This window comes from Mauremys reevesii, linkage group 8 (genome assembly GCF_016161935.1).
Source record: "Mauremys reevesii isolate NIE-2019 linkage group 8, ASM1616193v1, whole genome shotgun sequence".
Lineage (NCBI taxonomy): Eukaryota > Metazoa > Chordata > Testudines > Geoemydidae > Mauremys > Mauremys reevesii.
Genome location: NC_052630.1, coordinates 79,611,210 through 79,725,563, shown reverse-complemented (window position 1 = coordinate 79,725,563; position 114,354 = coordinate 79,611,210). Strand labels below are relative to the sequence as shown.

Here is a 114,354-nt window from a genome sequence, read left to right as displayed (position 1 = left end):
ATCATTATTGTTCTGGTAAAATATATGTGGCAACATTGTATTTAAAGTCATAAGATTCTATGTATGATGTTACTAAGGGATATTCCAAGTCTGGGAAAGCAGCCCAGACCAGTTCCTCTGAGACAAAAGGCAAACTGAAGCCTCAGCCAGGTGTCAACACAATCAAATGGACTATCAACGGTAAGTGGCCATTCTTTGGCAGGAAGAAGGGTGTGAGTAAGAACTTTACTTCTTGGTAATGGCACTGGCTTCACCTGAACCCCAGCTGAAGATGATTCTCAAAGAGGAGGAAAAGATATAAAAATTAGCAACAGAGGCCCTAAATCACCTCTCTCCCCTCATGGCATCAACAAGAGTTGAAAGATAAAAGAAGCATCACTGAATTGAGGGAGTGGTCCTGGCTGCAGGAATCCAGCCAGCCTGCTGAAAGCATATAGTGAGAGAAACATTTTGTGTTAAATTTATTTAGTTTAAGTTAGGTATTAGTTTGCATTTTACCTTTTATTTCTTTGTAATGAATTCTGACTTTTCTGCCTCATTATTAGTAATAACTTAAAATCTATCTTTCTGTAGTTAATAAACTTGTTTTATCTAAACCAGTATATGTTTCTGGATTGAAGTGTCTGAGAGACTTAATTTGAGATAGCAGGGCTTGTGCACATCATTTTCCATTTATGAAATGATGGACTTTCTATAAGCTTGTACAGTACAGAAGGAAAGAGCTGGGCAGTACAAAATGCACATTTCTGGGGACAAGTCTGGGGCTGGGAATTCACTGGTGTCGCTCTGCAATACAGTTCAGGAGTGGCTGGCTAGAAGCATGCATATAATTCAGCTGGGAGCAATTTTGCAGGCTAGAGGCTGTGTATAAACAGGCCAGGGTAGTTGTTCATGCAGTGAAGCAGAGCAAAAGGCACCCCAGTTGGAGAGTTGAGGGGACACAGCTACTCAACCATCCAGATTGTGCCCTGGGCAATGTCACAGCCCATTTGGGGGATTCTTACTGCTTCCACTGAAGTATATTTAGCAATGTAGACGTAGTAGCTAACGACGTATGGGTATGCTACACTCAAATTTTGTATATGTTAATTAACCTACAGCTCAAGGTAGTTACCACATTTGGACTATGCCTGGAACAAACATTTGGGGAATGCTAGCTTTTACCATGCTAGCTTTTACCAATATATTAATTACAAATCACCAGTGAAAACAAACCCTGTCTGAGAGAGGTATCTGGGATCAGATGGACCATGGGTCTGATTGGTTAGTGCAATTCCTATGTTTCCCATATTTTTTCTTTTTAATAACATGAAGTTAAAGTCAGAAATGAATTTAATGGTTACTCTTCTACACGTAAAGAAAATGTTATTTCCCAGTTTTGTTTGGCTGCTGCATTTTGTGGATAGTCTTCACTTTTTGTGGGTGTAGGTGAATAGGACACAAGGAGGTGATTAGTAGAGTATCTGCACCTCCGAGCCTTCTGTTTATTACACAGTGTGTTATGCATAAAGACCAATGAAACAGAACAGACCATGGGACTTGAGGATTGTGTTTTACTTTTTATTTTTCAATTAACCTGGTGAGAAATGTTCCATGAACAGAGGATTTTTCATCTGAAGACCTGCCCAATCATATATATCCGAGCTGTTTCCTGATAGAAAAAGTGGCCTGGGAGCCTTGGTAATCAAACTGTCATCAGTATATGGAGATCTGTGTTTAGGGCTGGTTCTTCATTCCTGACATGGCAAAAGCTAGGAGCACTGTAAAGAGACAATGCCCTCAACCTAGGGAGGGAGCACCTCATAGCACTTTGTAACAATCTCTCTGGCAGATTCAAGAGCAGGTCTGATGGTTCCTAGAGGGAGTGAGGGCCACTCCTCCCTGTCTGGAAGAATAGTCATCACATTCTGGAGAAAAGCTAAGAAGACTCCTTTGGGGGAGGAATAAAGAGAAAAATTACAACCACAAAGCAACATTGACAGGTATTAACCCCCTCAAGTGCCCCTAATTTTACTTGCATTCCACCTGTTCAGTAGCACTTCATTTTGCCCGCTCTTCCTACCTCTAAACTGGAGGGTCCTACCAGCTCCTCATTCTCAGAAGTATTTACATTCCTACTCCACAGAAGTTGTCAGTAGGAACGGCATCACAGAGTCAGAGTAATCAGTTGTGATATTGTTCCTGGAAATATTTAAGAGTAATATAAAAATGTAGCAGTCCTCATATGTTCGGTGTCCATGGAGTCAGGTAAACTATAAATATTGTTCTACAGACATCCCGGTCCTAGTTCTCCTGTTCGTAGAGTTGTTGTCTATTAGTTTCAAGCTTTTGGTTATGCTGACATCTAGTGGATCTTCAACATACACATACAAAATGCTTCCAATTATATTTCCAAAATCAAACATTTACCCAATAGACCAAACAGCTCCTTCAGAGATGCTCTGATCAACAGTCAATGATAGATCCACGTTTTAATCTACCAGTTCTGATTGCTTTTCTTTTTCTTCTTTATATTGCACAAGTGCCTCAAGGACTGAACTGCAATTGGGGCTTCTTTGCTGTGGCCATTATTCTCACACATTGTAAGTGACAATCTTACCCCAAGGAGCTCACAGGCCCTGTTGTGTAGTGAGTCACTTTAGGGTTGCCAGTTTTGGTTGGATGTACTCCTGGAGGTTTCATCTAATGGCATGATCTTTAATTAATCTTTCATTCTTGGAGACTCCAGGACAATCCTGGAGGCTTGGCAACGCTAATTACCTCCAACACATCTGTAAAGGAGGCATCCATAACTTGGCTGCTTATGTTTCCTGAGTGCAAAAGGAGAGGTTGTTAACAGTGGGCATGATCCACTGACTTCAATGACCTTTGATTCAGGCTCAGTGTTGGCAGTGCTGTACGTTCCAAAGGACATGTTGGGTGAGGCCATTGTCCCAACCCAATGGCCCCCTCCACTTAGGGAGTCCCCTGGGAAGGCAGACCAACAGTGTATATTGTTAACGCTGTTGCAAGCATCGCAAAGCATTTTGGTGAGGGTTAAAGGTGTGTAAGTGAAGAGTGGAAGGTTTTTTTGTGGGTCACAAAAGGCCAGAAAGGAGGGGGAGAAAAGAGCAGAGAACAGGTTAACTCAACACTGCAAACAACAAGATTAGTCCGAAGATAAAAGAATTCCAGCCCAAGACCAGCTGCTACCCGCCAAGACAGAAGGGGGAATGTCCAACACTCCCGACCAGCTGTGTAAAAAGAAGAACTAAGAGCTGCAAAAATAACAACAAGACCAGTGAAGACCAAGACAAAAAACAAACAAACAAACAAAACCCCCAGAGTCTCCGGAGCCGGGATGTTTTAAAAAAGGAAAAGAGACCATAGGAAGCCTGTTTGGACTAGTACAAAGAGCACCAGGAACAGAGGGCCCTGGATGAAACCACCCCCAAAGAAGCCCAGGACTTAAAACCCTCTTGAGAGCTGGGGCAACTTGGAGAGCACAGCAGATTCTTGGACGCCCTGGGGCCCAGGACAGCACTCCCATCCACCTTTCCCCTTCTCTTCCGCTGACGTTACTCCCAGACTTGGCCATTCTGGGTAGCGCGGGTGTGAGTATGAAAGCGGGTTAGGTCCTGGGGGCACTAACACTTTCTTTCTTCCCCTGAGTGACATGGGAACAGTCCCAGCACACTCTGCTGTTATTTCATTATTTTATCAATAAAAATTTAAAATCTAGACACTTGATGCGTTTTGTCGTCTCCTCCCCGAACGATTCTGTGGCTCAGCCTGAACAACTGACGCTCCAGATTGGTAACGGAAATCTGTCAACGATGACTACCCACCAGTACTGCCACACACCAGTTAGCAGTGGTTAGCTACATGGGCAGCTCAGGGTGGAGTGAAAGATACACATTTTGTATAGAAGTAGAAAGTGCTCCTAAGCATGGTCCCTGCACACCCTTGTAATAATAATAATAATAATAATAATTAATTCTCAGGTCTTGTATAATGCATTTCATTGGTAGATCTCAAAGCACTGCTTGAGGCCTCACAGTCCTACCACACCCTGCCCCAGGAAAGGGAAAAGTAGAGGAAGGTCCTCCAGGCTATCTAGAGAGGCTGCAGGGAAGCAGCCAATAATAGTCCAGCAGGCTCCTATAAAAAGGAGGTGCTAGCCAGAGCAGATCAGTTACTGGTTACAGCTAGAAGAGCAAGGATGGTGCTCCTGGCTGGCTGCAGGGCTGGACATGTCAAAGCTGGCTGGAGCCAGAAAAGCAAGGAAGGTACCTGGGCTAGAAATAAGAGGCCTCTGGAAACATAGCAAGTAGTTAAAGGGAAGCAGTAGGCTGGTGCTACTTATAGGTTCCCCCACCAGCCACTAGGGAAGTGGCTTAAGCCCTGAGTAAGGGAGCAGCCCAGAGAGGGAGCTGAAGAGCTGGAAGAGAGTCAGTAATTGTTGAACTTTCTTACCCACAGAAGCAGGGTCGTGAGTTGTATGGACCTGTGATGCCCGGGCTCCAGCAAATTCAGGGCTCAGGGGACCTGGCTCCAGCAGTGTTCTGGGCCAGGTCTCTTCCCCTGGCCCTGCCTGCCACTCCTGCACACCTTAGCCTACCCTGGGCAGCTTCCCCCTGCAGCTATACCAATCTCCTAGAACTGGAAGGGACCTTGAAAGGTCATTGAGTCCAGCCCCCTGCCTTCACTAGCAGGACCAATTTTTGCCCCAGATCCCTAAGTGGCCTCCTCAAGGATTGAACTCACAACCCTGGGTTTAGCAGGCCAATGCTCAAACCACTGAGCTATCCCTCCCCCCTCTATGCTGCGCTCTGTTGCGCTCTGCTGCTGGCTACAAGGGAGCGGCACCGGGGGCAGGCTGAGGTGGCTACTGCACCTGTGGGGGGAAGAGGCACAGGGCAGCCCACCCTGCCTAGTAGGCGACTCCGAGTCAGCTCCGAGGGCAGAGCTTATCCTGGCTAGAACTCCTGAGCAGCAGCCTGGGGGGGTTGCGTGAGTGTTGTGCTGGGGAGGGGGGTTCTCCTCCTCCTCCCCTCCCCCAGAGCTCTCTGCTGCTGGTGGGGAGAGGGCTGGGGGGAGTCCTGCTCTCTAGCCCCCCACTGCAGACCCAAAGCAGCCTGGCTGCTGCACCCCAAATTCCTCATCCCTGGCCCATCCCCCACTCCCATCCTGCACCCCAAACTCCGTCCCAGAGCCTGCACCCCAACCCTCTGCCCCAGCCCAGAGCCTGCACCCAAACTCCCTCCCAGAGCCTTAGGCACGTGGGGTAGGGGCGGGGCAGGATTTGGGACCCTTTCTGGGCACCTCCAAAAATTATACAAACCTGCCGCCCCTGTCCAGAAGGGATGAAACTGAACTGTAAAGAGGGACTCAGATGGAGAGCTGGGGCAACTGATGGAGAATCTGCAGGGAAGGCGGCTTGGGGCCACTGCTCCATATCAGAGCAGAGACAATACTTGAGTGAGGCCAGTGGGATACTGTGACAGGCCCTGTTGGACAGACTGAGAACTGAACCCAGGACAGGGCTGCAGGCTAACACCAAAAAGGTACTGTGATAGGTCCTATGAGACTAGAATTGAGGCCAGAGACAGGGTTGCAACTAAAGAGATTAATGGAGGGTACTGTGGTTGGCTCTGCTGGACAATTTACCCCAGAAACATAGGCGGCAGGTTTGTATAATTTTTGGTGGGGCCCAAAATGGTGGTGCCCCCCCCCGCTCCCGCCCTGTAAGCCGATATAAAATGAAGCTACAACGCATCAGTGCCACAAGATTACAAGGGTCAATTAAAAGTGGAAAGTCAGAAGCAGCACTTGCCTACTTCAATATACAGTATTATATTTTGTTGCACCTGTTGTGATGAAGTGGGAATGTCCTTAATATTTTCTCTGAATACTGTGTGGGTGCCTCAGTTTCCCCTGCAAGATGCCAACTGAAGGTGTTGGGGACAAAGATCAGGTGGCCTCCTTGTCTGGAAGAGACACAGAAGCCAGAGGAGGGAGTGTCAGTTTGGAGCTGGCTGGGGAAATGGGGAGAGACCCAGAACTTGGTTCTGGGCTCCCCACCCCCCAAGATGGACCTGATAGAGGGGTTCTGTTTTCTGTACCTACAAGCTCTGTTTAAACTGTGTTCCTGTCATCTAATAAACCTTCTGTTTTACTGTCTGGCAGAGAGTCACATCTGACTGCGGAGTTGGGGTGCAGAGACCTCTGGTTGCCCCAGGACCAGCCTGGGCAGACTCGCTGTGGAAAGTGCATGGTGTGGAAGGGCATGCTGAATGCTCCGAGGTCAGACCCAGGAAGGTGTAAGCTTCTTGCCCTGGAGACAGTCTGCTCCGAGAGAGGAGGCTCCCCCAGAGTCCTGACTGGCTTTGTATGGAGTTGTTCCAAAGCATCACAGCATCCCCTTCCACACCGTGCACTTCCCAGAAGTCCACACAGGCACTGACATTCCCTCCTCCGGCCTTTGTCTCTTTTCCAGGCATTAGGAGGCCACCCGATCTCTCTGTTCTCCAACACCTTCAGTTGGCACCTTGCAGGGGAAACTGATTTGGGAGAAATGAAGTAAAAGCTGCCCAAACCGAGCTTGAGCACACCTGAATTTTGAGGTGTTCAAATCTGGAAGGCAGGTGCTGGGGGTGGGAGAGGGCTGTGGGCTCCATGGGGGAGCATGGCAGCAACTGTCTGGAGCTGCACGGAGCCAAATACGCTAGTCTGAGTGGCACAGTAAGCGGTTTGGGGGTTTGGGGGATATGGGGTTGGGAGTTCCGGGGAGCAGTCAAGGGACAAGGAGCAGGGGGGGTTGGATGGGGCAGAGGTTCAGAGGGTCATTCAGGGGACAAGCAGCAGTGGGATAGGCAGGGGAGTCCAGGAGGTTTATCAGGGGACAGGTAGAGGGGTTCTGGGGGGAAGTTGGGTGGGGTCTCAGGAGGGGGCAGTTGGGGACAAGGAGAAGGGAGGCTTAGATAGGGGCAGGGGTCTCGGGAGGGGGTAATCGGGGGACAAGGACCAGTGGTGCTTAGATAGGGGGTGGAGGTCCTGGGAGGCAGTTGGGGCAAGGGTCTGGGGAGGGGGCAATCAGCGGCCAGGGGCTGGGATTCAAAGGGCTCTGGGCTGCTGGCAGCTGCGGGGAGCCCTGAGCCCTTTAAATCCCAGCCGCCTCCCCGGCTGAGATTCAAAGGGCTCTGGGCTCCCTGCCCCTGGGGCAGTGCAGAGCCCTCTGACTCCCAGACACGGCTGAGATTTAAAGGGTGCTGGGCTCCCCGCGCTTGCAGGCAGCCCAGAGCCCTCTGACTCCCGGCCGCGGCTGGGATTTAAAAGGCTCTGGGCTCCCCGCGCTTGCAGGCAGCCCAGAGTCCTCTGACTCCCGGCCGCGGCTGGGATTTAAAAGGCTCTGGGCTCCCCGCGGCTGCGGGCAGCGCAGAGCCCTCTGACTCCCGGCCGCGGCTGGGATTTAAAAGGGGCGAAACCTAGCTCCAACTATTGGTGGAGCAGAGCCCCTGACTGTAAATATTCCTGGGGCTAAAGCCCCAGGAGCCCATATAAGTCGGCGCCCATGCCCAGAAAGGATCTTTTTTGTGTGTTTGTTTCACATGTGAACTATGTGTGCCTTAGATGAAAACCTGCCTGAGAAAGTTAACTGCCAACAGGGGTCACCACAAGCACCATAACACAGCGGGAGTGCCGACACAGACACAGCCAACTGGCAAGGGCACTCGCAAGAGGCAAGTGAGCCTCACTGTAGGAGGTCATTATCAGTTTTTCCTTTTTTACAGGGGGAAAACTGAGGTGAAATGACTTCCCCAAGAGGCCAGTAGCAGAGCCAGGAATAGATCTCAGGTCTCCTGAGGCCCAGTCCAATGTTCTAACCACTGGAACACATGCCAAGCTTTATGCACAAAGCCTTACGCCTCAGTGCAGGGACTTTCACCCTTTTCTTTCTGAGGCCCCCTGTCAACATGCTATAAAAATTCCATGGCCCGGGGCTGCCACCACAACTGTTCTTCTGCATATAAAAGCCAGGGCCTGTGTTAGGGGGGTAGCAAGGAGGGCAGTTGCCTGGCACCCCACACCATAGGGGGCAACACGAAGCTAAGTTGCTTAGGCTTCAGCCCCAGGTGGTGGGGCTCAGGGCCCCCGGCGGCAGTCCTGCCTGGTGGAACTTCAGCTTTCTGCACTGAGCCCTAGTGACTAATGCCAGCCATGCTTGATGGAGCCCCTGAAACCTGCTTGTGGCCCCCCAGGGGGCTCCTGGTTGAGAACCACTGCCTCAACGCACACCCCTTGGTGCACTACCCAGGGCCGCCCGGGGGGGGCAAAGGGGGCAATTTGTCCCGGGCCCCGGGCTCCGCAGGGGCCCCCAAGAGAACAGCGGTGAACAGAACAGAGAGCATCAAGCGCCGAGTCTCCGCCGGGGCCCCTGAGCCCCGCCCCGCTCAGAGCCGCGTGGTGAGGGGGCGGGGCTGGGAGCTCTCGGCTGAGCTCGGCTGCCTCCGCTGGGCCCGGAGCTCCCAGCCCCGCCCCCTCACCACGTGGCTCTGAGCGGGACGGAGCTCAGGCCCCGCCGGCCACACGCTGCGGCTGTTCCGGCGAGGCGCTGAGACTCCGGGTGAGGCAGGAGCCGGGGGTAAGAGGCTGGGGCCGGGGCGGGGGGGAAGCGGGACCCGCCGAAGCGCAGCCCGGTCTTCGGCGGCGGGGGGCCCCTTCCGTTCTGGGACCCGCCGCCGAAGTGCCCCGAAGACCCGCGGTGGGGGCCCCCTGCCGCCGAATTACCGCCGAAGACCAGGCTGCAATTCGGCGGCGGGTCCCGCTTCGGCGGTAATTCAGCGGCGGGGGGTCCCCGCCGCGGGTCTTCGGGGCACTTCGGCGGCGGGTCCCAGAACGGAAGGGCCCCCCGCTGCCGAAGACCCCGGGCCCCCGGAATCCTCTGGGCGGCCCTGGCACTACCAGCACTTAACCGTCCATGCACGTTACTCCTGGGGGAATTCTGCACAGCTGCAGCCATGCGGAATTCCTCTGACTTGCGTATTCTGTATTTTCCCACGTAAAAAACACTTCACCTAAGAAGCTCTGCAGTTCTCCCTTTTTCCCAGAAGAGGCCGCTGTGGCACCAGGATGACCGGCTAGTTCATGCCGGCTATTCTGGCACCACAGTGCCCTCTGGTGGGCACAAGGAAGAACTGAGGCACTTATTAGGCAAAATGTATTTTATGCGGGAAAATACAAAATTCTGTGCTCAGGGCTGCAGAATTCCCCCAGGAGTAGAAGTTAATCACAGCACCCTGCCCAGGGAGCCAGGTTAGGAGAGAGGGGGCCACACAGGGCTGCTGGGGGTCACAGACGGGTTCAGAATGGCTGGGAGGGGGGCAGACTGGGGCATGGATTCAGGAAGTCCAGTGGGGTGGCAGCGTTGGGACTGGGAAGGAGGGAAGAGGGCTGCAGAGATCCCTGGAGGTGGGGTGGGGGTGGGGCAACAGAGGCAGATGAGCCTGACCAAATGGGAGAGGCTTGGGGTCAGCCAGTGTCTGCATAGGGGAGGCTTCCCAACTCACTAGCAATCCCACTCCCCCTTCCCTCTCACCCCCCAATAAAACCTTCTCCCACACACACCCAACACCCTTCAGGTTCACTCCTAAATCCTTCCTTCTCCCTCAGTCCTCCATTACCCCTGACTCCCCTATGTCTTTACACTGCTGCTGACAGGTGCAGGAAATACAGTTCTGTATTGTAATTTAAATGAATTAGACAAAGGTCTGTATTAATACGTCTAGTGAGGAATCTATTTGTCAAAAGAAAATTAAGAGAATCTTTTGTTTTGTCTGTATTGTTACAGACATATTTGCTGACTGATATTTTGAAATAAATTACCAACATAATTTCAAACTGGCATGATTATCTTGTGTTATTTTGAAAAATAAAATATGCAGAATGTTGCAGAATTTTCAAATATGATGTGCAGAATTTTTAAATGTTTGGGTTCAGAATTCCACCAGGAGTAGCATATACACTTCTCCGCTGGCTTCCAAACACCAAAATGTAGCCCTTAAAGTAGGTAACACTTTCAGTTTGCCAACCATGACACTTTAAATCCACTAAATCTGTTTCTAGAAGTGTCAGATTTTTAATCTAGTCCTTTGTGTTTTTCAGACAAACTTTAAACAAATGTCAACACTTTAAGATTATAAAAGTCTAGGAAGGTTCCCCCTAATACTGTACAGTTATGCTGGGAATCATTTTACTTTATACTAATATGCATAATAATCTTATGTAATTTGTTCTTGTCTGAATCTTTGTATTGCTGATAAGCCTGCTCCTGCAATGAGCTCTGTGCAGGTGGACCCCATTCAGAGCACCGCTGATTTCAACAGGACTTCAGACATGTGCAGAGGTCCATTTATATGGAGCTCCTGGTAGAATCAAGGCCTATACTAACATAGAGGTTGATTTTGTGTCTATCAATTGATCTCTTCTCTTTACCGTATCATGGATGAGTTTTCATTTGCATTCTATATAATAGAAATGTGAGATGGAAAAGACCTATTTGATCATTGCCATCATCACTGTTATTTTCAAGTATCCTGCACAGCGCTAGGTGCCCCAGACACACAGGTATAGTCCTGCCCCAAAAGTGCTTACAGACGAAATTTGACATGCCAAATAAGTGATTGTCATAGAAGGATATAAAAGGAAGATGGGGAGTGGAAGGATAGGAGTTATAACAACAACAGTGCATGTTCATCCAGTCCAACTGTCTGTGAAGTCAGGATTGCTGCCTACGGTACATTTCTCAATCCCTCCACACAGCTCTCCTGTTCCTCTTCCCTCTACCAGTACAACTCCTGTTGGAGTACCGTAGGTGGCACACATGCAACTATTTTAGGGGCCAGTAGAAGCTTATCCTGCAAGAAGTATCATTAGTTCCTACTCAGATATCCATGGTTTCGGGATGGAAGCACGCTGTGGGGAACTGCTGCTGCCTGGCTCTCTCCTCTCCCATCCTCAAATATACATGGAGTCCTAACAGCACAAAGCTCATACAATGGAGCATGGGAAGGGGGAGTATGTAATGGAGCTGGCCCTACACCTTTTATGGCCTCTCACACTGTTATCTCCAGGTCAGAGCCACATCTGTTCCTTTTGGCAGAGGGGAGAATATAGTTCTGTGCATTTTTATATATTTACAGAAACAAATGGCCTGACCTGTGTGACTAATAACTTTTATCATTATAACACAAAGAATTTTAAATATCCATTTTTATTTTCCACTGTTTAGTTTTTGTATTTCCTCTCAGTGGAGAAAAGCCCATAACAAGGAAACAAAAGAGGAAGCTATCTGGCAACCCAGTAATTCCTGGCAACCCAGTATAACAGTTGTAACTAGAAGCCAAACTAAGGCATCCCTACTGAGGCTCCTGAATCAACAGATGATGCTGTAAATCCCCGAACACCAGGAAAGGAGGAGAGGCAAGAACTGATTACTGTAGCCCATCAGTTCATGCATGAGGGAGTAAAAGGAACCTTGAATAGGGTGAAAAGTTGCACAAAGGAAAACCATGGAGGATGATGTTAGAACATGTGTAAGGAATTACATTCGGTGTGCACAGGATAAAGCACGGCCTCCTCACTGGCAACCCATGATGCACCAACGAAGTCTTGGGCCCTGGCATAGGGTCCAGATTGATTTTATTGACAAGTTGCCTAGAAGTAAAGAAGGATTTCAATACCTGTTGGTAATAATTGATTCTTTTTCAGGATGGCATTTCCTACCAAAACCAATAGCACCAAGGTGGTGGCTAAAAAGTTTTTAAATGAGGTGGTGTGTAGATATGGCATCCCTGAGATAATAGATTCCGATAATGGGGGGCACTTTGTGAGAGATATTTTTACATTAATGTTGCAAGCTTTAGGAATCAAACAGAAGTTTCATATCTCATACCAGCCCCAATCTTCAGGTCAGGTAGAGCGTATGAAACGTACCATTAAGGAAGCGCTGCAGAAGGTAGTAAACCACACCAGAAAAGATTGGCCAGACAAGCTGCCTCTAATTCTAGCAGCTATCCGCAGCAGAAACAGATTAAAAACCAAAATCCAGCCATTCCAAATTATGTTTGGGCACTCTATGCACCTAATAATTGACCCTAGCCACCTGACACAAGATGGGGGGACCCCTCATGTGACACAGTCTGAACATTTGTAGGGGCTTAAGCAGCTGCAAGAAGACAAGACCACTCTTCAATGTAGGGTCAACCAAGCTATTGAACAAATGAATAAGAAAATTCATGTACTGAAGCAGCCCTGTGGGAAATAGGGGATCAAGTTATGTACCTTAAATTGGGGAAAAGGGGCCACTCCCTGAAATCGAAATGGACGGGACCCTATTTCATAGTGGACTGCCTCAGCCCATTGGTATACCAGATGGAAAGTTGAAATGGGTACATGCCTCACAAATTAAACCTTTTGCATGATTAATAATGTTTTGGACTTTTTACAGAAAAGGACTTCTGGGATCTGGAACATAAGCTGCTGTTCTCAACACTGCTATCTCCATATCCATGAAACCCCAGTATAAGGTTTGTCAGTCCCTGTTCTTGAGAGCATGTATGTCCCAGATATTTAAAGATGTCTTGGGAAAGCCCACTGCTATCTCCCCCCTGATAACAAATACCTCCACTTTAGCCAATCAATCGTGGATCCCCATCCAGGAACCAGGAATTCTCTTAGAATGGTATGATAAAAAAACTAATTGAATTCTGAGGCTGATAGGAAATACTGATATCTATGCCTGGGAAGGGGAAGTGGGACTCAAGGTTCACCTCACAAACATCACAGGAATACCAAACCACTGGGAAATAGGGGTTAAAATAGAGGGTCCCTATGAGGACACCACCTGGAGTGCCAGTTATCCATGATTACCATATCAGTGGGATGAGCCTGTTAAGACAGGAACAATACTAACTGTCATAGTAGGATATTGTCTAATACTTAATGGAGATTCAAACCTTTGGTTCCCAGACACGTGTACTAAGATTTGGACCAAAGATATCATGTTTAAAAGAAGCACTCCGATCAGGATGAAGAAGCAAAAGTTGTTTATAACTCAAAGTGACCTTACAAGGGTCCTTCTGAATCCTTTGCTAGTAGAGATTAAATTTGGTATGGATTGGACCCAGTTAAATGTGTCAAGAGTGGGGCCAAAATGTTTGACCTACGCCCTTCCTATTTTGAAAGCATGGATAAAGACACACCCAAGCCCCTATGGCTGAACCAGGCGAGATGTAGCAGATACTATATTAGGAGAGGTTGGGTTTGGAACCGGGATTATGAATACGGTAGATTTAGAAGTAATTAGAAATAAATTGAGTGCCTTATCACAATTACAGGAGAGTCTTATAAACGAACAGGCAGATGCTAATGTGGATTTTGTGCAAATTGGCCTAGGCAATCTGAAAGCGACATGGAATTTGTGGAAATGGTTAAATACCACTACTTGGCTGTTATACAAAGAACAGCTGGAATTGGGAAATAAAACTTCCTTGGCTATGGGATGTCCTGAAATGCAAATTCTTAGTTTAGCATCACTTGAACATGAAATGTTCTGGGTAATATCAGTGTAAGCATGTGGGACTCACTGCTGCAGTGCCTCCTGCTGGTCATCTCAGGAATTAGCTTGTCCAGCCTCTGGAGCGCTCCCTGCAGGCCGGTATCCCACTGCTGCTGGCCCCCTGCATCCCTCCCTGGACTCTGGTACCCTGTTATCTGGGGTGCTGCCCCCCAGCAGTAACCCCTCACTCTCAGGGTCTCCCCTCCCCAGGGAACCCCAACCCTCATCCCCACCTCACCTCAGTCATAAGGCTACTGCCAGTCATTGTCTAGCCCCCGCACCCTGGGGCAGACTGCAGTATCATCCTACTCTTCACCGGCAAGGTTGGGTTTGGACCTGCTGCCTTTGCCTACCCCTGGGCTGCCCTCTGCAACCGCCAGTACCCATTGGCCCTCAGCTAGGCCACAGCCTGGGGCTTTCCAGGCTGGACGCTCCCCAGCTCCTCTGTCTTTCCCCAGCCCTGCTCCACTCAGGCACCCTGTCTCTAGCTCCCTGCAGCCAGGTCCATCTCCCTCTATAGCTAGAGAGAGACTGTCTCTGGCTTCTGGTCCCAGCCCTCTTATAAGGGCCAGATGGGCCCTGATTAAGCCAGCCTTGGCCTGATTGAGGCATGCCCCCCCCAGCTGAAGCTGCTTTCTCCATTCAGCCCCGCTTTTCCTTCCCTGCCACAGCCCTCTCCCCAGGCTGTTTTAAGCCTTTTAAGGCAGGAGCGGGTGACCACCCCGCTACAATCAGGAAATGTTAAAGTACTGGAGCACCTGTTAAACCAATGAAAAAGATCTTTGTTTGATACATATACACATGAATGGATACAGTATGTCTCCAGTAAAGTTAAGGCTGAATTGTTACTAGGAGAAATTATTGTTAAAATTGCCCATCAACAATCTGTGGAGGCAGAGCTATGGAATGTCAGTCCACTACCAAAATTGGCCATGGGATCTTTCAGGTTACCTCGCATTACGGGTCAGTGAAAGGGAAAGAAAAACGATTATTGGGCACACGACAATGTAAAGCGTAGGACCCTCGCAAATGGGTATGCCTATCCCCGCCTGCCACCACAGAACCATGCAGTAGGGACACGTTGCTAGGCACATGCATCTGGGATGAGCTAGAGAATATAACTCGTGTGGTATATAATGGACAATGTGTATGTGTTGTGTCTGGGGAAGCAATATTTTGGGAGGATTATAGCATTAGCCAGCCACCAGTGGATGAGTGTAGATGTAAGGCAAGCATTTTATACACTTAGGGTACATCTTCACTACCCGCCATATCGGCGGGTAGCAATCGATTTCTCGGAGTTCGATATATCGCGTCTCATCTAGACGCGATATATCGAACTCCGAACACGCTCCCGTCAACTCCAGAACTCCACCACCGCGAATGGCGGTGGCGGAGTCGATTGGGGAGCCACGGACTTCGATCCCGCACCGTGAGGACGGGTAAGTCCTTCGAACTAAGGTACTTCGACTTCAGCTGAAGTTGCATACCTTAGATCGAACCCCCCACCCCCAGTGTAGACCAGGCCTTTGAATCACACTTATTATCTTCCTAAGTTGGAAAAAGCCCAAAGTACTATGATTGCCCCCTTAGTGAACTTCTCCATATCTCTTGGTTTGGATTGGCAAGAGTTAGCTGATTAACTGCTTTTAGAAGCCAAAGTAACGCAGTTTTTACAGGAAACTCAAAAGGGAACAGGAAAGCAAGTTCTCCAAATAACACATACAAATGGAGATATGATTAACATTGCTAATGCTGGAAGGGTGCTTACTGCATATCACTGGTATGGTGTTTTCACAGGCTGGTCTCCCACCTCTAAAGGCATACTGTCAATCATGCCTCATCCATTCCTAATTGTATTGGTCTTATCCTGCATTTGCCTAAATGGAATGTTATGTATGTGTTGCTGGATAAAAAGAATGTTTGTTAAATTGCAACCACAAGCTCAAATTGCCTCTCAATATGTGGCTATGAAACAATTATATAAGATATGACCCACTCAAGAATTGTTCTTGATGGGTCAAAAGGAGCAGGATTTTATAATTGTACTATGAGAATTAATGCATGATTTGATTTCATCCTGCCAGACACCCTTTTTGAATAGCAAAAGGAATGATAGACCAGAACAATCCTTATGACTGATTATAGTCACTCTTTTGTTTTAGGATAAGTTATAATGTCTACGATGGTTTCCTATATGTATTACAAATTAGGCACTGTAGTTAAATATACATTTCTTTGTTTTAAGGTTTAGAAAATAAGAGACAGGATCCTGTATTGTATCTATGTTAAGGAGATTAAAGGAACATTGAAGGCCTGGGCCCCAGTGTAACTTGTTTTGATTATAAGATTTAGGAAAACTTAATTCACAATGCCTTTTCTTGCTCAACATAAAAATTGCTGTATACCTTTAACTGTCAAAGACTGTTTGTGTGAATGAGGAATGCATGCATCAGGAAAAGATAAGGTGTTATAGCCATTGTTATAGCCAAAGAGAGTTAAGAACACCATCAATGCGCATCCATAATGAAGGAAGGGCAGACTGACGACCCTGAGGTGAAGGCTGGCATCCCTAAGGACAATTGATTAAACCAGGACAGGATGACCCTCTCGGAGGTGTATTGGAATGTTTACTCCAATTAAGGAGTAACTGGTCAGAAACTAACACAGCAAAATCCATAGACTTCAACAGAGAAAAAAGACTATAAGAACCGCGTGCTTTGCCATGGGGTTTGGGTTTGTCTTGCCACACTCCAGGAGCATCGGATCACGACCGACAGAGCACGGCTCCCTTCGGCAGCCAATCTGGCTGGCCACTAGATTGATCCAGACTCTGGACTGGTAACAATAAATATCAACTGGCAGGACTCTGTGTGTGTGTGTATGTATGTGTGTGCACGTGTATGACTGAAAAGCATATGCTAACTGCTGAATTCTCAAGAAATGCACTGTTTTTGCCTTCTCCTCTATAAAAGATCCTGGGTCCTTTGTATAGATAACACCTGTGAAGTCAGGATTGCTGCCTACAGTACATTTCTCAATCCCTCCATACAGCTCTCCTGTTCCTCCTCCCTCACCAGTACAACTCCTGTTGGAGTACCGTAGGTGGCACATTTGCAACTATTGTAGGGGACAGCGGAAGCTTATCCTGCGAGAAGTATCATTAGTTCCTACTCAGATATCCATGGTTTCGGGATGGAAGGACGCTGTGAGGAACTGCTGCTGCCTGGCTCTCTCCTCTCCCGTCCTCAAATATCCATGGAGCCCTAACTGCACAAAGCTCATACAATGGAGCATGGGAAGGTGGAGTATGTAATGGAGCTGGCCCTACACCTTTTATGGCCTCTCACCTTGTTATCTCCAGGTCAGAGCCACATCTGTTCCTTTTGGCAGAGGGGAGAATATAGCCCTGTGCATTTTTATATATCTACAGAAACAAATGGCCTGACCTGTGTGACTAGTGTAACCCTTCCTCCCGTCAGAGTTCTCAGTAACAAGGGCCGGGTTCAGTATCTAGGGGTTCCATGTCAATAACACAACACAAAACCGTCTCGAGCCCCCACTCAGTGACCTGTGACAATTGCATAACAGTCCCCTGGGCACCTCTAAGAGGCAATACTTCCCCTCTCTCAAGCACGGAGTCTGAGTGTAGCAAAAGCCTTTTGATAAAGGAGGGTAACAATGAGTCATTATGTTTGGGAAACACCGCAGACAGGATTCATAACACAAACCATGAGTAAAAGGCCCATCCCCAAGTAAGCTTGTCTGTGTCCTTCTCCCCTCAGAGTCTTAAGTTCAGCAACCCAACAGTCACCCCACCCACAGTTTCTGACCTTGGTCAGTGCAGCCCCCAGAGTTCAGAAGTTCCTGTGCAGAGTTTACCTCCCAGCCTGGGTGGAAGCTTACATGCTTTGCTGCTTGGGTTGGTGGAGGCAACGAGCAACCACAATTCCCACTTGATCAATGGCAACTATGGGGGCTCAACCCCTGAAAGTAGGACCACTTTTATCTAGGTGCTGAGAACTTTGGCCTCACTGACTTTCAGAAAGTCTCAGGGTGACAGCACTAGGTACAGAACCCTGCTCCTCTCACTCTCCGTACACTATAGTCTCTACAGGAACGTGCAGCCTCCTCTGAGGTTTGAAAGAAAATCAATGACACATTATGTTACTAAAAATATTTTCAGCAAACTGGAGCTAAATCAACAGTAGAAAAAGGGTTTGAAAGCAGCATTCAATTAGCAAAGATGTAAACTTGCTAAAATTAAAGGTAAAGAATGGTAAATTGCATTCAAGCAGAGCAAGTATTTACATACACAGTAGCTTTCAGGTTCTGTTTGCTCAATAACTGTTTTATCCAATGGCAACATTGTAAAAAAAAACTGGTTTTGTTTGTTTCTCCCCTCCCCTTCCTAGAATCCCACTATAGAAAGGATATAAACAAGAATGAGTTGATTGTTTTGGTTACTGCCTCCTCCAGGAATTTGCTTCCTGTCACAGTGCTCTAGAATCTCTCTGCCCACGGGCAAAGGGCAGACAAAACAGTTTTACTGAGTTTAGCCAGTAATTACTGCTGCTGTAGGTGGGTAGGCACCATAAGTGCAACATGTTTACAAAATTATTTTCCAATTTAAAAAAAAAATCAATGTGTTGTTTGTGCATAAAGTGCATAAGCCCTGCCAAGTAGTGTCAGGCTAAGTACTGTTAGGCCTCAAACTTCCGGAAGCTGTAAGAAGCAAGTACAGTAGAATCCTGCAAGCATAAGCATAATCTATCTAGGAAGCTTTATCGATTAAGAAGGAAACTCTGTAAAGGTTGATACAGACTTGTGGTTACTATGCTCTGCAATCAGACACTTCTTTAAGCTGATTTAGGGTTTTTTAAGTCTAGCAAATTGACCACAACTAGCCGCAAAAAGGAAAGATGAGCTGGTCACAGGTGCACAGTTCATTAGTTCAAAACAACCGCACTCGCCACCCTGTAAAATATGGCCACCTTGATTGGTTGACTTGTTCAAAAGCACGGCCAGCAAGTACTGTATAAATAAAATGCAGAAGCGCATATGTGTGTGTGTGTTGTTGACCTAAAAGAGATCACTCTTTGTCAGGCTCACATACACCCCCTGAACCAAAGGGACTTGCGCTTCACTGACTATCTGTGCCTGTCCAGTGCAGGGAATGATCATCTGAAAGGTAACGTATCTTTGGATGAAAACAGGGTGAGGTATTAGGTAAAAACCGTTTGGTAATGCTCGAGCTGGTTAATCTTAAGTCTGTATTAATATTATAGGTTAAGTTTATCAATAAATTGTTTAAGTTGTTTAAAAGTAGTAAGTAGTTAATAGTAAATCATTATATAGCAACAGTATATGTATTTGTGCCTTGCTGGAAACAGGTACGGTGTGGGCAAGATCAACAGATTATAAATCATAGTAACTTTGCAAGTCACTGTGCCTGTCTTCAGTATAAGTTACCATAAAGTTAGCATAAAAGTTAGTTAAAGTGTATTGATTAGATAAAGAGAGATATATATGTTAAGATTGGTAAAATATAGTTAATCAATGTATTAGTATCACATATAGAATTATATGCTATTGGAGGTGGATATAACACCTGTAAGATTGTTAGCTAATCAAAAATAGCAGCATTGCATGTTCTTGTAACTGTTTCCAATATTAATTGTCTTTTATATATGTACTTATAGGAATAAGTAGTTAATGTATAATATTACTTGTACTTGTGCCTGTCTCCAGTATAATTTGTCATTTATATTAATTCTGCCTCAGTGTTGGTCTTTAATTCTGTTCTTCTTATTCTGTCTGTGTTGCCTTTATAGTCGTAAGTCATTAAAAGCCTTTCTTGAGGAATAATTAGTTGTTAGTTTCTCTTTTGCGGACACTACTCAACCTCATTACATCTGTGTTGGGTGGTGGGAAGTAGCGAACACCCAGAGCCCCACTAGGGCCCTAATAGGAGCCCCCCTAGGGCGCTGATGTGTGCCTCCTCCTTCCATTAACCTCCACATTGTTCATACAGCATGTTACATCCTATAATGGCCAACACCAAACTAATCTGTATGAGCAAACTTCATTTTCCCCCAAGTATTTGAATATTGTCAGGAGGTGGTCAGAGGAAGGAGTTTTAACAGTGGAAAATTGTTGAAGTGGTAGAGTAATTTGAGCTTGTAATTGTCTTGATTTGTTGGTCGTGAGTTATATTTATATTATATTTATTACTGCACTTAAGTTACATGTGGATATTAATTTTAAAGTTACATTAAAGGCACCTTGAGTGTATGGATAGATACTTTCTTGTGTAAGCAGAGTCAGGATGAGATCTACCCTGACATCTGGTGGTACATTATGAGGAGTGGGCAAAGGAATTTTAGGAATGTGCATTTGCATTGGTAAACCCACTCCACTTAGCATAACACACAGCAGCATGGGATGGTTATTTTCACACTGTGGAATCCCCAATTTCTTTGTTATTGGGGCAGGAAGGAAAAAAAGTGCTGTTACCTTAATTATGTGAATGAGGAACTATGAGACTGCTTTATGACAGAAATGACTCAACCTACATTAAATAGTACTTGCTAGACAAGGGACATGGGTTCCAAAACCCAGTGAAGGGAGAGAGGCTCGGGACTGGTGTGTGTACCTGATGGTATGGGCCCCTTTTGAGGGCCTGGAACACCAATTGCACATCCTCCTCTCTCCACTGTTAAAGAGCAGAGCTAATTTTGAATCCTTTAGGAGTCCATCTGGAGGCTGCTGACCTGAATTCATACTGGGCCAAGGTGGCACTGGGGCTCCTCTACTACAAGTTGAAACCACTAAGAGCTGAAATCACTAAAAGAGCTAAGCTTACTGAGCTGAGATCACTGAGTGGGGGAGCCTGAAGATTGATTGCTAAGCAGCTGGCAGAGCGGAGCAGTCTGCAGCACGTTGGCACAGCCCGTGGAACAGTGAGCAGTGTGGAGCGGTTCGCAGGGACAGCTGATGCGGTTCACGGGTTGGCTGGAGGAGCGGCACAGCTGATGGAGTGGAGCCAGTTGTGGTGAAGGCTGCAGCAGAACTCCACGGAGAAGCGGGGCAGTCGGCCCTGGCCCACGTAAGGTGTCCCTTAACACCCTGTGTGTGCCCCCCCCCCCCATTTCCACCCAGGCTGGGGGGGTAAAACTCGGCAGATAAACTTTTGAACTCTGGGGTGGCACTGACCAGAGACAGAGACTCTTGGGTTGTTGGACTTTGGGGTGATTGGACTTAAGACCCTAAGGGGGAAAGGACAGTGCCAAATGTACTTGGAGGTGGGTTTTTTGTGTATAGTCCTGTTTGTGGTGTCTCTCCAATGTGATGCCGCATTGTTTCCCTCCTTTATTAAAAGGATTTTGCTACACTCGGACTCTGTGCTTGCAAGTGGGGAAGTATTGCCTCCTAGAGGCGCCCGGGGGGGGTGGGGGTGGTAGGTAATTGTCCCAGGTCACTGGGTGGGGGCTCGAGCCGGTTTTGCATTGTGTTATTGAAACGGAACCCCTGGATACTGAACCCGGCCCTTGTTGCTGCCAACTCAGAGGGGCAGAAGGGTTACATTTTGTATATAAATCTAAATACATTGCATTATATATTTATTGGACTGTTCTCTGTAGTCTTTTTCGGTGCTGGTGCTGGTGCTGACTCAACATGAACAGGTTGACTGCTTACATGGGCACCTTCCTGAGCCTAGGATGACCAGAGAGCAAGTGTGAAAATTTGGGGTGGGAGTGGGGGATAATAGGTATCTATATAAGACAAAGCTCCAAATAACAGGACTGTCCCTGTAAAATCATGACATCTGGTCTCCCTACCTGAGCCGCACAGTGCAGGTGCCAGCAGTGGGGGCAAGCTGAGACTAACCACCACTGCACAGGCTGTGGGTCAGGCCTGGGCAGTGCCTGTGGTGGCGGCGGTGGAGGCCATGGCCTGGCGCAGGGCAGCCGCTGTAGGGCCTAGTGGCTGGGCATTGGTCCACGCTCGGTGGCCACTCACAGCCCAGCTCCTGCTCCTGCTCCTGAACCGGGCCCTAAGCTGGTCCCTGAATCCCAGGGCAGCCGTTGGCAGAGGTGGGGTTGTCTGGAGGAAGGGCAGTGCTTATATTGTGCATTTCGCTTCAGTTGTTGAACATGTAGGATAAAATGGCTGAATGTTACACATCATCAAGAGCAAAAAATTACCAAGCCTGATATAGTCTTGTTGAAGTAGAGGTAAATTTACACCTGTAAAACAGAACCCTGTTTTCTACAGTACATACCAGATCTACTATAAAACTTCTCAGTCATGTACTTAAAATATGATTTTACAGCTGCTTTGATAGCTGTGATGTTATGGTTGTATAGATAAATCCAATATAGTGGAAAACATTTTTGTATTTAATGAACAGGATTCAGAAGTGGTCTCTTTTGTAAAGTGAATGTTCTTCTTCGAGTGATTGCTCCTATGCATTCCAGTTAGGTGTGCGCGCCGCGCGTGCACGGCATCTCGGAACTTTTTTACCCTAGCAACACCGGCGGGCCGGCTGGCGCCCCCTGGAGTGGCGCCGCTATGGCGCCTGTTATATACCCCAGCCGGCCCGTCCGCTCCTCAGTTCCTTCTTACCGCCCGTGACGGCCAGTTGGAACTGTGGAGTGCTCTTCGTTCTCCACGACCCTAGCTCTCGCTTCTTGTTTGTATATAGTTAGTTTAGTGGTTAGTTTAACAGTTACTTAGTTAGATAGTTAGTGTAAATAGATAAGGTAAAAGGGGGGGGGATCCCCTTTTGCCTCACCCGGTGCGGGCTCATGCCCAAAGCACCGGGCTTTAAGCCCTGCGCAGCATGCCAGAGGCCTATGCCCATCGGAGACCCGCATGACGCCTGTCTCCGTTGCCTGGGCGAAGGGCACAGAACAGACAAGTGTTCGCTCTGTTCTACTTTTAAACCGCGGACCCGGAAAGAGCGGGATATCCGCTTGAAGCAGATCTTGATGGAGGCATCGCTTCAGCCACCGGCACTGTCCGCGCCGGCACCGCGAGCTGCCTCGGTGCAGAGCGCACCGGCGGCACCGAGTCGCTCCAGCTCCGCGGCACCGCCGATTCAGAAAGTGGTTACGAAGTCTCGGCGCCACTCGCTTTCATCCTCGAAGAAGCAAAGGCTGGCGAAGGCACTGGCTCAGGTTCGTACTGAGGACTCTGCGAAAGTGGTTGCGCAGCCTGTGGCCCCCGCGGTGCCCGTGCACAAGCCATGCACCGGACCTTTGACTCCGGCGCCGCAAGGCCCATCGAGTCCGGCACTTCCACGCTCCCCGGTGCCGTCCGTGGTTGAGCCCCGGCTGCCGTCAACGCCGGAGACATTCTCCTCCACGCGAGAGCTGATTCAGCTCATAGAGGCCGGTGCGGGCTGTCGTGTCGGCGGGAAAGCCGGCCAGAATGACCCGGCCACCATCCCTGGACAGGCGACATAGACGACGCACCCGGTCCCGGTCTCGTTCCCGGTCCTACGGCAGGTCTCCATCCCGTCGCTCGCGATCTCGGCACCACTCGCCATTGCGGTACCGATCGCCGTCAAAACATCGGTCGCAGTCCCGGTACCGCTCGTCATCGCGGTACCGGTCGTACTCCCGACGCCGCACGAGGTCCAGGTCGCCATCGCGTCGGCACCGTCAGAGATCGCCGTCCCGGCACCGCGACTCGCGCGAGCGTTCACGGCACCGGAGGTCTCAGTCCCGGTCGAGCTCCCAGCACCGGTCGAGCTCCCGATGCCGGTCGAGCTCCCGGCACCGTGACGGACGTCACTCCCGGTCGCCTTCCCGGTACCGAGCGGAACAACATCGCTCTTCCCTACCATCCGGGGACGGACTGCCTCATTCTGCAGCGCACTTGGTCAGCGCCTAGGCACCTCCATGGCCATCTCGGCCCGCGTCGGTCGCTTCTGGCACGGAAGGCTACGGACTCCTGCCACCTACCCCACAAGGCCATCCTCAAGGGGCACAGCCGTGGGGCTTCTGGGTTCCATGGGCCCAGTATGAGGCTCAGGGGGTGCCCTTTCCACCAAGGCCTCCCGCGTCCGAGCGCAGGGTTCCAGAGGCGACAATCACCCGACCGGCCCCTTCGCCGCCAGCTGTGGATGCTATACCGTCGGAGCCCCAGGGCCACGCGCAGCCCGCCCCCCCCCTCCCCCGACGAGCACGCAGCGGACCCCTCTTCGGAGGCGGTCATCCAGGGCTTGTCCTCCTCGTCCTCGCCTGATGAAGCGGTGGCCGGAGCGGCGACAAAGGAGCCTCCACCCATTGACGTAAAGGCTCACCAAGACCTCCTTCGCCGCGTGGCGACAGCTATGGCCCTCCCGATAGAGGAGGTACAGGAAGACGAGGACCCCATTACAAACGTTGTTGGGGCAGACATGCCGGTGCGAGTTGCGCTGCCTTTTGTACGAACAGTGCAAAAGAATGCCACCACTATCTGGCAGACGCCTGCGTCCGTGCCTCCTACAGCCCGTGGCGTTGAACGCAAGTACTCTGTCCCTCCCACGGGCTATGAATATTTGTACACGCATCCGACCCCGGACTCCCTGGTAGTCCAGTCGGTTAATGATAGGGAACGGCACGGCCAACCGGCCCCTGCGCCCAAATCAAAGGACGCGCGGCGTATGGACCTGCTAGGCCGAAAGGTCTATTCCGCTGGAGGCCTACAAATGAGGATAGCCAATCAGATGGTCCTCCTCGCCAGGTACGTCTTTGATATCTTGACGTCCCTGGCGAAATTTACTGAGCTCCTGCCGACAGCCTCCCGCCAGGAGTTCGCGGCGATGTTGGAGGAGGGGAGGAGGTCGTCTAGATCCTCCATCACAGCCGCCCTCGACGCTGCGGACTCAGGTGCTAGGACCTTGGCCTCCGGTGTGACGATGCGGCGTATCGCCTGGCTGCAGTCTTCCACCCTGCCGCCGGAGGTCCAATATACACTACAGGACCTGCCCTTCGACACAAAGGGGCTTTTCTCGGAAAAGACGGATTCTCGAATCCAGACTTTGAAGGACGGCCGTATTGCGATACGTACTTTAGGCATGCATACGCCGGCGACGCAGCGCAGGCCCTTCCATCCACAGCCCTCCCGACCGGCCTATCAGTCTCGGTATCGACCTTACAATAGCCGACGACCGGCCCAAAATCGCCGTCGTCCGTCCGGCAACCGCCGCAACCAGGGCCAGGCCGCTTCCAAGGCCCCTCAGGGGGCCAAGCAGGCCTTTTGATGGGACGCTCGAGGACGGCCCATCACTCTCCCTACCGGATCCTTCCCCGTTATTTTACAACCGCCTTTCCCATTTCTTTTCGGCGTGGTCCCAATTAACAACAGACAACTGGGTGCTTCAAACAGTCCAGTCGGGATACCGCCTGCAATTTGTTTCGCCCCCTCCTTCCCACCCACCCTCCCTGTCCCTCTTCAGGGACCCCTCTCACGAGCAAGTCCTCTTACAAGAGGTCCAGACTCTGTTGAGCGTGGGTGCCATAGAAGCAGTGCCTCAAGACAGGCGGGGCAGGGGATTCTACTCCCGTTATTTTCTCATCCCCAAAGCGAAAGGGGGGCTGCGTCCTATCCTGGACCTTCGCGAGCTGAACAAGTACCTGCTCAAGCCCAAGTTTCGCATGGTCACCCTGGGGACCATCATTCCCTCTCTGGATCCGGGAGACTGGTTTGCCGCCCTCGACATGAAGGACGCGTACTTCCATGTCGCAATCTATCCTCCCCATCGTCGTTACCTTCGGTTTGTGGTCAACGACACCCACTACCAGTTCGCCGTGTTGCCGTTCGGACTTTCCACCGCCCCGAGGGTGTTTACCAAATGCATGGCAGTAGTCGCAGCAGCCCTCCAACGTCGTCAGATGCATGTTTACCCATATCTCGACGACTGGCTGGTTCGAGGTCAATCCCGGCAACTTGTGATGGACCAGTTGGCAGAAATCCTGTCTCTCTTTCAGCGGCTCGGTCTTCTCATCAACACCGAGAAGTCCACTTTGATTCCGACACAGCGGGTGGAGTTCATCGGAGCGGTCCTCGACTCCACGGTGGCCAAAGCCTGTCTCCCTCGCGCTCGGCACCAGACGATGGTCTCCATCATCCGGGACCTTGTCGCCTTCCCCACCACGACGGTGCGCTCCTGCCTCTGCCTCCTGGGCCACATGGCGTCGTGCACGTATGTCACCACGTACGCGCGGCTTCACCTTCGTCGGTTCCAGTCGTGGCTCACGTCGGTGTACCGGCCACATTGAGACCCCATCGACATGGTGGTCACGGTCGCCAGGACGACCCTCGAGTCCCTCAACTGGTGGCTCAACCCGGAGGTCGTGTGTGCCGGAGTCCCGTTCCAACCTCCTCGCCCGTCCGTCACTCTGACCACAGATGCCTCAGCACTCGGTTGGGGGGCCCACCTGAACGATCTCCACACGCAGGGCCTGTGGTCGCCCCAGGAGCTCGCCCTGCACATCAATGTCCGCGAGCTGCGTGCCATCCGCCTGGCCTGTCGCACCTTCTGCGCCCACCTGCAACGCCGTTGTGTGACAGTATTCACGGACAACACCACCGCGATGTTCTACGTGAACAAGCAGGGCGGAGCCCGCTCCTCCCCCCTCTGCAAGGAAGCGATACTCCTGTGGGACTTCTGCGTGACCCACTCAATTCACCTGGAAGCATCCTTTCTTCCGGGAGTGCAGAACACGCTGGCCGACCATCTCAGCACGAGTGGTCCCTCCGGCCAGATGTCGTCTACACAATCTTCCGGAGGTGGGGGTTTCCCCAAGTAGACCTATTCGCCTCCAGAAAGAACAGGAAGTGCCACCTGTTTTGTTCATACCAGGGTCGCTCGCCAGGCTCCCTGTCGGACGCCTTCCTTTACCCCTGGACAGATCGCCTCCTCTACGCCTTCCCTCCGTTCCCGCTCATGCACCGAGTGCTCCTGAAGCTTCGGAGGGACAGAGCCCACGTCATACTCGTAGCGCCGGCCTGGCCGAGGCAGCACTGGTACACCCTGCTGCTCGAGCTCTCCGTTCGGGAACCCATCCCCCTTCCGTTGTGGCCGGACCTCATCACTCAGAACTTCGGCAGACTCCGCCATCCGAACCTGCAGTCCCTCCATCTTACAGCTTGGTACCTGAGTGGCTGACCCACGCGGAGAGGGGCTGTTCTGCAGCGGTTCAACAAGTCCTGCTTGAGAGCAGAAAGCCTTCCACTCGCTCCACTTACCTAGCAAAGTGGAAGAGGTTTGCACTCTGGTGTGATCATCGAGGTCTTAATTCATTCCTGGTCCCGGTCCCTACCATCCTGGACTACCTCTGGCAACTTAAGGAGCAAGGTCTGGCGGTCTCCTCCTTGAGAATTCACCTGGCAGCGGTATCCGCCTTTCGTCCCTCCGTGGAAGGTCAGTCCATCTTCTCGAACCAGATGGTTTCCCGCTTCCTCAAGGGCCTGGACCGCTTGTACCCGCCGGTGCGGCGCCCTGCCCCGTCCTGGGATTTGAACCTCGTGTTGGCCAAGCCGATGGGTCCTCCATTCGAGCCCTTAGCCACGTGCTCCCTGCTCTACCTCTCTTGGAAGACGGCCTTCCTTGTTGCCATTATATCAGCGAGGCGAGTTTCTGAGCTTCGCGCTCTAACAGTTAATCCGCCATACACGGTCTTCCATGGGGACAAGGTGCAGCTTCGCCCTCATCCGGCCTTCCTCCCGAAGATAGTGTCAGCTTTCCATCTCAACCAGGAGATCTTCCTCCCGGTGTTCTTCCCGAAGCCGCATGCCTCGCCTCAGGAACAGCAGCTGCATACCCTCGACGTCCGCAGAGCGCTCGCTTTCTACATCGAGCGGACTAAGCCCTTCCGGCGTTCGCCCCAGCTGTTCGTAGCGGTTGCTGACCGCATGAAGGGAGAGCCGATATCCTCCCAGCGGATTTCCTCCTGGGTCACTGCGTGTATCCGGACCTGCTACGAGCTGGCTCGCGTACCACCAGGCAGCGTCACTGCACACTTGACGAGGGTGCACGCCTCATCTGTTGCCTTCCTGGCCAATGTTCCGATCCAGGACATCTGTCGAGCGGCCACCTGGTCTTCGGTCCACACCTTCGCCTCCCACTACGCGTTGGTGCAGCAGTCTCGAGACGACGCAGCCTTCGGCTCCGCGGTATTATACTCCGCCACGTCTCACTCCGACCCCACCGCCTAGGTAAGGCTTGGGAATCACCTAACTGGAATGCATAGGAGCAATCACTCGAAGAAGAAAAGACGGTTACTCACCTGTAGTAACTGTTGTTCTTCGAGATGTGTTGCTCCTATCCATTCCAGACCCGCCCTCCTTCCCCACTGTCGGAGTAGCCGGCAAGAAGGAACTGAGGAGCGGACAGGCCGGCTGGGGTATATAACAGGCGCCATAGCGGCGCCACTCCAGGGGGCGCCAGCCAGCCCGCCGGTGTTGCTAGGGTAAAAAAGTTCCGAGATGGCGCGCACACCTAACTGGAATGGATAGGAGCAACACATCTCGAAGAACAACAGTTACTACAGGTGAGTAACCGTCTTTTCCCAGTCTCTTTAATCTTTCCTAATATGGAAGCTATTCCATACCCTTAATAATTTTTGTTGCCCTTCATTGTTCTTTGTCCAATTCTATTATCTTTGTTTGAGATGGGGCAATGCGAACTACATGCAGTGTTCAAGGTGTTGGTGTACCATGGATTTATATAGTGGCTTTATGATATTTTCTGCCTTATTATCAATCCTTTCCGTAATGGTTCCTAACATTCTGTTTGCTTTTTTGATTGCCGCTGCCCATTGAACAGATGTTTCCAGAGAACTATCCACAATAAGGCCAAGATCTCTGTCTTGAGTGGTAACAACTAATTTAGACCCCATCACTTTGTATGTCTAGCTGGGATTATGTTTTCTAATCAGGGCTGTCCAGAGGATTCAGGGGGCCGTGGGTCTTCGGGGCACTTCGGCGGTGAGTCCTGGAGTGGAAGGACTCCCTGCTGCTGAATTGCCGCCGAAGACCCCGAGTGGAAGAAGCTCTGGGGGTCTGGGCCCCGCGAGAGTTTTCCAGAGCCCCCAGAGCGAGGGAAGGACCCTGCTTCAGGGGCCCCGAAAAACTTTCATGGGGGCCCCTGCAGGGCCCGGGGCCTGGGGCAAATTGCCCCACTTGCCCCCCCTCTGGGTGGCCCTGTTTCTAATGTGCATTATCAACACTGAATTTAATCTGCCATTTTGTAGCCCTGTCACCCAATTTTGTGAGATCCCTTTGTAACTTTTTGCAGTCAGCTTTATATCTTTTGCAGTCAACTATTTTGTGTTGTCTGCAAACTTTGCCACCTCACTTTTAACCCTTTTTCCAGATCACTTATGAACATGTTGAGCACCACTAGTCCAGTACAGATCCGCACTATTTACTTCTGTCCGCTGTGAAAACTGACCATTTATTCCTACACTTTGGTTCCTATCTTGTAACAGTTACTGATCCATGAGAGGACCTTCTTTCTTATCCCATGACTGCCTACTTTGCTTAAGAGCCTTGGGTGAGGAACTTTTTCAAAGGCTTTCTGAAAGTCCAAGTTCACTATATCCACTGGATCACCCCAACATACACTTGATATTGTCAGAAATTCCATCTAGTAGAGTGAACTGGGTGCACCATTATGGGAAGAAAGCCATTGGGCCTGAATATCTTTTTTGTTCACACCAGTATAACTGCTCTGATTTTGGTGGAATTACTGCTGAAATATACTCAGAGTGAGAGGAAAATCAGGGCTATAAATCATTAAGACAAATATCTTAATATGTATTTTGTGCTTTTTAAGTATCAGATTTTATTTTAAGGGAAAAATGGAAGGTCTCATCTGAGGAAAAATGTGCTTTTAGAACTGACAGATATCTAGTAATGCTATTTTTTTCTGATAGACTGAAAGGACTGACTGAGAGCTATAACCAGTTCTGTAGGACGGTGACTGTTGATAATACAGTGCGAAACTACATGACAGATTAGTGAACCACCAAAGATCACTCTCCTTCATCCCAGTGGAAAAAACTACACCAATAAGGATGTTGGGGTTGATACAGTGTTGCAGGTAGCTCGTCTCCAGATACCAGGAATTGCCGAAGAAGAAATTAACTTCTCTCCTTTGTCATGTGATCATAACCAACGTGTGAAACAGGTAAACAGATGGGTCAATCCAGGTATGAAGCAATGCAGTGTGGGATAGCAGATGGAGGGTGCCAGAGGCGGAAAAGTTAATCCAAAATACAGATGCATCCCAACCAAAAATATATACACTTGGTGCTTTAAAAGGTCTAGTTTCCCCCAGCTGAGGAAAATTCTGAATGAAATTGCTTGGGAGTAAAAATTAGGACATCTTCATAGGCTTTCGTAGTCTATAGGGCCAGATTCAAGGTGAAAATTTATGAAGATAATCTTGTACAGAGAGTTTTGTGAGGACACACATTTGAAATTTTTGGACATTATCCCTCTGTCTGCATCCATGTCTGTGTTTACCATAGATATGTCATCCCTTTGTCTTCAGCTCAGCCTGTTATATTACACCTTCCATGCTTGAGTTTTGATTCAGTGATAAGGATAATAACCTGACTGTTTCAATTTGTGTTCTTAATTAGTATTCCTTCATTTCAAGTCTTATCAGCATTTCTATACCATTCAGCATTTGTGTACTTTTACAGTAGAAGATTTCAAGTGTTGATAGGCTATATAGGATCAATGTCTTCCTTGCCATCCCTGACTCTATTCTGTCAGGTCTTACATGTCGATTTGAGTCACTATGACTAATTTGTCCTCTTTTTGGGTGTCTTTGGCAGTACAACAGACTGAGTAATGAAGATCTACTTTCTGCAGTTGAACAATTTCAGCAACAGTACAACAAAGAAATCTCAAAAGATCTCAGTGATGAGGTCATCTTCCTCAAATGAATATATTCCCCGAACTTTAAATTGGATTGCAAGCCAAAGGAATTGCTTCAAGAAATATTTCAACTTGGACATGTTTTTGTCAGTTTGCCTGCATCAGTGGCTTTAGATGAATGCAGCCTCCATATGTTGAAGCAGGTAAAGAGCTATCACCATTCAACTATAAAAATAACGAGGAGTCCTGTGGCACCGTAAAGACTAACAGATGCAAGAAGTGGGTTTTTTACCCACAAAAGCTTATGCCCGATGCCCGACTTATTCTTAGCAACACAACCATAAGCTTACAGTACTGGAAAACCTGCCACATGCACTTTATTAAAAACAGTTTAACTTAATTAAGCACACTGTAATGCTGATGGACTATACTTGCACTGAAGAAGTAGCGCTATGGACAAATTCTGATGTATTGACAGAATGATGCAAATAATATAATTTTTTTAATTTGTCAACATTTTATTGGAGAACGGAGATAGTTTTTAATGAGCTTCAGTTTTGAGAAATTCTGTTCTCCTGATGCTACTGTTACAGGAATTGTCAGTAGAATACGAGTGGCAATGTACACATTAGGATATATGTCAACAAGTTTGCTGGTATGAATAAACTATACAATGTCCATCACCGATTTTGCATGTGGCAACATTGATGACAATGTAGTCAATTCTTCATACAGTTCAAGTCCATTTAAATCAAAACTATCACAGTGCTTCAGAAGGCTCTCTAGGTTCTTGCACTTTGTAATTTGCTGCTCTTGTTTTCCTATTTCATTGAATTTAGTTATGTCAAACAAAAATCCAAACTGTTCATGGTGTACTCGTAAGGTATTAAACCTTTCATCAACAGCACATATTGCTTTATCCATCACAACATTATAAAATTCAACCTCAAATGTCTTTTCTGGATCCTCTATGGGCTCCTTCATAGTCCACTTGCTGTTTTTTCCTTGAAACTCGTGTCACATTCAGAAATTTTGGTTCTACACCAAGTGCCTGTGCAAGCTCTCTCGCTGTAACCTGTGCGTCTTTTAATCCATTTTCTCTGTATTTCACTAAAAAGTCTTGTGTGTTGTTTAGTAAGGTAAGTGTTGAATCAAGCTGTATCATTGGATTCTGCATTATTTTGCTTACACTTGAGATTTTAACAAGAAAGTCATATCAGATTATGACAGATGTTAGAAACTTGAAGCTGGATATTTCAGAGGCCAATGACTGTGCTTCACTTTTAGCTTTTAGGTATCTGGCTTCTTCCGAAATAGCAACCCGTGCTTCTTAAACTCCCTCAGATTGATATTTCAATGTTTTTTCATTTTCTAGTCTGCTTTCCCAGTGTGTCTCAGATAGAGGCTTAATGGTGGTATCATTGACATGTGCTTTGAATATTTGCCATCATTGAGTGGAAGCTGAAAAGAGCATGTAAATGAGTTTCAGCAAACCAAAAAAAGAAATAGCTTCTACAGAAGACTTGCCCATATTGCACAAAATCAAATTAAGGCTGTGGCATGCATACAGAACAAAAAAGGCTCGTGGATTTTCTGCCAGCAATCTAGCTTGCATACCAGAAATGCATCCTCTCGTATTGGCACCATTATCATAGCTTTGTTCTCTAATATTCATTACGGACAATCCCATTCATTTTAGTTCATCAAGGAGAGCTTGAAGAAGTCCAAAACCTGTAATGTCCTCTACTTCTAAAAATGTGATAAATGATTCCTTAACTGTAATCTGTGCTGAATCACTAATGTCGACAAATCTCACTACTAATGACATCTGTTCTTGATGACTTATGTCCGGAGTGCAATCTAGAATTACGGCAAAATATTTTGCCAAAGTAACCAATAAAACAATTTTCTCTTTCACTTTATCACTCTTTAGCATGATCAGTTCATTTTGAATTTTTGGTCCCAAATAGTGGTCATGTATTTCATTTTCAGTTACTCTTCGGAGATGAACAGGAGTACTTGTGGCACCTTAAAGACTAACAAATTTATTTTAGCATGAGCTTTCGTGAGCTACAGCTCACTGTCAAATTTTCTCAGCATTTTTGGGCTGGAATAATTTCTTAACACTTCCTCTAAAAGCAAGATTGTTTGTTGATAGATATTCAACAATAGATAATAGACGTTCAAGAACACGACACCAATGCTGATTCTCTGACTCCAGCAATCTTTGATTTTGGACATCAAGAGTTGTCTGATTTTTTAACCTTACACTCCGCTCACAACATTTGTGCATATTTTCAATGTGGTGTTGTGCCTTTTCATGTTGCGGGAATGTGTGATTAAGATTTTTCCAATCATTAATACCCATGGTTGCTATCTTAAAATTGCAGCTATTGGAAATCTTGCATGGGAAACAAAATACAGCATCTTGCATTTAGAGTACACAAGCCACCATCTGTTGACAATTTGACCGTTAGAAAGTCTTTTGTAGTAATTGTTTTCTGTGAATTTCCTACCTCTAATGTCTTTAGGATATTCAAGACCTTTTATTCTCACAGGGCCTTTCTGAAGTATAATGGCACGTAATTCATTGTTTAAAGATTGCGGCTGTGCCAATGTCATCTATATCCCATGCTAGTAGTTTCAACTGTTGTAATTTCTTGTTTTGTGTCTGCATCTGTTTCAAATGATTGTTCTGTGTGCTGTTGCATTTCTTGAGCTTCGTCTGCATAAAAATTTTCTTTGGCAGTTACTTGATGATCTTGATCAACTTTGTTGTTTTCATGATATGTAAACTTAAGTATAGAACCCTTCTGTGTTTGTATAGCTAATCCTATTTCATCTTTCTGTTTTCTTTTTTGTGACCCAGAAAGTTGTTTTTGATAGGACATAACTTATAAGGGTGTTTTTTTAAAGAAATAACTGTTAAAATTATTGTCAGATTATCAGAAATATTATTTAAAATAACTAATATAGAATAGCCGTGAGCCTGTGACCTTGAGCTAGTGTGAAGAGACCTCACAAGGCGCTCCACCCTGATTGAGAAACAGTAGAGTTGGAAACCCATGTCATTTTTACAAAACCACTTTTTAGTTTTAAATATATAGTGGGCATCAGTCTTAATGTTAGTTACAACTCTATATCAACCTTTTACTGCAAATAGGTCAATGGTATTATCCTGTTTAATAAGCTGGGTTTCCAAGCAGTGGGAAAACATAAAAGACGGTTACTCACCTGTAGTAACTGGTGTTCTTCGAGATGTGTTGCTCCTATCCATTCCATGTAGGTGTGCGCGCCGCGCGTGCACGGCTCTTCGGAACATTTTTAGCCTAGCAACACCGGCGGGCCGGCTGGGCGCCCCCTGGAGTGGCACCGCTATAGCGCTAGTTATATACCCCAGCCGGCCCGTCCGCTCCTCAGTTCCTTCTTGCCGGCTACTCCGACAGTGGGGAAGGAGGGCGGGTCTGGAATGGATAGGAGCAACACATCTCGAAGAACACCAGTTACTACAGGTGAGTAACCGTCTTTTCTTCTTCGAGTGATTGCTCCTATGCATTCCATGTAGGTGACTCCCAAGCCTTACCTAGGCGGTGGGGTCGGAGTGAGACGTGGCAGAATGCAAGACTGCGGAGCCGAAGGCTGCATCGTCTCTGGATTGCTGCACCAACGCGTAGTGGGAGGCGAAGGTGTGGACCGAGGACCAGGTGGCCGCTCTACAGATGTCCTGAATGGGGACATGGGCCAGGAAGGCGGCAGACGAGGCGTGCGCTCTCGTAGAGTGAGCGGTAAGACGGTCAGCTGGCACCCCAGCCAGCTCATAGCAAGTTTTGATGCATGCGGTGATCCACGAGGATATCCTCTGAGAGGAGACCGGCTTGCCTTTCATACGTTCTGCAACCGCTATGAACAGTTGTGGCGAATGTCGGAAGGATTTTGTCCGATGTATGTAGAACGCAAGGGCCCTGCGGACATCCAGGGTGTGCAGCTGTTGATCCCGACTCGAGGCATGAGGCTTCGGGAAAAAAACAGGAAGGAAGATGTCCTGATTTACATGGAAGGCTGACACCACCTTAGGGAGGAAGGCTGGGTGAGGCCGAAGCTGGACCTTGTCCGCATGAAAGGTGGTGTACGGAGGACTAGCCGTCAGGGCCTGGAGCTCGGAAACTCGCCTTGCTGAGGTTATTGCGATGAGAAAGGCTGTTTTCCACGATAGGTGGAGTAGTGAACACGTAGCCATAGGCTCAAAGGGGGGTCCCATGAGCCTGCCCAGGACCAGATTCAGGTCCCAGGGTGGAGTCAGGGCCCGCACTGGCGGGAACAAACGCTCAAGACCCTTGAGGAAGCGGGAAACTGTAGGATCGGAGAAGACGGATCGGTGACCGACGGGTGGCCTGAAGGCCGATATCGCTGCTAGGTGCACCTTTAACGATGAGACCACAAGACTCTGCTCTTTAAGGGACCAGAGGTAGTCCAGTATCGTTGGGATAGGGACGACGAACGGATTCAGGTCTCTCTGGTCGCACCATATGGCGAATCGCTTCCATTTGGAGAGGTAGGTCGAGCGAGTGGAGGGTTTTCTGCTCTCCAGCAGGACCCGCTGGACCGCAGCCGAACAGGTCCACTCCGTGTGGGTCAACCACTCAGGTACCAGGCTGTCAGATGGAGGGACTGCAGGTCCGGGTGGCGGAGCCTGCCGAAGTCCTGCGTTATCAGGTCCGGCCATAAGGGCAGAGGGATTGGATCTCGTACCGATAACTCGAGCAGCAGAGTGTACCAGTGCTGTCTCGGCCAGGCCGGAGCGACGAGTATGAGGCGGGCTCTGTCCCTCCGAAGCTTGAGAAGCACCCGATGTATGAGCGGGAACGGAGGGAAGGCATACAGCAGGTGACCCGTCCAGGGATAGAGGAATGCGTCCGACAGGGAGCCCGGGGCGTGACCCTGGAACGAGCAGAACAGGTGGCACTTCCTGTTCTCTCTGGAGGCGAATAGGTCTATCCGGGGAAACCCCCACCTCCGGAAAATCGTGTGAACCACGTCTGGGCGGAGGGACCACTCGTGAGACAGGAACGATCTGCTCAGACGGTCGGCCAGTGTGTTCTGTACCCCCGGAAGATAGGAGGCCACTAGGTGAATGGAGTGGGCTATGCAGAAGTCCCACAGTAGCATCGCCTCCGTGCACAGCGGAGAAGATCGGGCTCCACCCTGCTTGTTGACATAAAACATCTCCGTTGTGTTGTCCGTCAACACCGCGATACAACGCCCCTGAAGACTTGGGCAAAAGGCTTGACAGGCGAGGCGAATCGCCCGGAGCTCTCTGACATTGATATGGAGGGAGAGCTCTCGGGGCGACCAGAGGCCTTGGGTGTGCAAGTCGGCTAGGTGTGCTCCCCACCCCAGCTCTGACGCATCCGTGGTCAGAGTGGCGGATGGTTGAAGCGGGCGGAAAGAGACTCCGGCACACACGACTGCTGGGTCCAGCCACCAAGTGAGAGAAGCGAGAGCTGGCTTCGTGGGCGTGACCACCATATCGATGGAGTCGCGGTGGGGCCGGTACACTGACGCGAGCCAAATTTGAAATGGGCGAAGGTGCAACCTCGCGTACTGAGTGACGAACGTACACGACGCCATGTGGCCTAGGAGGCGGAGGCAGGAACGCACTGTTGTCCGTGGGAAAGCTTGTAGGTCTCGAACTAGAGAGACCAGAGACTGATGCCGAGGTTGGGGCAGGCAGGCCCTGGCCAAATTGGAATCCAGGACCGCCCCGATGAACTCCACTCTTTGCGACGGGGTCAACATCGACTTCTCTGCATTTATCATGAGCCCCAGACGCTGAAACAGGGCTAGGACCGTGGCCATGTGGGACGCTACCAGTTGGCGGGATGGCCCTCGGACTAGCCAGTCGTCGAGATAGGGGTAGACATGTATCCGACGACGGCGGATGGCCGCAGCCACTACTGCCATGCACTTGGTGAATACCCTCGGCGCTGTAGAGAGGCCGAAAGGCAGCACTGTGAATTGGTAGTGAGTGTTGTTGACAATGAAGCGAAGGTAGCGCCGATGAGGAGGGTAAATGGTGACATGAAAATATGCGTCCTTCATGTCGAGGGCGGCAAACCAGTCTCCCGGATCCAGGGAGGGAATGATAGTCCCCAGGGTTACCATGCGAAACTTGAGCTTGACAAGGTATTTGTTGAGCTCTCGGAGGTCGAGTATGGGTCGTAGGCCTCCTTTCGCCTTGGGGATTAAGAAATCATCATTCATTCATTCATGCCCGTCACCCCAACCGGGGTATAGGCCGCCAACAACAGATCTCCATAGTCTTCTATCCTGGGCCATTCGCTCTAGCTGGTTCCAGGTATAGCCCATTTTTTTGCTATCAACCTGAAGGTCGCGTCGCCAGGTATTTCTTGGGCGGCCTCTTTTCCGCTTGCCTTGGGGGTTCCACTGCAGTGCCTGTCTGGTGATGTTGGTTGGCTGCTTGCGTAGTGTATGTCCTATCCAGCCCCACCTTCTCCTTCTAATTTCTTCCTCTGCTGGGAGTTGATGGGTCCTCTCCAAGAGGTGGATGTTACTGATGGTGTCTGGCCAGCGGATCTGGAGAATCCTTCTGAGGCAGCTATTAATGAAGGTCTGGATCTTCCTGGTGGTTGTTTTGGTTGTCCTCCAGGTTTCAGCTCCATACAGTAAGACTGATTTCACGTTGGAGTTGAACAGTCGAATCTTTATTGCCAAAGACAGCTCTCTGGAGCTCCAGATGTTCTTGAGCTGTAAGAAGGCTGCTCTTGCCTTACCAATCCTTACTTTGATGTCTGCGTCTGTGCCACCCTGCTGGTCGATGATGCTACCTAGGTAGGTGAAGGACTGCACTTCTTCCAGGGGGCTTCCATTCAGTGTGACTGGGTCGTTGCTGATGGAATTGATCCTAAGGATCTTGGTCTTGTCCTTGTGGATGTTGAGGCCAACCTGTGATGACGTGGCTGCCACTACGTTGGTCTTCTCTTGCATCTGCTGTTTACTGTGCGAAAGGAGTGCAAGGTCGTCGGCAAAGTCCAGGTCATCAAGCTGGGTCCACAATGACCATTGGATTCCATTCCTACGCTTGTAAGTGGATGTCTTCATAATCCAATCGATGACAAGAAGAAAGAGAAGTGGTGACAACAAGCATCCTTGTCTGACTCCGGTTCGCACCTGGAAGCTGTTTGTGAGCTGCCCTCCGTGGATCACTCTACAGTGTATGCCGTCGTATGAATTCTTGATCAGGTTGACCACCTTTGCTGGGATGCCATAGTGCCGAAGGAGCTTCCAGAGGGTCTCTCGATCCACGCTATCGAATGCTTTCTCATAGTCAACAAAGTTGATGTACAACGAGGAGTTCCACTCCATAGACTGCTCGACTATGATGCGGAGCGTTGCTATCTGGTCCGTGCATGATCTGTTCTGCCGGAAACCTGCCTGTTCATCTCGTAGCTGTGGATCAACGGCATCCTTCATTCTCTCTAAGAGGACTCGGTTGAAGACCTTCCCTGGCACCGACAGGAGTGTGATTCCTCTATAGTTGGCACAGTTGCTGAGGTCTCCTTTCTTGGGGATTTTGATGAGATATCCCTCTTTCCAGTCAGCCGGAATCACTTCTTCTTCCCATATTTTCTCAAAGAGGGGTACAGCATTTCCACTGAGGCATCCAGGTCTGCTTTCAGGGCCTCTGCTGGGATATCGTCAGGTCCAGCCGCCTTCCTGTTCTTCATCATGGTGATGGCTTTTCTGATCTCGTCTCTGGTTGGTTTATCGCAATTGATTGGGAGGTCCTCGTTGGCTGGGTCAATGTCTGGTGGATTTGGTGGTGCTGGTCTGTTCAGGAGTTCCTCAAAGTGCTCCGCCCATCTGTTCATCTGTAGTTCTATTCCTGTTATAGACTTTCCTTGTTTGTCTTTAACGGGACGTTCTGGCTTGCTGAACTTTCCAGACAGTCGCTTGGTAGTATCGTACAGCTGTTTCATGTTACCGCTGTATGCTGCCTGCTCTGCTTCTGCTGCCAGTCCATCCACATAATCTCTCTTGTCCTTCCTAATATTCCTCTTCACTGCTCTGTGGGCTTCAGCATACTCTTTTGAGCTTTGGCCTTTGCTGCTCTAGTCCTGCTGTTGTTGACTGCTGCCTTCTTCTTCTTTCTGTCTTCTATCTTTGTCAAGGACTCTGCTGTGATCCACTCTTTCTGCTGGTGTTTCTTAATTCCGAGCACTTCCTGGCATGCTGACCTAAGTGTGTCTCTCACTTTCTGCCATCTGTTGAGTACACTGTCTTCCTCTTCCTCAGACTGATCCTGTAGTACTGAAAACTTATTCTTCAGCGTCAATCCAAAATCTTCCTTGGTCTTATGGTCCTTCAGAAGGTTGACGTTGTACTTCGCTCTTCTGTCTGACGTGTCTATCCAGTTCTTCTTCAGCTTCAGCTTCAATCTGGCCACCACTAAGTGATGGTCGGACGCCACGTCTGCTCCTCTTCTAACTCTAACGTCCTGCAAGGATCTTCTGAACTTCTTGCTAATGCAGACATGGTCGATCTGGTTTTCTGTCATGCCTGCTGGCGATACCCAGGTACTCTTGTGGATCCGCTTGTGAGGAAAGATGCTGCCTCCTATGACCAGATTGTTAAGTGCACACAGATCCACAAATCTCTCTCCATTCTCACTCATCTCTCCCAGAGCATGGGTCCCCATGACTTGTTCGTATCCTGTGTTATCAGGTCCAATTTTGGCATTAAAGTCTCCCATAAGGATGGTAATGTCTTTGTCTGGGAGAGTCTCTAATATTTTCTGGAGTCTGTTGTAAAAGTAGTCTTTGTCCTCCTCTTCACTGTCATTGGTTGGAGCGTAGCACTGAACAACATTCATCTTAATCCTCTTCATTTTAGTTCTGAAGGATGCTGTGATGATCCTGGGACCATGTGCCTCCCAACCAATCAGTGCTCTCTGTGCCTGCTTGGACAACATGAAGCCTACTCCCTGTGTGTGGTGTGCGTCACTCTCTTCATGTCCTGAATATAGCAACAGCTCTCCTGTCAACAGTCGTCTCTGTCCAGCTTGCGTCCATCTTGTCTCGCTAATGCCTAGTAGGGTCAGGTTGTTGCTCCTCATCTCTGCTGCAACCTGCGCCGTCTTTCCTGAGATTAAGAAATATCGGGAGTAAAAACCCCTGCCTCGCATATCGCTCGGCACCTCCTCTATAGCACCCAATCTCAGCAGAGATTCCACCTCTTGTAGGAGGACTTGCTCGTGAGAGGGGTCCCTGAAGAGGGACGGGGTGGGGGGTGGGGGGGCGAAACAAACTGAAGATGGTTACCAGACTCTACCGTGCGTAGCACCCAGTTGTCTGACGTAATCTGGGACCACGCCGGGAGGAAGTGGGAAAGACGATTGAAAAATAATGGGGAAGGATCCGGAGGAGAGACTGATGGACCGTCCTCGGGCGTCCCGTCAAAACGCCTGCTTCGGCCCTTGGGGGGCCTTGGAAGGCGCCTGCGACTGGGTACGCCGATTGCCGGAAGGTCTTCGGCGGTTCAGTCTGCCCCTGCGTGTATTATCCGGCCGAAACCTGGATTGATTGAACGGCCGAAAGGGTTGCTGCCTGAAAGGCCTCCGTTGTGTCGCAGGCGTATGCATGCCTAGCGTACGGATGGCAATGCGCCCATCCTTAAGGGTCTGTATCCTGGAGTCCGTTTTCTCCGAGAATAAGCCCTTGGTATCGAAGGGCAAGTCTTGCAGCGTATACTGAACCTCTGGCGGCAAGGTGGATGACTGCAGCCACGAGATCCTTCTCATTGTCACCCCCGATGCCAAGGTCCTGGCTCCAGAGTCAGCAGAGTCCAGTGAGCCCTGAATAGAGGACCTAGTAGCCTTCTTGCCCTCTTCCAGCAAAGCTGTGAACTCCTGCCTGGAGGATGTTGGAACCAACTCTGTAAATTTGGAGAGGGCTACGAAGTTGTCATAAGCATAGTGGGCCAGGAGAACCAACTGATTTGCTATGCGTAACTGAAGGCCACCAGCCGAATACACCTTCCGGTCCAACAGGTCCATCCTGCGCGCGTCTTTGGACTTAGGTGCAGGCGCAGGTTGTCCATTTCGCTCCCTGTCATTCACAGACTGTACCACTAGGGAGTCCAGGGCCGGATGGGTGTACAGGTACTCGTACCCAGTCGGGGGTACCGAGTACTTCCGCTCCACTCCACGGGCAGTGGGAGGAATGGACGCCGGAGACTGCCAGAGTGTGGTGGCATTTTTCTGGATCGTCCGAACAAACGGTAGGGCCACTCGCATGGGGGCCTCCGTTCCGACCACATTAGTGATCGGATCCTCGTCCTCGATGACCTCCGCTACCGGGAGGTTAACAGCTTGTGCCACCCTACGAAGGAGGTCCTGGTGGGCACGTAAATCAATTGGTGGGGGATCGGATGGCGAGGATCCCGCCACCGCCTCGTCGGGCGAGGAAGACGAGGAGTGGGTCTGACCAATAGGCAGATGCTGAGGCTCGTCCATGGGGTGTGAGGCCGTCGCCTCCACGGGATGTTCCGTCTGCACCGGCGGCGGTGGAACCTCAACCGGAGGTGACGGAGGGGGCCTGCTGATGGTGGCTTCCCGCACCCCATGGTCAGAAAGCCCTTGTCGCGGGGGGAAGGTGGCGCCCTGAGCCTCGTGACCAGCCCAGGGGGTCCAGAAACCCCATTGCTGGGGACCCAGGTCTTGTCCTTGTGGGTCAGCGCGGTAATCTGCACCGCTGCCATCGTGTGAAGTGACCGACGGCTGGCAGGAAGGCCACGGAGGAGCAGAGGCGTTCAGAGACTGCGCCGTCGAAGCCACCAGGCCGTCCGTGGACGGTGCCGTGTACTGGTGCCGATCGTCTCAGTGCCGGGAGCGGGAGCGGGACCTTCGACCGCGAGAGTAGCGGGAGGTCGACCGCGATCTCGATCGTCGGCGGCGGGAGTGGCTTCGAGAACGGCGTCGGGAGCGGTGCCGGGATCCAGACATCCCTCGGTGCCGACAGTCCGGAGAGCGGGACCGGGACCTGGAACGCCTCCGGGAGTACGACCGGTACCGCGATGAGGAGCGGTACCGGGACTGCGACCGGCGCCGAGAAGGAGACCGGTACCGTGATGGAGACCGGTACCGTGACCTTGAATGGCGGGAAGGTGACCGTCTCCGGGATCGAGACCGGGAGCGGGATCTGGACCGCCTCCTATCCCGCTTGTCAGGGGTGGCCGGTCGTACCATGGCCGGTTTACCCACTGAGGGAACAGCCCGCACCGGCGGTGCCGGGGGCCGGAGGCTCGGTGCCTCTGACTGCTCTATGAGCTCCCTCGCCGCCAAAAACATCTCGGGCATAGACGGGAGGGGCAGCTCGACCACGGCTTGCACCGGGGATCGCGGGGGTACCGGACTCGACGGCCCAGCCGGTGCCGGAGTCAACGGTACCGCGCACGGTCCGTGTGCTGTCGCGGACGGTGCCGAAGCCGCCGCTGCTGGCTGCTGGACCAATGGTCTCGCCGTAGCAGTCTCGACAGCCTTGGGCTGAGGCTTTCGTTTCCCAGATGGCAAATGGGAACGGTGCCGGGGCTTCGGTGCCGGCTGCTTCTTAACAGTCTCGGTACCGGACCGGCCGGGGACCGCTGGAGCACTCCACATGGAGGACGACGCCGGAGCTGGAGGAGTCGGCACCGCAGGGGTAAGCGCCGACTCCATAAGGAGCTGCCGCAACCTAATGTCCCGCTCCTTTTTAGTTCGCGGCTTGAACGACCTGCAAATGAGGCACTTGTCAGGTCGATGTCCCTCGCCGAGACAACGGAGGCAGGCGTCGTGGGGGTCCCCAACGGGCATATGCTGCTGGCAAGCCGCACAGGGCTTGAATCCCGGTGTCTTGGGCATACGCCCTCACCGGACGGGAAAAGAGGGGCTAAGCCCCCCTAATTCCCCCTAATCTATCTACTAACTACTCAACTAACTCAGTTTAACAACTAACTATATACACTAAATACAAACTACAACCAAGGTGAGCTAGGTAAGTGGAGGACGACAAGCACTCCACAGTTCCAACTGCCGTCATGGGCGGGAAGAAGGAACTGAGGAGCGGACGGGCCGGCTGGGGTATATAACTAGTGCTATAGCGGCGCCAGTTATGGGGGCGCCCAGCCGGCCCGCCAGTGTTGCTAGGCTAAAAATGTTCCGAAGAGCCGTGCACGCACGGCGCGCACACCTACATGGAATGGATAGGAGCAATCACTCGAAGAAGAACCCTAGTTTTATTCCTAGGTAAAGCACAAAGTGACCAAAATGAAGTCAGCACAGAATCATCTCAACTAGCATAGAAATGTTAAAGAAATCCTATTGTGCCTTATCTTTGTTTGGAAAGACATTAGCAATAGCAGCACATTTGGGGCACTCCCAGAAATACATGATAAGTCACTGCCTCTAAAGTTCCATCAAAAAACTGACATTTTCACAGCTCTAGCATGATCTGCTGCACAGATTCTTCACAAGGAATTGTCCCTGGCCTTTTTAACTCATATTAACCATGTATTTACTTTATGGAAGTTGGACAAAACATTGTGAAAACGTAAGACATTGGCTGCCCAACCTCTGGGCCAGCAAATGTTATACTGACTCCCTGGGAAAAAAAGCAAAGGAATCTTAGTACAACATATGGTCACGCTATACTAGGGGTTGGCAACCTTTCAGAAGTGGTGTGCTGAGTCTGCATTTATTCACTCTAATTTAGGGTTTCACATGCCAGTAATACATTTTAACATTTTTGGAGATCTCTTTCTATAAGTCTATAATATATAACTAAACTATTGTTGTATGTAAAATAAACGAGGTTTTTAAAATGTTTAAGAAGATTCATTTAAAATTAAATTAAAAAGCAGAGCCCCCTGGCCAGGACCCGGGCAGTGTGAGTGTCTTTGAAAATCAGCTCAAGTTCTGCCGTTGGCAAGCATGCCATAGGTTGCCTACCCCTGCTCTATACACTAGTAAGGAGATGAGCATATTACAGTTGTTGGAGGGCTCTATTTAGCAGTAACAGGGCTATAGGAAAGCCAGTCAACATTTTTTGTTCCTCTAATGAAAACTGGCCCACTCCCTGCCCCAAACCAAACTTGTCACAAATAATTGTCAACAACTTAATTTTCTGTTTTTGGCTAAGATATTGATTTTTTAAAAAAAAAATATTGAAATTGGATTCAGGATTGTTAGCAAGGATTTTTGGCACATAAAGTTGTTAAATATCAATCTAAGTGACAACACACAGTACTGCTTTCATGCTTGGCTCACCCCCAGCCTGCTGGTCCAACAGCTGCAGTAGAGGAGGAGCTAGATGGAAAGCTGCAGGACCCCAAAATCCACCTCCTGGGGTCAGGGGCGGCTCTAGGCACCAGCAAAACAAGCTGGTGCCTAGGGCGGCAAAATCTAGGGGGCGGCAAAAGGCTGGGGCCCCAGCTCATCCTGCCGCTGCGAGCCGAGGAGCGGCCCGTCCCCTGCAGCCGGGGAGGGGGGGCGGCAGGCTGGGCCGGCGGACCTGCCACAGTCATGCCTGCGGGAGGTCCACTGGAGCCCCGGGACGACTGGACCTGCCGCAGGCATGACTGCGGAGGGGGCGCTCGTCCCGCGGCTCGGCTGGACTTCCCGCAGGCATGACTGCGGCAGCTCAGGCGGAGCCGCCGGACCCGCGAACCGTCCGCAGCCGCGGGAGGTCCAGCCGAGCCACGCGGGATCAGTGGTCCCTCTGCAGTCATGCCCGCGGGAGGTCCGCTGCTCCCGCGGCTCCGGGGCGCCTCCCGCGCATGACTGCTTGGGGCGGCCAAAAAGGTAGAGCCGCCCCTGCCTGGGGTGCAGAGTGGCAACAGCAGCAGCAAATCCTCAGGTCCAATCACACGCTACTGGGTACCACCACCAGCACCACGGACCATGGTGAGGTTAGCACAGCATCTGATCTCAGGGACAGGGCACCCACAGAGCCACAGCAGCTCATCCTGCCTTGCACAGCTCCCTCCAGATGAGATGAATCGCTACCATCCCGGGAAAAAGACGCCTTCCCCAGCTAGGGTGACCAGATGTCCTGATTTTATAGGGCCAGTCCCAATATTTGTGGCTTTGTCTTATATAGGCACCAATTACCCCCCACCTAGGGTGACCAGACAGCAAGTGTGAATAATCAGGATGGGGGTAGGGGGCAATAGGAGCCAGCCAATATAAGAAAAAGACCCAAAAATTGGGACTGGCCCTATAAAATCAGGACATCTGGTCACCTTGCCCCAATCCCCTGTCCTGATTTTTCACACATGCTATCTGGTCACCATATCCCCAGCCCAGCCAGCAGTGTGTGAACATTCCAATCCAGCCCCTGTTGCTTTGACTGGCTGTCCAGGAAGTGAGTCACTTTCAGTTTCACTTCCTCAGCATGCAGCCAGCAAGCCCTCCCAAGCAGCTTTACCCAACCAACCCCTGCTGGAGGGGAGGGTGTAGAGAGGAGTGCTCCCTATGGCTAAGGACAGCCCTGCGTCTGTGTAAATAAGCAATTGTATAAATAGCACAGCTGTGCCATCATTATTATAACAAAATTGTGGGGAATGTGACAATGAGGGTGTTCAAGAGCTTGGTTCTTTTATTTCTGCTACCTGTGGTGAGAGGTTCTATGGTACAGCTGAAAAATGGTGGCTATGAGGATATTGTTATTGCAATTAAGCCTGAGTTACCAGAAGATCACAATATCATTAGAAACATACAGGTAAGAACATTTGTATATTTGTCATTCAGTGATATTCAGACTTCCAAGTTATCTCTACCTCTAGATTAGCAGTAATCTTAAAAGACCAGTTCCAGCCCCCATTAACGTCAAGGGTTGTGATTTTTATTTTATTTTCATGGGAACTAGATCAATTCTATGGTTACTAAATTTGTTCTTAGCTTGAATTTTTACTCAAGTGCTGCTGTTAATGAAATGAGTGTACTCATCTCTTGAAGTTTAACAGGGAATATTATGGCTCAGCATCAGGCTGATTCTATGTATCACCTCCTTCTTAATTACTTCTTTCCAAACCATGAGTACCTTAGACTAGAGAATATCCAGAACATGGATATTAATTGCCAATTACTGCACCTCCATTACAATGTTTGCCATTTGTTTTATCCCTTCTTCTCCCTGTCCTTGCAGGTATTCACTGTGTTCTTATGTAGGAGCAGGATTTTATAATTGTACTATGAGAATTAATGTATGATTTGATTTCATCCTGCCAGCCACCCTTTTTGAATAGCAGAAAGGAATGACCCTCTGGGACATTGGTAGAAATGCATCTGGCAGACTGCCTTTTCTTGCTCAACATCAAAACTGTTGTATACCTTTGAAGGTCTCTGTAAAAGATTGTTTGTGTGAATGAGGAATGTATGCATGAGGAAAAGATAAGGTATGAAGGCCATTGTTATAGCCAGATGGTCAAGGAAGAAGGAGGGAAGAGATTTAATGACACCAGAGAACCATCAATGCACATCCATAATGAAGGAAGGGCAGATTGACGACTCTGAGGTGGAGGCTAGCGCTCCTAAGGACAATTGATTAAATCAATACCGGGACAGGATGACCCTCTTGGAGGTGTATTGGAATGTTTACATCAAAAGATGCTGCTGATTAAGGAGTAACAGGTCATAAACTGACACAGCAAAATCCATAGACTTCAACAGAGAACAAGGACTATAAGAACAGGGTGCTTTGCCAGGGGACTTTGGGTTCATCTTGCCACACTCCAAGAGCATCAGATCCTGACTGACAGAGCCCGGCTCCCCTCTGTGACCAAGCTGGCTGGCCACTACATTGATCCAGACTCTGGACTGGTAACTATGAACATCAACTGGCAGGACTGGGTGCATGGTGTGTGTGTGTGTGTGTGTTGAAAAGCATATGCTAACTGCTGTATTCTCAACAAATGCGGCGTTTTTGCCTTCTCCCCTTTAAAGATCCCATCTGCTTCTTATAACTATAACATTTTAAAAGCCTTGGTGTGTGTATACATATATATATACAGTGATATTTCTGTTTTTAGTTATTCTTTAAGTTCTCAAAGTCACCATGTAGATCTTTGCTCCATGATCTGGTCATTGAGCATTTGCTGTAAAGAGAACAATAAACTGAGGCGGGCATAGCCATTAACTAGTGGCCCCAAACTACTCAGGAGAGGTGGGGAAGGAGCAAGGAGGAGGGGAACAGGAAAATAGTGTCAAAGTAGTGCCCACTGTAGAGGCAGGAAGAAACTAGAACCTAATAGAAGGATCCCAGGGAGAAGAAAAAGGAAATCATGGGTTATTACTTACTATTTATCATTTTATTTGATTCATCAAGCACCACAGTACACTTTACAGATTAAGCAAAAGGACTGGTCCTGGACTGAACCATTCTTCACCTCAGGCTCATGTAACTTTTTTGAGGAAATTTCATATTTGGAAGGATCTCTTTCAGGTTTTATTTTAAGGGATAGATTGTGGTTTTTATCATAAGCCCTGAGAAAGGGACAGTGTATGTTTGCACTGTCCTAGGAGCACTCCAGAGTCTCTCAGAGTTACAATTTGGTCTCTCCTTGCTCCATGTGGGAAATAATCTGTCCCAGCCTTTCCCTTGGCCAAGGTTGGTTTCTTTCTAGGTCTTCACATACTGAGTGTTAACTTTATGTATTTTTCTTTCCTGGCAAGGCTAAACTACTCATGGCCTCTACCGTTCAATTTTTAATTCATAAAACTTTTCTTTTCTTTCCCTACCAGGACATGGTCAAAGAGGCTTCTACTTACTTGTTCAATGCTACAAAACAGAGATTTTTTTTCAAGGCTGTAAAAATTATAATTCCTCGGCACTGGTGCACAAACGCTGAGTGTTTAAGTGTAAAAACAGAGTCATATGATAAGGTAAGACTTAGAGTGCACATTACAAACCAAAAGTATTTGTTGTGTTCATACACTTATGACATAGGGTCTTTCTACAGGGTGGAGTAATGCGCACTGTGAAGGGATGATTTCTAAAACACATTAAATGTTGCTCATTAATTGATCCTTGTAGACCCTGCTGCTGTGTACTAAATGTTCCCTGATGCACTTTAACGTGGTGCTGCACTTTAGAAACCCCCCACCCAGTATTGCGTGTTACCCCACCAGGTAGACAAGCCCTACGTTTTTCTAACGAGGGAATATAAATTGCCCTTTTTAGAATTTGTATTGCCCCCTAGTGCCCAGTCCTGCAGTCCTTACCCAGGGAAACAATCAATGTGAGTGTTCAGTGAGTAAAAGCTGCAGGATGAGCCCATTGAACAAAATCATCTGCCACCCTCCATTTCCTGCTGCTCTTTAAACAAGGACTATTTTATTTTCAGGCAGATGTTATTGTGGCTAATCCTTACTTGAAGTACGCAGATGATCCCTACACGCTGCAATATGGAGGATGTGAGGAAAAGGGACGATACATTCATTTCACTCCCAACTTCCTGTTAAATGACAGTTTGTATAACATCTATGGATCACGAGGTAGCACCATCTATTGGACCTTAATTTTCTTCTTTTGTGGTTATAAATATGCAATGGGCAAGATGTTCCAAAGTTACTAGTATATTTGAGATGCCTCAGTTTTTGGTTGCCCAGCCACCATAATTTTAAAAGAACCTGTTTTTTCACACAGTGTGGAACATCAGGCTCCCTGGATGAGTCTTAAGTTGAACACTCAGAAATGGAGGCACCTAAAATTACCAGTCTCTTGAAAATTCTGGTTAATAATTTTACAGTAAATGAAGGTTGTTTTTCCTCATACATCATTGCTTTGACTTGGAAATAATCTATATCCTAACATTACAGTGCAGTAAACTAATCTGAGAGTTGAGGTGGCTGTAACCTGGTGAACAGAGGATTCTAGAATAGACCAAACTCTCATGAGCTGATCCTGCTCTGAGGACACGAAGGTTTTTCTTGGAACTTCTGAAAGTCACATTTGCCCAACTACACTTTTGTAAGTGCACATTCACAAGGAATGAACAATATTCCATTTTGATTTCATCAGCATATTTTTTGACTGCATGGGCATTGCCGATGCAAGGCCATTATTAAGCAAACAAAAAAGCCCCAATAGAGACCTCTCAGTTTTGTGCAGTGTAACCTGCTGTCATTAACAATGACTTTCTCCTACGTCCATTTAACCAATATAGTGTCCAATTTATTTATCTCTGTTCCATACACAAGTTAGAATCAATCATTTATGTGTTTCTTTTATAATAGAGCTAGGTCAAAACCAGTCTCTCAAATCTGAATCCCGGTAAAGGTGCAAGGTTATTTGGATTCAAATCCAAGACGAACCTGCATTAGCTTGGATCGAAAATGTAGAGATTTTTTGGCCTAAAATGGTAGAAATCTCACAAGAACAGTCTCTCTCATCAGATTCCTGGCAGTTTGGGATAAAAATCTCCTTAGAATAATTCATTGGATTCTAGTTAAGTCAAATACAAACCCAAATTCTAGCCGGGTGAAGCATTGAACTCAAATCTTGAATTCTGCCTTAAACTTAATCTGATCTGAGCTCTGCTTCCATGGCCCATCTTTAGTTGAAAGCTTTAGTTAGACAACATTATATACAGTCTCCATGTCAATGGCTTTACCAACACCTGCAAGAAAGGGGGTAGATTGTCTTGGTGAGATAGTTTGGTTTTCTGCAAAAGTATTCTGGTTGTCTAACCTTTTACACTTTATCCACCTTCAACTATCTACATAATCCTTAGTTTTACCCTGAACTGAAGTTAAACTAACTTCTCTATGGTTTTCTAATATACACTTATTTCTTTGTGTTATATAAGAGCCAAGAATGATGATTTTAAAAGACATGGGTAACATGAGAAACCTTGCTTGATACCTGGAATAGTCAGAAGCTACTGTATGGAAACAGATCTTTACTTTAGGTCTGTTAATCTTCTGGGAGGGTTAATCTGAACACAGTGAGCTATTTGGGTTTCAAGCCGGATCCCACAGTGAGTCCTGTGTGGGCACATGGGTAAGTACAAGCAGAGGCGGTTGTAGAATTGGGCCTAAATTTGTTTAAATTATGTATGGAAATATAAAGTAAACTTTAAAGTGTTATATTTAGAATTCACATATGCTCCTGCTCTTCCACAGCTAAAGTTTTTGTCCATGAATGGGCCCATCTTCGTTGGGGAGTATTTGATGAATACAGTTACGATGCACCTTTCTATTTGTCTGTAAACTCTGGAAAAGAAACTGTTGAAGCAACTAGGTACCAATGTTTTAAATTTTGTCTTCAGCTGATGAAATTTTAAATATCTCAGTGATACTTGTCAAATACTGGTTATCTGTGTTCAGTCTGTACTTTGAGCCCCACGCAAAGAGTTTTGGCAAGTTGTTGTTCATAGGATTAAAAAAAAAGCTTATACAATAATGTTTAACTAACAATATTGCTGTCTACAGATCAGTCTCATTGAATCTTCACTATCATTTTGTAATGTGTCACATTTTTACCACTAAATGAGCTTTTAATTTAGATGCTCTTACAGATTTTAGTTCCCATTCTCTACATTCTGATTTACCCTGGCTTTATCAACTAGCAGTTAGCATCTAGTAAATAAGAATGTTTTCTCAAGTTCCTCAGGGGTGGGGGAGAGATCGTGGAAGTTCCAAAACATTCTTACTAGTTCATGTTTAGTGTTACTGAAATATTAAAAAGGGACATGGTCAAAGTACACATCTCATTATTGCCCTGTTTAGCGCTATTACTATCTTATGATAATTGTCTCTAGATTCTGCATATTTAAGTGCGTTTTTTTTAAATGTTCAACTCTGTCAATGAGAAACATAAAACAGAGTGAGACTGGATATCTCAGTGGGTTTGAAATGAGATACAGAACTTTTCACCTCTCAGGCACTGATCTGAACTGGAACCAGTTTGGTCATGCCTAAAACTCATTACCATCTGCCAGTCACTTGTTAACCACTGTGAAATGAATTGGTGTTTTCAGTCCAATTCCTAATGGACAAGTATCAACATCACCAAACTTCCGTACTGCAATTGGCACTCTAATTGGCAGTCACCACTGAAGGAAACTGTGACAGGGCTCCCTGCTCTGCCCTTTCAAACACCGCAAACTGACTGGACATTTCCCAGGTTTATAAGCATGAGTGTGTTATTTATTAGGTCCCCTCCACCAGTTCCTCAGTACAGCCTTGGGTAGCAACGTACGAGTGTACATAAACTTCCCCATAGCCCACCCTCTGGGGTGGCAGAGGGAAATATCTCCTGGCAGCCTCCTTCGTGCACTTCCTTCCTGCCTCTTAACTGCTCCCAGCTGATGGGTTGATTGCTCTCATTAGCACATCAGCCCTGTGTCTAATTAAGCCATTGAGCACCCGTCTCCCAGTTAAGTCCACTCCAGGGGGAATAGCTAGTACCTTGGTGATCAGAGTGTTGGGTGAGCTCTAGCCCTAGAACTCTGTCCCAGAGACAGTGATTGAATGGGCATGGAGAAGCTAGTACCAGTTCACCTCAGGAGAGGGTCCTTCATGTCTGGATTGAGGCATATTGATGGAGTAGTGGAGGCACTTGCCTTGTTATTCTTCACATAGATGGTGTTTCACACACAACCTATAAATCATTTCTTGAGGATGCCTCTGGAGAGGAAAAAAAAAAAGACTACCAGTATATTATTATTGTGACCACTTGTAAATTAGATTGTAAAGTCTTTGGAGCAGAGATGGTGTCTAATATGGGCGGCAGGTATCAAAGGCAGGCAAAGGCTAAGCTTATGCAAACTGCCTGCATGGCCCCACCCACACTCCTCCCCTAGATCCCCTCCTGCTTCCGGCCACGCTCTGCTCTGGCTTTTCCATCTCGTGTGGCTGGGGCCTCAGGCCAGTGGCGCCGGAACCAGGAGGGACCTGGGGGCCATTGCCCTCCCACTTTTTGAAAGTGGATGGGCCTAGCCAGATCCCACCCCTTTCCCTCCTCTTCCCCCCTCAAGTCCCACCCCCTGGGAAGACCAGCATGGAGTCCAGCTAGGGAGCCCGGGCAGCTGTGGGGAGGAATGGCAGACCCTCCACCTGCCTAGGGTGCAGGTAGGGGTTGGGGGGGCCAAGAGCAGCCCCCAAACCATGTTCCCACTGTCTGGCTGCCCAGAGCAAGAGGAAGGTCTGTGACTCCGCGCCAGCTCCCTACAGCTGCCCTCACAGCCCACCCCAACCCAGCTCCAGCCGCGGGGGAGGAGGCGTGAGGGACCCAGAGTTGCACCCTGGCCATGATAAGATAAGCCACAGACCCTCCACCTGCCCACAGCTGCCCACCCGTCCCTTATAATGGCCAGGCCATGGCTCTGAGCTGGGTCAGGGAGAGCTGCAAGGGCGGCTGTGGGGAGCCTGGGTCCCTCCACCTGCCCTGGGTGGGGGGCCTGTGACATGAGCAGGGGCTGCGTCTGCCTCCACCTTGGGTGGGAGCCTCCGGACCTCCCACTCTTGGGAGGGCTCCAGGGTCCTTGCCCCAGGCTGGGGCTATTGGGGGCCTGCCTGCAGCCAGGGACTCCGGGTGGCTTGAGCCAGTGCTCGTGCCACCCACCCAGCGATCCAGTGGGGGTGGGACATGCTGCCCACCCACTGTGGTGCGGGCCACGCTCAGCTGCCTGCCCGCTCAACTGCCTGCTGCTCTGGGGCTGGGGGCTGGGAGCTGGGCTGTGCTGCCTGCCAACTCGGCGCTCCAGGAATGGGGGGAGGCCTCTGGGCTCCAGCCAGAAGTGATGTGGCAGCCGGGGATCTAGCCTCCCCAAGTCCATGGTTCACCCACTGCCCATGGTGTCTAACTAATGCCAATTGTGTTTGGAGGTTTTGGGCTTACCACAATTCAAATAATAAATAACAGATTATTATTTGATTATATGTGGCTTGTTAGATAAGCCTCTTCCTATCTCACCTTCCTTCAGATGTTCGGCTGATGTCACGGGTAAATATATATTCCAAAGCTGCACAGGAAACAGCTGCATGGAGCCAAGAGAATGTGAATATGATCAACAGACAAAGCTGTATGAAGCTGGATGTAAATTTGTACCAGAAAAAACACAAAATGCCCCAGGATCTATAATGCACATGCAAAGCCTCCCTTCTGTAAGTATTGTTACTGCTTTTTGACACAATTAGGTATTTGGGGTCTTGTGGGTTGTTTCCATTAGGAGAAACTGATATGGAGTAAAGTATTTCTTTGATGCAATCTTGTTAGTTTACAAAGAATCTACACAAAGTTCTGTTACTCTGAAAACAGTAGGAATCAAACACTAGGAGGTATTTTCGTTGTTCACAGTTCCAAGCCTCTTTCAAGCCATCACTCTGTCCAAAAAACTTCCCCTCTGCTTTCCGAGCAACATTTCCAGTCCCTCCTCCCCAGGCCCAACATTTGCTGAAGTTCAGTGAGGTGGATCCACTCGCTTTCATTTACCTTCTCATTGCCAAGCCTATTTGCCCCATCACCCACCCACCCACAAAGGATATTACTTAGGGCACTGCTTTGCCCTGCAGCTCCCCACTACTGAGAGAAAAAGTCTACATTTCAGTGAGCAACCCAGTCCTATGCCACAGACACAGAAGGAGAAGGTCTGGAGAGAGCGATATCACCATGAATTGGGGATTGATGTCCTTCATGGCATGGAGTCATCGTAGGGGTGTATGATCCACGATCAGGGTGAATTAATTGCCAAGAAGGTAATGTTGGAGTGCCTCCATGGCCCATTTCACAGTTAAGTCCTCTTTTTCTATAATGGAGTAGGCCTCTCTTGGGAACAATTTGTAACTCAGAATGGGATTTTCCTCACCATCAACCACTTGGGAGAAGACAGCCTCCATCCAGCTTCAGAAGCAGCAGTGTGTAGGAGGAATTGCTTGGTGAAGTCCAGGATGTATAAAATGGGCTCCCTACAGAGGTGAGCCTTTTGTGGCTGAAAGACCTTCTCACGGGTTTCCATCCAATGGATCTTTCTCAAGCTGCTGTTCTTGAGCAGATTGTTGGGAAAGGCCACAGTAAATGAGAACCCTGCTACAAACTGGTAGTAGTATCCTGCCAGCCACTGCCCATGACCTGCTGTGAACACAGATCATGGGAAGTCCCACCTTCATGGGTCTGACAGATGGCACCCCCATGACTCCTGATTGGCTCCCCACCCTATATAAATCTAGGGGGCATGTGACTTGGACTCTCACCCTTGTACTCACTCTGCCTTGGAACCTGACTCTGCACTCCTCAGCTGCTCTCTACCTCAGATATTGAACCTGGCCCTTGCTGCTGCTAACACCACCAGCAAGAGGTTCACATGAGCTACAGCTAGGCCTTCCCCAGCCTATTGTGGCTTTAAAAGATTGACATTCTGACAGGGCAATGTCCTGCTCCTGTCTTCAGAGACTCAGCAACCTTAATTGTCAACCACCCCAGTGCAATTTATTTGCATTTGCTCTTCCCACCCCCTTACCGATCCAGGCACCAAAATTATCTACAGTTTCAGTTTCTCCTCAGTTCTCTGAGGAAAGTGGGGGGAAGGGATCTCTCTACTCAGAGATCCTTCCTGGTTTTGGCTCTGCTAGCCTGCCATTCTCTCCCCTGCACTGCCTTCCTGTGCCTTTTTCTATCTCCTGTGTCAATAGGCTAATTTGCTCATTAGTCCTCCCCCAGCACATTCTAATCCACTAATTAGGCCCTGTCAGGTCCACCCTGGGGGAGAATTAATTGGTTTTTAAGTGTACAAAGCACGGGCTCAGCTGTTGGTTCCCCTGGGCCCTCGAAGACCATTGGGAGATGGATTGCGGCTCCCACTTCTTCTATGCCCGGGAGAAAAAGAAGGGGGCTAAGAAGCATGTCACCTGTCTTTTGGAGGATGGCACTTCTTCATGGATCCGGTGGAGATGCATGTGAGGGCCAAGACCTTCTATTCCAGATACTTCTCCCTGGTCAAACCCACAGCGATGCCTGCAGGGTGCTCTGGGACAGAGTCCTGATGGTAAGCGCAGGTGACCAGGACCAGCTGGAGCTGCCTCTCACTCTGACCAAGTTCTCAGAAGCCCTCCATCAGATGCCCACTAATAAATCTCTGGGCATGGCCAGGCTGACCATGGAGTTGTCCCAGAACACATGGTAGGTCCTCAGTCCAGACCTTGCCATCATCAGGGCTGAGTCCTTAGGAAGTGGGGTGCCTCTCCTGTTATGCAGGCAAGCTGAACTCACCTTGCTACCAAAGAAGGGGGACCTCCATGACCTTCGGAATTAGCATCCCATCTCACTCCTCAGCATGGATTACAAGGCCCCATCTTCATGAATCTGACTAGTAGCAGGGCCAAGGCCAGGTCCGTGTCCACCAGACCCATGGAGGAAGCCTGGCCATTGTGGGAGGCTGCAGTCAGGTCACGCTCTGTTGCACCAGCCTTTGTCGCTGTTGCTGCTGAGCAGCTAAGTTTCAAATCGGTTGCTGCTGCTGAGTGGCCAGTTGCTGTAGGAGCCACTGTTGCTGCTGGTGTTGGTGGGTGCTCTGCTCCACCATTGATTTCACTAGTTTCTCCACGTGCATATTGCTGGGGAGCATCTTCCGAGAGTGTTGATTTTTAAAAAAAATGTCCTGACCTCTTCCCTTCCCCCAGTGCTAGATCTGTGCCTGCATTCTCCCCCAAGTTTGTTCTGCATGGGTTGCCTCTGTAGTGCCTCCTTGTGGCCCTTCAGGGTATGATTCATCTAGCTACAAGTCTCTGATGATATGTTGCTATGTCTACGAGGTCCAAAGTAGCATTGCTTTTGCCCTCTGGCCAAGGCTCACTTGAGTCCTACCCCTTCCAAAGGAATCAGGAACAAAACAACAAAAAACACAACTCAAAACAGAGTTGTCCAATGAAACTTATGTAGGACCCAGCCTTTGTATTCAAGGCTTGTCTCCAAACAGTTCTTGCTTCGGCTGATCCCCCAGGAGCTGGTTGTCCCTTCTAGCAGTAGCTTGTCAGGCCAGCAAGCTGGCTCAGACTCTGATCTGCAACCAGGCTTCTCTCTGGAGAAGCAGAGTTCTGCTCTTCTTCCTGGGCAGCCCTGAGTTTAGTTTCCTTTAGCTCCTCTCTCTGTGCCTGACATTTGCTGTTGCTGTAGTGGGGTGGGGTGGGGCCAACTGGGTCCATAGGTTCTCATTAACCCTTTCATTGCCAGTGTGGGGCCTATCTGTCCCATCACAGGTGTACGGAAATACCCTGACATTGTGGAAACTTTTGCTCTTGTTTGGGTCAGATAACAAAGTTACCCAGCTGGGGCATTTTCTGTTACAACATCGAGAAGGTTTATTCCTTTGTGAAAGTCTAATCCTGTGATGTGTTAAACTCCCACTAAAATGTATGGATATTGAGTGTGCTCAGCAACCTGCTAGAGGCGCTCTCTGCACCTTACCTCTGAAGCTTTGAAAATATTCTATGGGCTAAATTCTGCCATGCTGGGAGTAGCAAGGGGGGAAAACAGACACAGTGCGCTATTTATCCTCTTTAAAAGGATTCCTGCCAGCCAGGAAGATCAGAGGGTTTTTGTTTTGAAAACTTTTTTCCCTTGCTGCATGATTTTCCCTTGCATAGTGTGTTGTGTCCCACGTGTGTTAGAGCCTTATGTATCAACTCACTGAGATCCATAGTAACTACATAACTGTGAACTTTGCTGATGATGTCTGCATTGCCAGGCCATCCTTACAACACTGATTAAATACAGGTATGTCTACACTGCACACAGAGGTATGACGGAAAAGACGGTTACTCACCGTAGTAATTGTTGTTCTTCGAGATGTGTTGCTCCTATCCATTCCAGTTAGGTGTGCGCGCCGCGCGTGCACGGCTCTTCGGAAGACTTTTACCCTAGCAACACTCGGTGGGTCGGCTGGGCGCCCCCTGGAGTGGCGCCGCTATAGCGCAGGATATATACCCCTGCCGACCCATCCGCTCCTCAGTTCCTTCTTGCCGGCTACTCCGACAGTGGGGAAGGAGGGCGGGTCTGGAATGGATAGGAGCAACACATCTCGAAGAACAACAGTTACTACGGTGAGTAACCGTCTTTTCTTCTTCGAGTGATTGCTCCTATGCATTCCAGTTAGGTGATTCCCAAGCCTTATGTAGGCGGTGGGGTCGGAGTTAGATGCTGCAGAATGCAAACTTCTGTGCCAAAGGCTGCATCATCTCTGGACATTGGGGCCAATGAGGCAAAGGTGCGTACTAGCTGCACGACACATCCCCTGAAAGGGTATGTGGGCCAAGAAGGCAGCAGGGAAGCCTGAGCCCTGGTGGAATGTGCAGTAAGGTGGCTCCATGGAACATGGGCTAAACACAGGAGGCGCAGATGCACCAGTCATTGAAGATGAAATCCTCTAGGAGGAGACAGGTATGTCCCTCGTCCGGTATGCCAGTACGATGAAGATTCGGGGGCGTTACGCAAGGGCTTTGTCCGCTCGATATAGATTGCGGACACCCTACGGACGTCTAGGGAGGGCAATTGTTGCTCTCCTTGCGATGAGTGTGGCTTCGGAAAGAAGACCAGAAGGAAGCTGTCCTGGATGATATGAGAGGCTGACACCACCTTTAGGGAGGAAGGCCGGACACGGTCACAACTGCACTTGTCCTTGAGAGACACAGTATACCGTGGGTCCATCGCGAGCGCCTGAAGCTCGGAGACTCGTCTGGCCGATGGAAAGGCTACAAAGAAGACTGTCTTCCAGGACAGGTATGCCAGCGAGCATGTCGTCAGTGTCCCGAATGGGCAATCATAAAACTGGCGAGAACCAGGTTGAAGACCCAGGTTGTGGCGGGGGCCAACCGGGGGGGGGGGGTATAACGTTCCAAGTCCTTGAGGAATCTAGAAACCACAAGGCGTAAGAATACGGAGCGGCCACTCCCCACTGGGTGGAAGGGAGAGATGTCTGCCAAGAGTGCCCTTAATGAGGGCCGCGCCATGTGCTGCTGTTTGAGACCAGAGGTAGTCCAAGACGGACTGGATCGGGACCTCGGCGGGAGAAACATTGTGCGTTTCGTAGCAGCAGGAGAAACGCTTCCACTCTGCCAGATACGTTAACCGAGTGGAGGATCTCCTATCACCCAGAAGAATCCTGTAGAGCCGAGGCAGAACAATGTAATTCGGATCGGTTTAGCCACACAGCAGCCCTGCTGTGAGGTGCAGGGATTACCAGTCTGGGTGGTGAAGCTTGCTGCATTCCCGCGAAATGGGGTCTGGGCCAAGAGGTAGGAAAATAGGGTTGGCTACCGACAGGGGTAGCGACCTGGTGTACCAGTGCTGCCTGGGATATGCTGGAGCGATCATGATCAGGTGCGCTCTGCCCCTGTGGAGTTTTGGCAGGGCCCTGCAAGCCAGCGGGAACGGTGGAAATTGGACAGCCGATGGCTCATCCATGGCATCAGAAACCTCTCCTAGACTGAGCCCGGGGAGAGGTCTTGGAAGGAGGAGGACTTCTCTCTGTTTTCGCTCTCGCGGGAGTGAAGAGGGCTATGCGGGGAAAAAACCCACTTCCGAAAAACGGAATGAATACCGTCCAGAGGGAACGTCCACTTGTGAGACCGGAAGGATCTGCGGAGGCAATCCGCCAGCTGAAAATCCTGGCATACAAGGCAGACTGCTCCCAGCTCTCGGACACTGATGCGTAAGGCCAGCTCTTGGGCCGACCAAAGGCCGTGAGTGCGAAGCTGACCCAGGTGAGCACGCAGCTGAGAGATGGGGTGTCCGTCATGAGGGACCCTGAGGGGTGAATGGAACAGCATCCCTGGATACACCAGGGAGGGCACTGACTCTCGGTCGAGGGAGCCTAGGATGCTCAGGGGGAACGAGACGACCAGGGTGGTATCTCTGCCCGGGTGGTACACCAAGGTGAGCCACGATTGGAGTGGACAGAGGCGAAGCCTGGCATGTTTGGAAACAAACGCGCAGACAGCCATGTGACTCAGGAAACCTAGGCCTGGGCGAGCCAAAGTTGTCGGGAAGGTCCGTAGACCTTGTACAATTGTTACCACCGCATGAAACCAAGGCGGAGGTAAGCAGGCTCTGGTGAGATTGGAGTCCAGGGTGGCTCCAATGAATTCTATTCCCTGTGTGGGAACCAGAGTGGACTTTACCATTGATGATCAGGCCTAGACACCAGAATAGGTCCGTGTCGATGCCCACAGGACTGGTACTTGGGCTTGGAGGTCCCTCGAACGAGCCAATGTGGAAGAGAAATGGGGACATGAAAATACGCGCCCGTCATATCGAGGGCGGCATACAGTCTCCGGGATCCAAGGGTGGGATGACAGTCCCCCTGGGAACCATGCGGAACCTATCCGCAGCGTGAACTTGTTGAGGACCCGCAGGTCTAGGATATGTCTGAGACCTCCCTTCGCCTAGGGGATTAGGTTTCGTCCCTAGGCACCTCCTGTATAGCTCTGATGAAGAGGAGCGTCCGCACCTGTTGCAGGAGGAATCGCTCATGAGAGGGGTCCCTAAGAGGGACGAGGATGGTTAGAAGGACCTTAACCTTGAGGGCCTGATTGACGCCCACGACCGCATAAGTGACGCCTGCTGGCAAAGTCTTGTCTTTGTCTAGGCACAGGGTAAGAGCGGTGAGGCTGGGGACGGAAAGGTTGGCGCTAAGCACCGGCGTGTGCATGCTAATAGAGAGCGGAAAGTGACCCTGCTGCCCTTCAGGCTTTGCCGCCTAGGGCCAGCTTTCTCAGAGAACAGGCCTTTGCCAGTGCAGGGCAAGTCCTGTATAGTGGACAGCAGCTGCGAGGGAAGGCTCGATAACCGGAGCCAGAAAATGCGCCTCGTGGCCACACCCGAGGCCAGGGTCGTGGCAGCGAAGTCAGCCTCATCCAACTAGGCCTGGAGGGAAGCTCTATCCAGCTTCTTCCTTTGATCCAGGAGGGCATCAAACTCTTGACGTGAGTTCTGAAGAACCGACTCTGCAAAGTTGCCCACCGCCACCCGTAGTAGCGGCTAAGCAGGGCTTGCTAGTTTGCTACACAAAGTGGCAGGGCCCCCGCCGAGTACATCGTACGGCCCTGTAAGACCAGTCACCTAGCCCCCTAGGATTTAGGAGCTGGTGCCTGCTGGCCATGGCGTTCCATCCCATTGAGGGGCTGGACGACAAGGGAGCGGGTGGGGGGGTTAGATGTACATTAGGTACTCATACACCCTGGATGATGCTATGCACTTGCATTCCGATCAGAGGAGGGCCCAAGGAGCATGTTCCTGCCCCCGCCTCAGCTGGAGGAGGAAGAAGAAAGGCCAGGGACAAGCGGGTCCTGTGTGGGCTCGCACTCCTGGACGACCTCCTGATCCGGTGGGATCTGGGAGCCCGGTGGCTGAACCGGGGCTTGCTCTGTACTGGTCGCAGGGGGACGGCTAATTGCCGCCTCTGGCACCCAGAGCTCCGACGGAACGGAGCGAGATGGGAGCACCGGTATGCCTCTGGCGTGGCAGTACGCCAGTGGTGACTAGAAGGACCTCTGATAGGTCTCCTGGAAGACTCTGGAGGGCACATCGGAAAAGAGAGTACTGCGCATATGAAGTGTCCGCACGTGGCAACACTGATGCGTGACTGGGTGGCCCTGAAGGAGCTGAAAAGCCTTTGGTAGAGTCTCCTTCTCTAACTGACGTCGCTCGACTCGGCACCGGGGATCGGTACCGGGAGACATACCGGTACCGAGAACGAGACCTGCCACCGGAGCTGTGCTGGGCGGTCGACCGAGAGCACGAGGCTCGACGTTCAGGAGTGGGTACGGGAGTCTCGGTGCCTGGGGCGGCGCCGGGATCAGGATCGGTGCCGAATGTACCGGGCCAGCGAACGTGACGCTGGCCGGTGCCGCGAGTACTAAAGGTACCGCAATGGAGAACGGTGCCGAGACCACGAGCGGCGTCGGGACCTCGATCGGTGACGGGACCGAGAACGTCTGCGGGACCGCGATCGGGGACGGTGCCGCTCTGCGGTGCCGACGCAGGGTGGCGTGAGCAAGACAGGCTCGCCAAAAGACCATATAACCCGCACCGGCGATGTCGGGGGTTAAGCAGCGCAGGCTCTGCCCTTGCCATCAACTCCCTCGCTGTGGAAATGTTCCCAGCGTGGAGGGAATAGTGAGCTCGACCACAGCTCGCGCCGGGGAGCATTCAGGTGTTGGACTCGACGGCTCTTGCGAGGCCGTAGTCTACGGTGTTGATACTGTCGGGGCCGTAGCAGTCACCGGTGCCGGGCAGCCCGACGTAGTAGAGCGCTCGGGCTGCGGAGCGGGCCGCTCGGACGCCACTGAAAAGCGAGCTTGACCACGGTTCGTACCGGGGAGCTTTCCAGCACCGGACTCAACAGCTCTTGCCTGGCCGGAGTTAACGGTGTGGATACTGTCGGTGCCGCGGCAGACAGCGGTGCTGGGCAATCCGACTGAGCATAGCACTCGGCTGCGGAGCAGGCAGCTCGGACGCAGCTTCATAACGAGCTCGACCACGGTCCGTACCGGGGAGCTCTCCAGCACCGGACTCGATGGCTCTTGCCTGGCCGGAGTTAATGGTGCGGATATTGTCGGTGCCGCGGCCGACCTCGGTGCCGGGCGATCCAACTGCGCATAGCACTCGGCGGCGGAGCAGATGGCTCAGATGCAGCGTCAAAGCGAGCTCGACCACGGTCCGTGCCGGGGAGCTTTCCGGCACCGGACTCGACGGCTCTTGCCTGGCTGGAGTTAATGGTGCGGATATTGTCGGTGCCGCGGCAGACATCGGTGCCGGGCGATCCGACTGAGCATAGCGCTCGGCTGCGGAGCAGGCGGCTCGGACGCAGCAAGTATATTGTGCCTCTTCATCCTCCAGGAGAGGGAACCATGCCGAGTGGACGTCGGAGTCAGCGAGGGCCAGTGCCGGGAGGCCTTGGCGGCACCGGGGAACCGGTGCCGAGGGAGCGCTCCTTGAAGACTAACCAGCGCTCGGCGCCGAGAGCGGAGGAGCAAGAGCTGCCTCCCTCAGGAGCTGTTTGAGACGAAAGTCCCGCTCCCCTTTGTTCTAGGATCAAAGGCCCCGCGAATGCGGCACTTATCTGTCAGTTGAGAATCCTCGAGGCACTTAGGAGAGGATCTCTTGTCGGCAATGGCTTGTGGCCAGCAGAGCATTGTAAAACCCTGTGGACCGGGCATCGGACCCGGCACCGGGTGAGGGGAAGGGGATAAACCCCGAACCCCTGAAAATAAATCCTATACTACAAACAAATAAAGTTAACTACAACTATAAACTATACACTAAACGAGAGAAACTACGAATAGCTAGGGAGGTGGAGGTCAGCTAAGCTGCGCTCCACTGCTCTAACGGCCGTCACGGGCGGAAAGAAGGAACTGAGGAGCGGATGGATCGGCAGGGGTATATATCCTGCGCTATAGCGGCGCCACTCCAGGGGGCGCCCAGCCGACCCACCGAGTGTTGCTAGGGTAAAAGTCTTCCGAAGAGCCGTGCACACGCGGCGCGCACACCTAACTGGAATGCATAGGAGCAATCACTCGAAGAAGAAGTTCAGGCACGCATATTGGTGCTAGCTTTAATCTAGCTAGTGAGGCTAAAAATAGCAGCGAAGACATGGTGCAATGGACAGCGGTGCAGGCTAGCAATGTGGAGTATATATCCAGGGTTCTGGGTGGATTTTTACAGCCCATGCTGCCACATCTTTACTTCTTTCTATAGACAAACTAGCTGGGTTAAAGATAGCATGTGTATGCCCGCCTGAGTTCCAGTCATACCTCTGATTGCAGTTTGGACATACCTGTGTAACCCCTGAGACAGATTGTTTGGAAACACTCTTCTTTGATGACTTCTTCCAAGGTCCAGGACATAGAAATATTTTATTCTCTATAGCCTTTAGAGCAGGCAAAGAATTTCTGTATTTGTGGTTGTCATGAGCAATGGAAAAATAGTAGACTGTGATTTGCTACTAAATGTGTTCACTTGCTTTTCAGTAATCATTCTTCTCTTCCAATTGGCTTTTTTTTAGGCGGTTGGGTTCTGTGATCAAAGTACTCATAATGAAAAGGCTACAAATATGCAGAACAAAATGTGCGACTACAAAAGCACCTGGGAAGTAATTATGAAGTCTCCTGACTTCAGTAACACCTCTCCAATAAATAGCACAAGTCCTCCATTTGAGACCTCCTTCTCATTGCTGCAGACCAAAGACAGAGTAGTCTGTCTAGTACTTGATGTTTCTGGGAGCATGACTGTGGTAAGAATAAACATACAAGTTCTTTTTTTTTAGCAGAACTGTTTAGAAACAGTTAGGCAGTTATAAAACAATGTGGTGTATATATATTACAGTATTTTCTTTAGTCGATATTTCCGTAATCATCCTTTATTCTTTAATTAAAAATTGAGGCCACTATTTCTCCCATTATACATATTTAGGGATTGCTAAAAGGAAACTCATCAAATTCCTAAAAATGATATGCCTGACTTGGTCTCTTTTTTCATTACAAAATATAACTTGTGCTCCTCTTTTTAGTTTCAGATCCAGAATGTCAGAACCACTGTACTTCCCCAAAACAGAAAATATATCATAGATGCAAGTTTCATGATGTTTTTCATGTGACTCTCTCAAATTATTTTAAAAAATAAATATGTCACTAGGTAAAGCAAAATAAAAATGAAATGCTTTTTCTCATAATCATTCATCCTAATGAATCAAGAATTTGCATTGTCATAAAATGATGCTGGATTAACCAGGGTGAGGCTTTTTTTAAATTTAAGTTTAGCACAATTCTCATCTTGCAGAGGCTGCTACAGGTGATATGAGCCTGAAAGAGACTCTCAATCTGTTTAGGGCCTCAAATTTACCATTCTTAAAGTAAATTCAATATAACCTCCCTGAATAAGGTGTGTTCATATGTATAAATATTACATAGAAGTGAGAGTTAATGTGATAAGTTTGCCACAGTTTTTGCAATCTATCCTGTACCTTTTCAAGCTTCACCTGCCTTCTGCCCATAAATCCATCTCCCCAGGTTTTATTCTTACATTCCAAACCACTACCCAGCTTCCAAGAGCTATTTTTATATGAACCTCTGTTGTATTCTTTCCCTAATATACAGAATTTCCTCATCCCTAATTTATTTGTTTCAAACATTCAATCCAAGCTAGTGACAACGTCTGTTCTCAAATATGTTACAACTTTCAAGTTTGATATCTCACAGACCTTCAGGGCTAGAAATAGGACCTACCCACAGGTATATCTCTGGGAAGAGAAGATCCTCAGCTTCCCTGTGGGAGGCACAACATCCTTTTGTGCCCTGGAGAGGCCCCAGATATCTCGCTTTAAAACTGTGGCATCTTAATGTCTGGAAAAAAACATGTAATTTTTAGACATCTTTATGAGCCCTCTATGGGTTGAATAATGATAACAAAGGCACCTGGCTTTACAGGTGGGGGATAAAAAGTAGTCCCAATATAAAAAATATTAAAACCTCTCTAAAACATTCCAAGAATGCTTTTTTCTATCATATCAAATATAGTCACTCAAAATTTCATCATCAAGGAATAACATTAGAATCCCCAGTTCATGCTATATCACACTATCATGTGCTCCATATATATTATTATATAGTATAAATGAGAGTTTTACTATCACTTTCTTTAAAACACATATTTTAGGTCTTCAGTTCAACAATCAACACAACTCCACTGAGGAGTCAAATGATGAAGTTTTGATAAAAAAACTTAAGCTTATGGTATGGAATTTGTAAAGGATGGTGTATGGTATCCATTTTTTTTCTCAGAAAGATAATTTATGGCGCTTAAACAGGTTGTGAGTGTGAGTGTCTCTTAAAATATCTGACACAAACTCACAATAATGAATTCAGTGAAAACGTACAGGAAGATGCTAAAAATGGTATATGATGTATTTCTGTGGCCTACAGGTTACTATATAATGTTTTGTATGCTTTCAGTTTTGTAATTCAGTATTTCTCAATATCAAATCATAACTTCATTTTCTTTGTGACAAAGAAAGATAAGTGTCTCAAATAAGTGGTTCATTTTGTGATGAGCTAAAGTTGAGCAGAATGGAATTCAGTGCTCTTGAAAGTAAAGTACTAAACACTGTCTGAAAGCAGGTACAGGGCAGTTATACCCTGTGTAAGCTTCCCCTATACTGCTCTGCCAACACCATTTATTCCTGCCATGCCACACCATACAAGTCCATTCCTGGGACTGGTCAACAAAGATTGACAGTTTTCCCAAATTATCTAGTGAAGTTATGATGTGATAAATGTTTGTCATGCATGACACATGCTATGAAATCACCCAGCTAGGGACTGAGACTGGCACAGGATGTAACTGCACCAACCTAGAGATAATACTTCAAATTCTAGATCACAAGTGAAAATGAATGTGGTGTTCTCTAATAATTATCCATCCCCATCTCACAAGCAAATGTTTTGAGACAGCTGGCATTCCTTCTTCTGGAGAGATTTCAGATGGGAAAAGCTTATGTAGACTAGTACTATGAGCATTTTACTGTCATTAGCATCAAATTCAACCCAAAGCTATTGAGAGGCAAACAAGTACTAGATTTAAAGAGCTAAAAGATATAAATCAGCCCATCCCTTAATCTTAATACAGGAGAGAAAGAGAATCGTTAACTAAATCAAGAACAATGACAGCTAGTTTTATAGAGAAAGGAAAGCTTCCAAGGGTCAACTTTCTCAGCTGGTTTTCAGCAATCTGTTCAAATATTTACATTTAAAATAAACTCTTTCACTCTAATTACCAACTTTTCAAAGTGTCAGGAACCGTTGAAATAGAGGGGCTATCCTAAAGCATAGGTAGGTTGGATACTGTTTCTGAGGCTGCAGCCATTTTACCTAAACAAATTATGTGAAAGAGAAAACCTTATTTTTTGAGGAATATCACCACATTATTAGAATGCTGTTTGGCTGACACTGTTATATATCTACTGGATGTTTCAATATGCAGATACCCTTCCATGATAGCAGAACAAAGTACACATCTTCACTGGTCTGGAAAGAATATGCCTGGGGATGATATGTAAGGTAGTTTGGGTTACCCAGTGTGACAAAGTTCCTCCTCTACCTTGGTGGGTCCTGTGCTTATTGGCAGATTTGCTCACCTCACAGATTCACCATGTGGGTCAGGAAATAGCCCAGAGACCTTCCCCTCTTGTAGAAGCCACAGTCCAGGTCAATTCCTCCTGTGTCTGATCAGGAGTTGGGAGGTTTGGGGTTAACCCAGGCCCACCCTCTACTCTGGGTTCTAGCCCAGGGCCCTGTGGACTACAGCTGTCTAGAGTGCCTCCTGGTACAGCTGTGTGACAGCTACAACTCCCTGGGCTACTTCCCCATGGCCTCCTCCCAACACCTTCTTTATCCTCACCACAGGACCTTTCTCCCGGTGTCTGATAATGCTTGTACTCCTCAGTCTTCCAGCAATATGTCTTCTCACTCTCAGCTCCTCATGCCTCTTGCTCCCAAACTGAAGTGAGGTACTTTTTAAACGCAGGTGCCCTGATTAGCTAGCCTGTCCTAATTGATTCTAGCAGTTTCTTAATTGGCTCCAGGTGTCTTAATTATCTTGCCTGTCTTAATTGGTTCTAGCAGGTTCCTGATTACTCTAGTGCAGCCCCTGCTCTGGTCACTCAGGGAACAGAAAACTCTTTCTCCAGGGGCCAGAAGACCGCCCTTTGACTCCTCTGCTGTAGAGGGTAGGAGGGAGAGGGCTGCTGCTGCTGCTGTTCCTGCTTGGGCCCTTGCTGCTGCTGCTGCTCCGGCTGCTCCCCTGGCTGGGCTAGACACCACCACCCACCCCCTTTTCTCTGGTATCTGCTTGCTGGCTGGCTAGTAGATTTCCCCCCCACCACCTCAGTTGTTGCTGTTACTCCACCCACAGCCCCTTGGGGGGGGGCTGCTGGCCTGCTCCCCAGAGGAGGGGAGTGAGGGACCCCAGCTCCAGCCCTTGTTGCTGAGACGCCACCACCACCATCTTCTGAGCGGGGTCCCTCCTGCCTGGCCACCAGACCACCGCCTGGAGCTGCTGGAGCTGCTGTGTTTGCTACTGGGGAGCTGCTGGAGCCCCGAGGAGGAGGAGGAGAAGGAGAGGACCGCCTGCTGCTGGAGGACCACGTGGAGACTCTGAAGACCACCATGGAGAGGGCACTAAAGGACTGAGTATTTTTTGGACTGTGCTCTTGTGGTGGGGGTTTGGACTGTGTCTGTTGGGACACCGGGGGTGTGGCGTGGAGCCCGCCCCTGGCCCATCCGTGTCCCCCTTCGCCCCCACCACCATTGTTGCCCCCTCCACCACCCCCGCTGGCTGTTTTCCTTCTGCTTCGGCCTCCTGCCTCTGGGACTGAGCTGCTCACCTGGCTTGCCATGCCCACTTCCACCGTTTGGGCCTGCAACAGCAGCCAGCTACCATTGACTTTTTGCACAAGTGCCCGTGGGCGCACCCCCCACCCCCACCCCCTTGGCCTGGCCCCCTCTCCTTTGCCACATTTGTCTGCCCCACCTGTTTCCTCTGTGGCCCTGATTGTCCTGCCCCAGCCCTGCAGCTAGCCCCGTGGGCCCTCTGCCCTGCTCCTAGCTCAACTTTCCCCGTGATCCCCAGCCCTGATTGGTCCCTCCCCTCGTGCACCCATGCCACCTCCCATGCGCTTGTGCCCTTCCCCCTTTTGAGTTTGCCATTGTTCACTGCACCCCCCTATGCTGTTAGCCCCCCTGATCCCCTAGTGCAACTAGAGGAGCCGGAATTCCCCTCTGGGTCGGTGGCCTACCACCCTCCCGCCCCTGGGTCCTTGATTGCTCCCCATGCCCCTTTAGCCTTCCCTTTCTGGCACCCTCCTCCCCTGCCTTCAGCCTAGCGGGGAGGGGTGGTCGCCTCCTTTCCCTCCCCTCCCCTCGCTGTTTGTCCCCCTCCCCGCTTTCGTTATGGCGGGGGACGCGGCGGGGGAGACCCCTCATGATGCTCCCACCGCCCCTCCTCCAGAGGACCCCATGTCCATTCCGCAAGCCTCTACCTCGACCGCCGCTGCCGGTCTATCTGCCACCGCCCCCGCTGGGGTACCGGCAGCGGCGAGTACCCGGGAGACCTCCGCTGCTGCCACGTTCCTCGCCCCTTCCGATTTGGGGAGACCCCCCCCCCAGCCGGTGGGAAGGGCAGGGTGGGAAGAAGGGTAAGGGCCCCGCTAAAAAGACCAAGCCCTCCATGGCAGGGACTACCCCCACTGCCGCGGCCCCGCTACCGGCTGCGGCTTCCCTCCCCGCTGTTCCCTCTACCAGCTCCGCGGGTGTCCCTCCCCCGACCCCCAGGGCGTATGCCCAGGTGGCGGCGGCCCCCCCGCCTGCCACTGCTTCTCCGACTGCTGCTTCCTCTACCGTCTATAGTGACCGGGGCCCGTTCCCCACCTTGACCAGGAAGCACGGCGTCCGTTGCCTCCTGGTGCCCGCCTCGCCCCACGTGGAGACCTACGTGCGGGCGTTGGCGGGGGTGGTGGGGCCCACGGCCATCGTGGCGGCCTCCAAGACGTACGGGAAAGTAGTCTTCTTCCTGGCATCGGAGGCCGCCGCCCAGGAGGCGGTAGAGACGGGTCTGGCGGTGGGGGGGCGTATTCGTGCCCCTTGAGCCCTTGGAAGACCTGGGGGTCCGTTTGATCCTGACCTCCGTCCCTCCCTTCCTGCCCAATGCCGCCCTGCTGCCCGCCCTTTCTGCTCTGGGGCGCCCTATCTCCGTCATCAGCCCTCTCCCGTTAGGCTGCAAGGACCCCGCCCTCCGTCACGTCCTCTCGTTCCGCCGGCAAGTGCAGCTTCAACTGCCGCCGGCGGCGCGTGACGGAGAGGCGTTCGAGGGGTCCTTTGTGGTCCCCTACCAGGGAGCCCGCTACCGGGTGCATTACTCAACAGGGGAGGCCCGGTGCTACCTCTGCCGGGCGATGGGGCACGTCCGGAGGGACTGCCCCTTGGCCCGGCACGGAGGAGCGTCCGGGACCCCCGAGCCCCGGCAAGGCGCCGGCCCTGTCACCGCCAGTGCCTCTGGCTGCCCGGCATCTGAAGCTGCCCCTCCTCCTTCTCAGTCCACCGCTGTGGAAGAGGGTGCGGCGGAGGTACCGCCGGGCATGGGAGAGGGCCCGCCCCAGGGAGATGCCTCCCTTGTTCCTGTTGCCCCTCCATTGCTTCCCCGAGTCTCTGAGCCATCGTCCTTGCCCCCAGACCTGACCCCTGTTAGCCAGCCCCCAGATGATGCCATGGAGGGCTGGTCCTTAGTGCAGGGGAAGCGGGGCAAGCGGAAGGCTCAGGCCCCATTACATCTTTCGGATTTGGAGACCCCCCGGAAGAGCAGGAAAGGGGTCTCTGATGACGAGCCTTCCGCCTTGCCCCCTGACGACGCCCGTTTTGTGGTGCCGGCTGGGCACGACGTGGCAGCACCGGACGGTGACGCTGCCCCTCCTCCGGGGTCCCTTCCCGAGGGAGCCCCCGAGGGAGCCCCTCTTGCCCCCTTGCCATCTGAAGCCCCCGTGAGCGCTGAGGTGGGCGTTGCTTCAGGTGTTGGCGGGGAGGGCCCCGGGGTGGCGGACGGCGATCTCCCCTCCATCTATGAGGAGATCGAGGCCCTGGGTCTGACCCCAGTTACGCAGGGGGCAGACGACCCTTTGCTAGCGGGCCTCGATCTGAGCAACCTCACCTCAGTCCCCCTGTCCCCGGGTTCCCTACCCCTGACTGATGCCTCTGCTCCCGCCTCCGAGGGTCCCCTGGGGTCTTCCATCAGCCCAGCTGCTGGTGGCATCTCACTGATGGCCGCTGAGCCCATTGAGGTGACGGCCGATGCCCCGCTACCCGGACCCGATTCCCAGGGGGTGTCCCTCTTGGGTGTGGGCCAACCGACCCCTGGCCCCACCCTTGTCCCCTCCACCTCCTGTGATGCCATTGCCGCCCCTGGGGATACTTCCCAGGGCGTGGCCTTAGTTGTTTTTCCCTGCCCTGACCCATCAGGGGCTGCTGTTCTCCTTCCGCCGCCCCCTGTTGCCCTGGGGAGCGGGACGGGCCGCGTGGCGTCGGCCCATCAGGCGCCACGTCGAGGGTCTGCCCCCTGCCTGCCCGCCTCGGTGGGCCACGGGGCTGTGACGGGGGCCCCGCTGGGGGACGGTCATCGATCCGTTACCTCGCCCCCCCATGTGCTGACGGAGGAGCTGCGGGAGTTCCTTGAGGACGTCCGTGGCTCCCGTAACAAAGTCCATCTTGCGCTCCAGTGGTGGAGGGATTTGCACCTGATCCTCCGGGCCACGAAGGCCCTCATGGGGGAGGGTAAGGGGACCGGGAAGCAGGCCGCCGCGGCCTACCGGCGGGTCTGCTTCTTCCGTGACTCTCTGCTCACCTACGGGTTTGGTCACGGATTGCTGCGCGGCCCGACGGAGGCCGTGGGCGTGTCTGCCGGCGAGGATCCCCCCCAACACTCCCCATGGCGCCGATCATCTTTGCCACCTTGAACGCCCGGGGCTGTAGGATGGGTCTCCGCAGGAGCCAGGTGCTCTCCTTCCTTCGGGACGGGGGGTACTCTGTAGTTTTCCTGCAGGAGACCCATACGGATCCAGCCGCTGAAGCTAGCTGGCGGCTGGAGTGGGGGGACAGGGTCTACTTTAGCCACCTCTCGGTTCGCTTGGCAGGAGTGGCGACCCTGTTCTCCCCCGACCTACGGCCCGAGGTGCTGGAGGTCGCCGAGGCTGTGCTGGGCCGCCTGCTGCACCTCTGGGTCCGCATTGAGGGACTTGTGTTTAATCTCATCAACGTCTACACCCCGACATCGGGCCGGGAGAGGTTGCGTTTCTACCAGCAGGCATCCGCCTTCCTCGGCTCCCTGGATCCTCATGAGTGCCTGGTCCTGGGCGGGGACTTTAACACCACCCTCGAGGAACGGGACCGCTCGGGGACCAAGCAGTGCCCGGCCGCCGCGGACGTCCTCCAGGAGATCGTCGAACGGCACTTCCTGGTGGACGTCTGGCGCGACCACCACCCGGACGACGTCTCGACGTTCACCTTCGTCCGGGTGGAGGCCCATCGGTCTCGCCACTCCCGGCTGGACCGCATTTATCTGTCACGTTTCCACCTTTCACGAGCCCACTCCTCCAGCGTTCGGCCGGCCCCCTTTTCGGATCACCACCTTGCCACTGTGACGGCCTCTCTCTGCGCGGAGAGGCCGGGGCCGGCCTACTGGCATTTTAATAATAGTTTGCTGGAAGATGTGGGCTTTGTGGCGTCCTTCCGGGAGTTCTGGCTGGCCTGGCGAGGGCAGAGACACGCCTTTCCCTCGGCGCGGCGATGGTGGGACCTGGGGAAGGTGCGCGCCCGGCTCTTCTGCCGCGACTACACCAGGGGCGCCAGCCGACGGAGGGATGCGGCGATAGAGCAGTTGGACCGGGAGGTTTTGAAGCTGGAGAGGCGTCTGGCCGCCAGCTCCGAGGATCCATCCCTCTGCGGAGCGTGCCGGGAGAAGCGGGAGGAGCTCCGGGCCCTCGAGGATCATCGAGCCCGGGGTGCCTTTGTTCGATCCCGCATCCGCCTCCTTCAGGAGATAGATCGTGGCTCCCGCTTCTTCTACGCCCTGGAGAAAAGGAGGGGGGCCAAAAAGCACGTCACCTGCCTCCTGGAGGAGGACGGCACCCCCCTCACGGATCCGGCGGAGATCTGCGGGAGGGCCAGGGCCTTCTACGCGGCTCTTTTCTCCCCGGATCCGACCGATCCTAACGCTTGCAAAGTGCTCTGGGACGGACTCCCGACGGTCAGCGCGGGCGACCGGGACCGGCTAGAGCTGCCTCTCACTCTGTCCAAGTTCTCGGAAGCCCTCCATCGCATGCCCACCAATAAATCTCCGGGCACGGACGGGCTGACCGTGGAGTTCTACCGCGTGTTCTGGGACGTCCTCAGCCCGGACCTAGTCACCGTCTGGGCCGAGTCTTTGCGGAGCGGGGTCCTCCCTCTTTCGTGCAGGCGAGCCGTGCTCGCCTTATTGCCGAAGAGGGGGGACCTCCGCGATTTACGGAATTGGCGTCCCATCTCGCTCCTCAGCACGGACTACAAAATCGTTGCGAAGGCCATTTCGATTCGGCTAGGGTCCGTGCTGGCGGACGTGGTCCACCCGGACCAGACCTACACCGTCCCGGGCCGCACGATCTTTGATAACTTGTATCTGGTCCGGGACCTTCTGGAGTTAGGGTGTAGGGATGGTCTGTCGTTCGCCCTCTTGTCCCTGGATCAGGAGAAGGCGTTCGACAGGGTGGACCACGGGTATCTCCTGGGCACTCTGCAAGCGTTTGGCTTCGGGTCCCAGTTTGTGGGTTTTCTCCAGGTGCTGTACGCTTCCGCAGAGTGTCTGGTCAGACTCAACTGGACCCTGACCGAGCCGGTCAGCTTCGGGCGAGGAGTACGGCAGGGGTGTCCCCTCTCGGGTCAGCTGTACGCTCTGGCGATCGAGCCCTTCCTCTGTCTCCTCCGTCGGAGGCTGACGGGGTTGGTGCTCCGGGAGCCGGAGCTGCGGCTGGTCCTGTCGGCGTACGCCGATGATGTGCTCCTCGTGGTCCAGGACCCGGGCGACTTGGCGCGGGTGGAGGCTTGCCAGGCCACTTATTCGGCGGCCTCCTCCGCCCGGGTCAACTGGGTCAAGAGCTCTGGCCTGGTGGTCGGGGACGGGTGGCAGGCGAGCTCCCTCCCACCCGCGCTTCAGGCCATCCAGTGGAGCACGGGTCCGCTGCTCTATCTCGGCGTTTACCTTTCTGCCACACATCCGTCTCTGCCGGAGAACTGGCATGGTTTAGAGGGCGGGGTGAGGGCGCGGCTCTGGAAATGGACAGGACTACTCCGGTGCCTCTCTCTCCGAGGGAGGGCGCTGGTGCTGAATCACTTAGTCCTGTCCATGCTCTGGTACCGGCTCAACACCCTGGTCCCGGCCCCGGATTTCCTGGCCAACCTCCGGACGGTGGTTCTGGAGTTCTTTTGGCCAGGAACACACTGGGTCTCTGCAGGGGTCCTCCACCTGCCCCTGGAGGAGGGGGGGCAGGGCCTGAAGTGCCTGCGCACTCAGGTCCACATCTTCCGCCTCCAGGCCCTGCAGAGGCTCCTGTATGGTGCGGGTAGTCCGGCGTGGAGCATATTGGCACACACCTTCCTCCGCCACTTCCGAGGGCTCCGATACGACCGGCAGCTCTTTTATCTCCATCCGAGAGGTCTTCCACGAGACCTCTCTGGGCTGCCGGTCTTCTACCAAGACCTCCTCCGGACCTGGAAGCTCTTTTCGACGACCAGGTCCGTGGCGGCCACCGTGGGGGTTGATCTCCTCGCGGAGCCCCTGCTTCATAACCGGCAGCTCCGTGTGCAGGTGGCGGAGTCCCCCGCGGTGCGCCAGAGGCTGGTCTTGGCAGGAGTCACCAGGGTCGGAGACCTCCTGGACTACGACCGGGGAGACTGGCTGGATCCCCTGACGCTCGCTCAGCGCATGGGGCTCTCCAGCCCTCATACTCCCCGGCGCGTACTTCAGGAGGTGAAGGCCGCTTTACTGCCCGCTGCTCGGGCCTACCTCGACCGGGTCCTGCGAGAGGCCACGCCCCGCCCACCTTCCACCCCGGGCCCCATGGACTTTTTTATCGGGCCCCTGCCCCGTGGACCCAATCGACCCCCTCGCCCTTTCACGGCGAGCCAGCTGCTTACTCTGCAGCCGGTTCTGTTCCAGACCGCGCCAAGAAAACATCTGTACATGCTCGTGCTCCACACTCTTCACTACCTCACCCTCGCGTCCCGCCCCGATACAAAGTGGCAGGAGGTCCCGCCACCTCTCGAGGGTGAGGAGCCCCGGTGTGCCAGCCTGTATTCTGCCCTGGTCCCGAGGCCCACTTGGGATGTCAGCTGGCGGCTCCTTCATGGGGCCGTGAGCACGGGCATGTACTTGGCGCGGTTTACCCTTGTCCCCGACACCTGCCCCTTTTGCCGCATGAAGGAGACCCTGGCGCATGTTTATTTAGAGTGCGCCAGGTTGCAGCCCCTGTTCCGGCTCCTCTTGGCTCTCCTCTTGTGTTTTTGGTTGCACTTTTCCCCTCACCTCTTTATCTATGCACTCCCCATCCGTGGCCCCACAAAGTTGCGGGATCTCCTTGTCAACCTCCTCTTGGCCCTGGCCAAACTAGCCATCTACAAAACCAGGGAGAGGAGGTTGGCCGACGGGATTTCCTGTGACTGTGGGGCCTATTTCCGCTCCTCTGTCCGTTCACGCATTCGGGCAGAGTTCCTCTGGGCGGCGTCCACTGGCTCCCTTGACGCCTTCGAGGAGCAGTGGGCGTTGTCCGGGGTTCTCTGCTCGGTGTCCCCATCAGGCTCCCTTCATTTAGCCCTCTGACCTCACTCCCAGTCCTGTTTTTTTCATTTGTTGTCCCCCGTAATTAGTTGGTATCCCAGACCTGTGGATCCTCCCCTTAGGCTGGGGGGAGTCCTTTAGCAGTGGGCGGGCTTCGCCCGCCCACTTCCTGGATGCCAAATAGGACCACCTTAGTTGTTGCTGTTACTCCACCCACAGCCACTTGCGGGGGGGGGGGGCTGCTGGCCTGCTCCCCAGAGAAGGGGAGTGGGGAACCCCAGCTCCAGCCCTTGTTGCTGAGGACGCCACCACCACCATCTTCTGAGCAGGGTCCCTCCTGCCTGGCCATCAAACCACCACCTGGAGCTGCTGGAGCTGCTGTGTTTGCTACTGGGGACCTGCTGGAGCCCTGAGGAGGAGGAGGAGGAGGAGGAGAAGGAGGGGACTGCCTGCTGCTGGAGGACCTCGAAGAGACTCTGAAGACCACCATGGAGGGGGCACTTGAGGACTGAGTATTTTTCGAACTGTGCTCTTGTGGTGGGGGTTTGGACTGTGTCTGTTGGGACACCGGGGGTGTGGCGTGGAGCCTGCCCCCGGTCCATCCGTGTCCCCCTTCGCCCCCACCACCATCATTGCCCCCTCCACCACCCCCGCTGGCTGTTTTCTCTCTACCTCAATCTCCTGCCTCTGGGACTGAGCTGTTCACCTGGCTTGCCACGCCCATTTCTATCGTTTGGGCCTGCAGCAGCAGCAGCCACTATTGACTCTTTGCACAAGTGCCCATGGGCGCACCCCCAACCCCACCCCCTTGGCCTGGCCCCCTCTCCTTTGCCACATTTGTCTGCCCAACCCATTTCCCTCTGCGGCCCTGATTGTCCTGCCCCAGCCCTGCAGCTACCCCGTGGTCCCTCTGCCCCATTCCTAGCTCAACTTTCCACCCCCCCCGCGATTCCCCGGCCCTGATTAGCCCCTCTCCTCGTGTGCCCATGCCCCCTCCCCTGCGCTTGTGCCCTTCCCCCTTTTGAGTTTGCCATTGTTCACTGCACCCCCCGATGCTGTTAGCCCCCCTGATCCCCTAGTGCAACTAGAGGAGCCGGAATTCCCCTCTGGGTCGGTGACCTGACACCCTCCAACCCCTGGGTCCTCGATTGCTCCCCACGCCCCTTTAGCCTTCCCTTTCTGGCACCCTCCTCCCCTGCCTTCAGCCTAGCGGGGAGGGGTGGTCGCCTCCTTTCCCTCCCCTTGCTGTTTGTCCCCCTCCCCGCTCTCGTTATGGAGGGGGACGCGGCGGGGGAGACCCCTCGCAATGCACCCACCACCCCTCCTCCGGAAACCCCCATGTCCGTTCCCCAAGCCTCTACCTCGACCGCCGCTGCCGGTCTACCTGCCACTGCCCCTGCTGGGGCACCGGCAACGGTGAGTACCGGGGAGACGTCCGCTGCTGCCACGTCCCTCGCCCCTTTCGATTCGGGCCCCCCCCCCCCAGCCGGTGGGAAAGGTCGGGGTGGGAAGAAGGGTAAGGGCCCCGCTAAAAGGACCAAGCCCTCCATGGCGGGGACTACCCCCACTGCCGCGGCCCTGCTACCGGCCGCGGCATCCCTCCCCGCTGTTCCCTCTACCAGCTCCGCGGGTGTCCCTCCCCCGGCCCCCAGGGCGTATGCCCAGGTGGCGGCGGCCCCCTCGCCTGCCGCTGCTCCTCCAACCGCCGCCTCCGCTTCCATCTATAGCGGCCAGGGCCCCTTCCCCACCTTGACCAGGAAGCACGGTGTCCGTTGCCTCCTGGTGCCCGCCTCGCCCCACGTGGAGACCTACGTGCGGGCGTTGGCGAGGCTGGTGGGGCCCACGGCCATTGTGGCGGCCTCCAAGATGTACGGGAAGGTAGTCTTTTTCCTGGCGTTGGAGGCCGCTGCCCAGGAGGCGGTAGAGACGGGTCTGGCGGTGGGGGGGGTGTTCGTGCCCCCTGAGCCCTTGGAAGACCTGGGGGTCCACTTGCTCCTGACCTCCGTCCCTCCCTTCCTGCCCAATGCCGCCCTGCTGCCCGTCCTTTCTGCCCTGGGGCGCCCTATCTCCGTCATCAGCCCTCTCCCGTTGGGCTGCAAGGACCCCGCCCTCCGTCACATCCTCTCGTTCCGCCGGCAAGTGCAGCTTCAACTGCCGCCGGTGGCGCGTGACGGAGCGGCGCTCGAGGGGTCCTTTGTGGTCCCCTACCAGGGAGCCCGCTACCGGGTGCATTATTCAACGGGGGAGGCCCGGTGCTACCTCTGCCGGGCGATGGGGCACGTCCGGAGGGACTGCCCCTTGGCCCAGCATGGAGGAGCGTCCGGGACCCCCGAGCCCCGGCAAAGCGCCAGCCCTGTCACCGCCAGTGCCCCTGGCTGCCCAGCACCTGAAGCTGCCCCTCCTCCTTCTCGGTCCACCGCTGTGGAAGAGGGTATGGCAGAGATAACGCCAGGCGTGGGAGAGGGCCCGCCCCAGGGAGACTCCTCCCTCGTTCCTGTTGCCCCTCCATTGCTTCCCCTAGTCTCTGAGCCATCGCCCTTGCCCCCAGACCTGACCTCTGTTAGCCAGCCCCCGGATGATGCCATGGAGGGCTGGTCCTTAGTGCAGCGGAAGCGGGGCAAGCGGAAGGCTCAGGCCCCGTTACATCTTTCGGATTCGGAGACCCCCCGGAAGAGCAGGAAGGGGGTCTCTGATGACGAGCCTTCCGCCTTGCCCCCTGACAACGCCCGTTTTGTGGTGCCGGCTGGGCACGACGTGGCAGCACCGGACGGTGACGCTGCCCCTCCTCCGGGGTCCCTTCCCGAGGGAACCCCTCTTGCCCGCTTGCCATCCGCAGCCCCCACGAGCGCTGAGGTGGGCATCGCTTCGGGTGTTGGCAGGGAGGGCCCCGGTGTGGCAGACGGCGATCTCCCCTCCATCTATGAGGAGATCGAGGCCCTGGGTCTGACCCCGGTTACACAGAGGGAGGACGACCTTTTGCCAGCGGGCCTCGATCTGTGTGACCTCACCTCGGTCCCCCTGTCCCCGGATTCCCTTCCCCTGACTGCCGCTTCTGCTCCCGCCTCTGAGGGTCCTCTGGGGTCTTCCATCAGCCCGGCTGCAGGTGGCACCCCACTGACAGCCGCCGGGCCCATTGGGGCAACGGCCGGTGCCCCGCTGTCCAGACCCGAATCCCAGGGGGTGTCCCTCTTGGGACCTTTTTATCGGGCCCCTGCCCCGTGGACCCAATCGACCCCCTAGCCCTTTCACGGCGAGCCGGCTGCCCGATCTGCAGCCGGTTCTGTTCCAGACCGCGCCAAGAAAACATCTGTACACGCTCATGCTCCACACTCTTCACTACCTCACCCTCGCGTCCCGCCCCGATACAAAATGGCGGGACCTCCTGCCACCTCTCGAGGGTGAGGAGCCCCGGTGGGCCAGCTTGTATTCTGCCCTGGTCCCAAGGCCCGCCGGGGATGTCAGTTGGCGGCTTCTTCATGGGGCCATGAGCACGGGTATGTACTTGGCGCGGTTTACCCCTGTCCCCAACACCTGCCCCTTTTGCGGCGTGACGGAGACCCTGGCGCATGTTCATTTAGAGTGCGCCAGGTTGCAGCCCCTGTTCCGGCTCCTCTTGGATCTCCTATTGCATTTTTGGTTGCACTTTTCCCCTCACCTGTTTATCTATACACTCCCCATCCGTGGCCCCACAAAGTCGCGGGATCTCCTTGTCAACCTCCTCTTGGCCCTGGCCAAACTGGCCATCTATAAAACCAGGGAGAGGAGGTTGGCTGATGGGATTTCCTGCGACTGTGGGGCCTATTTCCGCTCCTCCGTCCATTCACGCATCCGGGCAGAGTTCCTCTGGGCGGCGTCCACTGGCTCCCTTGACGCCTTCGAGGAGCAGTGGGCCTTGTCTGGGGTTCTCTGCTCGGTGTCCCCATCAGGTTCCCTTTGTTTAGCCCTGTGACCTCACTCCTGATCCTGTTTTTTTTTCATTTGTTGTCCCACGTATTTAGTTAGTATCCCAGACCTGTGGATCCTCCCCTTAGGCTGGGGGGAGGTCCTTTAGCAGTGGGCGGGCTTTGTACTGATAAATGATCAGTTTGTACTGATAAATGGGAATGTACCTGTCATACAGTAGATGAGAGATTTCGGGGGAAAATCTCAGACCCAGACCAGTGGGAAAAGAGGAGTCTGGTCCTATTAGTATCAAGGAAGTGGGCTTTGCCCGCCCACTTCCTTGATACTAATAGGACCAGACTCCTCTTTTCCCACTGGTCTGGGTCTGTCACACCAGATATTGGGTATTTGTCTAATTTTCCATATTTTCCCCCGAAATCTCTCATCTACTGTATGACAGGTACATTCCCATTTATCAGTACAAACTGAACAACATTAGTAATTGCTGTATTCTTGCTTTTTGCTATCTCTCTTGAAAAGCCTTGATAGTTCTAAGTACGTCCCTTTCTTCACCTGCAGTATGACCGCATTAAACGTCTCTACCAAGCTGCAGAGATATTCCTGCTACAGATTATCGAAATGGATTCCTGGGTTGGAATTGTCACATTCCATTCTACAGCACAAATTACATGTAATAAACAACAAATAGTCAGTGAGGATGTACGCCAGAATCTTACTAAATACCTGCCTACAACACCTGACGGAGGAACTAACATCTGCAAAGGAGTGCGCAAAGGATTTGAGGTGAAGGAGAACTAGGGGGGAATGTATCTTGGAATGCAGTGATAATGAAATGGAACTAGGAGGAGAATAGTGAGTAGGAGTAGGCACGGGCAGCTCTAGGAATTTGGCTGCCCCAAGCACGGCGGCACGCCACATGGGGCGCACTGCCAGTCGCCGGTCCCGCAGCTCCAGGGGACCTCTTGCAGACGTGCCTGCGGAGGGTCTGCTGGTCCCGCGGCTCCGGTGGAGCATCCGCAGGCATGCCTGCGGGAGGTCCACCCAAGCCGCGGGACCACAGGACCCTCCGCAGTCATGCCTGCGGCAGGTCCACTGGGACCGCGGGACCAGCGCAGCCTCCGCACTCATGACTGCAGAAGGTCCGCCGGAGCTGCCTGCTGCCCTCCCGGCAAAATGCCGCCCCACGCGCGCGTTTGGCGCGCTGGGGTCTGGAGCCGGCCCTGGGAGTAGGAAGGTGATATCACCTCAATGTACAGCAGTACTGAGATCACTACTGGAATACTGTCTCTGGTTCTGGTTTCCACATTTCAAAGAGGATGTTAGGGAAACTGGAAGGGGTTCAAAATAGAGCTACAAGAACAATTAAATGTTTGGAAAATTTGTTTTATAGTGAGAGACTTAAGAAGCTCAATCAAGTAAGTTCAATAGGAGCAGGTTCAGGGCCAAAGAAATTAACAAGCCCTGATATGTTTCTACTAGCAAAAAAATTAAGATTGCTTTGAAAAAATCTTACAAGAATGCTTTGCCGGAATCTCAAGGCATTGTGCAGAGGATCTAAATCATATAACTTCTCATATAGAAAATCCAAATTTTGTTTATTTTAACATTGGTTTAAGCATGGTTTTATTCTGAAAAGGGGTTATGTAAAATGGCACCTTCATACTACATGATTTCTCAAGTCACTTTCCAGAATGGGCATGGACAGGCTTCCACATGCCCTGTGCATATGCTGTCATTGGCAGCAGGACCTGGAGTGGGGGCCGGCGGACACCCATTACTACTACTTGGAATGCTGTAAGGAGTGTGCTAGACACCTCTCCCCTGAACCATCCTGCCCTGTACAGGCAGTGTAATTCAGACACTTTCAATTCAACTCTTGCCACATGACACAGCCTCCTACACCAGCACAATTCACACGTGTAAGGAAAAGATTTTGCCTTACACTTGCACTTTAAGAATTTCTCTTGATGTAGACACTGCCTGTGTTAGAGCAGCTAACATTTACAATAAAGTCCTATTGCTAATACCTGAAATTTTCTTCTCAATTCAGGCGATTAAATACTCTAATCTCTATGGTTCTGAAATTGTACTGCTGACAGATGGAGAGGATTCAGGTATGAGCAGTTGCCTTACAGAGGTGAAAAACAGTGGATCGATCATTCACACTATTGCCTTGGGGCCAAAGGCTGCTCCAGAACTAGAACAATTTTCAAATATGACAGGTGAGTAACTTTCTAAACTAACCCTGCTTTTGCCTTGCATACTTGAAGTATGAAATGTAAAACTAGAGTGGCTTACAGCTTGCAATATGAAAAGAAAGTAAACTTAGTCACCTAATTCCAGTCCTATTTACAGAATGCTTTTTTTCACCTAAATAAACACAATAATATTGGGAGCAATTGTTTATCTTTATCTGTTCTTGCTTTAAAAAAAACTGTATCCTGAGAACACCCTGCTTAATAGTGAGGTTTGATAATTATATTACTGGTGGATGTTTCTCTAAACAAAAAGATAAGCTCGGTGTTTAAATGATTAACATTTTCTTTCTGATGTTTACACAGCAGTGATATGCAAACCTATTAATGTCCTAAATAGTTAAATAATGATCAACTCACAAACAGTCACAGCTGGAGGGCTCTAGCTGAGGAGTCAGCAACCACAGTCTCTATACTTGCAAGTAGGAGGCTCAGTCAGCTCTGCTTTGAGTTGGAGCTGCACTGTTACTTTTAACTTCAGCCATTTTAAGGAAAGCCAGATGGGTGCTGGGTGATGCTGCAGTACAGGGCAACTACCATGGGAATTCCATGTGTTGATTTACAATGTAGCTTTACTCTGAATAGTGACTAGGTATAAATTGCACCTTTAGTCAACAGAGATGCTCCTTTTGTGTATTCAGAGTCACATCTGCTTGCTTCAGGGACTTAAATAAGATCGTACTGCTTTTTACTCTTGTTAACACTGTACAGCCAACATGGCTGTGAGAGAACAACCTGAATTCTGTTCTGGTTTGTATACTATAACAGAATAGTTCACTAAGTTCTGATCACAGAATCTTTAGTGTTAAGTGACTGATTTGTGAGCCAGAAAGAACCCAGCTGATCTTTCAGAGCCCAGTCTCAGCGGGCAGGACTCACTGTTTGAAATAAATGGCCAGATTTCCAAAGACACTGAGCACCAGAAGTTCCCATTGGCATTATGGGGGTTCAGCACATATGAAAGAGGCCCAACATTATATTTGTAAACTAAATAGATTTGATCTGAGTCACCGAGAAGCAATAATCTTGGAATTCCACCATGTCATTTTTACAGAGGTGTTTTTCAGAGTGGAATTGCACTTTACGGGTCCATGGCTCAGAGTCCAGACTTACCAAGAACAGCCAATGAGTGAGCATTGTACTTGATGAAGTGCTACAGATGACAATTCTTAGTCAGACCGAGTTAGGTGGAGTTAAAATGTGAACAGATGGGATCATTTCCCAGGTCAGACTTGCTTTCTGCAGGAACTTTCTGGGTGTTTGTATTAATTGATTCTCCACCACCCAGCAGTTCCTCCCTGCACTGCCCCATGAATAAAGGATAATAAATTAAATTTTGTTCCTTTATCAGGTTAACACTGTGCTCTATTGCAACAGCCAAACTAGCATACAGCACATAACAAAAACCTACTGTTTTACAGTAAATGCCTATTCTGATTATTTTACCAATCACATTTCAGGAGGCAGCAAGTTTTATGCCACAGATACAGTTGATTCCAATGCCCTAATTGATGCATTCTGTGGAATTTCATCCAGAAGTGGAAATATTTTTGGACAGTCTATTCAGGTCTGAGTTTCAAATTTTGTTTGTTCTTTCACATTAATTATCAGTTACTGATCAATTAAGAGTAATTGTAGTAGTCTGTAATCTTAACTATTGCACTGCCAGTGACTGATCTTAAAATATAAACTGATATTTGGAAATGGCAGTGGGATTTGTGTGTGTGTGTGTGTGTGTGCTCTGTTATTAACAATAAAATGAAACAGATAATGAAACAAAGAAAATTAAAATTTCTCACAATAAGCTATGCAAAGGGACTTATATAGCTAGAGGTAGGCAGAAATACCATAGTATGTGTGGTCACTCCTGTGTAGAATGCTGTAAATAAGTGATCTTGTTACTATATTAATGTGATCAATAATGAGGAATCTATCTCAACTGCTTCTCTTCTACACAATAGGTAACCTTTTCATTCCCAGCTTTCCTGACACTTCTCATGATCTATTTCAACTCAGCGATGATTTCTTCAAATAATTGAGGCTAGTAGTACTGATTTATCCCCTCCTCCTATTTCTACAACAGCTCTTGGGTTGTGCTATCTATAACTTAACAACTCATCCCTCACTTTGTTAAATCTCTGCTATGGACCCACTTTTGCACTTTATCTGAATCATGCACAGCAACTAATATAGGTTTGGTAATGTACTACTTAGCTTCTCTGCAATTGTATAGTGGTCTTGACAAGAACTTAAGAATGGCCATACTGGGTCAGACCAATGGTCCTTCTAGCTCAGTAACCTGTCTTCCAACAGTGGCGGGTGCCAGATGCTTCAGAGGGAATGAATAGAACAGGGCAATTTATCGACTGATTCATTGCCTGTCCTCCAGTCCCAGCTTCTGGTAGTCAGACGGCTTTTTTTTTTTTGAGATGGGGCTCCCAGAACTTCACACAGTGTTCAAGGTGTGGGCATATCATGGATTTCTATAGCAGCATTATGATATTTACTTTCTTATTATCTATCCCTTTCCTAGTGGTTCCTAACATTCTGTTTGCTTTTTTGACTAGTGCTGCACATTGAGTGGATATTTTCAGAGAACTATCCACAATGATTCCAAGATCTTGAGTGGTAACAGCTAATTTAGACCCCATTTTGTATGTATAGGTGGGGTTATGTTTTCCAATGTGCATTACTTTGCATTTATCAGCACTGAATTTCATCTGCCATTTTGTTGCTTAATCACTCAATTTTGTGAGATCCCTTAATAACTCTTTGCAGTCAGCTTTGTATCATCTGTAAACTTTGCCACCTCCCTGTTTTGCCCCCTTTTCCAGATCACTTATGAATAAGTTGAACAGCACTAGTCTAGTAGAGATCCCTGGGGAACCCTGCTATTTACCTCTCTCCATTATGAAAACTCACTATTTATTCCTACCCTTTGTTTCCTGTCTTTTAACCAATTTCTGATCCAGGAGAGGAGCTTCCTTCTTATCCCATCACTGCTTACTTTGCTTAGGAGCCTTTAGTGAGGAACCTTGTCTAAGGCTTTCTGAAAGTGCTCATACAGTATGGGCACTGGATCACTCTTGTCCACATTTGTTGACCTCCTAAAAGAATACTAATACAGTAGATTGGTGAGATGTGATTCCCCTTTACAGAAGCCATATTGACTCTTGCCCAACATATCACATTCATCTATTAGTCTGATAATTCTGATCTTTACTAGTTTCAACCAATTTGCCTGGTACTGGAGTTAGGCTTACTGCCCTGTAATTGCCAGGATCGCCTCTGGAGCTTTTTCAAAAACTTAGCATTACATTAGCTATCCACCAGTCATATGGTACAGAGGCTGATTTAAGCAATAGGTTACATACCACAGTTAGTAGTTCTGCAATTTCATATTTGAGTTCCTTAAGAACTCTTGGGTGAATACCATCTGGTCCCGGTGACTTATTACTGTTCAATTTATCTATTTGTTCCAAAAACTCCTACACTGGCACCTCAGTCTGCGATAGTTCCTCAAATTTGTCACCTAAAAAGAATGGCTCAGGTGTGGGAACCTCCCTCACATCCTCTGCAGTGAAGATTGATGCAAATAATTCATTTATCTTCTCCACAAAGGTCTTGTTTTGCTTGAGTGCTCCTTTAGCACTTTGATCGTCCAATGGCTTCATTGATTGTTTGGCAGGCTTCCCACCTCTGATGTGCTCAAACAAAACAGCAAGAAGACCAAACAGAGCCATCATGACTAAACAGCAGAGGAAACAGATGTGGTTAGAAACAAAAAGACATGTTCTAAAAATTGGAAGTCAAATCCTAGTGAGGAAAATAGAACACAGCAAACTCTTGCAAATCAAGTGCAGAAGTATAATTAGAGCAGCAAAGAATCCTGTGGCACCTTATAGACTAACAGATGTCTGTTATTCTATAAGGTGCCACAGGATTCTTTGCTGCTTTAACAGATCCAGACTAACACGGCTACCCCTCTGATACTAAGTATAATTAGGAAAGCCAAAAAAGAGTGTGAAGAGCACATAGCAAGAGAGACAAAAACTAACAGCATTTTTTTTATTTGAGGTATACACATCTTTTGAGCCTCTGTCTTAGTGTTTTTTAAGTTTGCATGCAATTTGAAGGCATTTCACTCCTCTGACTGTTCCTTTTAATTTCCATTTAACCTCCTCATTTTTGTTTAGTTCCCATTTTCAAAATGCTGCTGTGGTGGGTATCTTTGGTATTTTCCCCCCTACAAGAATGTTAAATTTAATTACAGTGTTGGTGCTATTGCCAGGCGGTTCAGCTATAGTCACCTCTTCGACCAGATCCTGCGAACCACATAGGACTAATTAAAGACACGCGTCTCCCTTTGTGGGTTCCTGGACTAGCTGCTACATAAAGAAATCATTAATGATATCTAGAAATTTTATATTTGCATCCCATCCTGAGGTGACACATTCCCAGTCAATATGGGGATAGCTGAAATCCCCCATTATTATTAGGTTTCCTGTTTTTGTAGCTCTACTATTACATCTATTCAGGAGAAAGAAAACAAAATGTTTCTTTATTTTCTGGGCTATTAACAGCTGCTATTAAAAGACAATTGATCTCACTTTCTAAGCACTTATATCAATCTCATCACTAGAGTACCATCTGAACACCTGACTCTCAAATGTCCATCCAGATGCACTTTGAAATAATGTTTCCATATCAAGTTTCTCATTTTTATTCTAAACAGAAAGTACTTTTCTAATTGTAGTTTTTCTAATCCATAAAACAGAAGTGAGCAAATCTACTTGCAGCCTGGTAGTTCAATGGGCCACTATAAAACTCCTATTGGTAGCTTATCTGTAAATTCTGGTGGCTCACATGTGCAACACCAATGTTGGTAAAGGAAATCTTGTTCCTCTTCTCTCTCATTGTGCTGTCCTTCTGGAAACAGGCTGAGAGCTGGGGAGGAAATGTAGCACTAATCTCCTGCACAGACGGCATTTGATAGCTAGGTGGATAGACCACAAAGAGCAATGGAAGGAGATCATTGGTTACTATGTTTTCACATTCTTAAGCAATTGTACTCTGCAAATGGGCATTACAGGAAATTTGCTCAGGGCTTCATCATTCCACTCCCTGCAATGGCTAGTCCACATGGCCCTCGCCCTCCTGCTAGTTCCCCAGGTGTGGAGGCACGGTGCCTCCTTTGCACAACCCTGAGCTCTGCACAGAACAGCAGAGACCTGCACAGGGTGGTGGCAGCATTAATCCTCCTCTGTCCCCTCTTCCAGCAGTGGGCCAGTTGTCCACCAGTCAGTCAAGGTGCCTTCTGAAGAAACATGGATTTGTTCTCCCCTTTAAGACGAAAATGAACCACTCTGAAATTACTAAGTATCAGAGGGGTAGCCATGTTAGTCTGGATCTGTAAAAGCAGCAAAGAGTCCTGTGGCACCTTATAGACTAACAGACGTATTGGAGCATAAGCTTTCATGGGTGAATACCCACTTCTTCAGATGCATGATCATGTTCCAATACGTCTGTTAGTCTATAAGGTGCCACAGGACTCTTTGCCATTTTTTCTGAAATTACTGGTATTTTAACTGTTTATCTGCTAACTAGCCATAAATCATATTTTATTTGTCTAATAGCTTGAAAGTACAGCTCGGAGTGTCGCAGTCGAGCAGTGGATGAATGGTACAGTGATTGTAGATTTCACTGTGGGAAAAGACACCTTCTTTGTAGTTACATGGAATCAAAGCACATCTCCACCAGACATTTTACTGCGGGACCCCAAAGAAAAAGAATATAGAATGTCAAACTTCACATTTAGTAATCTAAACCTCGGAACAGCTCGACTGAGTATAGCTGGCACTGCAGAGGTAAAGACTAAACTTTGTTTTATTATCCAGACATGTTAACATTTCATAGACTAAAATGCACCGTCTCATTTTAGAAGTTATAAACACATATTCCTAATGAACCAATTTTATCCTTGGTGTAACTCTACTGACTTGCAATGGAAGTTGGGTATCTAACTGTCATTTGTGCTGTTCCTAATTTTTTATTATGCTCTACACACATCCCAAGTATACAAGACTGCCAGACAAAACACTGAATTCAGGGGAAGTTAAGGGTGAGAGTACGTATCTATAATATACGGGTTCCAGTCCTTCCAAGAATGTGATAATTCTCAAACATCTACTACTAAAATTGAACAAATTCAGACATAAGGTTAAATTTAAAAGAAACCAAACATTTGAGAGCACGAAGAATCATAAGTAAGGTACCCAAATTACCTCAGCACTGGTCCTCTAGCAATACCCTAACTGCCATTTGTGCCTTGGAAAATCTCCCCTGAACTAAGATAATAATTAACTAAGGGAAACACAAAGCTGCCCTTAGACTAATGAAGTCTTATATTATATTTTTATAGTCCATATATTTGACTTGCAGGTGGGGAATTGGTTTTATGTGATTCAAAATAACCAGACAGAATCTCAGGCCATATCAATGATAGTAACCTCTCGAGCAGCATCTATGGATGTGCCTCCAGTGACTGTGAAAGCCCACATGAATAAGGATACAAACAACTTCCCTAATCCAATGGTGATTTATGCAGAAGTTAGTCAAGAATTTTTGCCTGTTCTTGGTGCAACCGTGATGGCCACTGTTGAACCACAGACTGGATCTGCAGTGGAGCTCAAACTCCTTGATGATGGTTCTGGTAATCTGATTATTACTTTCCTTACATTTTTGTCTACCCATTTTGTGATATGTATTTTAGAATGTCTCTGCACTCTGCTTCCAAACTTATCACTAAGGGTTCAGTCATGCCTATGCCATGAGCACAGAACAAGGGGCAGCAAGTGGAGGGAGATGGTAACTCTGGTCTCCTCCACTGCTTCAGGATGAGAGTAAACTGCACTGGGTCTAAATTGGTGCAGCATGTATGCCCTGACATGCTGGTGCACTTACACTGTTGGGTGTATTAGGAAGGAGGAGAGAGAAAAACTGTGCCCAAGAAGAAGGGAGCGTCGTGGTTGTGCAAAGCCTTCTCCCTCTTCTGTGCTCTTACCTCTGATGCAAATAGCCAGCACAGGGACAGAAAGGGGTCCATTGCCTTGTAGGTCTGATTCAACCATATTCATTGTTTGAACTTATGTATATTTTACATGATGGTCTGCCCTGCAGAGGGGATGCAGGTGGCAGAACAGGAGAGCAAGAGTCTGTTTCTATAGTTTGTCACAGGCTATATAGGCAGTATAGCTAGGTTAAAAATATCTCCTTCAAAAGTATGAATTACATAGATTATTATTCTCCTTTTCAATCTACTGTGCCCACAGAGGTGATGTGATTCAAATGCACAGTTCTGTTGTTCTCCAACTTATCCATTATCTGAACCATGTCACACAAACTGTAGACTCTCTCCTCCCCACATTCCAGCATTGCTTCAATCTTAAAGTAGTTTAATCTGCCGACCACCAAGAAGGGCTTCACAGATCAGACCACTATGGAGAACTACTAAGAAGCAGTTGAGAACTTCTGGCCTATTGGTTACTATTGGAAACAACAGTAAATACACAGTAACATGTTTTAATGCTACATTGTTCTCTCCAGTTAAATATGTAAAGAGCTCATGTCACCACAATGGGACCGATCCTGTTTTCACCTAAGTCTGTATCAAAGCTCTTATTGATTTCAATAGAAGAAGGAGTAGGTGCTATGTGTTTATGAACTGAACAGCAAAAAATGCCCTTGTTTAACAAAGGTACTTTGTCTGGATAGTTAATTCTTACTATTTGTATGTCTAGGGGCTGATATTATGAAAAATGATGGAATCTATTCAAAGTACTTTACATCTTTCAAGGGAAACGGTAGATACAATTTAAAAGTGCATATCCAGGGGAGAAATCAGACTGTCAGACTTGGCCGCAGGCAGAGCCGAGCCTTGTATGTTCCAGGCTACATAGAAAATGGTAAGGAACATTCATGAAGTAGAAAATTTTCTCTCTCTCTCTCTGCGTGTGTAAAAATATAGGTGAATGGGAGATCATTTAGCTTCACAAAAAGCTTTTTAACCTTAACATTTGTTACATGTATCTTTCCACTATTGTTTATACTTTTAGAAAACAGTAGCTTGAACCACAGTATTTTTGCTATATATGAGTGCTGGGTATAGTACCACATTTTTTATATATTATATAGTATAATAATTAAGTGCTCTTTGGAACACGTGGGAGTTGCCAGAGATCCTGGCAGGGTCAGTGCAACCACTAGGCAGACTAGGCAGCTGCCTAGGGTGCCAAGATTTGGGGGCACTGCCGCCAATCAAGATGCTGGCTGCAGATTGCAGACTGTAGGGAGGGAAGATGTATATGATCATAGAATCATAGAATATCAGGGTTGGAAGGGACCTCAGGAGGTCATCTAGTCCACCCCCTGCTCAAAGCAGGACCAATTCCTAACTAAATCATCCCATCCAGGGCTTTGTCAAGCCTGACCTTAAAAACCTCTAAGGAAGGAGATTCCACCACCTCCCTAGGTAACCCATTCCAGTGCTTCACCACCCTCCTAGTGAAAAAGTTTTTCCTACTATCCAACCTAAACCTCCCCCACTGCAACTTGAGACCATTACTCCTTGTTCTGTCATCGGGTACCACTGAGAACAGTCTAGATCCCATCCTCTTTGGAACCCCCTTTCAGGTAGTTGAAAGCAGCTATCAAATCCCCCCTCATTCTTCTCTTCTGCAGACTAAACAATCCCAGTTCCCTCAGCCTCTCCTCATAAGTTATGTGCTCCAGCCCCCTAATCATTTTTGTTACCCTCCACTGGACTCTTTCCAATTTTTCCACATCCTTCTTGTAGTGTGGGGCCCAAAACTGGACACAATATTCCAGATGAGGCCTCACTAATGTTGAATAGAGGGGAATGATCACATCCCTCGATCTGCTGGCAATGCCCCTACTTATACAGCCCAAAATGGCGTTAGCCTTCTTGGCAACAAGTGCACACTGTCGACTCACATCCAGGTTCTCGGCCACTGTAACCCCTGGGTTCTTTTCTGCAGAACTGCTTCCTAGCCATTCGGTCCCTAGTCTATAACAGTGAATGGGATTCTTCCGTCCTAAGTGCAGGACTCTGCACTTGTCCTTGTTGAACCACATCAGGTTTCTTTTGGCCCAGTCCTCTAATTTGTCTAGGTCCCTCTGTATCCTATCCCTACCCTCCAGCATATCTACCACTCCTCCAAGTTTAGTGTCATCTGCAAACGTGCTGAGAGTGCAGTCCATGCCATCCTCCAGATCATTAATGAAGATATTGAACAAAACCAGACCCAGGACCGACCCTTGGGGCACTCCACTTGAAACCGGCTGCCAACTAGACATGGAGCCGTTGATCACTACCCGTTGAGCCCGACAATCTAGCCAGCTTTCTATCCACCTTACCATCCATTCATCCAGCCCACACTTCTTTAACTTGCTGGCTAGAATATTGTGGGAGATCATATCAAAAGCTTTGCTAAAGTCAAGGAATAACATCCACAGCTTTCCCCTCATCCACAGACCCAGTTATCTCCTCATAGAAGGCAATTAGGTTAGTCAGGCATGACTTGCCCTTGGTGAATCCATGCTGACTGTTCCTGATCACTTTCCTCTCCTCTAAGTGCTTCAGAATTGATTCCTTGAGGACCTGCTCCATGATTTTTCCAGGGACTGAGGTGAGGCTAACTGGCCTGTAGTTTCCCGGATCCTCCTTCTTCCCTTTTTTAAAGATGGGCACTACAGTAGCCTTTTTCCAGTCACCCGGGACCTCCCCCGTTCACCATGAGTTTTCAAAGATAATGGCCAATGGCTCTGCAATCACATCCGCCAACTCCTTTAGCACCCTCGGATGCAGCGCATCCGGCCCCATGGACTTGTGCTCGTCCAGTTTTTCTAAATAGTCCCGAACCACTTCTTTCTCCACAGAGGGCTGGTCACCTTCTCCTCATACTGTGCTGCCCAGTGCAGCAGTCTGGGAGCTGACCTTGTTTGTGAAGACAGAGGCAAAAAAATAATTGAGTACATTAGCTTTTTCCACATCCTCTATCACTAGGTTGCCTCCCTCATTCAGTAAGGGGCCCACACTTTCCTTGACTTTCTTCTTGTTGCTAACATATCTGACATACCTGAAGAAACCCTTCTTGTTACTCTTAACATCTCTTGCTAGCTGCAACTCCAAGTGTGATTTGGCCTTCCTGATTTCACTCCTGCATGCCTGTGCAATATTTTTATACTCCTCTCTGGTCATTTGTCCAATCTTCTTCTTGTAAGCTTCTTTTTTGCATTTAAGATCAGCAAGGATTTCACTGTTAAGCCAAGCTGGTCGCCTGCCATATTTACTATTCTTCCTACACATCCTGTAAACCTTTCAGTAAACCTCTCCAAACTTCATTGCAAACTAATTTCTTCGCCTGAATTTATTTACAAACATTTCAAAAACACCAAAAACTTTTCTCTTTAGCATCTTTACAAAATTCAACTGCTGTTCCCTCCAGCAACTACAGAGTTAACTTTTCACTTTCCTTAAAATCACTTGCTCTTACCTTAAATCATTTGCTTGTCTCCCAACAGCCACTTACTAATCCAAATTACCATTCCAAATATCCTCCTGGGTATTTGAAATCCTTATGCTTATATTCACTTATTCCTTCCTTCCACTACACCCTCAAAAGTTTCCAACCTGTTTTCCAATCTCTCTGTCTGTTGTCTGCCCGCCTGGGTCCGATCCTTTTTTTTCTTGCTGAACCGTCCCTATCCTAGGCACAAACTTATTCCACTACCAATTTAGCTAGGAGGGTGCGCTTCTGAACTAGCCCCCACCCTTCTGATCTCTTCTGTAAACAGTTATCTGTACTTTCCCACCATGGGGGCCACATTCTCATCCATATAACTTTAATTACAACATCTGCTTTCCACCTATCTTATTTAGTATTGGCTGCATCTAATATCAAACAGCCTTGCAGCTGCCAATAATCAGCACATAACACAAGAAATTACAAAAATCTAGTAAGGCTAACAAAAGCACTTTACATAAAGGTACTTTGGGTCACATAGGCCCAAAGCCATCCTCCCGAATTACCTAGATTTATGCCTAGTAACACCAACAACTCCCCCCTTTGAGAATACTCAACAAACCTTTGGCTGAGTTTTCTCAAACTTTGAGGACAAAAAGCAATTAAGCTCTAGGGAGCTGGGGTTAATAATAAGGGGGTAATTTAGTTTCACATACATCCTCCCCATGGACCCGGCAGGATTCGGTATGTGAGAGCCCACACCCACCCTAACCGGTCCAAATGCTTGGCCTCCCCAGATCAGATGGTACTCCTGATGTATCTGTAAGGGCAGTGGGCCATCCTGGTGCTCAAAATCACTCCGAATGGCCATCCGCTGGTCATTCAGGATTTTAAACGTACTAGCTCCCACTGCAATGCCTTCCCAGCCTCAGTAATAGCCTATACCATCTCTGCCAGTAGCTTCTGGGTCATAAAACTAATGGCGGAAATGACATGTAACTCACCAACTCCAGCCTGTACTTGGGTTAGCGAAGCTCCGACAATAGGAAACTGGATAAGGGCAATATCATTTACAATCCAATTAGGGAGGGCAATACATACTGAAGGATTTATCCAAAACACAGGGCGCAACCTGTAAAATAAACCCCCAAATCCAATCAATACCACATTCCCCAGCAGGAGTCCCACAAATTTCATCCTGCCAGTGTACAATTCTTTGTTTCTTCACCAGGGTCAGTTCTCAATGTCCTTTTAGTCAGGAATTCCTGGACTTTGGCAATGTCAATGATGTGAGTGTTTTTTCTTCTTTTCCACCACTGTCGTGGTTCAGCTTCTACGGGGGAAAGGACACCAGCACATCACCCTGTAGTAGTTTTGCTTTTTTCAAACGAATCCAATGACACAATGGGGGCTGCCAGTGGACAAGGGGAGAGGTTAACCAGCACGTCACCTTGTCCTTTTTTCCTGCTGTCCAGAAGCACAGTAGAGCTAGAAAAGGAAATAGGCTAATCATCAGTAGGAGAATTCTTCTGATGTGGAGGGGTCTTTTTGCAGTGAGAATCATGGGTCCAAGCAATCAGTCTCCTGGTTCCAAGGAGTGGCAGGGCTGCTAGGGTCTTTGGGCAGCTCTTCCATACCTGTGAGAAGAGACAGCTAACACATTCCGTTAGTGCCTGGCAGGGTTTTGCAGCTCTCATAGCTTTTTGGGCCCAGTCAAGCCCCCCTTTTTCTTGGCTGTCCGCCAAGTCTTAGCTGTAACCGGTGTCCTTGACTGGGGCCAGAAAGAATGAGCTTTCTTCGGTTAACTCATTCTGTTCTTTTTCCTCCCCTCCTTGGCTTCTTTTAATCTGTGCATCCTGTGTCAGGACACCCAGCTGTTGCAGCTCATACCGGAGAAGCATAACAGTTTTCCCGGCATTGTCCCAGGCTTAGACCAGCCAGCGTAGGACGCCTTCTCCGGGTTCCTGCCAAAACAATTTACTCGCTTGTAGGTCCGAACGACCTCCGGGGCCACGGCACGGGCCTCAGCCTGTGCCGTGCACTCCAACGTCTTCCCGTCCAGGGCTCGCTTCCAGCAGAGCACCTCCTCGTCCTGGGCCCGAAGGGTGGTTAGGAGGGGCCTCCCTAGCTCCCCCTCTTTTCTTAATAAGCAAGTCAGCGCAGCAGGGGAGATCTTTTCCCCCTGTCGGTTCATGATGTGCAATAAAAACTTCTGTATTGTCTTTTCTTCAGCTGATGCAGCGGTACTCATACTTAATTTACAGCTGCTCACCTGTGAGCTCACAAACGCCTCTCTCGGACGTCCAGGGGCTGCCTTTACCGCAGTACCTCCTGCCGCGGCTGTAACCCCCACGTTTCTTTTCAAGCACCGACGAACGATCTGACTTGTTCGAATCGCATCACGTCGGGGTCACCATTTGTTGCGTCTCATGCGGGCCGGATAAAGCACTTCCAATATGATTGCAAGCTGAATCGTTTATTGTGTACAATGCATCATATTATATAGGCTTCTCCATATTAGCAAACGTCAGACACACCAACATCACATTGCTGCTAATTGGTTCTTTGTCCGATACACATGCTTTTCACATGCATGGCCCTTTGCTCACTGGTTTCCCCATTTCCCATGCAATCCATCTGATTATGGTCTTGTTTATCACCTTGAAACCGATCCCAGCCAGGCCATCTGGCGCCTGCCTCCTCCTGGCTAGCTTTCTGCTTTCTCACAACAACTTTATCTAACCTCTCTGTCCGTGATGTCTGCTGCTGTAACTTTCCACCAAGGCAGCATAGGGATGATAAATCCCCACAACATCCGGATGTTTTTTTCCTGCAACCTCAATAAAGATTCTTTAAAATACAGCCAGCTCTCCTGGACTCCTTTCCCCCTCATGTTATTTTCCCAGGGTATCCTGCCCATCAACTCCATGAGGGAGTCAGTCTGCTTTTCTGAAGTCCAGAGTCTGTATTCTGCTGCTCTCCTTTCTTCCTTGAGTCAGGATTCTGAACTCAACCATCTCATGGTCACTGCCTCCCAGGTTCCCATCCACTTTTGCTTTTCCTACTAATTCTACCCTGTTTGTGAGCAGCAGGTCTAGAAGAGCTCTGCCCCTAATTGGTTCCTCCAGCACTTGGACCAGGACATAGACTCATAGACTTTAAGGTCAGAAGGGACCATTATGATCATCTAGTCTGACCTCCTGCACAATGCAGGCCACAGAATCCCACCCATCCACTTCTATAACAAACCCCTAGCCTATGTCTGAGTTATTGAAGTCCCCAAATTGCGGTTTGAAGACCTCAAGCTGCAGAGAATCCTCCAGAAAGTGACCCATGCCCCATGCTGCAGAGGAAGGCGAAAAACCTCCAGGGCCTCTGCCAATCTGCCCTAGAGGAAAATTCCTTCCCGACCCCAAATATGGCGATCAGTTAAACCCTGAGCATGTGGGCAAGACTCACCAGCCAGCACCCAGGAAAGAATTCTCTGTAGTAACTCAGATCCCAACCCATCTAATATCCCATCACAGACCACTGGGCATACTTACCTGCTGATAATCAAAGATCAATTGCCAAATTAATTGCCAAAATTAGGCTATCCCATCATACCATCCCCTGCATAAATTTATCAAGCTTAGTCTTAAAGCCAGACATTGTCCCCTACACTTTCCAAAAACTTCTTGGATTGTCTGTGCACCACTGTATTGCTCTCCCAGCAGATATCAGGGTAATTAAAGTCTCCCATGAGAACCAGGGCCTGCGATGTAGTAACTTCTGCTAGTTGCCGGGAGAAAGCCTCGTCCACCTCATCCCCCTAGTCTGGTGGTCTATAGCAGACTCCCACCACGACACCACTCTTGTTGCTCACACTTCTAAACTTAATCCAGAGACTCTCAGGTTTTTCTGCAGTTTCATACCGGAGCTCTGAGCAGTCATACTGCTCTCTTACATACAATGCAACTCCCCCACCTTTTCTGCCCTGCCTGTCCTTCCTGAACAGTTTATATCCATCCATGACAGTACTCCAGTCATGTGAGTTATCCCACCAAGTCTCTGTTATTCCAATCACATCATAGTTCCTTGATTGTGCCAGGACTTCCAGTTCTCCCTGTTTGTTTCCCAGGCTTCTTGCATTTGTGTATAGGCACTTAAGATAACTCAGCTGATTGTCCTCCCCTCTTGGGCTCTCCTGCTCCTGCTTCCTCCTGGTATCCCATTTCCCCACTTACCTCAGGGCTTTGGTCTCCTGATAAGACCCACACTCCCAATGAATTGCTCTCCTGCCTTTAGAAAGTCAGCGAAGTCCTTTGATTTGATTGCTGTGTTGATAGGTACATTTACACAGTAATAGCTCCTTTGTCTTGTAGATTGCACAGCAGCCATAAGGAGAGTGGAGCACCTTGGGATGGGAAGTGTAGGACTCCCACTGGGGCTGAGCTGTGCTGTCAGTGCAGTGCAGGCCAGGGCCGGCTTGCATGGCATGCTCGGAGAGCCGGCTGCAGGATTTGCAGGCAGAGGCTCTGCTGCTCCCTGGGGAGAGAAGGGAGGGACGCGCGGCTGGCAGCTCTGCGGACTCTCTTGAGTGGAAGGGCAGCTAAGCCGCTTTAACTCACCTCCCTGCACCCCAGCTTTCTGCCCTCCCAACCCTGCTTTGGTGTGATGGCAGCGCACTCTCTGCCTTACAGTCCTGCCTGCCCCACACCCCCGTGCCGGAGCGAGAGCCTGGCATTCAACTTCCCAGCCCGGGCGCAGGACGGACTCGTGAAGGCAAAGCAAGCAACACGCTCCCATTGCCCTGTTGCAATTTCACTTGGCCTGCTGCTGCATGCCAGGGACTGGAGAGGAGAGCGCCCATTTCACCTTGCGGCTCTTTGAATCCTACCCTGCCTGCCGCTCCCCGGCCAAACCCAGATTGTGCCCTCTCCCCCCTCCACACCCAAACCCGGTCTGCTCCCCTTGCACGCCCCAGCCAAACCCAATCCCTCACTGACCGAACCCAATCTGCTTCCCTTCCCTATCAACCCAATTCCCTCTCAGATTTAACCCAGTCTGCTTCCCTTCTCCACCGAACCTGATCCCTCACTGACCCGAACCCAGTCTGCTTCCTTCTCCTCCCAGCCAAACTCGAACCATCACTGACCGAATCTGGTCTCCTTCTCTTCCCCTCCCGAGCCAAACCCGATCCTCCCAGTGACTGAAACTGTTCTGCTCCCCCTGCACTCCCCAGCCAAACCCGAACCCTCACTGACCAAACCCAGTCTGCTTCCCTTCCCCACCTAACCCGATACCCCACTGACTCAACCCGGTCTGCTTCCCTTCCACTCCCCAGCCAAACCCAATCCCACATTGACCGAACCCAGTCTGCTTCCCTTCCCTATCAAACCCAATTCCTGGCCAAACTCGAACCATCACCGTCACTTACCCAACCTGGTCTGCTTCCTTTCCACTCCCCGCCAAACCCGATCCTCCCAATGACCAACCCCGGTTTGCTTCCCTTCCCCTCCCCAGCGAAACCCAATCCCTCACTGACCCGTGTAATAAGATGAGGCCCTGAAACATAAACCCTTGGTATCAGAGGCCCGGTATAAGGCCTAAGGCCTGAACTAAAGTAATGGTCAAGACTTCGCTAACATAAAGCAAAGTTAAGCTGTGAGCCAGAGGCAGGCCCTGCTCACAGAAGCTGGCAAGGAAAGGGCTGATGCTGCACAAAGAAACATACCTAAAAGGTACTGGGCACCAGCTATCAGCCCATTCACATACTTGTACACTCCACACAGATAACAAGGAACAGGCTGACCCATCCCAATGACAGGGCCAAAAGGGTAATATGATGGATAGAGTTGTTTTGTTTGAACCAACATGTACAAGGGGAAAGGCGGCACCTTACTATGTAGAGGGGGTTGTACCTTGCTATGTAGAAGGGTTGCAACTCAATACTTCAGGAGCAGGGTCGGCTCTAGGCACCAGCAAAACAAGCAGGTGCTTGGAGCGGCACATTTCCAGGGGGCATCATTTTGGCCATCCTTTTTTTTTTTTTAAACTCACTTCCTCCCCTCTTACAACCCTGCAGAAGCGGAGACTGAAGTGTTCACCTACTGGCTTTTGTATGTTACCGTTCCTGATGTCCAATTTGTGTGCATTTATTCTTTTATGTAGGGACTGTCCAGTTTGGCCAATGTACCTGGCAGAGGGGCATTGCTGGCACATGATGGCATATATAACATTAGTAGACGTGCAGGTGAATGAGCCCCGATGGTGTGGCTGATGTGGTTGGGTCCTCTGATGGTGTTGCCAGAGTAGATCTGGGGACAGAATAGGCAACGAGGTTTGCTACAGGGATTAGTTCCTGGGTTAGTGTTTCTGTGGTGTGCTGTGTAGTTGCTGGAGGACTGCTTGTTGTTTTTGTAGATACTGACTAACACGGCTACTCCCTGATACTTGACACCATGCAAGGCTCTAATTTTATAAATTTTATTAATAACAATAATTGGATATTATAAAGGTAGAATAAAATGTAGTAGATTTTGATATGAAAGAATGAAGAAAGTGACAGTGTATTGTGTATAATGTATGTGATTTATTTTAAGATCCATGCTATGTTGTGCAAAGTGAAAACAATAACAATGTCAACCCTGTCAGGTTATTCATTTATTTTTATTAAATATGTAGTCTAAATAATGAAATTAATAAATTTTCAAGCTGAACGTGTATTATAATGAACAATGCCATATTAAGCAGTAATCATTTTTGAAAGTTTATAATAAGCGATGCTCCAGAGGGAGGGGAGGGGTGGGCGGAAGGTGGAAGTTTCGCCTAGGGCGCAAAATATCCTTGCACCGGCCCTGGATCCTGGAACTGAAAATCATATTAAAAAACAGCTGAAGTTAGAAATTTTAAATTTGTATGTTTCATTGAGACTTAAAAATGAGATTTCAGGGGATCAGTTTCAAAGTTATGAAATTTTAAAGTTATCCGTTTAATGCTTCTACATGAGAATTTTTCTGTTCTTTTTTCTGGACACATTGTTCAGGACTCTTTCCATTATTAGGCATCTGTGAGTTAAAGATTCTCAGTTCCAGAAACCACAGGGATGGATACTACTATTAAAATCTTACTGCTTCAGACTTCTCAATCAGTGGAGCTTCAGTTAATGATACTTTTACAATGAGTTTGTTACGAGTGTGTTGTGACTTAGTATATTTTTTCATCTTTCCATTATTTTTGCATTTCTCTTTTGATCTAAAGGCCCAAAGAAATCAAGTGCAATGAAAACAGTTAATTCATCATTAAAATATAGTTTTATTCTGAAAAGTGACTTTATAAAAATAGTATTGTCAAATTCTACACTTGTTTTCTCAAACACTCCAGAACAAATTTGCTCTAGTTACAGGTTAGCAACACGGCTGTTCTAACTCCCAGCCCTTCAGCCTTAGCCTAGGATCGGAAAATCAATTGTGTTCTTTCTGGCTTGTGCATTGTCACCAGGGTCTGCAAGCCTAATGCCATGCTCAGTATAACTATGCAACCCTCTGGCCTTCAGTGGGATTGCACAAATGTAACTGGCGGCGTAATTTGAAGGCACTAGTTACCGAGTTTGCTCTGCAAATGGAACTTGGTTAACAACAGTTTGTTTGTGGGGGTGGGGGAAATAACTTACCTTTTGCCATTTAAGCCAGCAGATCTAACTCTGGGTAGACAGAGTGACAGCTCTACTAAGTAAGAACCACACTCTAAGCTTGCGATACTAGGCACCCAAACCCCTCAGGGGAAAATGATCAGGAACAGTCAGCATGGATTCACCAAGGGCAAGTCATGCCTGACTAACCTAATTGCCTTCTATGAGGAGATAACTGGCTCTGTGGATGAAGGGAAAGCAGTGGATGTGCTATTTCTGGACTTTAGGAAAGCTTTTGATACAGTCTCCCACAGTATTCTTGCCAGCAAGTTAAAGAAGTATGGGCTGGATGAATGGACGGTAAGGTGGATAGAAAACTGGCTAGATGGTCGGGCTCAATGGGTAGTGATCTATGGTTCCATGTCTAGTTGGCAGCCGGTATCAAGTGGAGTGCCCCAAGGGTCGGTGCTGGGGCCGGTTTTGTTCAATATCTTCATTAACGATCTGGAGGATGGTATGGACTGCACCCTCAGCAAGTTTGCAGATGACACTAAACTGGGAGGAGTGGTTGATACGCTGGAGGGTAGGGATAGGATACAGAGGGACCTAGACAAATTAGAGGATTGGGCCAAAAGAAATATGATGAGGTTCAACAAGGACAAGTGCAGAGTCCTGCACTTAGGACGGCAGAATCCCATGCATTGCTACAGACTAGGGACCGAATGGCTGGGCAGCAGTTCTGCAGAAAAGGACCTAGGGGTTACGGTGGACGAAAAGCTGAATATGAGTCAACAGTGTGCCCTTGTTGCCAAGAAGGCTAATGGCATTTTGATTTGTATAAGTAGGGGCATTTCCAGCAGATCGAGGCATGTGATCATTCCCCTCTATTCAGCACTGGTGAGGCCTCATTTGGAGTACTGTGTCCAGTTTTGGGCCCCACACTACAAGAAGGATGTGGATAAATTGGAGAGAGTCCAGCGGAGGGCAACAAAAATGATTAGGGGGCTGGAGCACATGACTTATGAGGAGAGGCTGAGGGAACTGGGATTGTTTAGCCTGCAGAAGAGAAGAATGAGGGGGGATTTGATAGCTGCTTTCAACTACCTGAAAGGGGGTTCCAAGGAGGATGGATCTAGACTGTTCTCAGTGGTAGAAGATGACAGAACAAGGAGTAATGGTCTCAAGTTGCACAGGGGGAGGTTTAGGTTGGACATTAGGAAAAACTTTTTCACTAGTAGGGTGGTGAGAAACTGGAATGCGTTACCTAGGGAGGTGGTGGAATCTCCTTCCTTAGAGGTCTTTAAGGTCAGGCTTGACAAAGCCCTGGCTGGGATGATTTAGTTGGGTTTGGTCCTGCTTTGAGCAGGGGGTTGGACTAGATGACCTCCGGAGGTCCCTTCCAACCCTGAGATTCTATGATTCTATGATACAAACAGTTAAGATTTGTACCTCAGTGTTCACTTGGCTACATCACACAATGTAGTATTTCCTATTCCTGTTTTCCTTGTTAAATATACACCTTAATGTTATTTTACCAGTACCCTCTCCCCCGCAGCCCCCCCCCTTAGCAAATTGTGCAATATGATGGTAAATATATATATTATTACTCCTAGGCGAATTCTGCACCAAAAAATTGAAAATTCTGCACACAATATTTTAAAATTTGCAAAACTCTACATATTTTATTTGTCAAAATAACACAATATAATCACATCAGTTTCAATTATTTTTGGTCATTTATTTCAAAATACCTGTCAGCAAATATGTCTGTAACAATACAGACAACAAAAAAGATTCAGGAAATGTTTTTGGACAAGTAGATTCCTTACTAGGCATATCAATACAGAACTCTGAGTAAAAATTCATTTAAACTACAATAAAGAACTGTATTTCTCTAAGCCCTCAGAAGCAATGCAAAGGCTTGGGGGAGTCAGGGGTAATGGAGGAGCTGAGAGACAGGGAAGTAAATTGCTGGGAAGGAGCCTGGGTGTGAACCTGGAGGGTTGTTGGATATGGGTGGGAAAAGTATGGAACAAGGTTTTTTTGGGGGTGGGGAGGGATTATTAGGGAGCTTCCCCCATGCAGACCCTGGCTGACCCCAGCCTCTCCTATGCAGTCAGGCACACCCTGTCCATGTGTCCCTCCACCCCCACTCAGACACCTACTCCCCCCATCCCCATGTGGCCCTGCACCCCCTCTCCCTGTCCCTATGTGGCTCTGTACCCCTCCCCCTGTCCCCGTGTGTCTCTGTGCCCCCACCCAGCCACTCCCCTGTCCTTATATGTCCCTGTACACCCTCCCCCAACCCTCTGTGTCTGTGCCCCCACCCAGCCACTCCCCTGTCCCTATGTAGCTCTGCACTCCCTCCCCCATCACCATGTGGCCCTGCACCTCCTTCCCCCCTCCCTCCTGTGGCCCTGTGCCTCCACTCCCATTCAGCCCCTGCCCCAGTCTGTCCTCCCACACTAGCCCTTATAAGCCCCTGACTGACACCCCCGACACATCCCCCAGGCTGGCTGTCTCCCCATAGTCCCCATCTCCTGACCTGGCTTGACAGGCGCTGTGAAGAAGGCAGGCTCTCTCTTCTGTAGCTGGCTGTGAGCTGCTGCTTTGTTCTAGCACCACCACGCCCTCTGGTGGGCAAAAGGCAGAACTGCAGCAACATTTCAGCAGAAGCTTTTTCTGCACAAAAAAAAATCTGCAGGGCTCATTAATTATGCATGCATGCAGTCATGCAGAACTCCCACAAGAGTAAATATATATATCATGGTGGTGGAAAACTTAGATTTTTGGAATTTTCTTGACTTTTGAGTGCCTGATTTCTCAACCTTAATTTTAGATTAATGTTAGCTTTTGCATTTCAAATCTTCGTTTTTGCACGTGTGTGCATACACACAGAAACACCTTTCTGTATTCCTAGAAAATTAGAATATACTGAATGAAAAAAGTCTACATAAAGATGTGTCCAACTTTAAACCCAGAAAAGTAAGGAAATTCCTACAAGGTTGTAATTCTGCTGCTGCCTGCAATGCCTAGGAAGAGATGGGTGGAAGCTACCTTATCACAACCACTTCCCACTGACACCTGCTTAATACCTTAAATACTCTAATGGGTAATAGGCACTGTTGCTACTTTCAACTGCACTTGAAATCTGGTTTGCTTTTGGGGTCTGCCTTAGTTTTGTGCAAGGATGCAGGATCCTGAAGTTCACTTTGGGTTTTTAACCTTGCTAACTTTTGCACTAAGCTTCAATAAGCTAAACAAAGGTAGATTAAAGAGAGAGGGAATGCTAGATAAAAAGAAAGTGTGTTGTGATTTGGAGTTGTGTAATGTTCAAATAGCATGAGCAATTTTTTTTCTTTTTGGGGCCAGGTGAAATCAAAATGAATGCACCGAGACCTGAACCTAGTGATGAGGAAATTCAACCAAAGCTGGGAAGTTTCAAACGAGTTGCATCAGGAGGTTCTTTTGTAGTGAAGAATGTTCCATTAGGAGGATTTACTGATGTGTTCCCACCCTGTAAAATTACTGACCTTGAGGCTCAGTTTGAAGAAGATAAAATTCACTTGTCTTGGACAGCTCCTGGGAATGACTTGGATGAGGGACAAGGTAAGTTGGAAGTTTTGTTTTAGTCAGCTGGAAGTGATGCAGTATTGTCAGTTATCTGAAATTACATACGATGAGCCAGCCGAGGAGAGGTGAGGAAAAAAGCTCTGTCTTTCCCATTGGCAAAATATATGACCATCACTGTGGCTTGACCTACTCTAGATTTTTTCTTTAAAATTTCCTAGTGTAGATCAAGATGCAGTGTAACCAATGAATTCCCTGTTCGATAGGATATTCATGTTAGTCCCACTTAATGCTTTAAAAATGTTTAAAGAAACATGGAACACTCCCAAACATAGGCACCAATTCAAGCACCCCTGCAAAAAATAGGGGGAGCTCAGCACCCACTAGTCACTTCAGCAGGGTCCCGGGGCTGGCTGCAGATCAGCTGTTTGGTGGCCAAGAGTAGGGGGAGAGGGTGGTGGGAAGAGAAGGGGATGGGGTGGGGACAGTGGGAAGAGGAAGGGGAAGAAGTGGAAATTTGGAGGAGAGGGCAGAGTGAGGGTGGCAAGAGATGGGGCGAGGGTGGGACCTCAGGGGAAGAGGCGGATTGAGGTCAGAACCTCTGGTCAGAGCGGTAGTGGAGAAACACAAAAGTCAGTGCCTGTTCTCCCAAACCTGGTACAACAGAAAATGCAAAGCTTGCATACCAACCAGCCTTAAGCTAGTTTACAAAGGTAAACAAATTAAAGCAAAAACACACTCACCAGTGACTCTTCCAAGGCTTAGCCCCTGTCTTCACTGCAACTGTAAATAAGTCAGGAGACCCAGTTACAACATGGACAGTCCAAGTCTTTAGTCCATTTATGGGGACACAGTTAGGCCTTGTTCATAATGTATATTTTAAGTATGCTGTAACCAGACTATGTTACAGTGCGCACATCAGCAGGAGCCAGAGAGGTTAAGAGAGACAGTCTGCAGTCACACAGAGAGCAGCTTCAGATTAAAATCTTTACATACCCCTACAGCTCTTGCCAGCCAGCTCACCAGGGAACAAAGCAACAACTCCATTAAATCCCCAAAACACTGGCCTAGGTTCTTCTGTGTGGCTACTTACAAAACAGCCTCACAGCTAGAGTAGCCAGCAATGGAAGAATAACTTCAGTTAGGAAGATCTTCTGATCACTCTTATGCTACCCCTTACCCCCATTTCTGAAGGGATAGAAAAGAAGATGAGGAGCAGGAAGTAGATCTCAAATCAAGCAAAGAACTAGAAAACCCATGAGCAGAACAGAACCATACAGCCTTGAAATGACAACTGTGGACAGTGGGAAGCCAGGCACATTTGCAGCAAGATCCCTGACACACTAACTATGCTGGCAAATGAAGCAGGCATTTTGCTGCCTCTCGGTCTATGCTTTAGAACCTGCTCACATTAAGAGAGGGGATGCTGACCAGGATGCAGGGAACTCTCCCTGCACTGTTTGATCTTATACTTGACCTGGATTCTCACCAGAGACAAGTGAAAGAAATCCTATTTTCATTTCTCATCCAAAAGTTGTTTCTATTTTAGTACTATAGAGACTTGTGTGAAGTGTGGGGGAAGGAGGCATAGAGGGGGGGCAGTTTAATGGCAGTTATCTGCACTGCCATGTGGAAGACTCATCTGCCCAGCAGGAGCTCAGAGTGCTGGTAATATAATGTGGTTAGTGCTCATGAAAGGAGGGAATGCCCCACATCAGTTAACAGCAGACTATTGACCCAAATAATGTGGAACTGATAAATGCTAACAGGAATCCTGTCCAGAGCTCTTCAGAGAATGGATGTTAGTCAATTAAGCAGGCCCATCAATAATGAGGGTGGATAAAATGGTAGGGATGGTAATGGAGTAACATTGGAGTTCTTATAAAGATACAAAACTGTTCTACAAATCCTGTACTGGGCTTGTATTTACAGATAGTATAATAGGCATACTAACACACTCTTACTTGTATTCCTCTTTTTCCAGCTGACAGATACATAATAAAAATGAGTGAAAGTCTTCTGGACCTAAGAAACACCTTTGAGGATGCTACTTCAGTGAATACCTCTAGTCTGGTACCTAAACCTGCTGGCACCAAAGAATCATTTCAGTTTAAACCAGAAAATGTCACAATAGAAAATAGCACCATAATCTACTTTGCAATACGTGCCATTGATAATGCCTCCCTGACCTCAGAGGTGTCTAATGTAGTACAGGCAGCTCTGTTCGTTCCTCCAAATGAATTCTTGCCTGATACACATTCTACTGATGTTATCAATGATGGTGTCAATGTTTCAATAATAGTAATTGGGGCTGTAATAGCTGTATTAATAGCTGTAAGTATAACTATCTGTATTTTATATAAGAAAAATAGAAAGGGAGGCTTTGAGCTCAGAATGTAATAAAACTAATTGTAAGATGAAAGCTCAGTACGTATTTATCCTAATTTGTTCTATTTGTGATTTTCAAAATACATAAGGAAAGAAATTTGTAATAGATTTGAAAGTTAAGTGCATTGACTTTAAAATAGAGCTGGATTTATATGTACTTTGATCTGCTTTCAATGAATGTATAGTATGTTAGAGTACATGTATGTAGACTGAACAGTGAATTTAAAAGTATATACTGAGTAAACTAAGACACATCAGTATAATGTGTAGCATATAAATGACAATCTAATTGTATAGTTTAATTCTAATCTTGCTAGAGTTCTGCAACATTAGGTATTCTGTGCTTTATTTTTTTTTAAAAATCTTTCTAATTTGTTTTCCAGTTGCTTAGCAGTCAGGGACGGGAGATATAAGAAGAAATTAGATCTGTAATCTTTGGTTTTCATATATTCCCTTCAGTTATATTCAATGAGTAGAAAACATAAATGTATACAGCTGTTGGTTCTGAGCCTGCAACTGCTTAACTCACTCTCATCCTATGACTAGTTCAGGTTTTAAATATTCACAGGATCAGGGCCATACGTTATCCACAAATGAGCATATGGAAAACACTTTTTACCTGACATAATCATCAAACACACATGCAACATTCCAACTCTAAATGACAGAACAAAAGCAAAATAGTAGAAGAGAAAACACTAAATTCCTAGGTAGCAGAAATGCCACCTACCACAGCATGTGACCGAAGCAAAGGCATGTAGCATCCAGGAGGAAAAGCTATTCAGCAAGTGACTTTTCATTGGTTTTTCCCATGTCCTGCAAGCCCAACTTGCAACATCATGATCTGTGATGTGACGCTCCAGAAATGGGAAAGGATCGCCCATTCTTTGGATAATGAAAACATCCATCGTTACATTAGATGGGATCAAATTATTTTATAAGGTATATAAACCCTCATGCTTCAGGTCTTCAGCTAATCACTAGCAGGGGCTAGGGAGGAACTTTTCCATGTGCAAATTATTCCATAACTGTCCATTATGGGATTTCTTGCTGCTTCCACTGACATACCCTTAGAAATATTGGCCAGCATGGATACGCCTACACTCAGATTTTTTACAACTGTAATTAACTGACAGTTAGCTCAAGGTAGTTACCACATTTGGACTATGCCTGGACCAAACATCGGGGAATGTCCATGTTAGCTTTTACAAACATATTAAGTGAAAATCACTAGTGAAGACAAGCCCTTTCGGAGATGGGTATCTGGGTTCATGTGGACCCTGGATCTGATTGGGTAATGCAATTCCTATGTTTCTGAGGTGTTTTTTTTATGGCATGAAGTGAAAGTAAGAAATTGAATTGAACTCTTAGTTGCTCTTCCAAATGTAAAGGCAATATAAGTCCCCATTTTTGTTTTGGCTGGTGCATGTTGGTGGTTTTCTTCACTTCTCTTGGGGATAGGTGAATGGGACAGAAGAGAGTGATTAGTAGAATATCTGTGTAATAAACAGAAGGCTTGGATGCTTTATGCACATGTGTTATGCATAATGACAATAAAACAAAACAGACCATGGGAATTGGGGATTGTGTTTTACTTTTTATTATTTAATTAATCTCTAGTCCTGGTGAGAAATATTCTAAGACTAGGGGATTTCTCACCTGATGATCTGCCCAATCCTATATACCTGAGCTGTTTCCTGTTAGAAAAATTGAGCTGGGAGTCTAGGAGCATTTGACTTAGAGATGACAGTTTGATTGCCATCTGGAGATCTGTATTTAAGGCTGGTCCTTCATTCCTGACATGGCAAAAGCTAGGAGCACTGTAAAGAGACAATGCCCTCAACCTAGGGAGGAAGCACCTTGTAGCACTTTGCAACAATCTCACTGGCTGATTTGAGAACAGCCCTGATAATCTCTGGAGGGAGCCAGAACCACTCCTCGATGTCTGGAAGAATAGTCATCACATTCTGTAGAAAAGCTGGAAAGACCCTTTTCGGGGAGGAATAAAGAGAAAAATTACAACCACAAAGCAACATTGACAGGTATCAACCCCTTCAAGTGCCCCGAGTTTTACCTGCATTCCACCTGCTCAGTAGCACTTCATTTTGCCTGCTCATCCTACCTCTAAACTGGAGGGTAGTACCAGCGCCTCATTCTCAGAAGTATTTACATTCCTACTCCACAGAAGTTGTATGGGCAGGAAGTACATCACAGAGTCAGAGTAATCCGTTGTGAGATTGTTCCTGGAAATATTTCCTCGAGTAGCATAAAAATGTAGCAGTCCCCACATGTATTGTGTCCATGGAGCAAGATAGAGCATAACTATGGTTCCACAGACATCCCTGTCCTGGTTCTCCGTTTAATAGAGTTGTTGTCTGTCAGCTTAATGCTTTGGTTACACTGACATCTAGTGGAGTGTCAGAATACACACACACACACACAAAATTTTCAGTTATGTTTCCAAAATCTCACATTTACCCAACAGACCCAAACTGCTCCTTCAAGGATGCACTGATCTCTCATATAAATACTTATTTAGTGGGACAGTTAAAAATGATAGAGCCGAGTTTTCATCCATCAGTTGTGATTGGCTCTTCTTCTCCTTCTTCTTCTTCTTCTTTATATTACACAAGTACCTAAATCAGGGGTGGGCAAACTTTTTGGCCTGAGGGCCACATCAGGTTTCCGAAATTGTATGGAGGGACACTTAGGGGAGGCTGTGCCTCCCTATACAGCCAGGTGTGGCCCGACCCCTATCTGACCCCCCTGTTTCTCACCCCCGATGGCCTCCCCGGGACTCCTACCCCATCCAACTCCCCCTTCTCTATCCCAACACACCCCCAAGACCCCTGCCCCATCCACACTCCTGTCCCCCTACCCCCGACTGCCCCACCACCACCACATCCAACCCCCTCCTCCTTCCTGACTGCCCTCCCAGGATCCCTGCCCCATCCAACCACCCCTTCTCCCTGACCGCCCCTGAAACTCCTGCCTCAACTGCCCCCCCACCATCCCATCCACCACCACCACCACCCCTCCTTTCTGACTGCCCTCCCGGAACCCTGCCCCCACCAGTGGCTGGCGGCACTACAGCCGCGCCACCCAGAACACCAGGACATTCAACTGTGCCGCCCGGCTGGAGCCAGCCACGCCACCACACAGCACAGAGCACTGGGTCAGGCCACGGCTCTGCAGCTGCGCTGCCTGGCAAGAGTTTGCAGCCCCGCCGCCCAGAGCATTGCGCCAGTGGTGTGGTGAGATGAGGCTGTGGGGGAAGGGGGAACAGCAGGGGAGGGGCTGGGGGCTAGCCTCCCAGGCCAGCAGCTCAGGGACCAGGCAGGAGGGGCCCACGGGCCATAGTTTGCCCACCTCTGACCTACAGGGCCCAACTACAACTGGGGCTTCATTGCTTTGGCTGCTTTTCCCACACAGTGTAAATGACAATCTTGCCCCAAAGAGCTCACAGCCTATGTAATGTAGCGAATCACTTCACCTCCAACACATCTGTAAAGGAGGCAGCCATAATTTGGTGCTTATGCTTCCTGAGTGCAAGAGGAGAGATTGTTAACAGTGGGCCTGATCCACTGACTTCAGTGAGCTTTGGTTCAGGCTCATGCTGGCAGTGCTGTACGTTCCAAAGGAAATGTGGAGTGAGACCATGACTACCCACCACTACTTACTGCCACACAAGGGTTAGCAGTGGTTAGCTACAAGGGCAGCATGGGGTGGAGTGAAAGCTACACGTTTTGTATAGTAGACAGTGCTACTAAACATGGTCTCCACACACCCTTGTAATAATAATAAATTAATACCTAGATTTTATACAATTCTTTTAATCGGTAGTGTTGTCAGAGCGGTACCGGTGTGGTGCTCTGCTTTCTCCTTGTTGATATCACTCGGCTGCGTGTGTGAGTTCCCTCTGTGTGCTGCCCCAGCTCTGCAGAAGCTGACACAGCAGACCCGACGAGAATCCCCAATGACCACAGAGTCCAGTAAGATGCAAAGCCACATCGGGCTAGGTTTATTGCGACCTCGGACACAATTGCAGTTCCCTGTAGGTTTCTTAGCCTAACTCAGGGCATACTACGAGAAAGTGCCTCTTGGCAAGGACCCGGCTTAGTGGCGGGACTTTCCACTCCCCCTACGGCCGGACAAAGACACCGCCCCAGGGATGCATTCTTATACACAGATACAAACAAGTTACACATCACACCTGACGTATTAAGGTACAACCTCTCTACGTAGCAAGTTACAACCTTTCTACGTATTAAGGCACCGCCTTCTACCTTGTACATGTTGGTTCGAACAAAACAACTCTATCCATCATTTTACCCTTTTGCCCCAGTCATTGGGATGGGTCGGCCTGTCCTTTTATTATCTATGGAATGTTTCAGTATAATATGTTCTAATACTGTGTTTATACTTCGGTATGCTAGGTGAATATATGTTTATGCAGCATCAGCCTTTTTTCTTGCCAGCTTCTGTGAACCGGGCCGGCTTCTGGCTCACAGCTTAACTTTGCTTTATGTTAGCAGAGTCTTGTCCATTACTTCAGTTCAGGCCTTAGGCCTCATAATAGGCCTTTATCAGGGCCTGCACTTACTACAGGTAGCTCTCAATGTACTTTACAAGGGAAGTCAGTATCAGTATCCCCATTTTACAGATTGGGAAACTGAGGAACAGAGAGATGAAGTGATTTCCCCCGTTACCCAGGGTTCTTTCAACCCAAAGCTCTTGGTAACTTTTACTCTGTGCGAGGAGGTGTCAAGAAATAAATCATGGCTGTCCGATCGATAGATGGCTGGCACAAACAGGACAACACAAGAGTGCTTTCACTTAAAGCTAACCTTTACTTAGTCTCAAGCACACGTCTGCAACAGGTTAGTAAAACACTCCCAACCCCTGATAATGACCGAAGCTGAGTGTGTCTCTCGAGTGGCACAGTGGCAGCCTGTCTGCCGGTGGGGAACACAAGCTGCATCCAGAGGGAGAGACCAGTCCTGAAGAGTCCCCCCATCTCAAACTTTTTCCCCTTATTTATACATTAGTAATAGAATGACATGTCCCTTAAAGAAATCTTGTTAAGTAAGCAGTTGCAATGATCCAGCAAGAGGTTCCTTCTGATTATTGATTAACCAGGTGTGGGTTTTTCCCAGAGTTTGCAGCCTTGAGACCCCAATAGAAATTCCTGGGGCATATCCTACTCTTTTAAAATGCATGTATCAGCAATTTCAACACAATTCTTATCAGGAAGGACGTGGGGTCAAGCTGCCCTTTCTGTGGCAGCCAAAACTCCCTCCCCTCCTGCCTTGGTCAAGCTGAGATTGCTGAAAGGCCAATTTACAGCCACCTTTAACAATAAGCCATAGTGGTTTCAAGCACTTTACTGGTTTGCCAAAGTCTCCTCATACACCCCCAGTATGCCAGCAGCAGAACCAGGAATAGAACGCAGGTCTCCTGAGGCCCCAGGCCAATGCTCTAACCGTTAGAACACACACCAAGCATTATGCACAAACCTTACACCTCAATGCAGGTCCTTTGGTGCACTACTGGCACTTGACCCCTATGCACACATGTTTATCAGTGCTCCACTGGCTGTCAAACACCCAAATATAGCCCTTAAAGTAAGTAACATTTTCAGTCTGCAACCATGACACTAGGGCTGCCAACCCTTCAGGTTTGTCCTGGAGTCTCCAGGACTTTATGATTAATCTTTAGTTAAATGTTATGTCATGTGATGAAACTTCCAGGAATACATCCAACCAAAATTGGCAACTCTACATGACACTGTTCCTTTAAATGCAAGCCTGATATTGAGCCAGCGAGGGTTAGACAACAAGCAGGCTAAGTAACTCAAAATCAACCTTTAAGGACATATTAGGGAAGTATTGAAGTGGTAAACAGGGCCATTCCATGTAGATGGTTATCCAACCCATGTTAAATGGACAAGATTTCTGTACTGTTAGAGAATTAGAGGTAAATACTAATTGTATTTGTCTGTGCTTATCTGTATCTTATTAGATGTTAACAATGTAACCAGATTAGCGTATGGTTGCTAATTCCCTTGCATGTCTTAATTACAATATAGTATGTGTGCAGATGGTTCAGTTAACCTTAAGATCAAAGATATAAGATATTGCAGGAAATAATATTACTTACATTGTCTTCATCTTAAATCATCTGTTCCATAATGGAATGCCTTGATAGTTTGAATGGTTAATTGCCTTATGTTAACTAATACTACTAGTTTACCTATGTATACATAGGAAATAGGAGGTTTACTTCAAAGCAACAATGTATATTACCTAGTCTTCAACCAAGGAATGCCTGCTGTATTATCAGCTGTCAAGAGGCTGTCGTAGCCTGCCAGAGATCTATAAAAGAACTCTGGGGCCTGATCTGCTTGAACTTCGTCAGGGGAAGTTTAAGTCACAAGACTGAGGGCTCCAGCGCCAGTCTGGATTACCGTGCTATTTTTCAAGGAAGAATTTAAGCAGATTCTGCACATGGATTGCCTGTTTGGACTATAACCTAATGAACTGAGTCTGGAAGGATTTTATACAACTCAGCAGTTCACCATCTCTGCTATGACCTAAGAACTTTATTTATACATATGTGTATATATAATGATCTTTAATCACAATACTCTCTCTCTTAGATAGTTAATAGGAATTGGCTGTAAGTGTGTATTTAGGTAAGATCTGAAATATACATTGACTGGGTGGGTAATGTGTCCAATATTTTAGGATTGATAGTACTTTATATATATATAATCCTCACCATATTTGACTTGGCTGTTTGGGTGGGATCCCAGGACTGGATTGCTTAAGGGAAACTGTATTTTGGGGCTTCTTGGTAACCAGTAAGATATTGCTGTCTTGATGAATCTAAGTATTAGAATAAACCACCAGTTTTGGGGATCGTCCCCCCCCCCCATTCTTTGCAGTTTGCCCTCATTGAGCATTCTCAGTGTGGCCCCTCTAGCAACCATGGTCACAGCAAGTAAATCTGTTTCTAGAAGTGTCAGAGTTTTAATCTAGTCCTTTGTGTTTTTCAGACAAACTTTAAACAAGTGTCATTATTTTAATTTTGTAAAAGTCTCAGAAGGTTCCCCCTAATACTCTCCAGTTATGCTGGGAATCATTTTACTTTATACTAATATGCATAATAATCTTATGTCATTTATTCTTGTCTGAATCTTTGTATTGCATATGAGCCTGATCCTGCAATGAGCTCTGTGCAGGTGGAACTCAGGCTCATTCAGAGCACCACTGATTTCAACAGGGCTTCATACATGTGCAGAGGTCCACTTACATGGAGATCATTGCAGAATCAAGGCCTATACTAATATATTAAGTTAAGATGGACTTTGATTTTGCGTGTATCAACTGATCTCTTTACTGTTTCATGGATCAGTTTTCATCTGTATGCTGTATTATAATATGATAGAAATGTGAGATGGAAAAGACCTATTAGATCATTGCCATCATCATCACTATTATATTCAAGTGCCCTGCACAGTGCTAGGTGCCCCAGACACACAGGTATAGTCCTGCCCCAGAGTGCTTACAGCCTAAATTTGACATGCCAGCAAGTGACTGTCATAGAAGGACGAAAAAGGAAGATGGAGAGTGGAAGGACAGAAGTTATAACAACAACAACGCGTGTTCATCCAGTCCATGCCTGCAAAGTCAAGATTGTTGCATACAGTACATCTCTCAATCCTGTAAGTATAAGGCCTTTTCCTGCAGCCATATTGTAAGGTCTGAGGCCTTTGTCTGCAGCCATATTAGGAAAGCAGAACATCACATCCTCACATTCCATGTAAATTACATTAAAACAATGTAATATCAGGCTGTTAAGAAGGCGATCCTGTCCTTACAGTACCCACCATCACCGGATAAAGATATAAATCTTAAGCTGTTTAAAGAAAACTCTGTCTGATAGCATTCTGTCTGACAAGAAATCACTTATCAACAGTTGTGACTGTAAAATCTATACTTCTACTGTTTTGCCTTTATGGTCCCCACTTCTCTGATGTTTATCTGTGTGGTCTCTGTCTGGTTCTTTGATTGTTTCTGTCTGTTGCATAACTAATTTTGCTAGGTGTAAATCAATGAAGGTGGTGGGGTATGATTGGTTAAATAATAGTTTTACAATATGTTAGGATTGGTTAGAAAATTGTTTGGTAAAATGATTGGTTAAGGTATAGCTAAGCAGGACTCAAGTTTCACCATATAAACTGGAGTCCAAAAGGAAGTTCTTGGGAACCAACTCCAGGACACAGCCCCAAGATCAGAGCTGCCAGACCTCAACACCCTGCCAATCGCACCATGCAGAGCACAAGCTGAAGTCTCCCAGATGACCTGATCCTGACTGGCCATCAAGAAAAGTCCATCTGCCTTATTGGGAGTGGTGAGCATTGTATGCTTAGCTTGTGCATTCGGTTTTGGTGATTGTTAAAATAGAGGTTAAGTAGGATATTACTGTGTAAGAGTTTTTCACTGGTAAAAGACCCCACAAATGCGCAGAGTGTAAGGTTACGCCCTGAGCCCACGGAAGGGTAAGGGTGGGTGCCTAAATTAATAGGGTTATGCTTTGAGCCCACACAAGGGTAAAGATGGTTGCCCTAGAGCATAAATTATGCCATGAGCCCTAGGAATGGGGTAAAGGTGGATGCCCATAGAGTGTGCAAGTAAAAGACAATTTTGTGTGGGTAACAATCCCGCCACACAGCTCTCATGTTCCTCTTATCTCTACCAGTAGAACTCCTATTGGAGAACAGTAGCTGGAACACTTGCAACTACAGTGGGGGCCAGTAGAAATTTATGCTGTGAGAAGTAACATTAAGTCCTATTCAGATATCCATGGTGTAACATTCTATACTTCAGGGGAGTGCCCTATAACCCCAATATTCCTCATTTATATATAGTTGTGATCTTGCATATAAAGCATGCCATGTAATGTATCAGGGGAAAGGTTATGATCTGCTGAAAGTCATTGTTCTATCTAAATATGTATATCATTAGTGCATATGAAGTTATGAGATTGTGTTTTATGGTTGTGAGTAAAACATGCTGTAAGCTGGGGAATCAGGCAGATATTAGCTCCCCAGAGACAACAACAAGGAAAGTAACCAACATCCGGGAGGGTGTCAAACAACCATCAACAGCCATTGTCCAGCAAATGAGTTACAATTCAATGACTCACCAAGGGAATTTCTCATCCTTCCCTGGGGACTTAACAATAGCCCCCAGACATGCCTGGACTTGTGTTCTCTAAGCACATGGACTAAGGGTATAAAACAGAACACAGTGACCCCATGCTTGGCCTTTTCTCCTCCCCCCACCTATGCTGCGATCAACAAGGACATTCAGAAGACTGAAGACTCCAACAGAGGAGACTGGCCCAAGTTTCAAGGGTGAAACCTGTGTACTATGAACGGCAATATTCAGTGGGGTAAAAAAACTGCTTAATTTCTATGTTGCCCAGTCTAATAGGGTTGAGAGTTTAGAGTGCGTGCTTATACTTTATTTGATTTTTGGTGACCACTCTGACATTTTGCCTATCACTTATAATCACTTAAAATCTATCTTTTGTAGTCAATAAACTTGTTTATCTTTAGCAGTGAGTTTGCCTGAAGTGTTTGGTAAATCTGCACAGGTTAACAAAGGCTGGTGTATATCCACTTTCCATTGATGAAGTGGTGAACCAATTAATAAACTTGCACTGCTTGTCTTGAGCAGTGCAAGATGGTGTGTTCCTGAGGTACAAGGCTGGGAGCTGTGGGGATTCAGCTGGTGCCTTTCTCTGTGTGATTTATGAGTGGCTCGGGGAGCATTCATGCAATCTAGCTGGGTGTGGGGCTCCACATCCGGTTATGCTGAGTGATAACAGCGCCTGGAGGGGTTTGCTGCTTGTCTCTAGCAAAACATTGTGAGAGACAGCTCAGGCTGGAGAGATAAGGGGGCACAGCGGTCCCACAGTCCCAGGCCACACCCTGGGGATCCCATCACACATGGTTTCTGGATGGAAGCACATTGTAGGGATCAGCTGTTGCCTATCTATGTCCTCTCCTGTCCCCAATTTTCCAAGAAGCCTTAACTGCACAAAGCTCATAGAATGGAGTATGGGAAGGGGGAGTATGTAATGGAGCTGGCCCTACATCTTTTATCGCCTCTCACCTTGTTACCCCCAGGTTAGAGCCCCA

At 49.2% G+C, this 114,354-nt stretch overlaps 1 protein-coding gene across 1 annotated transcript; it reads left to right on the top strand.

Annotated features, from left to right (window-relative positions):
• The first annotated feature begins 45,048 nt into the window (after positions 1-45,048).
• LOC120370873 (calcium-activated chloride channel regulator 1-like) lies at positions 45,049-105,714 on the top strand. Its single transcript, XM_039486153.1, has 14 exons — positions 45,049-45,252; positions 47,274-47,414; positions 47,876-48,026; positions 49,656-49,773; positions 52,460-52,640; positions 62,531-62,758; positions 78,334-78,558; positions 79,826-79,997; positions 81,491-81,597; positions 85,667-85,897; positions 86,472-86,742; positions 87,830-87,994; positions 101,559-101,795; positions 103,741-105,714. The coding sequence occupies exons 1-14, from the start codon at positions 45,103-45,105 to the stop codon at positions 104,154-104,156; spliced, it is 2,793 nt and encodes a 930-aa protein (XP_039342087.1). The 5' UTR covers positions 45,049-45,102; the 3' UTR covers positions 104,157-105,714.
• Positions 105,715-114,354: the final 8,640 nt, after the last annotated feature.

What these genes read in the sequence shown, in the direction of transcription:
- LOC120370873 (XM_039486153.1), top strand. Translation starts at nt 45,103, where the DNA reads ATGAGGGTGTTCAAGAGCTTGGTTCTTTTATTTCTGCTACCTGTGGTG. An exon ending in TAACATCTATGGATCACGAG is followed by an intron (nt 48,027 to 49,655) that starts GTAGCACCATCT and finishes GCTCTTCCACAG; the next exon opens with CTAAAGTTTTTGTCCATGAA. An exon ending in ACTCCTTGATGATGGTTCTG is followed by an intron (nt 86,743 to 87,829) that starts GTAATCTGATTA and finishes TTGTATGTCTAG; the next exon opens with GGGCTGATATTATGAAAAAT.